A 144,179-nucleotide genomic window follows, 5' to 3' on the forward strand; every position below is an offset into this window, starting at 1 on the left:
GGATTTCATCCTGTGGGTCTTTGAGAAACAACACACAGAAATAGAATTCAATACCCACGAGCCTCCTTCACGGAACTCTGTAAGGGAGCTGGGTGCACTGGATGCTGGAAAGCCACTCCTTTCGTGATTTGTGAGTCGGTAAAAAGGGATTGAATGCGATATCCCTTCCGACAACACCATAGAAGAGCGGTCCAATAGTTCCTTGACAAAATATCGCTTTAATGTTTTCAGTAACATTATTGAGGATACTTTTCTTGTAAAAAAGAAAAAAAGTATTGTTTTCTTTCATCTAGGGAAACAATCATACCTTGGATGTTTAGAAGAAGATCCGTTTAAGTAAAAAAGATTAGCCTCATCGCACAACATCATCATGGGTTCTCAATCTTATCCCAACAGCCCTGTGATCATTGTTTTTTTCAAAAGTCAGGCCAAAGTATTCCTTTTAAAACATTTTCTGTTCTTCCTGGGTGGGGGATTGCGTACCGAGAATGTATTTTCCACAAACCCCACGAATTAGAACAGAAATATATTACAATCATCACGCCATCGTGGTTTTCGAAAGACAAAACAATTCCTCATGAAACAACATCTTTTCTTCCTGGTTGTGAGATGAGGTAGAGATGTTGCATCGTCAACAACCCACACTGATCTGAACAGAAATGTGAAATGTTTTTATAGATATAAGAAATTAACTGAAAGTGAAAGTAAAAATGAAATCATATTGGCTGGAAATATTTCTTGGCTGTCGAATGGGACTCTTCCTTTTTTTCTATTAATTTGATGTCTTCACTTTGTTTACTTTGGAATGGAGAAACCCAAAGACCATGACTCATCCTTTCTAAAACATATAATTCCTAGAATGAGTCATGGTCTATTTCCAGACAAAAGGGGGTAGGGTTAATTTTTATCATGTCTAGAAGACATGATAAAAATTAACAAAAAGTTTTTTTTTTTTTTTACATCTCAGAATTTTTTTCTGAGCTCTGAAAATTTTTTCCCAGTCGGCAACCAAATGAAAATTCTCCAACCAAGACGATTGGCCTTTTACTTTCACTTTCAACTCTTTTCTATAAAAGTATTCTACGTTTTCTGTTCAGAACTGCGCGGGCTGTCCAAGGTGCAGCATGCTTTTTCTCACTCTACCTCATCTGGACCCAGGACCACTCTTCTAGAAAGAGCTTCTGTGAACACAAGCTTTTTTCCAATATTTGACGTCTCACAGAATAGAAATCATTCCTCCGTTTAGGGGAAAATGTTTCCCATTTGAAAAGCTAGGGCCCGTCGTTTGGATTTCATCAGCAACCGTTTATCTGGGTCTAGCGAAATTGGATGATCCATCCATGGATCATCGAATTTCCCATCCGTGGTTTTTATGCATCAAGATTTCAACATAGTTTAAGAAAAATCCTTCAATCCTATTTGAAAGGAGATGACATTTTCCCATAACGGACACTGAAAGACATTGAAAGACATTTTCCCATGACGAAATCTCTCTATCCCACACCTTCTTCTAAAGTGAAGTTAAAGAGATTTTTCATACCGGGTTTTCAATTTTCACCTCAAATCATACCGTTGACGACGTGTGACACACAAACCGTGACATAAATTTCAGTTTTCATGACAGCTAACAGTCTTGAGGTTTAAACAAATGTATGAAAGAATTTATTTTTGATCCGTTTCAGCGATTGAGTGGGCTGGGAAAAAAGGCTCTTTCCATGACAGCTAACACGCTTGAGCTTTAAACATGTATGAAAGAATTTATTTTTAATCCATTTCAGCGATTGAGTGGGCTAGGGAAAAATAGGCCCTTTCCATAACAGCTAACACGCTTGAGCTTTAAAAATGTATGAAAGAATTTGTTTTTAATCGATTTCAGCGATTGAGTGGGCAGTGAAAAGAAAAAGCTCTTTCCATGACACCTAACACACTTGAGCTTTAAAATTGTATGAAAGAATTTGTTTTTAATCGATTTCAGCGATTGAGTGGGCAGTGAAAAGAAAAAGCTCTTTCCATGACACCTAACACACTTGAGCTTTAAAAATCTATGAAAGAATTTGTTTTTAATCGATTTCAGTGATTGAGTGGGCTGTGAAAAGAAAAAGCTCTTGCCATGATACCTAACACTCTTGAGCTTTAAAAATGTATGAAAGAGTTTATTTTTAATCCATTTAAGCGATTGAGTCGGCTGGGAAACATTTTCTTAGAGCTCAGGGGGAAAAAGGGCTCTTTCCATGACACCTAACACGCTTGAGCTTTAAAAATGTATGAAAGAATTTATTTTTAATCCATTTCAGCGATTGAGGGGGCTGGGAAATATTTTCTTAGAGCTCAGGGGAAAAAAAGGCTCTTTCGATGACACCTAACACGCTTGAGCTTTAAAAATGTATGAAAGAATTTATTTTTAATCCATTTCAGCGATTGAGGGGGCTTTGAAACATTTTCTTAGAGCTCAGGGGAAAAAAGGCTCTTTACATGACACCTAACACGCTTGAGCTTTAAAAATGTATGAAACAATTTATTTTTAATCCATTTCAGCGATTGAGTGGGCTCGGAAAATTTTCTTAGAGCTCAGGGAATGTGTCTCCAGGTTGAATGCACAGCACACACAGATGGGAAGTCGAAACTCGAGTGGCTTAAATAAATATACGAAATTTGGGTCATCGAGTGACTAGGAAAAATTCTCAGATCTCTGGAAATAATTCTGAGTTCAAGCATGGGACATGAGAACAGAAATGTATTACAATCATCATGTCATCATTGTTTTCGAAAGCCAAAAGAACATCTCATGAAAGAACATCTTTTTTTCCTGGTTGTGGGATGGAGTAGAGTTGCTGCATCTTGAACAACCCACACTGATCTGAACAGAAACATGAAATGTTCTTATAGATATAAGAAATGAATTGAAAGTGAAAGTAAAAATGAAATTGTATTGGCTGGAAATATTTCTTGGCTGTTGAATGGGAAAAATATTTCCAGAGCTGAAAAAAAAAAAAAAACCCCTCTTCCTTTTTTTCTATTAATTTGATGTCTTCACTTTGTTCACTTTGGAATGGAGAAACCCAAAGACCATGACTCATCCTTTCTAAAACATATAATTCCTAGAATGAGTCATGGTCTATTTTTAGAAACAGTGAGACAACATTCCCACACAAAAGGGGGGGGGGTAGGGTTAATTTTTATCATGTCTAGAAGACATGATAAAAATTAACAAAAAGTTTTTTTTTTTTTTTTACATCTCAGAATTTTTTTCTGAGCTCTGAAAATTTTTTCCCAGTCGGCAACTAAGTGAAAAATTTCCAATCGGCTTTTACTTTCACTTTCAACTATTTTCTATAAAAGCATTCCACGTTTTCTGTTCAGAACCGTGCGGGCTCTCCATGGTGCAACATGCTTTTTCTCTCTCTCTACCTCATCTGCAGCTAGGATGTTTTTCCTTCTTCAAGAAGTGGAATTCTTTGGGAATACCTTATAATTTCACGAGCTAGCTGTTTCTTATATTTCGAGGAGATTTCAATAAAATTGTTTATAGATGTCACCTATTGCAGATGGGGAAAAAGTCTATACTGGATCGCTGGAGACATCTCATCCAGATAGGTCACGTTATATTTTTTCCCACACCTAAATAAATTGGACATGAGCCATCCTTTTGTTTTCTCATCCAACAAAGATAGACACTGCAGACCGTTTAGGGTTTTCACTCTTCGCGTACCGAGACGAGCCGCAGCCACACTTTGCGTTTTCTATGAGCGCAATAATGGATCACGCGAGCAGCCATTTTGTTTCCCATCTCACCCAGATAGGTCCTGTTGTAATTTGTTTCATGCACCTAGCCAATTTTGGACATGAGCCATCCTTTTGTTTTTTTTTCCATCGAACCAAGATGGACTCTGGAGACAATTTTGTTTCTCAACGGAAAAGTAAATTTTCTGAATGGGTGCCGGTGTTCGAATACTTTTGTGACCGACTGTACTTAGGCAGTCTCAACCACGGGGACACATAATTTGACTTCACAGGACTAGAGCCCTAGTTCAGTCTAGAGCAGGTTCAGGCTTGGCAGAGACCCTACTAGTACTGTCTTGTCTGTTCCTTCGGTTGTAGTGGAGCTAGATTGGAAATCGTCAACCAAATCCCCGGGGATTTGACCATTCACTTTTCGTGACGGGGACTGACAGAATGGTCAGAACACACTTTACGACGTACGCTGCAGAAAGAGGGCTGCCCGAAAGCAAAATGACTAAGTAAATTCATATCTACGATTTGTTCTGCCCAATGCTTTGTATAAAGCCGGGCGTGGACTGCGGGGGTTGCATTTGCGAGCATAAGGTTCCCTGGACCATAGATTTACAAGTCTGCATGGGTCCGCAAGTCGGACCTTAGTCGAAGGTTTATGTTTGTGAGCTGCGTTTGTACATGCTGGTCGGTGGCGGATGGTTGTTACTCCCTTGAAGTTGAAAAGGATAGGACCTCCGGAACCGACCATTTTATGGGAGGAGACCCAGAGCTCCATCAGGACCTTTTGCAAGTTGGTGCAGCTGCCGGGGCAGTGACGCGCTACCTTCAGTGCCAGATTTCTGCCTAGGCCTACAAGGCCTCGTGGAAGAATCTTTACAGAAGCTCAAAAGCTGGCTTGCATTATCGAAAATAATATAATAATAAATATTTTTACTACATTTTGCCAAAAGATGGTGCTTATAATATAACTTACAGCCCTGCGCGCAAGAAAGCTAGAATTATGCACCTTAGTTTCCCCTCTCTCCTGTAAGCCGTGCTCTGCGCCAACTGTGAAGCTTCAAATATTGCGCAGAATGCTAATTTCGTTCAACTGCGCAGTGTACACGTACGCGAGATCTGCCTACTTAGGACTATAAATTTTTAGCCTATCGCCTCCACACGAGTTTACTCTCCTGTCTCTAGTCTTCTTGTGTCGATACAACACGGCAACGGACGAGCAGTTCCTATTGTTTAATGACCCTCTCCTTTTATATTCGTTATAGAAATTACCGATGTTGCGATGTCTGACTTCAATAAAAAGCTAAGCGGGTTCGAGAAAAGAAAACGGAATACAGAAAAATTCGAAAAAGAAAAAGAGCTTTTTCGTAATGTTCCTGAGTTAAACACATTTTTGGTCTCCTCTACGTCTAGACCTATTTCTGGCTCTAGCAATTTTGCTTTTAAGCAAGAAAGGAGATGAGGACTTTGGCGAACGCCGTTTCATCTAGTCCGTGAGGTTCTGGCTATAGTCCTAGTAGTACTAATTGCATTAGCCAGTGACAGTTGCAGTGATGCTGCTGATGACCGTCAATAGGCAACTCCAACAAACGTGTCTGATTGCAGCGAGCTACCTGAAAACATTATTTCTGAAAACTCCGTAACAGCTACAAAAAAAGATTCTTTAGAAAATCCAGAATCTAATTCTTCTCTAAGTGACGATCCTGCTGAGTGGATGCTAGACGAAGTTACATTGGAGTACCTTTTTCAAAATGGCGTGAAACAAAATATTGCTGCCGACTTTTCTTCTTCAAGGCATCAGTACGCAGATAAAACCAGCTATCTATCGCTGTCACATTTTAGGCGAACATTAAGCAATGGTGAAACACGACCTCGACCTTGCCTCATATTTTCGAAGAGCAAGGGCGCAATGTTTTGCGCCCCTTGTTAGATGTTTGGGAAATTGGGGTCGCTAGCTAATGAAAGGTATAACGACTGGAAAAACGCAGTTCAAAGAATGAAGGAACATGAGAATTCGGACGAGCACAGGTCAGCACTTGTGACACTATTAGCTAGGAAGAATGCTGGCGGTAGAGTTGTCAAGAGTCTTGTTCTTCAAACAGAAGAAGAAATAAAATACTGGCATGAGGTTTTGATGCGCATTCTGGCTATTGTGAGGTCAGTTTCTGCATGCGCATTGCCGTTTAGAGGTTCCCGTGAGAGATTTGGATAAAAAACAGTGAGAACTATGTTATGACCCCAGAACTTTTGGCTGAGTTCGATCTTTTTATGGACTTACAGATAAAACGCCACGGTAACAAAGGAAGTTGCACAACATCATATCTTTCGTCCAAAATATGCGATGAAAGGATCACTATCATGGTAGGAAAGGTAATAAATACAATCGTGACTGAGAGAAAACATGCCAAATATTTCTCAATCTGTGTGGATTCTACTCCAGACATTTCTCAGGTACATCAACTTTCTTTCATAGTGGAATATATCTCTGAAGACGGATCTTCTGTAGAACGATTTTGAAATTCATTCCAAATTGTAGCCATAAAGAGGAAGACCTGGCTAAAGTCGTCCTAAAAACATTGAAGAAAATCACGACTTGGGTATCGCCAATTGCCGGGGGTAGTCTTACAATGCTATGAATGTGTCTGATATATATTCTGGTCTTCAAGCGAGAATAAAACAAATGAACCCTCTGATAGATTTCGTTCCCTATTCGGCTCACTCACTGAGTCTTGTTGGATCCTGTGCGGCCCAGTCTTGTCAAGCTGCTGTATCTTTCTTCGGTATTTTGCAGTCATTGTATAATTTTTTTTCGGCATCAACACACAGTTGGAAATTTTGCTGTCGAAACTGAAATCAAATTCAACAGTCGTGAAATCTTTCACATTCCGAGGTGGGACAGCGTTCGAGATAGACGTCTTATCGCTTCGCTCTCCGTTTCCTTGCGTTGCTACCACCCCCGCTACTGTACCGAGTTCATCGACCTCGCCTCAAGGGCTCTGGGTTGTTTCTTCTTTGGCTTTCACCTCGCAAAAGCGTCGCCTTAACTCCACTGCTGCACCCTTCGCTGGATAAAACAGGTCGTATTTTATTCTTTCTTCTGATTTTCTTTATTCACTGTGCTGATAAGGGTACCTTCGGGTACGGCCTCTAGTTAGGCCTTTTTCCAACTTATTTGCCTCATATTATTAATCAATATGACACAACAAACATAACTGTAACTAATAATAACATAAACATGGAAAATTCACCTCTAAACTCAGAAAATCCTCACATGAGACATCTCAATGATGAACCCAATGTTCTCCAAATATTAAGTCACAAAATTACTTTATCCAATGATGTCGAAACTACCAGATCCTTGGTGGAAGATATCCAAGATATCCGTAACGACACAAATGTGATTTTGTCCGCTAGTGATAAAAAAGAACTAAACTTTCTCCTTGTTAAAGCCATTAATCAACCGCGTATGCAGGAAAACGAGATGGCCAATGCAAAAATAAACGAATTACAAACCTTTAACGAAAAGCTCGCTAAGCAGTTTGAAGAGATTAAAAACTTCTGCGACATACTTCAATCCACTAGTGGTTTCAAAGAACAAAGAAAAAGAAAATTGCGCCATAGACAAACGGATTCTGACTCCGATGAGGAGCCTTCCCTCAAAACCAGCAATCGATATAAACAATTAGAGAACCAAATAGACGACATGCATTTGGACAACGAAGATGAATCAGCCACTCAGCTCACTACCACCCCAAAAGACCAACCAAACAAAAGTGACACCATTTCCGCAAATAGAAAACCAAACTCCAGCCCCAAAACAAGCAGAATTGATAAAGTGCCAATTATTGTCGTAGATAACGTACCAAAAGCAGATGAATTCTTAAAAAACTTAAACGCAAACCGGAAAAGAGATAACTGGCACCTTAAAAGGACGCCGCCTAGAAATACAGCCTGCAGACTCTGACTCACATCGATTCATTCGCAAAATAGTCGAAGAAACTAAGCTTAAAGCCCACACCTACTTACTGCCCGAAGATAAAGCTTTAAAAGTCATAATAAGAGGCTTACCCATCACCACAGATCCCCAAACCATCACTCAAGAACTTCTTGACAAAGGATTTAAGGTTAACTTTATTACACTATTAAGAAACAGAAAAGAAAACAAACCAATGCCGCTTTTCTTAGTACATATACCAAAATCAGAAGAAAATAAGGAAGTATTCAAAATCAAACGCATAGGTTATATGAACGTAACAATAGAATCATTACGCAAGAAACCTGGCCCTCCACAATGCTATAGATGCCAGGGATTTTTTCACAGTTCCCTGCTCTGCACCAGAGACTGGGTTTGCGTCCGTTGCGGAGGCAATCACAAACCTATAGAATGCACCCGTAGTCGCGACCAGCCAGCCATATGTTATCACTGCAAAGGTCCTCACCCAGTCAACTTTTCAAATTGCCCAGCCAGACCAAAAAACAAACAAGTTCAGTTCCAACCCAGTCCTCCACCAGCAACCAATCCCTGGACTAACAGAAAACAAGACTTTCCTCCGCTGACATCAAACAGTAACGAAAATATCGCTCAAACCTCCATTCAAAACGGAATTCTAACAGAAGAAACTACCAGCACCGCAGAATCCTCCCTGTCAGACCTCTTTGACTTCTCTACGCTAAAAACAATCTGTACAATAGTGATACAAGGACTCAAAAACATTAAAACCAAGAAATCACCTCTTGATAAAATAATCGCAGTAGTCGAAATCATTGAAAAAATAGGAAATCATCTTTAATGCTAATAAATTCAAGAACAGATGCAACATAAAAATCCTCTCTTGGAACGCTAACGGTCTTTACCATAAAAAAGATGAATTATCGAACCTCATTATTGAAATTGAACCTGACGTAATACTCATACAAGAGACTCACCTTAAACCAGCACTCAAAGTACTTTATGCTAATTATAACACCTACCGTACTGATCGTGAAACAGGAAGAGGCGGTGGTATCATCACATTTGTTAAAAGGAGCATAAAACACGGTCAAATTCCTAATTCCAGTACCACTTTCGAAAGTAACACAATAGAAATTGTAATAGAACATAAAAAATTCAAAATTTCGAATATATACATCCCACTAAATAATAATCCCAGCGCACAAGAATTGATTCACCTCCTTAATTCTAATACTTCTACCATTGTCGGAGGGGACTTCAACGCCAAACACCCCTGTTGGAATCGAGGACTTGCTAACAAAAAAGGAAATGACATATTTAAGCTCATTCAATCAAATAATTATAACATTCATGCTCCAGACGAGCCCACGCACTACGGGTACAACAGCGCCACCACAATTGACTTCTTCATCTCAAATAACATTACTAACAGTGCAATATCTCTGTAATTTCAGCCCTGTTCTCCGACCACAACCCCATTGTATTTGAAATAACATTACTAACAGAGCAATATCTCTGTAATTTCAGCCCTGTCTTCCGACCACAACCCCATTGTATTTGAAATCCCTATTAATAAATACCTCCCCTCACTTGACAGGAGTACAGGAGTTACAAATTGGATCAAATACTCTGAAATTCTGAATAACTCCATACAAGGTAACCCATGCATCAACAATACAGAAGATTTAGAACACGAAGTCTCAAAATTTACCAACCGCATCAATTCTGCTTTAAAGGAAGCCACCAATACTTTTTATGTGAACAAGCCTTTCCTTCCCCTGCCTGCCGATATAAGAAATAGGAAATAGGATTAAAGAGAAAAACCGGATGCGTAAAAGATGGCAAACCACCAGGGATCCACAACTCAAACACGAACTAAACTCTATGTAAAAAGAAATCAAGTGAAGAATCAAGAATTTCAAAAACCAAAAATGGACCAATTTCCTAAATAACCTAGCTATAGAGGACAATTCCCTATTTGACATTTCCCGCAAATTCAAGAAACCTTATAAACCTATTCCACCTATCCATGGACCTAGTGGAACTTCATATACAGAAGAAGATAAAGCTAAATCTTTTGCGGACTATATGAAAGATACATTCACTCTTAATCCCACTCCGTACGACAATAACCATATTGAACGGGTCAACCAGGTGGTCAATAACTTCCTTAACACCCCTGCTCCGTACAACTTCACTTTCCTGACTATCCCAACCATCGTTGCCAACACCATCAGCGCCTTACAAACGAAGAAAGCCCCAGGGCACGATGGCATCTCGACCAAAGGACTGAAGCATCTTCCGATCAACGCTCTTACCTGCCTAACTAAAATAATCAACAACATTATCAAATTCGCTCATTTTCCTAACTCATGGAAGCAAGCTATAATAATTGTTTTTGCTAAACCGCAACAAAATCGAACTCTCCCACAGAACTATCGCCCTATCAGTTTACTTAGCCACCTGTCTAAAGTTACTGAGAAAATTCTACTTTTCCACATTCAAAAAATTCACCCTTCCATGAATTTTCTCCCAGAAGAACAATTCGGTTTTCGTAATCATCATAGCACTTGCCACCAACTTCTTAGAGTTATCAACATTATCACTGAAAGCTATAATTGCAAGCTTCCAAACGGTGCTATATTTCTCGATATCGCGAAAGCTTTTGACAGGGTATGGCATTGAGGACTTATTTACAAACTAATCACTCTCAATTTTCCAGATCATTTTATTCGCTTAATAGCCTTTTTTCTCAGCAACAGAACATTCAGAATCAAAATCGGTACTGCTTAATCTACCACCAGAGTAATCAATGCTGGTGTCCCACAGGGGTCGGCACTTTCGCCGTACCTTTTTAATATTTATACACAAGATATCCCTAAAGACCCTTCTGTTCATCTTGCACTCTTTGCCGGTGACACCGCCATACTTACTAAAGCCTGCACTGTTATCGCCGTAAGAAACCAACCCCAAAGCTATCTCATAAAACTGGAAAAATGCCTTACCCTTTGGAGGATTAAAATTAACACTGATAAAACTAAGGCAATAATTTTCCGTAAAGGAAACATGAAATACTATCCTCCACCCCCTGAAATATTTAACGAAGAAATAGACTGGATTAATGAAACCAAATACCTTGGAGTCACCCTTGACCAAAAACTTACCTTCAGAACCCATTTCCGGTCCGTAGTACAAAAATTTAAAATCACCACAGCTACTATGCGACCTCTTCTTGGTAGAAAAAGCAACTTATCTACTACAAATAAATTAATTCTATATCGCTCCATACTGCGCCCAGCTCTTCTTTATGCAGCACCGATCTGGGGACATGCAGCTAAAACCAATATTAAACAATTACAAATTCTACAAAATAAAATTTTACGAGAAATTATAAATGTTCCTTGGTATATTCCCAACATCTATATCCACAGAGACCTTCGAATGGAACTTATTCAAGAGTATATTAAACGATTAGCGGTCAACTTCTTTTATTCAGTACAAAACCACAGTAATAGCCTTATTAGCACTCTCAGACACTCCCCGCGTCCCAGAGAAAAACATCGCTACCCTTGTGATTACCAAATTACCTAACTTTATAACATTAAATATCTTTGGTGGTCGTGTGTGCTTAATGCATGATATAATTAAAGAAAATAAGAGTAGACAATCTCCTATAACAAAAAAATATATTAAATACTAAATTACATTGCAGAGATCAACACAGAGCTCGGAACACAGTTCGTGCTAGCGTCGCCTACACTTGTCCGACGAGAAGTCTGAGTGAGTAAAGATGTCGCTTTGCTGCTCCGATTAAGAACTGGATTTTACACGTGGCGCCATCTCATGAATAGAAGTTGAAGTATCTGTCGGAACGCCACAGTACTCCCCTCCAAGTACCATCGGTACGTTATAAGTACTTTGGGTTAAATTTAACCTTTCTTCCAGATCTGGTAGTTTTAGGTTGCTCTTTAACGGGATGTAAGCTTTCTTCCGGGAGTGATGTTGATGAGGAAGTTGTTGGATCTTGCATTTGAAATGCTGGTTTGAGACGATCGATTCCAATCACTGATTGTTTGCCATTGCAGATGATGGTGAAATGTTTCGGTGTTCGTTTGACAACTTTGAATGGACCATCATATGAAGGTGTTAAAGTTGGCTTAATTGCATCGTTGCGCACGAATACGTGCGAAGATGTCTCAAGCGCAGGATGTACAAAATAGCTTGGCTGGTTATGCGAAGATGCTGGGGTTGGCGAGATATTGCTCATGGTCTCACGTAAACGTTGAAGGAATGTTGGAGGGTCGATAACTGGAGTAGATTCTGGGTGAAAGAATTCACCTGGCAGACGGAGGGTTGCACCATATAAAATTTCAGCACAAGTGCTACCAATGTCTTCTTTGAATGCTGTGCGAAGACCAAGCAAGACTAGGGGTAAGGCTTCTGTCCAGTGTGTGCTACTGTGGCACTTCAGACCTTGTTTGAGAGATCGGTGAAAGCGTTCCACCATCCCATTTCCAGATGGATGGTATGGTGTTGTGCGAATATGGTGAATGCCAAGAAGGGAGGTGAGGGATGCGAACAAGTGACATTGAAATTGTCGGCCTTGGTCAGTAGTGATGGTGGTAGGCATGCTAAATCTTGAAAGCCACTGGGAGATGAATGCTCGAGCTACAGTTTCAGCGGATATATTTTCAATAGGAATGGCTTCAGGCCATCTTGTGTACCGATCAATACAAGTGAGGAGGTAAGTGTAACCATTTGAAGGAGGCAATGGGCCAACCAAGTCTAAGTGCACATGATCAAAGCGTCTTGCTGGAAGGTTAAATTGTTGAATGGGGCTGTGAGTGTGACGGGATACTTTACAACGTTGACATCTAATACATGAACGAGTCCATTCTGTGATGTCTTGATTCATTGCTGGCCAGACAAATCTGTCTGCGATCAGCTTTTTGGTGGCACGGATTCCAGGATGTGCCAAATTGTGCAAGGCATTAAACACTTCACGTCTAAAATTGACTGGAATATAGGGACGTATTCTATTGTTCTTTATGTCACAGTAAATTTTAAGCGTTGGATCAATGTGCAGCGGTTGTAACTGAAGGGAGGTTTGTGGATTTGAGATTAGTTTCTTGAGTTCCTCATCATGCAATTGAGCTTTTGCAATTTCAGAGAAATCTGGGGTAGTGAGGTTGATATGAGTGAGGCCGAGACAAGGCATCAGCGACACAATTATCAGTATACCAGAGACATATCTGATATCTGTACTAAACTGGGCGATGAAATCCAGATGTCGAAGCTGACGAGGAGAACATGAGTCAGAGTTTTTTCTAAAAGCGAAGGTTAATGGTCGATGATCGGTGAAAATGATGAAGTCGTGTCCTTCCAAGTTGTGCCGGAAGTATTTAACAGCACAGTACACAGCAAGTAGCTCTCTGTCATATGTGCTGTATTTCCTTTCTGCAGTAGTGAGTTTTCTGGAAAAGAATGCCATTGGGGAAAGTCCTTTAGTGGTATGGGCTTGAAGCACTGCTCCTATGGCCGTGTCAGATGCATCTACCATTATAGAGAGCTGATCACTAGGTGAGTGATAAGAAAGTGTGGCTGCATTTGCCAGATCGTGTTTGCATTGCACGAATGCTGCAGATGCAGATTCAGTCCAAGGGACAGCTCGTTGATCGTTTTTTTACTATTCTTCAGAAACTCATGTAGGCAGGCTTGTGTTTTTGCGGCATTTGGCAGAAAGCGTCGGTAGAAATTTAACATTGCTAGAAAACGCTTCAGTTCAGAGATGGTTTTGGGCTGAGGTAGGTCGTTAATTGCTTTGACTCTTTCCGGTAAAGGTTTGACTCCATTCTGGGTAATAAGTCATCCAAGAAAGGAAACTGAGGGTTGACCAAGTACACATTTGGATGGATTTAGTTTTAATCCATGATCTTTAAGGCGAGTGAAAATCTGACGCAGATGTTGAAAATGTTCTTCCGCATCTGTAGATGCAACCAGGATATCATCAAAATATGGAATGCAGAAATCGAGGCCAGACAGTACTTGGTGTATGAAACGCTGAAATGTTTGTTCCATGAAAAAGATGGGTACAATCTTGGATATGTGGGACTGGATATCTGTCAGGGACTGTGATGGCATTAAGTCGACGATAATCTCCACAAGGCCGCCAGTCACCATTAGACTTTTTAACCATGTGAAGTGGACTGGCCCATGGACTTTTAGATGGGCGAATGTGCTAGCATGAATTCAAATTCTTTGCGAGCAGCTTTTAGCATCTCTGGAGAAAGACGACGAGGCTTGGAAAATACAGGTGGGCCATGTGTTTCAATGTGATGATACACTTCTGGCTGATGAGTATGCTGCCCTGATTTGGATGGGTTTAAAATGTCAGGGAATTCTGCTAATAACCGATGAAACCGTGTGCTGCCCGATAAAACACTTATGTTGGTAGGTACGTTTGATACGTGAGAAGCTTGGCCCTGTGATGTCAGCTGAGTTGTAGCATCAATTAAGCAATTATTCTTGACATCCACTAGAAGGTGGAAATGTGTCAAGAAGTCGACACCAATAATTGCTTGAGTTACATCCGCAATAATAAAAGGCCAGTTGAAAGTCCGGCGCAAGTTTAAATCAAGTGTCAATAGTTTGGTGCCGTAGGTTGCAATTTGGGTATCATTGGCTGCATACAGTACAAGTTTATTAAGTTGGTGAGCATTTGTTTTAGTTCTCGGGAGCACTGATATGTCAGCTCCAGTATCTACTAGAAAACATAACTGAGTTGAACGATCAGCCAGTACTATTCTGTCGATGTGGCGGACATTCTGTTGGCCAGCAGAAGACCGCCCATTTAGTTTCCCGCTTGTTCAAAAGTGCATGGAGGGGCACACTTGCGAGCTTGCGCGCCAAAATTCATATGATAAAAACATATGCCACTTGTGGGATCTTTGTACTGCGTTCGAGTATTATGACGAGATTGACTCCTGCTTCGGGCACGAAATTTATTACGTGGGCCCTGATTTGATCGATTGTATCTCCGTGAAGCATGAAGACTTGTAGAGAGTTCAGATACTTTTTTGGTCAATTTAGCCACTTGTTGTTCGAGGGATGAACTGGAAGGTGCAGCATTAGCAGCACTGACATAAGCTGGAGTAACAAGTTCATTAATTTTGTCAGCCATTGCTGCTAAACGGGTTAGATCTTCATTGGAAGCAGCAAGAATTATTTGTATGTTATTAGGGAGACGCGAAAGCCATAGTGACTTCAACAAGTCGTCACTAAAATGGCTTCCTGCCAGATCACGCATTCGTGACAGCAAGTATGAAGGTCGCTGATCTCCAAGTTCAAGTCCTTGTAGTAAAGTACGTATTTTTGAAGATTCACTTTCTGAATAGATTTCAATGAGCCGCTGTTTCAGTTTGGAGTATTTATCACAATCAGGTGGTTTGAGAATTAAGTCATGCGCTGAATTCAGAATATCAGACTCAATTGCTGCAACTACATGGTTGAATTTTGTAGAATCCTCACTAATGCGAGCGATAGAAAATTGTGCTTCGATCTGAGCGAACCACAATGAAGGATTATTTTTCCAGAAAGGCGGTGGCTTCACCGCAACGCGTGTGACTTGTGGCTCTGGTGGAATATCGTCGGGCATACTGATAGATAATTTTCACTTTAAATAATAAAGACTTAACAGCACAAATATTGTAGCATGAGGATACACTATTGATATTTTACCATGATAACAATAAATATTTTAACCATGCAGAAAAAATTTACGTAACGATACACACACAAATAATACAGGGTCAGCAATTACACACACAAATAATATTTTACCGAAATGCATTTGAAAAGAAACCCCTATTTGAGGAAAAATGATGCGTTAATTTTGTATTGCGCACGCACAAAATCACCACTTCACACTGCTAAGGCACTTTCGAAGGAAAAAGGAAATCACTCCTGTAGCACATGGGAAAACAATTCACTACTTTCGAACACTGAGAAAAGAATTTTGCCGTAGCACGTTGCACACAAGTTACTGATGTGGCACATTTAGCGAAAATCACTGTTGTAGCACATTTGTCGTTGAATGATCGAAGAATTATTGCACGACTGGCGAAGTCAGCGGAACGGAACAGATCACATTGATGATTTGCTGAAGCTCCCTGCGATGATATGCACGACTTTGAAAAAAAAAAAAAAAAAAAACACAAGCAATATATATCAATACTTCTAGAAATAATTGAAGGGGTACGTTGTAGCATAAGTTTAATGTCCATATTCGTTGTTATTTCTAGTCAGTTCCTCAGAATGCCCTGGATGCACGTGGCCTAGGGTCGTTGAAAATCCATTGTCAGTAGCGTGCTCAGTCAAAAGGTCACCACTTTTGGTGGTCGTGTGTGCTTAATGCATGATATAATTAAAGAAAATAAGAGTAGACAATCTCCTGTAACAAAAAAATATATTAAATACTAAATTACAATTTAAATTACATTGCAAAGATCAACACAGAGCTCGGAACACAGTTCGTGCTAGCGTCGCGTACACTTGTCCGACGAGAAGTCTGAGTGAGTAAAGATGTCGCTTTGCTGCTCCGATTAAGAACTGGATTTTACACGTGGCGCCATCTCATGAATAGAAGTTGAAGTATCTGTCGGAACGCCACATATCTTCGTAATGCTCTGTTTTATAAAAGCTTAACTACTTCTAAAAGCTAACTACTAACTAAAAGCTTAGCTACTTACTATTCATTTGTTATACATTAAAATATTTTCTGATTTATTTACTAAATGCATAATCAATCATCAGGATTATTAAATGTATTAAGAATTTCATACCTGTTTGTGCAGTGTGAATGCATGTTTGTGTAATGAACTTTGATTTTCATGAACGAAAAAGAAATACAGGCTAATCTTTGGAATATGGTAACAGGTAGATTGGCGACATTTTGGTAAGGCGATAAAGGTTACTAGCTAGGACTTTAGCAGTGTACATGGATAAAGTCAAGAGTGTGCGCAATGCCATTTTTGTGCAATTCTGGGATGTTTTTTTAAGTGAAAATAGGTCGACGTGTACATGGATACCGCGTACGCGCAATTCTTAAAAATGCGTGAAGCAGTGGGCGATTCTGCACTTTTTCCCAATTTCACACCTAATCTTCGTCACTTTTTTTCCAAAAAAAGTTTTAGCACAAGTGTAATTCGGCTAGCAGATTGTTGGAAAAAAAAATGTTGAGTTAAAAAAAAAATGCCTTTACTTCGTGAAAACAAAATGACGTCCAAACAAAAACTAGCAGGTTGCTGTAGCAGGGTTGGTCGCCAAAAAATCGCCAAGTTACCATAATCCAAAGATTAACCGAAATACAATCTCCGAATAAATACTTTTTTGTTTTCCAGTTCCTGTGTTTAGCTGTAAAAGTAAATTCACTTCAAGTATGTGTCTGTGTAATTTTGACGATGTAAATGCTGAAATGTATGTATAGTAAAAACTCAACAAAAAATTATCCAGAAATCTCTTGAAATTTTGGATAGCTGAGCATATAAAAAATGAAATATTGTACTAAGTGAATGGAAGAATAAACTAGTCTAAAATCATAAAAACAGTTCATCTTATTTGTATCAACTTGATTATCAAAAGCCAATATTTAATATTATGCACGATTTTGAAAAAAATGTTTGCTGCTGATCTTTGGAATATGATAACGGGTGATTTTTACAATGGTTGTTATGTGGATTAAGATTGCAAGTTGAGACTTTAAATATGAACAATAGTAATCTGAAAATTTGAAATAGTAATTTTGATTGATCTTTACAATATGGTAACTGGTAGTTTGGCGACATTTTGGAGGCGATAAAGGTTACTACCTGGGACTTTACTAATAATGTGAGCAGTACTCAGTTCCGATTACGCATTATTTTGCGTGCGGGAAATGAGAGATCATGGGATATGTCATGTGATATTAATGGACGAATTATGGTTCTTTACTCGGAAGAGGGGGGAAATCGGGAAAAAAATCTGGAAATTTTGTATTTAGCTTTATTCTGTGTTGTGTGAAACAATGTTGGTTAATTTTTGGATCCCATGGCCCTAACTAAAGTGAATTCGAAATGGGTATTTAGGTATTGTGATAAAGAGAAGTTTGCTTTTTATTTAGCAGAGGAAGTATGGAGGAAAAATTCGCAGAAAAAAATCTTTCAATAATTTTATTGAATGAATTAGAAAAGTGTATCCGCCACGTAATGAAGATTCTGAAGAAGATTAGGTAAGTTAGTATTTTTAATTATTTGAGGATATTATTTTTATGCATTGTTCTAAATGTAAGGTGGAAAGGAATTTGGTATTATTGGGAAAATTGTTATTAGCAATGATTTAGTTTAAAGTAATTAGGATTGTAAGGTAATTTTTATTAATTTAATGTATGTGCTCATTTATATTTTAAGTAGTGTTTTTGAATTTAATTATATTTTAATGAAATGATAGTTATTTTGTGAATTTTATGTTTGTAGGAATTTGGTATACGTTTTAGTTGAAGTAAACGTGCATGGAAATAATTTAAATATCTGACACTAAGTATTTGTAATGGTTGGCGGTATGAATTCGTTAGTGACGTTTATAATATAATAGATGATTTAAGAGGTAAAAGTTTTTGGATATTTTATTTATTTTATATCTGGAAATGTTCACATTTGGAAAGGGTAAATACTTTTTCGCGATCAGGTAATTTCATATATGTTCTTTTTACAAGGTTTAAAGATTGAGAAAATTGTCATGTATTTTCGTGAAATTTTTCTAATTTATGAGAAAAAAGCAGTGTACATGGATATAGTGAAGAGTGTGGCGCAATGCCATTTTTGTGCAATTCTGGGATGTTTTTTTAAGTAAAAATAAGTCGGCGTGTACATGGTTTATGTGTATGTGTTATTTGGAAAAACGCGTAAGGAGTATGGTATTGTGCACTTTTTCCCAATTTTGCAGTGAATATTTGTCATGATTAAGCAGTTTTGTTTGATAAAATTTCTAGCATAAGTGTAATTCGGCTAGTAGATTGTTGGAAGAAGTGTTCAGTAGATAAAAAGAAAAGAAACGTCTTTACTTCGTGAAGACAAAATGGCGGCGGGGAAAAAAAAATAGAGGGTTGCTGTAGGAGAGTTGGTTGCCAAATTTTCGCCAAGTTACCGTAATGTAAAGATCAACCGTAATTTTATATCCAACAATCTCTGCCAAATAACTTCCATGTTTTAAGTAATTAAAAAATATATTTTTAACCACTTATTATTAATTTTTTAAAGTACATTCTATAATTTAAATTTTATTTACTTTCATCTATTTTTTAATGTTTGCCATTATAAATTTCATACTATGTACTTTTTTAAGATTTCATAGTTATTTTATGTAAGAAAGGGATTTATGTGCAACAGATATACAATGAAAATCATTTAACACAAAACTGAGGGGACTGAAATATTTTTTCGTGTTAAAAATATTGAAAAGAAAAGAATATATATATATATATATATATATTTAACAAAATTAAGCTTATTAGAGTACATTTTATATACATAGATATGTATATATGCATGTATTTAATAAAAACCAATGAAACAAAAACTTCCACAAGAGCTTAATGGAATTCAATACAAAATTTTCAAGTTTTTGAAAAACAAAACATTTTTTGAGTTTTGGGAAAATAATCTGATATTTTTCTTTGCATTGTCTTTTTTAGCATTTTCGCCTAGCACGGGTTTCTATATCGGGCTCAAGAGGGAAATTTTGTAGCCTCTTTTCACGTCATTTCCCTCTTGGTGTCAAAAAAATCCTTCCGAGGATTTGGCGATTTTGGCCGGTTCAAGATGGCGGAAAAAATTGCGCCAAGTGCCGGTTATCTGAGTCATTCCAACTACTGCAACAAATTCTTCCGATAGTACAGTAGGACAGTTCATTAATACCGAAACTTTTTCAAACATTTCATTAAGTGTCAGCTCAGTTTCAATATCCTACTTCTCCATTTCTTTCGGCGCCGAAGAATCTCATACTTTTGAGAATAGTGTGTAATGAAAATAATTTTCATTCATCCTTGAAGTCGCTGAATTCTATGCAGTGCAACATATGAGCCAAACTCACTAATTTTTACTGACACTGCCATGTACTCATCACTGAATTCCAAAGCTAACTGATGAGAGATGAAATGTTTGTGTGGCGTTTGTAGACGTGGAAGGCGAAAGTACCGTAGATAAACAAAACTGGCTCGTGTCACAGGCTATTCCGAGGGTATTTCAAAGCCAAATTAACCTCTTTTCTACGAAACATGTGAAACCACCTCTCTTTCATTTCACACCCCGTTTAAATCTCGCCAGCGATACCAGTGTTTTCTGTATTTTGTTCATTTCCAGGAAGGATATCTTTTCGTGTTAAGCGATTTTTGTTTCGTGTTAAGAGAAACAAAATGCATGAAAATACATAGTAGTTTGTCGGGACCGTTGCATTATTTCGTGTTCACCGATATTTCGCGTTAAACGTATTCCACTGGATACAGATGTGTTTGGACTATGTATATACAAATAATGTTTTAAAAGGAAAATTTATAATCCTTCCAAAAATTTTTGTGCATTATGCTGCTAAAAATTTATCAGTAAATATATAAAGAAAGAAATTTAGAACCAATTTTTCAGAAAGAATAAAAATTGAAATTAAAATTAACTTGATAAAATCCTGTTTAGACTAGTAAAATCTTTTTAAATGGAAGATATTTTTAACTTTTGATTTTACTTCCCTCCCTCCCCCCCCATTTTCCTTTGCTACTGCTGTTTGATAAGAGGTTCTAGTAAAGTTTTGTGTTAAAATTATTTTGAACTTTCAAAGATTTTCCACTGCAGGATTTTAATTTTTTCTACATTTTAATTTTTTCTACTATGTTTTTTTTTTTTTTTTTTTTTTTTTTTTTTGTGAACTATTAAGATAAAAAAAATATATTGAAATGGTTCATCAGCTGATTCTGGATACAGAGAAGCAAGGATTTTGTTTTAGAAGGGAAAATGTAATTAAATTCGACATACCTCCTCTTGATGATATATTATGTTAAAGTTGGTTGGATTCCTCACCTTTCTTGTTCTTTTTATACTACTTTTTTGGTTTTTCTTGTGATGGTTTATTTTAACATGTTGACTGCCGTGGGGGTCACCGGTGACCTGCACTCGACTTGGCTACAGCGCCGTGGGTGCCACTGGCAACGCGACCAATAGTAAAACACATAACTAGAATAAATATTGATACTGATAAATTTTTAAATAGTACCATTGTTACTATAATGGTTTGAAGAATAATAAATCGTAAAAATTTAAATTATAAATCACAAGAATGGTGTACAGATGTTTGGAGGTCGCTGGTGACCCCTAGCATGAAGCACAATTATATAACATTATTTTCTGTAGATAATATTTCGACATAATATATATCGCATAATAAAAATTTCAAGTTACCGTCATAGGCAAATCACGTAAAATGCGCGCGGCAGTCAACGTGTTAATTTTTACATTTTAAAGTATTCTTGTTCTACATTTATGATTTTATGAAGATCATTTGAGCTTCAATTTTTAAGTCTGTGAAAAGTTGGTTCCAAATTTCTTTATATACTATATATAAGAACTCCTACACTCCTAGAAAAAACTAATTTATAAATTTATTTATCCCACATTTTCATTTTGAAACATTTTAGTACATGCTTTTCCTCAATATTTTAAAAGTTGATTTTTTTGTTGAACTGAAATATGTAATATGGAAAAATTCTATTAAAAAACATAACTCAGAATCAAAATAGGAGATAAATAGAGATAATAATAATGTGGGGTATTTGATGCTCTTCCCCTAATAGTCATTTGAAACATTTTAGCGTGTTTTTCCATTTAGCTGAAACAGTAAAAATATAGAAAAATTCCCATAGAAACATAATTCGGTTGAGAAACAAAACAGGCAAAAATTTGGGTTGGCGTCAGGAAACTGATTGGTCTAAAACAGAGCTTCTTAAACGTTTTTTCAGTCGTGAGCCTTTTTTATGATAGATTTTTTTCACGACCCCAAAATATTTATGAAAATTTTGTGGGACCCTATAAGCATTGCGAAAATCTGACACACATGTGAGTGAAACTGTCAATTTTTTCACTTGTATTGTAAGATAGTATTGCAGTTTTAGGTCATATTTTTAATTTCTCATTTTAAGACATAGAACAATGTGAAAATTTTAATTAATTAACAGACGAAATGACAGCGTCACCTGCAAAGCAAGTAAAGTGAACAATTATATTACAAACAGAATGCGTTGAAACATTTTTGTTTTTCTCTTTGTCTGTATGGTCTTATCTTTATCTATTTTCAGATACATTGTGTAAAAATATTGGGTAATTGTAAAATTATTATATTAAGTTTAAGAAATAACGAAAATACTGAAATTTTTTGCGACCCCCTGCTGTAGATGGAGGTTGCGATCTACAGTTTAAGAAAGTCTGGCCTAAAATAACGTTACAATATTTGATTTTGTTGGAACATTGGATAACTGAGGCCACACCTAGTGCAGTTATGGCAAGTGTGCAAATTTTGGAATTTACAGAAATATTAAGTAGCAAAATTTTTGGAATTTAGGAGTGGAAAAGTTTTTAGAATTTAGGACCCACAGAGATTGCATAGCACAACAAAATGTATCTGCTGAAGCTAGGACTCCAGTGCATGGTAATATTCTTATAAAAAGTGTATGCCTGAATGCAAAGATGCATTTTGAGTCATTATCACTAGGTCAGCAGCCTACACAGCATTGTGTGATACATCCTTCATGTAAATAAGAAATAAAATTGACAGCACTTTAGTTAAATAACCTAACTCATTTCTTGTAAGTATTATGCAAGAGTATTGTAATTGTTGAGTAAGAATACAACACTTGCTTTCTGTTCATCTGAAATGGGATAGATATTCTAGCAGTTATTCCAGCAGAAATTTGCAAGAACGGATCATTTTTTATTTAGTTAGATAATCAAAATACACAAGCTATGAACATAACATATTAAACCGTAATTCACTTTTCACATTAGACAGCCAATGTTTATCAATTTTCACATAAGTCAAACTTTCCCGTAAATTTGAAAATACTCTACTGTATGCTGTTCTGTTCAAGACAAGCCTGAAATCATTTTTTTTTTTTTTTCAAAATGCAATTGATAACTTTTTTTTTTTTTACAAAATTTTAACCTGGGAGTTATGAACAAATTTGTGGGGGGTCACCAAATTCAAAGAAATTTATTTGACAATAAAAGATATACGGAATTTGAAGAGAATTTTGGATTTTTTTAACATTTGCCAGGAATTTTAAATTAAACATTTCCATATTTTAATTCTGATTTTATTGCTTTTCACTTGATTTATGTGTTATGTTTGATGATTTCCAAACAGCTCGAATCAAATTTCAAAGCAACTGCATACGCGCAGCTAAGATTTAGTTTTTTCGGCTATCTTAGTAATGTCTTGCATGCAATTTGTAATTGTAATACACATCATTTATAAACTATGTTTCTTATTTCTAATCAAATTTGCTGTCAAGTAAGTGCAAAACATTTCCTAAGCATTGGAAAATTCAGTAGTGTCTCAAGGATAATAAAAACAATTTTGTTTTCGTTGCAATTTTGTTCATGCTGGTTAAATGGCCCAAAATCTCTTGTAAGAGAAATGGGATGGATGCACCAACATCAAATAAACTTAGAGAAAAACTATTACGAAAATGCAAACAAAAATGTAACCATTGGCTCTCTTTCTACTTCTAAAAAAAAAAAAAAAAGAATTGAGTAAATATCAAGAAGAGTTTATTTTATACTGTTTTACATGTTGCATTATCAATGGAAAAAGAATATCCATTGCGTGTTAAATGCAGTGAAAACTTGGCACATGGAAAGCATGAAACCTGCGAAATTAAAAATACATTTAGAAACGGTACTTTTCCCGTTTTGCCGCCGCAAACAGTAAAGTCGCCAACAACGGTACTACTGATGCCAAACGAAATATCTTCGCTGCCAACGTTTTACGCCTCATTTTCGAAAAGTCGCAGCCATTTCTTATGAGATTGTTTCTTTCAATACTGGCATACAACTACATAGAATTTTTACAAGATAATTAAAATTTATGCCCCAAGACCATTCGTGGTAATTAAGACAATTACACTGGTGTGCAAAAATTAAGGACGAAGTCGAAAAATTAGCATATCAGCTGAACGAAGAGGCAGAACGGACAGAAAGACCAATCAGAAGATTAAGTAAGGTGATGTAAGGTAGCACATGCGCAGATATGCAGGTAGACATAATGGGGGAGTGTCCGAGTAGTATAAAGCATGTTGTCGGTGTAAGATCAGTATTTCTGGCAAAGAGATTGCACGCCGTATAGCAGTTAAAATCACACCGAGTTGCTGCCTCAGCAAGAAATGGCGAATAATCAATCTGTTAGACAACATGTGGATGCTTTTACCCAAGGTCGAATCATTGGGAAGTTGGAGGAAGGCCACAGTGTGACAAGTGTGGCTGCAGAGTTCAGAATTGCTCACAGCATCGTTTCACGACTTTGGAGACAATTTCAAACTACAGGAACAGCTATCCGGGGGGTTTAGTAGTGGTCGTCCATGAGGAACCACACCCGCAGATGACTGGCATATTGCCTTACAGGCCAGAAAAAACAGGCGGCAGACAGCGGGAGAAATCGCTAGACACACGGCACAGGTGATTAGACGACCGATATCGCATTTTACCATGGCCAGAAGACTGCACGGTGGTGGTCTGTTTGCACGACGCCCTGTACGGTGTGTACCTCTAACGCCTGCCCATCGGAGAAGGCGTTCTCTGTGGTGCCAGGAACACCGGAATTGGAGAGACAATGAATGGGGACGAGTACTCTTTACAGATGAGAGCAGATTCAGTCTGAGTAGCGATTCTCATCGCATACTCATCTGGAGAGAGCGGGTAAGCCGCAATCATCCCTCGAACATCATTGAAAGGGACAGGTATGGAGGTGGCGGTGTTCTCGTTTGGGGAGGCATCATGCTTGGTAGTTGTACAGACCTTCACATCTTCGACACAGGTTCAGTCAATGGGACCCGTTATTGTAACGAGATTCTTCTTCCATATGTGCGTCTTTTTAGAGGCGCTATGGGTTCGCAGTTCCTTTTCATGGACGACAATGCACCATGTCATCGCACAGTAGCTGCCGAACAGCTCGTAGAGAGTGAGGATATTGAACGTATGGATTGGCCGGCACGATCTCAATCCCATCGAGCATGTATGGGATTTTCTAGGCATATGCTTGGCAGCTCGTACCTTACCACCAGTAACGATTCCGGAGCTTCGATTGGCGCTGCAAGACGAATGGGCAGCAATGCGTCAACAACTCGTTGACACCCTCATTCTCAGCATGGGCAGACGCTGTGAAACTTGCCTAGCAGTCAGGGAAGATCATATCCCCTATTAAAGCCCGGATGTTTCTTGTTGGACACTCATCACAGGGATGTTTGGCCTTCAGTCGCATTGCGCTCCATGCTACTTTTTCAATAAAGCTTCTTTTTATCTGTCTGATTTCTCTTTTAGTAAGTGTTGCTTACATTACTCATGTCCTTACGTATTGGGGATCTTACGGTATTAAATGTGTTGATTTGGAAAGCTTTTGTACAAAGTCTCATCCTTAATTTTTGCACACCAGTGTAGACTGCAATCACACCACTCACCCGAAGGCAAAAATATAGAAAAGGCAAAATCAAGGGTTAAATTCTTCAATTCTAATGAAAATGCAGTAGCGAAGTAAAGCACTGCGGTTTTTACATAATTTCTGAGTAAGCTGTTTGTACAAATTGAAATAATTCTTGCATTTAAACTTGTATTCCAAATTAAGATTTAACTTGAAATTAATGTAGATAATTACTGAGAGAATTAGATTTTTGTAGCGTAGTTTACGTGCGATGAGATCACGTGGTGTTACATGGTACGAACCGGCAAATCAAGATTTTGAACCATGAAAACATAGTAAATTCTTAATGTATTTTTACAAATTTATTATCTTTATTTATTGGCTTTTTACAAAATTTTAAAAGATATTAAAATGTTTGTGCCTTCAAAATAAAAAATTCTTAGAACTAACAGTTGTTAACATTTTTTATGTGTATATTGTATGTTGTCATCAACAAAGTCTGCTTGGCAAGATTTGCGCCAGTGAAACTGAAAAGTACCTCAGATACTAAACATAAAGATTAAATAAATAAATGTGAAGAATTTTTTTAAGGAATGAGCTGAGAGCATGAAAAATTAAAATGTGTTTAAGAAATATACAACAGTTCCTGAGAAGAATTTACAGGCATCCTTAAAAGTTTCGTATATAATTGCAAAAAATTAAAAACCTCATACAATTGGAGAATCACTCATTCTTCCTTCAGCTATTAAAATGACATCATTTATGCATGCAGAAAAATATAGTAACGATTTAAAAACAATAGCATTAAAAAAGATACTGTTTCTCACCAAATTTTTGTCATATCAGACACTATAGAATACAAAATTCAGTCTTTACTATAAAACTTGAAACTACCGACATTACTAAAATGTTTCAATTTATCGTTTATGTGAGATATGTTTTTGAAAACAACGCAGTAGAATATTTTTTATGTTGTAATATTTGGGAAGGAAAAGCAACTGGAGAGAAAATATTTGAAATTATTAACAGACATTTTGAAACAATGTTACCTAGACACACTGTGTCGCAGTTTGTACTAATGTAAGCTTTTAAAACTAAGACAATACTTTGGCAAGGAGAATTGAACAAAAAAAAAAACAAAACAAAAAAAAACAGAAACATGCTTTTCACAATTTACTAAAGAAAATAATACAGATTTCTTGTTTAAAACAACATGTGATAAAATTGACAGAAAGTTTTTTGAAAAATTTCCAAATAAGGAATTAGGTTGGATCTGTGACCCATTTTGCCTTTGGTGTTTTCAATTCCAATGTATCTCTAAATGAAAAAGAACAATTAATTGATATTTTAAGTGACGGAATACTGTGTGTTAAGTCTCTAACTTGCCAAAAATTTTAGTTGATTGGAAACTAATATGTCGATTCAAAAGGAATGAAAGTAAATTATTACGTTACTTAAGTAAAATTGTACAATAAACCTTTAGCTTCTATTTAAAACTTCTAAAATGCTTATGTTACATTTTTTCTGTTATATAAGCATTCAAAGTGGATTTCTCACTGAAATAGAAATAATTTTGCTATTGAATTAACATGGAGAACTTTTTTATTGAAATATTTTTTCTCTGTGACATTAGTTGCATCTACTACAAAATAAAGATTAAAGAAAAACATTCTGTTTTTAAAACATTTTGAATTCGTTGTCATATTGATCTATGAAGCACTAGATTAGTGAGTTTTTATTACGTTATTGACAAATATAGTTTTTAAACAATCAAAAAATTTAAAGCGGAGATAATTATTTGTCAAATATGAATGTGTTTTCAAAGAGGAAATAAATAATAAGTGATAAAAAGAAAATTCAGTCAGAACATTCACATCTCTAACAAAGTAATTTGCTTTGATTTAATCTTTATAATACAATTTATTTTAAAATGATAAGGCAAAATCCAATGTGAAAGGTTATGCGAAGATTACGATAGTACCTAGAGTTTTCAGCATTTCGTATAATCCTATAACCAGATAATAATAATATTAAAATAAATTTTATCTGAATGAAGTTTTCTTATTACAGAAACAGTAAAATTATGCAATTACATAAACGAATACACTTTCGGACAATATACTTAATATTGTTTACAAGCGCAAGCCAAAGTTCTGTTTATGTTACATCTCGCCCTTCAGCACATGCTCAAGAATTACCATCCAGGCGAAACTAGTCGATTTGACCATGACGTCAAAAATTCGAAAAGTGGGGTAGGGTTTGGAAATACGCGTCCGGGCCTGGCTACCTTATAGCCTCTCCTGTCCCAGTCTGACATCGGCCCTCGCCGGTAACCAGGTTTGCCTAGGCTGATGATGTCGGACACCATTCCCGGAGTTTGATTGGTTTGGAATTTCTGGAACCAACCATTTATGGGAGGGGTTCTATCCAGCCAGCAGGCTAAATAGCCTCGACCTCTGGGGCAAATAATCAGTCTTCACAGGAATAGAGCCGTTGTATATTCGAAGGTTGGTTCAGGCTTGCACGGACCGTACTGGCACTGTCTTGCCCCTTGGTTATGGGAACATTACATGGTTGATATGAAGGTTGTCCGAGGTGGGATGGACTCACCTCGGTCAGTACAAAAGGACGATGTCAATCTTGTGACTTCGTTTTTTCGGTGGATGCTTGCCGTCCACCACAGTACTTCCGAGTTTTATATAAGCGTGCATACTGAATCTGGTTGATCGCCTCTGGAAGTTGGGGGCACTAATAAACCGTGTAAGGCGGTCCCGAACTAGCCAGGTCAGGGAGCCCCTTCCTCTGGTGTTCTGTTCATTCTGGTTAACCACGGTCTATTCAGTTACGTCCCTATCATGTTTTCACGAATAATGCCTTAAAGCATGACTCATTTTCCGATTGATATGCCTCACGCTAAACGCATGATTAAAGAATTAGGTAAAGCTGACAAAGATTCTATTTCAGTCTCCTGAATAAAGGGATAAGGAAGGCATAGCAAGTAAAGTTATTGAAGTACTTTTTTTAATTTCTTTGAATATTCTAGCCCGTGTAAATTCAGTCCTCAGTTCAGTTTCATATTACAATTCGGCATCTCGAGGTTCTTCACCTCACCAGTGATGGAATGTATAAGGTGGCTGAATATTGATAGTTCGATCTGAAGTCCAATCTCAAACAGGCTAATTAATTGACTTAACAAGATTTATGCTATGGGTTGAGTATGGTATACAACGTTGTTTTCACGCATATAATGGCGTGAATTTAAACCAGTGTCCCTTTCATAACATGAATATGAATCACTTTCCTTTTTTAAGCTCTTCGCAGAGAATCTTAGTTCTCCACGAAAGCATTTCCGCGCCTTAGACAGATATAGGTAGTGAACTTTGCTACGATCCAATAAGTGTTTTTGCTCGAAAGATCCACAATGATAACACTAACAAGTACGTTTCACATGAAAAATGCCGCCTCCAAGTATGTCCCTTCTAGCTACACCACTGCAGAAACCACGTTTTCATTACGAAAATTTGAATGCAGATTAAATTGGTTTATAATTCACTGGAACGATCAATTAACTGAAATTTCATTTAAAAAAAATTATTCAGCTGGTTAAAATAACGGGAGTTCAATGTTTGCAATAGTTAAAAAAAAGCAGAAGTAAAGACCTCGGAGTTCACGAAATTAAACTGAAAATTAATAAAATGGAAGATCAAGTAATTTTATTGCACAGACAAGTTTTAATAGAAAAACATATATAAAAGGTGGATTAGATGTACTGAAGTTAGAAAGGTTAACTATTACTCGTATAGGAACTGTATGAAAGTTAAATTATTACATCAGAATAGAACAGAAATTTATTTACATAAATATTCTTAACAAATATGTTCAAGAGAAACTATATCAACTCCCAAAATGATTAATCTACATTTTACACATCAGTCAGATTACAATAAACTTTATTTAGTCATACATTAATAAAATATGTTTTATCATACTATCTTTTACAAAGTTTGTAGATTAAAATCTTTACTACTAATGCATATGCTATAATCAAACATTTTTGCAGGTATTTTTTATGACCTGTTATCTGCAATTATTACACCACTTTAATAGCAGAAACTTAACAGTATGAAATTAAATCAAGTCAATCCAGTAAATACCACGACACTCTCATACTAAATATTCATAAGCGCTTTGACCTTACTGTTCCTTACTTCTTACTGTTTGACACGACACCCTTTACTGTTCCTAGGATTTTTCTTTCGACAGCTTTGCGACCTACGGTCGCCCCTTTTCTCTAACATCAATTCTCTAATTACTAGCAATCCAGACTACGGATACGTCGTCGGTTCAAGTAAATATTTAATAAAGGAAATGGCCAATCAAGTAAATAGTTTCAAACTAAATAAAGTTAATCAAGTAAAGTTATGTTCTTAGTATGAAACTAACAAACTGTTTTCTAAATATAAAGATGAAAATGCTCATCTACTGCTTTGATCTTATAATGATACTGCCTTTTTAGATTTAAAATTAATTTCTTCATCTTACCTTCAAATTATATATATTAATTTCAGCTTGATGAATAAACTGATTTTTTTCATTTCTCTCATGCATAAACTTCGTCATAAGCCTTGTTTCAATACAGTGCAAAATGGAGTTTTACTTCTAACAAAGTAGCTTATGCATCAATGGCCTAAACATATTTTGTGACGTTTCAGGGCAGATGAGCTTCGGAACTGAAAATTGCAAGTCACACAAAAATATGGTTTCATATCAGCATGCAATAATAAATGGGTTTGAAGCACATGCTTCTGTGTAAAAGTTCGCTTGCATACAAAACAAGAAAATGGACGTTCTCCAGTATGTGTGCGCATGTGTCTTTTATAATTTGTAACAACCCAAGTAATGTATGAGCAAAGGTGACAAGCATAAGCCTTGGTTTTTATGGAAGAAAAATCAAAATCTGCATTCTTTCTCTCAGTAGTGCTACCACCTGAAAAAATATTTCATTATCAGCATTTAAAAGAGGAAAATTACATTTTGATACAAAAAAGTAAATGAGTTTTAATAACAGTTTAACAATCTATTAAAATTCCATTCATACTAAATTAAATTAAATCAAATACATTAAAATCCAATCTGACTGTGTATTAACCATTTCGAAAATTTATTGTTTTCTGGTAATTTTTTCTTCTTCTGAAAAAAAATTACTTTCTATAATAATAAGTAATTATCGGCATTAACATGTAATACAGGGTAAGTCAAAAAGGATCCTGTTAAAAATGATTATAAAAATTAAATTGGAACATATTTACTTGTGACACATTAAATAATATTTCAGTTATCTTAACATTTCTTGTAATGCATTTTAGATGCTCGATCTGAAATCCTTTTATCATACGATACACATCCAGTCTACAAATGAGGGGGGGGGGAGTTGCAATCTAAATCATAAGTATGGCTATAACGGCTATTTCAAAATTATTTCACGTATACGATCTAATTGAAAACGGCCATCAGCCAAGCAGTACATGCTTTTCCAGGACATATTGGGATGTGTCATGGAAATCTCCCTGCATTGCCTTAAAGAGCACATTCATCTAGAAAGACATTATTTACAAGGTTCACTAATGTCTGCATTATATACTGTATTAAATGGCTACTGTTATTTCATAACCAAATAAAATTACTACGAGTACTCACCATTTTTTGTTGATTAAAATTTGCGGTGTCACAGCACAAAAATACTCTTATTAACAAATTTAATAAACACACATTGCACACTTTTGTCAAGTGTTTCAGCTCATTGTAATGTTATGTCAAAAGCAGAAATGAAAGGGAAATCAGTTATGTCTTTTAAGACAATCATGATATTAAATTATTTTAGTAGGTCATTTTTCCAGGAATTCACAAACTTCAAAAGTAACAGTGAACTTTGAAATAAATAAATATGAACCAAAAATTGCTGTATTTGGCCTATACATATCAACTTTGATTATTAACTTTTATATGCGACTGAATTGGATTATGCTAAAGCTCATAAGGTTATTCTGTCTAAAAGAAGGAATGCTTTTATAGAGCACTTTCTAAGAGAAACTGGTTAGTATCTTTCTGTACATGTGAAATATTGTTTTTTTACATAAGAATATAAGTAAGAATCTTATCTGCTATAAATAGAAAGAATTTTTATGGTATATGTTAACAATGCTGAATAAAAAGTATCAATAAATACAATGAATTTTACACTAGTGCAAATATAGTAGACTTTGGATATTTTAATTACACCTATTTGGCATAAAAATGATTCTATGACATGTACCAATAAATGTCCCTTAAAGAGAATGCTTCCATTTGAAATTATGAGTATAAGAAAGAAATTATTCTTCTGTATACACTAGAATGTCTCTCTTACAATTCCATAGACCAGCGGTTCCCAAACTGATCCCCACGGAAGCTTAAGGGCTCTGCATGTACATCTGCTCCTCCATTGCTCCACAAAAATAAAATAAATAAAAATTGCAGAGGTTAAGAATAAGAAACAAAAATTAGAATCAAAATGGAAATTTAGAAATTATATTTTAAAGGCAGAAATCTGCCAAGTTGAACTTCAGGTTCGTGCTAAGCTGAATCTGATATTTTGCATGTGCAAATTAAAGACTGTTTAATTTATTTTAAACATTATCTTTTCATTCTAAATAAAAGCAATTAAAATAAATGCCAGCAGTTCCCAATTTGTGCACGTGAAGCTCTAAAGGCTCTGCATCTACTTCTTAAGGGCTCTTTGGCCACAACAGAAAAGTTGGAAAAAAAAAAAAAAAAAAAAAAAAAAAAAAAAGAAATTAAAGAATAAGAAACAGCAAGTAGGATCAAAATAAGATAGTAAATTCTGGACACTGAAATATGCCATGAATTTTGTGTTCTCATCTAGCAAATGATGGTTGGCCATTACTTAGAATTGCATATTTGAGAAATTTCTCAATCTTTCGATGTTGCTCAAAGTTTTTCGAAACTTACATAAGTTTCGAAAAAAAGGGCTATAATAAACTTAAATACATAAAATAAAGGGCTTGCTAAAGTGATTTAAGAATGAAAGTTCATAACGATCATATGATTTAGTGATGCTTCCACAAATTTTGTGCGCCTTTGATTTTTTTTAGCATAGTTGTGTAACTAGTTAAGTGTTCATTAATAAAGATTATAGTAAAAATAATAAACTGCAACCTCTTGAAAGCAGACTCTGTATATCAATGTGGGAAGAGCAAGGAAAATCATCATGAGTCCCTCCTGCTAAACACTGAAATACGATGGTTGTCTTGAGATGCTGACATATGCATTAAAAAAAGAGGAATGTCAAATGATACCTTTACTGCCAATATACTAGAAACCTGTTATGTCATGCTGATCTAAATGACAGAAATATTACAAAACATGAAATAAACATTACAATAAAAGACAATAACAGACATTAATTTTCCCAGCCCATAATAAATAATACAGAATATAGATTTCAAGAAAAATGTCCTAAAATTGGTCATAATGTTCTTATATTACAAATCTGTTAGAATTGATTCAAAATTATGTTTATAACATAACAGTGCGAAAATGTAATTTTATTAATGATCTAGAAAATGTAAAAGAAACTTAAAAGTGTACCAGATTTCAAAATAACTTTTGTAAATAGTGTTATTCTGCAAAATTCCAATCTAGCAAAACCATGAACCAATAAATACACTTAAAGCAAAAACAGAATTTGACATAATATCTTGAAAACTTCCAATTAAAAATTGTGCATTATTCATTGTTATTGCCAAATCAGATATAAAATTCAGAAAACTGCTTTCCTCAAATTAACTGATTGATTAAAAAGCAGAAATTAAAGCAAAGTGCTCCAACCTAAACAATCTTAAGAGATCTTTATCTCTATTGTGACATAGTTCGGCCTTACATTTCCATGAATGTCATACACAAACTTCTTGAGTATGGCTCAGATGTTTTGGGGTTATTCCTGATATTCAGTAGACCCTACCCTCTTGAATTTTAATTTCTTCACTTCACTTCAAAATTATCTGAATGGCTTGGAATTCATTTCCTTGTAAACTGTAAAATGGCACGTCAACAGCTATTTCTACAAATAACCATGATTTTTTTTTTTTTTAAAGGGAATTTTCCAACTGCTTGAAAGATGGCAAATAATCATGGAATAAAATGGTGCTCATATGATAACAATTTTCATACTTATTTTCAAAGGAAAAAGTGTGTCATGTACGGCGACAAATACGGTATATGAAATGAATAAAATATAAAGTGCTATTTGTATTTATTTAAGTTTTGCAGAAGGAAAAAAAAAATTTTTTTTTTCTTTGGAAGAAAGGAGAATTAGGAATTCAAATACAAGTCCATCCATCCATAGCCATTAATAATTTTAAAGAGTTTATTAAGTCAACCCTCTTCAGTATTTCAAAAAGTTTGGAGTTAAAAGTGAAATTATTCTTCCATTTTATAAAACATTGCATGGACAGCAAGGCAGACAGACTGAGACACACAGAGCAACTTCACCTCAGCATATTCTGATAATAGCAAATAAATAGTTCTGATAATACCAAACAAATAATGATAACAGCTATTCCTCAGATAATAGCAAAAATTAAATTTATAAATTATGTACGTGCATATTAACCAGTATACATAGTCTACAGATTAGAAATTAAGAAATATTAATTAAAGTATGCTGAAAAATTAATTAAATAATCAAGAGACAATATAATTGAATCATTGTAAAGTGATAAACTTGCATACAAGAAAAAATTTAAAATAAAAATCAACACTAAATCAAACCAAACAACAAAATGAATTCAAAATAAAACAAATAATCGTTGAAAATGTTTTGCTCTTTTCAGTGAACTACCAAAAAATTTTAAAACAGAGCCATGTTTCTGAATAATATCTGAATGAGTATCAAACAAACAAATTCATAAAAATAAATCAGAAATTTTTCAAAATCAAAATAAATAATTTAGAGTAAACGAAACAATATTAATGTGCCAATAAGAAATTAAAATTTAGAAAAGAAAAAATATAATTGAAATTAATCATCAAGATATCACCCATTCTGATATGACTCAAAATTAATTATACAATAAAAAATTTACAATATAAAATCAGGACCTAAAATCAAAACTGTTTAATAATTAGAACCCAAAAAGTGACAAGGCAAGATTTAGAAACTATTAAGAATTGCAGAGGGGGGGGGAAATCAGAAAAGGCAAAATTATCTAACTTGTGTGACTGATGTATTTTTAAATTCTTAAGTATTCAAGTTTGTAATTATTAAAGAATTTTGACTTTGGATCCTGATTCAATACTGTAAAAAATTTTCATATTATTTAATTAATTACGTAGCAGGTTATATCTTAATCATTAATTTCAAATAATTTTTTAAAATTTCTTATAGCATATTAATATTGTTTATTTACTCTAAATCAGGTGTTCAACCGGAGAGAAATTTCATGGTAAGAGGGAACTGTGGTCAGCCTTTAATTTACCTCCAAAGGATATAATTTTAGTTTATGAATATAAAAATCTATTTTTATTCAAGTTTTCACATTTATCAATATTTTCAGCACCTTTTTTGTTTAATTTATATAACACATTTAAAAATAATATAAATTTAAATAAATGTTTATGCATTTTTCAAGTTTTGGAAGAGAGTGGAAGGGGGAATGATGGTCTAGCAATGGTGAAAGTCATGCATGGAGCAAAAAAAGGTTACGAACCACTGCTTTAAATGAATTTCTTCAAATTACCTACCTTAATTTAAAAGTTTTCCTAATTTATTTGTCTTCTGAATTGTATTTTACTCATCCAAATATAATTCATAAACACAGTTCCGTTGAAAAATTTTTGGCTGCTCTTTGGAGGGGGGAATTCAACAATTATTTGTTTTATTTTGTTACACTGTTTCCCCCCAATATAGTTTTGATTTTGATTTTAAGTATTTTTCCTGTTAGAAAGTTTACCACTGTTTAATGATTTAATTATATTAACTACCTCTTAATTACATATAAATTCATATTTATACAAATCCCGTCACACATTAGAATATCTACACAGCAGAAATTTCAAACAACTTTTGATAAATGGTTGATTCTTCATTGAAGAAACAACAAAGTATATTTACAGTTTGGGAGGATGATTGTTTTAAATTATTAAACTTTTGCCTTTTTTCCTTTGCCCCACAGCTTATATGATTAACTGCATTCTTTTGACTATCAAACAACAAAGTTCATTATCAAATTAACACTTTATTAATATTCAATCAAGTAGTAAGTTTCTGTTTTTAACTAGTCCTTTTAGCCGCCCAGTTGGTATAGTGGTCAGGGAAGCTGACTGCGATGCTGAAGGGCCTGGGTTTGAATCCCAGAGAAGGCATGGTTGTTACTGTCTGTCCCCTCACAGGAAAGGCAATGGTGGCCCACCTTTTTAGGTGCCTCCATAATAAAGAGACCACCATATCCGGCCTTGTATTGCATTTGTAATTGCTCAGAATCTGCCATTAGAAGGGGAAAAAAAAAACTATGTCTTTTTACTTTAAAATGCTTTATCTTTGCAGAAAACAAACAAAACAAAACAAAATTACTACATTCACCATATATTTCTTGCAGATTTTCGGCTTCACAATACATGGTTCATGGAATTTATTTATTTTTAACAATTAACTTTGGCATTGTGTGCAAAATTACCAAAAGATATGCTTGTCTATGAGAATTTTCCTCTCTTAGCACATTACACATTACATTTTCAATATTTCGCTATTTTCTACCCTCAGTAAAGTTGTCGAACAAATTCAGAGTTATTGCATAAAAACAAAATATTTATCATACAACTCAATTACTAGGAACATCTTCCCTTCCTTTTCCTTTTTTGAAGACATTTGTTTCACCGCATTAATTGCATTTTGGAATACCATTTGTTGCCGACTTCCTTGTTCACGTCTCAAGAAAACTTTCACTATCCAAGAAATTTTTCATTTGGAAAATCTTTTCGTGATCCAAGGTTCCACTGTAATGCAAAGTTAACTCAATGTAGATGCTACTGAATAATTAGAAAGTGCTTTTTAATTATTATTATTTTCTTATTCACTTCTACTGTGCTTTTATGTAAACCAAGTATCTGATAGCACTTTTTAAATATTCAATGCTGAGGAAATTTGAAACCTTTATTCCCATAAACACCAAATTTAACAGTTCTCATGAGGTAATCGAAAATCCGCTGACCTAAAATCCACCAACTCTTGAAATTCGCATTGCCTCTCAAAATATAAACATTCAGTTTATAGATTCCGGAAACCGCAACACTGAGTACGAAATATCGAAGAAAAAATAAATAAAAATAATGACGTCATAATTACCGAATAATAATGAGTCATAATGGAAATACCAAATTATTGATATCATGATAAAAGTTTTTTCCCCTCTATTCTGTTTCGAGGTAGGAAAGCAGACGATTCACTCTTCTTTCAAGTTCACGATGCACGTTGTTGTATTTTCTGAGCTTTGTGATTTCACGAGATTATTTAGTGCTGCCTTTATATAATCCGGATATTTTGTGGATAAATTAAGAATATTTTAAATTTCAGCCCTTTTTAACACAATGACAGATAAGAAATGCACTCATGATTTTACTGCTTGCAACGTTGAAAAACGTAAACATGTTGCATTGACGGTAATGCAAAAAGTGCAAATTCTGCAAAAGATGGAGACGAGTGCATTTATAGCAGAATCCTAAGGAATTGTGTATGATATACGGAAAAATAAAGAAAAGCTGTTGAAATTTTACAGCAACAGTGATTCTAACACTGGAACCCAAAACCGGAAATCTTTGCACGAGGTGAAATCAGCAAACCTCGATGCTGTGTATATATAATACAATGACTAATATAATCAGTTTATATATGTAATAATAATTTAACGCATATAATAAATTATTGCAATACTGTATATACTAATTTAATTTAATGTATATAATACGCCTTATTTATTTTGCACTTTTAGTCTGAATATTATGATTTATCTTTTCTGTCCTGAAATCTGGAAAATCCTAATATCTGCACAACCTCTGGTCCCAAGCTTTGCGGATTTCTGGACTTCTACTGTAATATAAAACACACTTAAACTCAAAATGCAATTAAAAAAAGAGTTTACCTACACAAACTATTATTTTATAGAAATTGCGAATATGGGTGAGATTTTTAAAAGTACCAGAAATTTAGCTTCAAAACAAAGCAACTCACAGTATTTAAACGGGGTGAGGGAGAAATCTGCATTTTGAATAATTTTTTTCAAAGCAGTTTTGCATTTCAGATCCAGAACACACTGAAACTAAACAATTTAGTACGAATTACACCCATTTACAAGTGATATAACAGAATATAAAATTAAATGATTTTTCTTTTTTTAAAAATTTGATTAAAAACTGAATGTAAATAAATCATATGTGAGAATTAAAACATATAAATATATTAAAATTGTTTTCTTTCATATAATTACATCCAAATACAAAGCTCAAATTATGAGAGATGATGTTTTAGTAAGAAACAGACGATTGTTGGTAAATATCCAGTATAACATAAAAATATATTTTTTCAAAAAGCCCACCAGTAGCCAAGCAGTAACATTACTAACTCTGGTAGTTTGATATGGGGTTTGAATCCTGATAAGTGGGCTGGCTGCATGGCATTTTTGTCATTTTTCCCATGAGTAATATGTATACGAGCCAGTTTTCCTTAAAAAGTCCTTCAGGAAGGCATCCTTTCCCTTATGCAGATAGCCCTTCAGTGTTTCGCCATAATCAAATAAATCAAAACTTATAGTTTTGAAAAGAATGCAAAGTACTGAATGAAATAATAAAGTAAACAAAGATTATTTTACAAGAAACTCACCTAATGCCATAAAAAATCATTACTACCCATACCTTTCAAAGGAAAAAAACAAACATCAATGAACTCGCTCAACTATCTAATGAGGGATGTGGCTATGTTAAACATGCAACATGACTTTGAAGCATTCATTAATAAGGTGATTAATAAATATTTGTGGAAATTGTTCCCAGTCTTTAATACAGACATTTTGCAGCTAAAAGTGTGTCACTGTGGTTTATTGTCTAGCAGCAATGGAAAGGACTAATGTGTACCAAGCACGTTCTATCAGATTCAAATCTGGGAAGCATGCTACCTACTTCATACACTCGAGTGTTTCTTCTTCAAGCATTTGATTCACAAGATGTGCTTGGTAAGGTCGGGCACTGTCATGTGTAAAAAGGACTTAAACATCAATGGCAATAAAATACAGCAAGAGTAAGTTCTAAGAAATTCATCTTTGTACTTTTGAGCAGTTAGACCCATTTTAAATAACGTACAAGTCAATATGCCTACCTTCTACCCTAACAGGTCCATCACCTCCAGCAAAATGCACTTTTTCTCTGGTATGTCATGAACTGTAGCAGGTACCATTTTCTCTCAAGGTCAATTATTTTCATTCCCAAGTATTAATCTAGATTCATCAAATCAGACCTTTACCAATGTCCAAGAACACTGTTCATCTCACTTTCGAGCTCTACAATGCCAGAAGATTACAGGAACACAAACAAAAGATCTATGTACATACAATTCTCCTGCATAAAGATATCTGCAGGTTTGCTTGTATTGATATTCATCTTCCTGTTGTGGCAGAGTGACATTTAATACCTATTCGAAGAACTGTTACTGACAAATAAAGGTCATCATATGAGATGGCAGCTTATAAATAACTTTTGACCAGGATGCCTTTGAACATATCCCAACTTTTGGAAATTACTCCACAAGCATGAAATCACATTCCAGTTTAATGGTGGGCACAACAATCCACTGGCTTTCAACTTTCCTTTGGATTGGCATGTAGTAATTTTTGGCAAATTTTGTTGATGTGACACACTTACATCAGATAAATGTAACATAGAGCTTCTCCTGTGACAAGTGGTGCAAGAACGTCGTTCGGAAAGAAACGATTTTGGTATGATTTTTGAAATGATTTTGATATCATTAATGCTAATCTGCATTTCAAGCTTCTTTCTACAGCTACCTTTTTATTATTCAAAAGTAATTTTTTAACAGTTCAATAACACTTTATTCAAATGCATGAAGACATTTAAGAAGTGTGCTTCTCTAATTTTTTTGGCCAATGTAATTTCCCAATTAATGTCCAAATTCTATTTTATGATTTTTCAATTCTGATACGTTTAAGAAAGTAAATTTGCATTTACTACATACATAAGGTTTTCTTGTAGAATGTACCAGTATCAAATGAGTTTGAAGATTGTCTTTCCTGTTGAAACTCTTTTGACATACTGTGCACTTATATGGACGTTCTCCAGTATGTTTAAGAACATGTCGCTTATAATTACTTGCATGCCATGTAGTATAAGAGCAATATGGACATGTATATGTATGTGCTGACATAATGGAAACATTTTCTCTCTCTTCATAGTACAAATCTGTAAATAAAATCTAAAAATTAATGAATTTTGAATTACAATCAAAATATATAAACAAGTAATATGAAACATTAATAATTAAAAGGATTAGTCAAAGGAATTCTAAAATCAAATATAAAAAACAGACTAATATGCAAATTTTAAAATGTAATTTGTAACATACAAAATAATATATACTAGACAGGGAATTCATATTTGCCCCAGATAATTTCAACTTTATTAGTTCAATTTTAATTTTTTTTTTTTTTTCATTTTAATAACACACAAAAAGTTTTACATCCATGTTTCTCCTTCATAGTAAATGCCACCATAAGACAAAAGATTAAATAGTAATAATTTAAAAAAGATAAAAAACTACATTTATTTTTTATAATTCAGAAACAAGCACGCAATAAAGAAATAAGAAAGCATGTAATACAGTACAAACTCTGAAATCTGGGTGTCCAATATCCAGAATGATGTAAAATTCAGACCTTCATATTAACAGTAACTTTTTTTTTTTGTCAGGATGTATGCTTTATGGATGCACATTTGATATTATTCATAATAAAATATGTGCAGAAACTCAGTTCAGCATTAAATAAAATACCTCCATACTGGAGAAATAATGATTTATTAGCATAAATCTGATAAATAATTTGGTAATGTAAGCACCTTTTTGATTGCCATACATTTCAAAACAAAAGATTCTGAATCAAAACACCATTAATTTTAACATATTAAATGATATACATCCCTAATGCCAATTTGGTGAATCATTACTATTTTTTGTTTCCAGCACCACATGACTATCAACACATGGCAGCTTGAGTAATAACTCGCAAAGCTAAGTCTATACAACTTTTTTTGAAAACTATTAATAACTGAATGGTAAATTTTCAAACTAAGCTAAAGAGAATGGTAAACTTTTATGCAGCCATTATGCTTGGCGATGATAACAGAATTCAGCAAACTACACTGCAAAGTGTTGATGAGGAGAAATTTAACAGAAATTTCTTTTGGTATGTAAAAGATAAATTAAACAAATGATTCTCATAAGCCAAAAGATTATACATTTAGTGCTGTTTGTATTGAGAATAATTGATCTATTATTCAGACAAGCTCAAGTTCGGTACCAGATGGTGCAGGAGAATTTAGGGAAGCAAAATCTGTAGAGCTTAGAGAAGCACTGAGCAACAAAATTAAGGGATGGTGAAAGCTTTAGAATTTAGGGAAAACACTGGAATGCAAAATTTAGACCTGCCAGAAGTCTTAGAGTTTAGGAAGGCATTTGGCAGAAGAAATTAGAATCTGTACAGATTGCACTGGGCTGCAAAATATCTAGTGCCCGCCCTGGGTAAGCTTTAAGGATATGAAAGAATTTATTTATTTGGGACTCAGATAAGACTTAAATATGCATAAGAAATAAGTGTAAATATAATAAATTTCAAGCCTAATCTTCTCACTGAATAATAGAAGCAAGACAAAATTTAGCGAAACAGCACATTTTTAGTTGTCAATCCGATGATATAACACCAATAGTGTATAGTGGATGCTAAGCTTCATGATGATAGAGATAAATTTGACAGTTTTCGGATATTGCAAAAAAGTCAAATTTTTTATTTAATGGACTTTAAAAAAAAAAAAAAAATGTGAGGTAATAAAGAAAATTATACATCAGAAATTTTCTATTATGATGACAATGCTTAATCATCAATTGACCAATGGATGGCAAAATCTGCAGTGAGGTTCTAAATCCTGAAAAATTCAAGAATAAATAGCATAGTGAAGAAAGTGACACAGAGGTTGTTGAGAACAAAAACATTTGATTGTCAATTTAGCGGGAGTTCTTAAGACAGCATATACAGGATATGAATACAGGATTTGCAACTGAACAAGAAATTATGTCTGTCTATAGAGTTAAAAGGAGAGTATTATCACAAAAAAAAACAATGCACTTTAAACACAACTTGCCCTGAAAGAAATGTTTACTAAAGCAAGCAAATAAATATGTATTGAGTTTTTTTTACATTATTTCATAAATCACTATTTCATATTTTTAATTGTATAATTTCTACATGTCATCTTACTAGATTTAAACTGAAGATTTTAATATCTGAAAAATTCCAAATCTGGAATCCTCAAAGTCCCAAAGAGTCTGGATCTTGGACTTTGTACTGTATATCATGTCAAAAATATGTTTTATTAATTACCATAATGATGCAAATGCTTATAAATGCTATTATTAGCCATATTACCAATCAAATACCATTAAAATATAAATTAAGAAATGTATATGGTGTTTTTTAATTTGCTAATTTAAGCATTTTAATTTGAATGTTAATTTATGTCATACTTTAAATATCAAAATTTTTGAAAATCATACCATATACTCTTTTCAAGAACAGCCAAGTTTTTAGGCAAATCTTTAAACACTATTACCCGAAATTCTGCTTTTTAATGCACATAAGCTCCAACTGTACACATAAAAAGTTGTTCAACACAAATTATTTTTTCCGTGTGATTTTTCCCAGATTTCAACAAATTGCAATATTAAAGAAAATAAAAACACATCATGTACAAAAACTGTGATACACAATGAATAAAAATTATATTTAATTTAACTTGCATGTATAATTTATAAATGCTTTATAATTCTTAATAGTTTATAGAGCTTGTCTTCTTTTTTAATATCACACATATATGTAACAGCAAAATTAAACTTGCACTACTCAAAGGGCCTTGAAAACTGTTCTACAAGTCTGAAGAGGAAAAATATTTAGACAATGGACATCCAGGCACTAAGGAGGACGTGCTTGAGATTTCTGAAATCAAAAAATTTAGCTTAAAAATTCACACCAGATGGTGCTGCAGGGCAACACATTGCAGCAACATATGCAAATGTGACACATGATAAAAGGAAGAAGTTGTTCGTGCCACAATAATCCGAGCGCATCATCTGCATCCGATCGACTACATGGGTCACACATTCTACTCGGAATCCGACATAGCAGAAGTTCTAGCAAGCAACTTAAGTAAAGTTTTCAATAAACACGAAGAAGAAAGTTCCGAACACGAGGAAGAAGTTAATCAAGAAATAGTTAATATAAAATCCCGGCATAATTCTAACTTCATTAAATTCAGTTCTCCAAATGAAGTTCAAAGCATTATTAAAAAACTCAAAAAACGGAAGGCAAGAGGGTATGATAACATAAACAATGAGGCTCTGCAAGCACTTCCAAGAAACTGTATTGTGTTACTTTGTAACATATTTAACGCATGCATTCGACTCACACATTTCCCTCAGCAATGGAAGCATTCAATTATAATTACGATACTAAAACCAGGAAAAAAACCCCATGAAGTCACAAGCTACAGACCGATTAGTTTACTCCTGGCAATAGGAAAAGTTTTCGAGAGAATTTTAAATGACCCTTTGACTACTCACCTTGAAAGATTGAAAATTATTGACAAAAACCAATTTGGATTTAGGAGAGGCCATTGTAGCACACACCAAATCCTAAACTTAATAGAATATATTGCTCTAAATTTCCAGAAAAAGACAACAGTCGCTGCATGCTACCTCGATTTCGAAAAAGCTTTCGATCGAGTGTGGCATGCAGGACTTGTGTACAAGCTTTCAAACTGCATACTTCCTAACAGTTTCTAAAACTGATTATTTCATTTCTCAAAAGAAGAACTTTTCAGGTTAGATGCGGTGATTCTCTCTCCAGCAAGAAAGTAATGTACAAAGGCGTCCCACAGGGAAGCGTACTTTCGCCAAAATTATTTTGCATTTTTGTCAATGACATGCCTCAGCCTTTCTCTTCAACTGTTTTAAAGTATGCTGATGACACCGTGGTTTTAACTAACTCCCTGAATCCTCAAAATGCTGTAGACAAGCTAAAGTACCAAATTAATGAAATAGATGCATGGTGCATGCTATGGAAGATTAAAGTGAACCCTTCTAAATGTAACATAGTGATTTACAAACGGTATAAAAAATTGTTCCCGCTTAATATTGACAATATCCCAATTCCTGTTGTAAATTCTTACAAATATCTTGGAGTGCATATTGATAGAACTCTCTCTTTTCATGATCATGTGACTTACGCGACCAATAAAGCTAACGTAGCATTCATGGCCATCTACCCGTTATTAGGACGAAATTCTAAATTGGATTTAAAGATTAAAAGAACACTTTATGTCACCTTAATTCACCCAGTTTTATTGTATGCCGTACCGGCCTGGGCTACAACAACGAAAACAGACAGACAGAAGATGAATGTGTTACAAAACAAGATACTTCAATCTATTACAAACGCTCCCTGGTTCATAAGAAACTCACAGCTCTATGAAGAGTTAAAAATTCTACCAATTCAGGAACAGATTCTGACCACAGCACACAATTTTTTCACAAGTATGCAAAATTCTCCATACTCTGCCATAAGAAATCTTACTACCTACGATCCCACTCAGGAGAGTGTTGTAAAACGCCCACGTTCAATCCACCACAACCCACTGTGGTAGTGATGTACATAATGTAAATATTTCATACCTTATTTACTCACTTTTTTGTCTAGTTTGTGTTTAGTGTTTTGCACCAAGGACTTTGTGATTTTTATAAATCATCTTGACAAAGCGAACTGTGCACCATTTTTGTGTATAGCCAAGTTTGGTGTTATTTTAAAATATGCTTTTCGTGTTTCTTCAATGGACTTTGATTTTGCAAAGCCATTGAACTGTGTAATTTAAATATTTACGAACGTGGAAATTACTCTCTGAAGTTCAGTTAGAATAATTCCAGCTAATTTTTTTTTTTTTTTAAATTACATGAATTTTAGATATCAGCTTTTTACGTCTCATCATCATAACCGCTCTGCTTAAAGCAAGGATCAATCTGAATTTGACTTTATGTCATGTGACTTTACGATGTACTTGTTTCTCCTGCTCTATGCATGCTCATGTAGCTGCTAACTGTGTGTAAGACTTCAGCCGCACATACTCATGTAGTTACGAAGGCATTATTGCTTAAATGGACTAATTTCAGCATCTTTGTTTAAATGTTTGAACTATCACAAAGGAATGATTTTCCCGACTTGCCAACAGTGTTTCTTAGTTTTTTCGTCCCCAGGATGTAGCACACAAGACAGTGTGCCTTTGATTAAAAAAAAAAAAAAAAAGTAAGAGCACAAGGGCCAAGATATCTACTGGTGATTACTCTTTGTAGTAGAGGCCAAACTTCAGTGTCCGATATATTATGTGTAGAATTTTGAACTTATAACCATATAAGATACAAGCAGTTCAGCAATTGGTACAGCTTAACCCAGACATTCCCAAAACATTTGCGCTGCAATTTTTTGTGAGAATGGTGGTCATGGAAAATTCTACGGACAGACAAAGTCCACTTTAATGAACAGGCATACATGAAAAAAATATATGAAATATGAAAATGATCGAATACCTATAATTATCACACATAGGTGGGAGAAAACCTTCACGCTGTGCATGCCAAACCCTTGCAAGATATGAAAATGATCGTATGGTGCGGGTTCACAGCTGCATTCATTATGGGATCATATTTTTTTGAAGAAGATACCCCTCAAGGACTTAGCACCTGTTCTGTTAAAGTGCAACGGTGTCATGATATGTTACAAACCTGTGTAATTCCTATTCTCCAGCAATTAGGCTCAAGAAACCATATTCATGCAAGATATGAGCCCCACCACACAGTGCAATCCCAGTCCAACAATTGTCGAGGTGGACATTTACAGATGCGTGATCAGCCAATGTTTCCCAACAGCTTAGCCTCCGTGATCACCCAATCTCACACCTTGCGACTTCTGATTATGGGGATTTTTGAAAGACAATGTTTACCGGGAACATTTGACAACTGTGTCCGATTTGAAGAACAGGATCCGGCACCACATTCAGAATATTCGTCTTGATGCTCTCCATTCAGTGGTGGAAAGCATGATTTTCATAATGGACTATGTTGTCAAGCATGATGGTTTGCATATTGAACATGCTGTAAAGTAGTTATTTTCATGCTATTCATTTAGAGAGTTTTTTTTTTTTTTTTTTAAATTTTAATAATGTAACTTTGCATTGTTTTTATAGCATTCCTTTTGTGTAAGCTCATAGTGCCATCAACTAGCGATTTTTTAAGCTAAAATGTTTTATTTAAAAAATCTCAAGCACATCCTCTGGAGTGTCTGTTGTTCAAATATTTTTCTCTTTGGATTAGTAGAATGAATTCCAGGGCCCTTTGAGTAGCAGAAATTAAATTTCGCAAATATATATTTCGGAATTAAACTTCCTACATATGGGTTCCCTCTTTTTTGATACTTCTACTAAATTTATATTAGGAGATAATATAATCAATATTTCTTTAGTAAATAAATTATATACATACATACAGGGTTAGCGAAATATGTATGCGTATGTGTGTGTGTGTGTATATATACGAGGGCCATCCAGGAAGTAGATTACGTTTCCGTCTGTGTCCGCTAGGGGCGGGGCTAGCGCGGCCATCTTGGGGTCAGAGCGTTGCGCAGCTCAGTCTGCATCTAGCCGTGCTAGTGAGAGGTTCGTGCTGTGCTCCGTTCAGATACTGTGACGGTTTGAAATGTCTGCGTTAATTGAAAATCCCGCGAGCTGCGAGGTGCGCTCAGTAATAAGGTTTCTGACTGCAAAAAACTGTAAACCGATAGAAATCTATCGGCAGCTTCGTGAAGTGTATGGGGACAACATTATCACTGAAGGTGGAGTGCGTCAGTGGGTCATAAGATTTCAAAATGGCCGAACCAATGTTCACGACGAAGATCGAAGTGGGAGACCCAGCATAGTGACCGCCGAACTTCTCGAAAAAGTCGATGCTAAAGTCCGTGAAAATCGAAATTTCACAATAACGGAACTTTCTTTGAGTTTTCCACAAATTTCGCGAAGTTTGTTGCACGAAATCATCAGCGAAAAGCTTGGTTACCACAAGTTTTGTGCAAGATGGATTCCAAAAATCTTGACAGAGGACCACAAAAATCAGCGAATGGCTGCAGCGTTGAACTTTTTGGACGCTTACCATAAGGATGGTGACTCTTTACTCGATCGCATCGTTACTGGTGACGAAACATGGGTGAAACATGTGAACTGTGAAACGAAATTGCAATCAATGCAGTGGGGGCACACAAGTTCTCCCCAAAAACCCAAGAAATGCATGCAAACAATGTCGGCAAGGAAGATGATGGCGACTGTTTTTTGGGACAGAAAAGGTGTAATTTTGGTGGACTTCCTGGAAAGAGGCACTACAATAAACTCTCAAAGGTATTGCCAAACTCTCCAAAAACTCAGAAGAGCAATTCAAAACAAGCGCAGAGGAATGTTGAGCTCTAAGATCTTGTTGATTCACGACAACGCCCGGCCCCACACGGCAAATGTCACTCGTAAAGTTCTTGAATCTTTTAAGTGGGAGTTGTTTCCTCATCCGCCGTACAGTCCCGACCTGGCACCGAGCGACTTCCACCTATTCCCAGCAATGAAGAAGTGGCTGGCTATGCAGCGTTTTAATGACGACGCACAGCTGCAAGAAGAGGTAACGAAGTGGTTGAAGGCGCAGGCGGCCGAATTTTTCGACGAAGGAATTTCCAAGCTCGTACATCGCTACGATAAATGCCTTAATTTGTATGGTGACTATGTAGAAAAGTAGTATTTGAGTGTGGCTTTCATCTGTATATAATAAAATTTGTTTCCTATACTTTGTTTATTTTTTTATTCCAAAACGTAATCTACTTTCTGGATAGCCCTCGTATACACACATATTTATATTTGTAAGTGTACTAAATTTCTTTTTGGTTAAATTATTAATATACTTTAAAGATTATTATAAAATTTGCTGGAAATAATTTGAAAAAAAAAAAAAAAATGACAGAAAACCTTACTAAAAGATCACAATTTACTCAGAACAGAAAATGAGATCTAAAATGTAATGAAAATTATCATCTTCTTCTATCAACATTTAATTAAATTACATAAAAAAACTTAAAAAAAAACATCAATAAATTAAATCCAAAATTTGCTAAAATACTATCAAAACAAAACTTTTTAAAAATAGCTTAGTCATTAACAAAACATTCATTGAAACATCATTGGTAGATATAAAAGCAAATGAAGTCATAAGCTTCAAAAATTATGAACCTGTTACCTGACATAAACTAAACAAAGGTCTACAGTAGGTTCAGTTTCAGTGATGGAAATCTTAAACTTTTTAGAATCTACTTTTAGCAACATAAAAATTTATGTCTTTCTGCACATGATACTGATCATTATGCTATTAAAACTATGAATTTTAGCATGCTGTATTCAAACAGTCAGCTGAATTCAAATGCCTTCATGATTTAAAGTCTCCCCACCTCATGAATAATTTTACTAAATCTAAGAGTTTAATTTAATAAAATAGCTTTTTATTTATTCATTTAAAAAGTCAGTATCCTTAGTTTTAAGACAATAACTCATACTCAGAAATTACATTTTTGCTTTATTGTCAATAATACAGCATATGACAATAACCTTTTAGCTGAATTTTTTATGAAAGGAACTGAGTTTTCTAAAATATATATGCATATTTAACTTTTTTTATAAACTTTGCGAGTCAATTTTTGATATGCATATTAGATAAAACAACCACTTGTTTAACAAATTATAATTCTATATGTATACAAGTATAACAAATTTTCATAATAAAAAGCAGCAACACATTGAGAATACATTGACAGAAAAATAAATTTATGAAATAAAATACATATTCCGTTATAACTGTTAACACTTTACAGCAAGCAAATATATTATACAAGCTATATACTCAAAATTTTGGTAATTTAACCTACAACAGATCAATGGATATAGCGCAATTACAAGTTAAAAAAATTCAACATTTGATCAATCAAACAATAAAAAATATAATGAATATATAAGTTTTGTATGAAGCACACTTATTTAATAATGACTTTCATAATATGCTTGTAATTACATATTGTTTCTCTCAAGTATTTCACTTTAAAAATTTCCCTTCCCCTCCCTTAATTAGTCATAATAATAAAAAGAAAAGGGAAATTTTACAAATATTTATATAATACAGAAATTTCCTTGGTCCCACTGTATTTAATATAATCAGTATACATTATAATAGCTCTAGTACTATCTTACATCACACTGTGAATTCAGCTTTATCACTGTGTAATATAATGTCAAGATTAATTTTCAGTTAGTTAAAACAATACGTTTTAACAAAAATTAATTTAAAAAATGAGTTACAACCTGAAACTCTGCTCAGAGCGAAGTATTATACATTTCATAAAATGAATATTTGTAATATATGAAAACACAACCAAACATTTAACTGCGATTGAATTTTTTTCTGTCTATAAGAGGAAACTAAAATGACGGCAGAGAATATTTCATAATTTTCTAAAAGATAAAAATTTTCACAAAATTAGAAGCATGACATTTTAAAGATGAAAAACAATAAGCTAAGCATTATAATTTGTTGTCAAGCAGGAAAAAATATGTGCAGCAAAAGAAAAAGATGTACTATCAACAAATCAGCTTAATTATAAATAAATAAGGTTTTCAAACGTGCATTTAATTTTATGGCAATAACTTAAAATAATTAATTAACTATTTTTTCCTCTCCTTGTGAGAAAGCCTAATTATTTGATATTTTTCAACATATCGTACATGCATATATAATGGCCTCATTCATGTGATGTCCTCACCTTAAGCTTCTGCATGAAATATAAAGAAAAAGAGTGACCCAAGTAATCTCTGTAGAGCATTTTCATCAAGAAAATCTATGTATATGTAAGATAAAATTATACGAATCAGAATTATAATATAACTATAAACATTAATTCTTCCTCTCTATTCTAAAATCGTAATAACTTCTCTGCATTGCATCATTTCTAGATCACTCTATGGCTCGCGCAGCTCTGATGACGTAATAATTGAGAAAATTATTTGCACTTCCGCTTTTTCAACAGCTAAAAAATTATTACATTCGTGTTAATCTAGGTCAGAAACTAAATTATTTAATGTGCTGCGGATTCTATAGTTTTCATTTCAACTTTGGTTAAAATTTCTGCAATTTGTTTTGAGAAAATCTGAAATTCTTGGTAATTAATTTTTCTAATTTTTCATAATTATGTGTGAGCAAATTAAGTAACAAATTTTAAGCTATTTAAATTATTCATAGGGAAGGATATTAAGATAAGTTTTTATGTTTTTGTAATTTTGTTGAGAATTTTGAATACGAAATTTATAATTATTCTAAAAATGAAGTAGGTGTAAAAAATAAGTGAAATTATTAGAGATACGTAATATGAAATTATGGTAAATGCATGTTAAATTTATGGGATGATTGTATGTTAAGTATAGTGTATGTTGAGGGAGTACTGGGTTCCTAAGCAGAGGCTTGTAATTACCTCTGTACAGTTGTTCCCTTCACTCTCTTCAAGTAAGATAATGTTGGATGCTCTCATTTTATGAGTGTGTGTAATTTTTTTATATTATTATTATTATTATATTTTTTTATTATGGAATGTAGTAGTGCAGTTCTCAAAGGCCAGTTACCTTAATGAAAGGAACGGAGGCCTTTTCAAGTAACTGCCTAGGCACTCTGGGCCACCAGTGCAGAGAACACACTGGTTAGCTCAAGAGGACAGCCCTATTGATGAATATGTTTGTTTAGAAGTATATTCTAAAATCGCAATAACTTCTCTGCATTGCGTTATTTCTAGATCACTCTATGGCCCGCACAGCTCTGATGACATAATAATTGGGAACTAAAACTGCCTCTGTAAAACAAAACTTTTCTCTTCGCCATGCTTCCATCCTTCATAACTACGCACTTCAGCTTTTGCTCTCTACTGTGCTAAGATGTAATTTCGCTGGCTTGCTTTCTATCTCAACAATATCAAAAATGTAAATCTTCTGTGGAAAGGCACGACTAGAGTGCCAAGTGATTGTGGCCATAAATATCAGTTGCAAATAAAAATGGAATTAAAACTGCCTCGACTGACAAGTTCTTTAGATATTACCAAGTTAGCATTACTAGCATACTACACAATCAAAATCTTCTTCAATATGGGTCTAATCACGCATCTACAGTGTTTCGTCTTTTCCTTTGCTTTTATTATGACATATATTTATGGACAGGAAAAAGGATGAATGGATTACCATCTTGCTATGAGCAAAATAAAATCTCTGGATATTATCAGCATGGGGAACTATATTTTAGTTAACATTCAAAAAGGGTTTTAAATAATAATAATAAATCAAATACAATGGATGGAAATGAAGATGATCTACATGGGGGAAAAATTGCTGATCAATGTAGCAAAAAATTCAATTTATTAGAATCAGGAGAGAAAGGGGAAAACAAAAAGCTGTTATGCATGTAAGAAAAATAAAGAATATGTAAAAGATTAAATTAGCAGCAAAAATTAATTTTAGAGAAAACTCTAACCCATTTTGCATTGCATTGAGAATCTGGATGCATACATGCACTTTTACAACACTATTAAACTGCAGAATCTGTTTTAATTAATGTGTTTGAGCCCTTTCATGCATGTGGTTTAAAACAAAGCTACAAGAATTTTGAATATGTTGTATAAAGTATTAAACTGACAAAACATTTATTTACTTTTTTTTCATATGTTTTGTTCTTCAAGGATTACCTGAGGTTTTTCTATGGGAAAATAAATGCAAATAATGGAAATTTTGTAAACCTAAACCAAATGTCAAGAGAATTAGAGAAGAAAATGGGAAACCTTTCTGAAAATAAATAATATTAGTGCAGTTAAAAAATAATGAAATATATAAAACATATACATTCAATTTATGGTACAAGTCACTTTTTTTACAGAGATTATATCAAATGTTTTTTTCTTTCAGAAAAATAATTTTATTCTTTATAAATATAAAAAATAGGTAATATTAATAAAAATAAAGCAAACCAAATTTATAAAGAAAAAATAAAGTCTCAGATTAATAATAAGAAATAACATGCAAATACAATCTATTACAAGGGGCTCTTAAATATATTATAAAAAATAGATGCATTCATGGAAGAGAATTTAGCATATTCACATAAGCTTGAAGTTACATTTATCAGAACATTTTGGTCACAAATGAACAAATTTCTATTTTATTAGCATAATTTATCATTAAATCTTTGTTAACTTCTTCAATAAATTAATATTTTCTAAAATATGCCAAAATGCATGTAATTTGAAATTTTCCATATACTTTAAATTCAGTTTCCTTAATTTAAAAAAATTTAAGAATATCAGATCTATGTAACAGACTCTTATGGAAAGCTTTCATTTTGATAATATGTGCTGCAACATATATCACCAAAATGCAAATAGTTGAATGTGCTATGTGCAGGATTCTAATTCAAGTGTTTGCATTTTGGTGGTCCTAATCAAAACTGCCTTACTTTGGATATTCCTTAATGACAAGATTGGTGATAGGATAAAGAAAAAATCAATATCTTCCTCATTCAGATTAAAAAGAAAATAATTGATAATACATTTTGAAGTTTCTAAAGAATTCTGGTACTCAAATCTCAGTAGAATAAAAAAATTTTTTTTGCAAATGTAGTGCAAAAGACATATTAATACTCAGATGGAAATTTATATCTTGAAAATTTAAATGAAATATTTCTAATGTTAATTTACTTTGAGAAATACTTCGAACAAAATGTATCATAAGGTAAAACAAAATAGACATACATTTAAAAAGACACTATTTTCACTTTTTTAAAAAAGATATATAGTAGAATTCCAATTATCAGGAATAACCGAGACCTCTGTTAATTCAGAAACTACTAAACAGTAAAATTTACTTCTCTTTCCCCTCTACAGTAAAGTATTTTTTGCACTCATTTAGAACCTAGTTAGCGAACTTTAATATCAAAGTACAGGACAAAGTCTGAAATCCAGACATCCATTATCTGGAATGATCTAAAATATGGACCTCAAAGCTGAAAACATTTTTTTATTAATGCTTTATGCATGCACATTTGATTTTTCTTTCCATATAATAAAACGTGGAGATTTTCACAAAAAATTCTGATTCTTAATTTCACTTAGGCACTAAATAAAATACCTCACTATGGAAAAACAATTACATAAGCATAAATTTGTGAGATTAATAATTTGGCTCCGTAGCTGAGTATTTACTTGGCATATGTCTCAAACCGAAACATTCACCTATTTTATATCCCTGACGCCGACCTGTAGAGTCATTATTTATTATATTTTGCTTTCATTACCGCATGTTTATCAATACATGACAGCTTTAGTAATAACTCATGCCGTGATGTCTAAACTTTTTTATATTAGTAATTGAATAACAAGAGTATGGCAACCTTTTATGCTAATATTACACTTGGCGATGATTATAGATTATTAAATGTGCTAAGAAATGTTGATGAGAAAAAATTCAACAAAAACTTCTTTTCATATGCTAAAAATACATCTTGTTAATGAAACACATAGGCCAAAAGATTACATTTAGTGCTATTTTAATTAAGAATAACTGATATGTTATTCACCATAAACCCAGAAGCGGCGGCAGAATATGTCGACACCGGACGGCAGAATTTAGAGAAGACGAAATTTTTGGAATTTGGGGAAGCACCAAGCGGCAAAATTAAGGGATGAGAAGTTTTTATGATTTAGGGAAAGCACTGGGATCCAAAGTTTAGACAGGGTGAAAATTTAGAACTTAGGAAAGCACTTTGTAGCAGAATTTAGGACCCGTAGAGACTGCACCAGGCGGTATCGAGCGCAAGCCCTAGATAAAGCCTTAAGTATATGTGGAAGTTTATTTATTCAGGACTCTGATTAGTTTGAAGCATGTGCAAGAAATAAACGTAGGTATAGTAAATAACTAAACTAATTAACTAACTAAACTCGTCGCCAATTTTGTGATACACAGCCAAGAATGTATAACGGACGCTATTAAGCTAGGCTAAAATTATCTTTACTGATTCTAAGGCATTTGAATTAATGTAGCAGATTGCGCTGCTCCCTGATGTTCTAATTTGATCCAGCTTATTATTTTTTGCAGATTGTTATTATTACGGCAATTTTATAAAAACTAAGCTTGAACTTTCGGTTATGTTAAAAAGAGTTTCCAATTCTGAAGTTGCCATAGGATCTACAAAGCGAAACCATGTTTCGATGTCCATTAAACAAAAAGTAATATTGCTGCAAAAAATGGATACAGGCATATCCACCTCAAAATTATGAGAGTTATGGCATTGGAAAGTTCACTGTATATGACACAAGAAAAAAGAACTTTTTGTGCGAGCATCTTAAACAACTTACATTGAAAGAAATGTTTAATAAAGTAAACAAATAAATACTAAGCTTTTTTTTTTTTTTTTTTTTTTTTTTTGTAAATTTTGATACTCTTTAGATCATAATTGTTGTTTATTTCATAAATTATGATTTCATATTTTTAATTGTATAATTTCTGCATGCCATCTTACCAGATTTAAATTGATGATCTATTATCCGGAAAAATCCCAAATACGGAATAGCCCAAGTCCCAACCAGTCCAGATTTCAGACTTTGTACTGTATTATTATTGAATTATCAATGCAACATTTCTGCACATTGCTTTCAGTGATGATGTTCTTAAAATGCAGTTCTAGTTGTAATTTATAGAAAGATACACATTTTATTATACAGTCATTTTATGTTACTCAAAGCAATGGAAAAATTGCGAACATATATACAAATTAATGATAAACATAATTTTACTACACCAAGAAACCAGAAGAAGCAATCCATACAGCTGAAGCTTGAGTTAACTAGGGTGCTACTGTATAAATAAATTTCCACTTTCTTAAAAATGAATGTATAAAATATTTCTATCACTTTGCCACATATCCCTGAAATTGACAGAACCATGACAATTTAATAATTATTAATCAGCCACAATTCATTTTGTGAGCTTTTAATGAAGGTACACTTCGAAAAGAACGATTACATATTTCACATACATAAGACCTTCCTAATGAATGCACCAGTATTAAATGAGTTCGAAGATTATCCTTTCGATTGAAACTTCTGCTGCACAAGTTGCATGTAAATGGACGTTCTCCAGTATGAATAATAACATGCCTTTTAAAATGACTTGAATCAAGTGTAGTGTAAGTGCAATCTGAACAATGATATCCACGCAATCTTTTTACACCATACACCAATCCTATAAATGAGAACTAAAATGATTATGTGCATACAGTATTGTTGTAAAAATAAGGAAAACACAAGTGGAGACTATAAATATGGAAGGGAACATTATAAGATTAATACTGACCAGCTGATGCATCTATAGAATTATCACTGATATGGAATGAATCTGGTGTTCCACTTCTGCTGTTAAAATATGCATCATCTGAAAAATAAGAATTTATCTATTAATAACACAAATACAATTTTTTTCAGCTATAAATTTAAAAGAAATGTATAGTAAACATCAACATGTATTTTCTTTATTTTATAGCATAAACAATATAACATACTAAATTATTTAGCAGTATTTAGAAAAACAAAAACACATATTCTAAAATCAAATAAAATCAAGACTAAAATTAAACAAGAACCAAGAGGAAAAGGGCATATAATGGCAATATGGAAATTTTATGTTATTTTAAAACTAAAAATTAAGTAAAACAATCATTGTAATGTTTTATTAAATTCTTGAATAAGTACATATTTTTAGATAAATAGAAAATGAGATATTTTAAATCTATGAAAGAATTTAATGTCTGTAATTTCTTTCCAATTTGAAAATGACAATTTTATTCTTAGAATGATAGTCAAGGATTCAAGTAAGTAAAATAAACTATTTCTATAGCTAATTGTTAAATTACACTTAGTATCATATTACCATTTAGCTTTTAAATTTGCATTGAAGAATTCTTTGCACATTAAATAAAACTATATTTTATCACAATTTTGTATTAACATTTATCAAAATTTTAATATTAACCATCTGAGTGGCTCGCATTTTTGGATCTGTCATGAAGACCTGTATTTAAAAAGCCTTTATTAGCTAAATTTGTATATTTACTTACTTTAGACTCTATTTTCATAAGCTTATATTTATATTATTAAAGAAAGTAAGAAAGTAAAATAGCATTAATTATAAGCTAATATATACCACGTGACAAAAAATCTCATGACCAGATAAAGCTGGCGATGGCTCTCAGTGTAAAAAAAAAAAAAAAAAAATAAATAAAAAATAAAAAAAATTTTAATTTGATGTGCTCCATTTAATTCTTCTAAACAGTAATAATTTTCTCAATTTAATGCTTAATGCAAACCTGTTATACTTTTTTAAAATAGGCTTTAGATCTTTCAAAATGCATGCACACTTTATAAGCAAACCAGCCATTAAATAATCATAAAAATATATTTTTCTTAAAAATATTAATAATCAATCTGAATGAAACTTTCCCACTGCAATAAATTTGATTATACTTAATATATAGAGATATTTTTTGCAAGTATGCTTATATTTAAGAAACCTAATAAAGAAAAACCAGTTAAAGAAAATTATTAGTAATAAATAAAACAAAGATTTATATGCAATTTCATAGAAGCAGTAAAAAGATTAAATTCTCCAAATCTTTACGTTTGAATCTGCAGATACTAGGATGAGCAGTACTTCACACATTAAATACTACTAAACGTAATCCTTTTTCACATCAGCTCTTAATTGGTAAATAAAAGTGTTGAAACTGTCTTTCAAATAAATCAGCAGAAAACTACTTTTATTGTTTGATAACAGTACATTTCTAATGACATATTAAAATAAAAACATTTTAGAAGTATAACTGAAAAGTTTATAGCTAAAACACAAATTATTCATAAACAGAGAGCCAAATTAATTTTGTTCACAGAACATCACAGATATTACATTGACATAAAGCAATTAAATAAATAAGCAACAATGAAAATACTGATATAACAGGTGTTACCACTTTGATATGTTTTGCTTAATATGTATATTAATACTTTTAGATATATTATAATCCTTACAGTTTTCAACAGTATACTAATAAAGAAAATTGTTTCTGGTAAAAATTAGTCAGATAATAATGATATTCTTCTGGTCACTTTATTTATTTTTTTGCAGCTGATAAATTATTTATACTTCATAAATGCAATTTTAGAATTTACAGCTAGATATATTTCTCATCTGAATAAAATCTCATAAAAGTTAACTATGCATAAATAATGTACAGTTTACATATTTCATAATGTCAGAATTTATTAAATAAGAGTTTAGAACATGAAAAAATGCCAAAATGCATAACACAGTCAACATTACTTTAATGGCTGGTTTTTTAGTATCTAGCAATAATATTCATTTTATTAAGTATGTAACTATAAATTTGTCATAATAAAAAGAAAACATTTCATGTTGTAATACAAAATATTAATGACTATGCTGTTGTGACTAATCTCATTTGTCTGACCTAATCAGCACAAGCCCACGATTTTTATTGTGGCGAGGAGTACAAGATAGCATCTGTCATTGGCAAAAGCCTCTGGTACCATATAGGTGAAAGTACGATTTTGCTCAGTTCCACACCAATTTTGAGGGGGTGTGGTATGAGGATCATCCAATCTCTTCCCCTACCTCCAGACCACATGAAAGGACTTTTGGCTTACCATGTATTTACAGTATCCTCATACTGCAAATACACTACACACTTACAACATCCATACCTTCTCTGGGATTCGAATGCAGGCCCTTTGGTACAGTAATCAGAGCTGCTAACAACTATTCCAATGGCTGGCATATATTAGTCACTAAAACAATTTATACCATTGGTAAAATCAAGTATTTGAGATCTAGTTTAATTTTCCACTTTAAAACATTTGCAAAGGTATCAATTTTTCTTTTCTCCAAAAGATTTTTCAAAATATATTTAGTTACATGCATTTCTGCTTAGTAAACTATACTATTAATTTTTTTCACAACAGAACTCTCAGAAATAATTTTAATTAGATTGACTGTATATAAAATTTTTTAAATCTTTGATCACATTACTGAATGTAATCACCCCACCAATGGCGAAGTGGTTAATAGATTGGGAGTTTGAACCAGGTCTGATCCCAGGCAAATGAGCTGGCTGTATGATTGGTTCTCATGGTTTTCTCCATGTACAACATGAATATGAATTTAGAAAGTCCTACTATGATTTATAAAGTAATACCTCTCTTTAGGTAGACAGCCATCATATGCTTTGCCATACTTCAATAATTTACCAACTGAACATTAGATTTTTAACATTAGTTCTAACTTTGAAAATAGCTTACACTGTATCCTTTTTTGTTTACAGAATAATCCCTATAAGATTCAAATTTTGACTTTTATTATTTTCCAAAAACAAAGTTTATGATTTTTTCAACACTTAACCAAAATTTAATTTATTATTATTCAGTTATAATTTTATTCAGTATTTTCATGAATGAAAAATCAGTGTTAATAGAGTCGCCATCAATAACTTTCATATAGTACATGGATATATTATATGTCCAGGAATTACAAAAGGAAAGAGTGGTCAAATTATATATATACACATGTACCACAACTTAAAATTTAAATATTACATTCAAAATTATAACAAACAAGTAAAAAAAAAAAAAAAAAAAACGAAAAATGTTTTAAGATATCTTCTAATAATTCACAATGAGTTATAAATGACAAATATATCACATATGATACAGTAAGATATAAACAGCTTATTACATGAGACATCTGGCCTTTTGAATCACATCTAAGAAAAAAGTTTATTTAACAGATTTAGTTAAAAAAAAAAAAATTAAAAACAGCTAAACAATAAAATAAAAGTTATCAAGTAACTACAAAGGCACAAATACACTGTAACCTCTAATGACCATCTCTGCAAAAAGATCAATTTGGATGGTCACCTAAGAGAAATTTGACTGATACATATGTCTAAACATATATCAACATTCATTCTTTAACATTTTCAAACAGAATAAAAACAAGGCACAATGCTAAATAATAATAATAAAAAAAGATATTAGGAAAGGTAAAATATTATGAATAAGTGTTTGAACTAGGTAAAATTGGCTAGAAATACAATACTTCCAAAACAGTAGACAATAACAAAATGTATATTGCTTGAAGTAAAACAAAAAGAAATACCGAATTACATTCCAGATTATCATTAGGAATTTAGAAATTTTTTCCATTGCAAAACCTAAATTTTAAATTAACATAATTTAACTATGAAATTAAGAGAACAAAAAGCTAAATATAGACAGACAAAAATATACATAAATTAATTAAAAATATCTTATACAAATAACACATTCCTAAGGAATATTAAACTTTAACATAGAAATCTTCTCTGTCCATTCAACACTAATGTCAAACATGCTGATGTATAGTATTTAGCTAATTGAAGAAATTAAAAGGAATTAAAATTGCTATATTTCAGCTACATATGGTCATTACAAATACATAAAAAAAAGCAATAAGAATTACAATAATACAATAAAATATAAAGGCTGCAATAATGATTAATAATTTTAAGATTTCTATATTTTTCATTTAGCAGGTCAGGTATTATATAAAAAAAGTTTTTGATATTACTCTCACAATTAAAGGGGGCAGGTAGTTCTACTATAAATTTTCAGGATCTGGCTTAAAAGGAAATATTTTATACTTTGCTCTAATATTTCTTTATTAACATTTAAAAATGTCACAGAATTTATTAGTAATTATACTCTCAAAAGAAGAAAAGAGTTTTTAAAAATGTATCTTTTATACTTCCAGACAATTTTTAAAGAATTTATTCCATTAGTAATCATATTTGTTAAAAAAATTTCTTTGAGAAGGTATAGATTTTTTAATGCACTTTTTTATACATGGTTTATTTTTAGTATGCCAAAGTAGTGAGTGCACAAGGACACCAATTAGTCCTGAATCCCTTAATATAGTGACTTTTTTAGTAGGTCATAAAATGTTTCAAAATATTCATATATATATTTATACAGAAGTTAATTGTACAAATATTTATATGCAATTAAAAATTAATTTATAGTTACCAATAGCAATAAGAATTACATATCTAATTCTGTTTTCCCCCAAACCTATTTACACAAATTCAAAATAAACATTTTATTGTCCGATTGTCAAACTGATTTAATATGATAGATGTCATACTGATTTAACACGGGGCAAGCCAAATTATTAGAATTTTCTAAGAATCCACAATACGTAAAAAGCAAAAATTCCATCATCCCTAATACGACTGAATTTCCAAGTATCATTACAATGGCACAGACAACTGACAGAGAAGGATTTGGTGATCCGCCTTTTGAAGATCTTGATGAATTGTTATCCAACAAAACCTCAACCAAAGACTAAATATTAGAGGTTTTCTTTGAGACTCCCAATCCCACAGAACATAGTGATAATGAAAAAAAAAAAAAAAAAACTTTTAAAACCAGTTTTAAATTATGATTTAGTAAAAGGTATGCGATGGCCAAAAAATTGGGTAATCATTTGCCAAACATGGCCCTTGTTGCCAACAAGGAACACACTGGGAAGTTTCAACATGAACTGAAATTGTTCACAACCTTTTATGCAACGGCCTAATCAAAACATGAACACAATAATTAACCTTCTAAAACCGGGCCGAAATTCTCATAATATAGCCTTCAGACCGGCGCGATCCGAAACAATTTTGCCCCCTCTTTGACATTTTCCTAATGAGAAAAGTCGTTAGTTCTCCTCCATGGATGAAGTAAAATTTACATGTTTGTCGGACGCTTACGTCCCATAGTAGAGGGGTTGCTAGATTTGTAATTTTTTCGATGATTATTTTGCTTTCATTTAAATGAAGTTCTAAATAAATAGTGCATAAATAAATATGCAGTACTGGATGCATATCCAGTGCACACTTTATTTAGAACAAAATGTATGCAATGTTTATATTTCACTCACTATTTCTAATCAATCTCGTAAATAATTTGTGAATTTTTTAACTTTGTTTTCACTCTTCATTTATATTCACGTATTTTCGTATTAGAAATTAGAAAGTGAGAACAAAATTTAACAAAATATAGTAAATACGGACTAGATTTGTAAGTATGCAGGCTGGAATGCGATTTTTTAATAACATATTTTCATTAATAAAATAATGGTAATGACTAATTTAATGAAATAATAATAATAATATTTATTACCATTAGATGATTAGAATGAGATTCAATACAATTAGATTTTGAGATGAACATACAGCAATAATAAAGCTTTACATAACAATAACAGAGATTTAAATCTGCTTTTTTCAATAATTTTGTTATTATAATATAAAAATCAAAATCCGAGATAACATTGGTTGCGTTTAATCATTTAACTTTAACAAATATTACATTGGACTATCAGGCAAAGAAGGTATATCTTTAACGAGAATTTTTCTTTGTAAAATTGGCTTTTGTTTATGTTAGCAGGGAAAAAAATCCGTGACTTATACATGCAATCATCAAAAGAATTTTGAGAACAGTTTTAAATGTTCATGAAGAATTAATTATACGTCAATTTCTTTTCATAGGTAGAAATTACGTCTAAAACCATCGTTATATTCAAAAGTTGAAGTCTATTTCATTTTGAACGAATATTCTATTTGCACATAATATATTTTCTAATTTATTTTAGAAAGAGTAATCTTTCACGTTTTCAAAAGAATAAGGAAATATTGGGTGTTGACACAATGTAGTAAATCTGTTTTTCATATTTCTTCCAGTAATGAAAACGATTACCCTGGAATATTTTCAAAGCAAAATTAAGAAAACCGTTTACGCCAAATTTTGCATAAAGTATCTTCTCGTGTATTTTTTTATTTAAAGTGTGGAATTTTCTCTTTGAAAATATCAAAAATCATTAAGAGCAAAATTAATTCAGGAGAAATAACTTTGAAATGCAATAATTCCATTGTAATATGAAATAGTGGAGAAAAGTGCAATACAGTTTATTTATTCACAAATAATCCCCCTCATATGCGTAATTTATGTACTGTCGATTGAGAAATATAGGTTAGTAAATTAAACCGGTTATTTCAATACTTTTCCTTTATCAATATTTTTACGGGCTCTTCAGTAGAGCGGTAAAGGTGGCTGAACACTTGTAGCTCGCTTGGGTTTGAATCCCGGATAAATAGTTGGATTCACGGTTTTTGTGTAATGTAAATGCAAGCCAGCTTCTCTTAGAAAGTCCTCCGCGAAGGCATAACTCCCCTTATACAGGTAATTGTTGTGTGCTTTGATGTAATTCAATAAGCGAACAAAATTAATCCAATCAATACCGAAGAACGGGTTGATTACATGTGGAGTTTTCCACCAGGAATGTAAATACGAGCAATTTTCTCTTAAAAAGGTTTACATGAAAGCATCCATCCCCTTAAGCAGATATCGTTCGCATGCTTTTCCGTAATCCAATCCTAATTTTCATACATTTAATAGTAAGTTGACATACACCTTATTACAGACAAAATAACAACCTTTTTTAAAGATATTTTTTTATCAACTTGTCTGAATTCCCTTTATCTTTTGAGGAGTATAAGAATTTCAGCAAATAAAACTGGCCGAAATTTTATAAAATGTAACTGATGTTTTGATTCAATTTAGAAGTAACGTGAGCTTTACTGATATTTAAATACTTTTTGGCAGATCTCATCCTAAAAGAGGGTCTAAAGATAAATTGATTTTATTTAATTTACAATCAATGAAAATTATTGAAAGCAATCACTGAATGAATGAAAATCAAAAAAACTATTATGCATACAATTGTCTCTTATTTATCTCCTGATAAATCAGACAAAATTGCTTGCATAATAGAAGCACTTTGAAAGAGTTAACAGTTCTTAAGGGTTTTATGCACTCCACAAAAAAATGTCAAAATAAAATCTTATTATTCATAAGTATGAAAAGGAAGTAAACGATAAAAGCGGTTTTACCTATTTTCTAGAAGGGCATTAAATCTAAAATATTAATCTATTCTTATTTGTTACGATTAAGAAACATTAAATATGGTAAGCTTAAAGAGCGTGCAAAATCGCTGACGTTTTAATGATAACAAAAGTCAGTACTAAAAAAATTAGCATTAAAATTATGAGACTGATTGAGAAAGAGATGGCCTCTATTTAATTTTCAAGTATATTGGCGCGAGACGAAACCTGCGGTTTTTGCCAAAATGTAGCCAAACTGATAAGAAGAGGGAAATAATGCGTAGCCAGCGGCTACTCTGAGCAGCGACAATGGACCACCCAAAGATCTGCAAAATGGGGAGGGCACGGATGGTACGACAGTTGTACCAATGCCGGCGTCTGAGAAAGTCATTCTCCTGGTACAACTGCTGTACCAGCCAGCTTCGAGAGGTTAATAGCAGAATTTATTCATAAATCCAGAATTATGAATAAATATGAATAAATTAATAATTCATTTTTATTCACAAAATAAAATTTATCATAATCAACATCCAGAGAAGATTCATGGTGATTTTATTCAACAGACAACAGAATTTTATTAATAGAGGAAGAAGATGGAGTCTGAAACATTTCTAGTGATGGAAGTGATATGAGAGTCACAACAAACATAACACCATTTATTGTTATAAAATGGGTAATACAATTTTTTGTTTGTTTGTTCATGAAGATTTTTTCATTTTTCATCTGAAACAGAAATTTACTTTAATACATTTTTATTACATATTAATTGCATGTCTACTTTGTTGAAATAAAATAAGCTTAAAAAGAATATTTTCAAATGACCTTTTTTTTTTCTAAAATGTTTGCTGATTTTTTAGATTTTCTTTTTTTCCATAGACACACTTTTTTCCCACATGAATTTTTTTTTCATGCATCCTTCAGTAAGGTATTTCTTGTCTAAAAACATAATTATGTGTACATGCTTATTTATTTTTATTTTATCTGCATGCTATTCTTCTCTTCTACAAATTTCATTTTTCTCCACTTTTTATAAAGCAAATACAGATGCATGCAAATATGGGAAACATAGGCCTATGAGAGATTATTACCATAATCCTAATTATCATAATCTATCCCTTCTCGCTGATTTTTTTTACTATTATTGAAAATTATTTTGCAACTTCTCTTTCTTTCTATGATTTAAAAAAACTATTTGATGTTTAATGAAACACATTTTATAAATAAATATTCATTTACCCCTAATATTAAAAATTCATACTAAAAAATTACAGTGATCTTTTCATAAAGAATGCAGACTGTAAAATACATTTCTTATAAAATCACAGGAATGCAATTAAAATGCTATTTATTACAATATGAGTATTTTAAGGAATATACATAAAAGATACGTATACTTTAAGGAATGCTTTGGAAGAAAAAACTGTAAGAAAATAGGCATCTAACATAAAATTATATATTAAGCATATGAAATGATGTTTCACTTTTTAAAATCAGTAATATTCCAGCTTAAAAATCTTCTAAATATAATTCATGTACTCAAAATCTAATTAATATCTATTTTGAAATAAAAGTAAAAACAATGTATAAATAAAACTGTCAGCATGTACTTTGAGCCTAACCTCTGAATTGCATACAGAGAGAAAGGTAGTACCTTTAATTATTACATTATCGTGTATTTTTATTGAAGATAGAAATATCCTTAAAATTTGAAGTCTTTATGATTGTTAGAAGTACTAAAACTTGTTGAAAGTTTTGATACCATAAAAATAAGTTCAATAAAAATGTTTAAAGATTTTTTTTAAAAATCACTTCACATTTTAGATACATGTGTTTATAAATATTCTACCAACAAAACATTGCATTTCATGCTTCATTATGAGTAAATCATTCTCAGCAATCACAAACAGAATCAATGCATGCAATGACTAATATGTGATACAGATAAGATTTTATTTACTTGTGATCTATTGAAAAGTTGGTTAGCAGTGAAAATATAATATAAGAATAAAAATTTCAATAATGTGTCTTGTTTTTAGAATATGGAAATAATTTTATTATGTATTTTTATACATGTTTTTCAAGTTATTATGTAAAACATACAGAATACAGAGTGAATTGGAGATCATTAGCTAGTTAATAACAAAATTATTAAACCTGAGTGCATTTTTTAAATGAGTATGTTTTCTGTATTTAATGACAGGAAATCAAAAATTCAATGAAAGAAATATCATTTAATTTTTCACAGTTTTTCAACTAAATATTGAAACCAGTCAAAATTACACTAAAAGGGAAAAAATAATAGTATTATTGAAATGTCACACATATATATTATTGACATTAAAATTTTTAAAGTATAAAAGCTTAACTAAATTTCAAAAATAGTTTGCTAAAAGTAAAAAAATATTTACTGATATTAATAAAAAAGAACTTAATTATTAAAAATAATAAATTAAAAAAGAACACTGTTAATTCTTTTTGGTTATTTTTGACACAAATTGACTTCTTAAAGTTTTAAAGAGCCCAAGAATTTTGATTCAAATTTTTACTAGAAAAAATATAATGCATATTTGAATTTTTTTGAAAAAAAGTGAAAGAATTTCCCTTTTGAGAAAGTTTTGAATACTCTCAGACTGTAAACCAAATTTAATTCTCTAATTAATTTGAAACATAGTTCAGCCTGCTTTAAATAATATGTTAACCAGTGTGTTTAATATGTCAAGAAGTTTTCTCATAAAAATTATGAAGCTTTGATCATCTATCAATTTTTCCAGATATCCAAGAACATCTATCAATTTTTATTATCCAGATAAAAAAGAAAGAATTTGCATTATATTCAAGGATGCAGACAGAAGGTTGTAAAATAGCTCACACTAGCAAATGTATTTCCAACAGCATCCAACCATTCTTATAATATTGCTTTACGGAATGCAGGATCAGGGAGACAACATATGTGGTCTGAAGAGAAAAAGAACTGATTCTACCAATCAAAAAGTAGGTATAACACAAGAACAGGCTATACAAATTAACAAGATAATTAAAAAAAAAACCTCTTTTAGTAAAAATACAAAAGTCTAAAGAAGAATCAATAAGACGGCTGATATACTAAAAAATCTCTATGTAACTTTTCAAAAATATTTATTTTTTCAACACAACTTGATGAGTTAACTTTCCCGAGGAATTAAACCTTGCTTTTTCTTTTATGCGCATTTGAAATAGAATCAACAATTTCCCAACAGTTATTATTTGCTTGCATTTTACAAACTAATACTAAAGAAAAATATTTCGGAAGAGAAATAAATTTTCTTCAATAAAATATACTCCAGCAATATTTGGATGCTAGAATAGCACATATAGAAGCAGAAATACAAAATACACTTTGGATAACAGGTTACTTGGGCAGCTCTATATTGAAAACGATGAAAGTTTCTTCATCTGCTTCTTCTTCAAATTTGCAGGACCAAGGTAATGATCAGAATCCAATATAAAAAAATAATAATGTAATTTCTACATTCATTGTAAAGCTTCAAATGCATAAATGAAACTTGTGACGAGGAGACTTTATCCACTTTCGGCTATGTGAAAAAATGAAGATGTATCCCAACATGTAGAAGTTCTGGAATTAGATTTCAAGAAATGATTTCAAAATATTTAAAAACGAATGTACTTGTTTGGCTTTTGGATCCATTTTCCTGTACAATTTTACAAGCATCTTCAAACTTAGAAGAAGAATTTATAACATTAAAAGCAAATGAACAGCTGAAATTTGGATCTGAATTGAGCTGTAAAACCAAATTCATAAAATTTATCCTTGCCTAAAGAAATATTGTACAGAAATTTCTCACAGCAATCCCTTCACCTTATTTAGGGAAACATGAATTCAGTGCAGTAATAACTAATAAGTAAACAAAGAAATCAGTTGTAGCTAACTAATCGCCAAGATCTGAAAATGTTGCAAACAAAAATTGAGCAATACACTAATAAACTGGCAGAAGCTTATCAAGCTCATCCTTCTCTATAAACTTATTATTTTAGTGCACACTTCTGTATTTAAACAGTAAAATTCTGACTACTTGACATTCAACCAACTGAAAAGCTCAAGTAACCAAAACATCTTAGAATTTTAGAAGTCCCCCCCCCCAAAAAAAAAAAATTAAGCAAATGACACGACTCGTAAAGTCATTACAAAGCTCGTATAGGGCATGATTTAGCACCAGTAATGGATAAGCACGAGAACACAATTAAAAGATTACCTTGGGTTTATGCAAATCCAATTTATTCTCAATGAGCTAGTTTAGTTTTGGAATGAAAGGATATAAGTTAACTGCTATTTATCTATTTTCTCCTTTCCATTTTGAGGGGGAAAGAAAAGGCTCATGTCTGAGACTGCCTTTTATGGAATAGCATGCAGTAAAGCATTTTCAATATTATGGAATCCTGGCATCAAGATAAGTGTGTGTCAAAGAGCATGATATGTAACTTTATTTGATTAGGTTTATGTTGGGTTACACATATGTTGTTGGGGTAGTTTGACAACCACTGTCACAACCATGAGCACAAACACACATGTACTATGTAGTGAAGATTTCCCCTCCCCCTGTTTATTTTCACAGCATTCAAAATGTGCAAACTTAAGTGGGCAAAAAATTACTTTTAAGTAATATAAGTTGATATGCTGATCATTATTTGTAATTAACTGATTACAATGTACTTAAATTTTGAGCATTTATTTATTTATTCATATACTGGTAAGGATATGAATGTTTTAAATTTTGCTATATATACATAATTTTATGATATAGAGTAATAAATTACTATTACTGTATAATAGTTATTATAATTCGTTCATTATTATTTTTTATTGTAATGACTTTTATTATCATATTATCATTACAATGAATAATAATTATAATAATTTTAAGATAAATAATAATTATATATCTTTATATTTAAGATAAAATTCTCCCTCCCTCTTTTTTTTTTAAAATCCACTGGAAGGCACTTCCTTAATCAGCACTGGCCACTCCCCTAAAGCCAAATGTGGTGGCCATTTCATTGCAAAGGCACCTAATAGGTGGCCACCACTGTCTCATATGAAGGAAAAGATAGTTACAACCATGCCTTCTTCTGGATTAGAACTCTAGCCCTTCGATATCATAGTAGGCTCCCCTAACCACTATACAGTCTAGGTGGCAGTAAAATCCATGCACATTAGTACACACTGAAAAAGAAGAAATGTCTTTATAATTAGTTATACTAAATGCAAATTAATAAACCATTATTATAATTATTTAATTAATTATAATTATTATACTATAATAAATAATCATTACATTTTTTTTATTTTTGTGCTAAAATCTGCATGAATACATATTGGGGGGGATTAAAAAATTCTTTTATAAAAGACAATAATATTGACAAAGGACATGTTAAATCAATGATAATCTGGGCAGAACCTGTTCAAATAGGATGAAAACCAGTTGAACCTTTTTTCAGGAGCTGGGAAGGCTATTCCAGGCACTGCATCCACAGGGCGTTTTCTTGCTCTTCCCCTTTGCATTTGGCAAACAGGAGAGTGTGAAATCTTCACTTGTAAAAATCTTGGGTAGAAAAATCTACGTTTTTACCTTATTTTTTTAAACTACAAAAATAATATTTCTGCTAAACTCACATAAAAATATAGTTCTATGATTTTCATGATCTTATTTTTTAAAAGTAAAGGATGAAATATGCATTGTTCACATAAAAAATTTCAGCATTCTTGATATCCAAGTTACAAATCAATGTGAATCAGAATTTATATCTGTGAATATGAACCAAAGGCTCAAAAGATGACTGATGACAAGAATCACTCAATGACATGGGGACTTTTTTTTCTTCGAGAGTAAATTCCTTCTTTCTGGCCAACAGTGAATATTCATGTGACCCCTCTACTTGCAGCATGTAATTAATACCCCTTCTGGAAGATTTTGTGAGAATGCTAGCCAAGATTGCATTTGTGATGGTCAAACTATTATTTGAATATGGCATGGCACCAAGGGCCATCTATTTAAGGGGTGGGATACCTTCATGGAGGACTTTCAGGAAACTAGCTTGTACTCAAGTTACGCATGGAAAAAATCATGAAACCAACCATACAACCAGCACATTCTCCTAGGATTGAACCCAGGCAAATTTCTGAGTAATGGTGGTCTTCCCACTGATGGAGTGATGACGGCTTTTTTTTTTTTTTTTTTTTTTTTTTTAAGGAAAAACAATGGTAATATAATGTGAAAAATTATGATAAGCAATTCCTTTTTTTTTCATATGCTATACAGTCAAAAGTCGTTAATTCGAACACCCATAATCCGGAACGATCAATAATCTGGACCTCAAAGCTACAAACTTTCTGCGCATGCGTCGCGCGTAAGACCTTTATGGCTGCGAATATGCGTGTGCGCATGCGGGTTTAATGTATAACGGACAGTATAAGCTAAAATTATCTCATTCAGTTAATGTTGCAGATTGCGTTGTTCCTTAATCTTCGAATTGGATCCAGCTTATTATTTTTTGCAGATTGTTAGAGCAATTTTATAAAAGTAAGCTTGAACTTTCGATTATGTCAAATAGAATTTCCGATATATATTTACTAATATGTAAAGGATCTACAAAGCGAAAGTATGTTTCGAAGTCCATTAAACAAAAAGTGGAATTGCTGCAAAAAATGGATAAAGGCATATCCTTTGTTTCTCTAACCATTCCGAAATCCATTTATCAATTTCACGCTGCTCTGCAGGGGGGGGGGGACGCCGTGGCGCGCAATGAAATGGAAATTGATCTGTCAGAACTATTCTTATCTTCAGGGCAGATATTTTTATTTTATTTCGCTAATAATTCCTTACTAAATGTAGTATTTCATCTAGATGTACTCCGTCTTTGATATGATTTAAATCAAATTCCTCGTCATTATAATTCGCTTCCGATAGTGAAGAAAGTGAAACAGAGGTTATTGAAAACAAAAAAATTTCGATTGACAAATTAGTCGGTATTCTCGACACAGCAATTATAGGACTTAAACAGCGAAACTTTGTAACTGAACAAGAAATTATGTCTGTTTAGAGAAAGTATTATCACATAAAACGAAGCAACTTAAACAACTTACATTGAAAAAAATTTTTAATAAAGTAAACAAAAAAATATTAAGCTTTTTTTTTGTAAATTTTGATACCCTTTAGATCATAATTGTTCTTTATTTTATATATTACGGTTTCATATTTTTAATTTTATAATTTCTGCATGTCATCTTACTAGATTTAAACTGACGATCTATAATCCGGAAAAATCGATAATCCGGAATCGAAGTCCCGACGAGTCCGGATTAACGACTTTTGACTGTATTCATAATTTCCATCTATTGATTATTTAACTATGAAGAATAATCCATTCCTTTAAAATTCTGACTGATGCAAATTTGGCGACATCCCTGCCAACTCTTAACATAGATGAAATTTCAAAATCAGATAAGATAAAATTTTATTTTCATATATTTAGCGTCTACAGTATACATTGGCTTTTATGATTGATATGTGATTTTTTCTATAATCTTATATAATTTTAAATGTAGGCTTTTGATAATAACAAATAAGTTAGTTAATGACACACAAGATTACGGACTTCATAATCTTAAGGTAGAAATTTCTTTCATTTTATGGTTTCTCAACCATGAATTTAATTTTTTTATGTTCAACTTTCCTCAACTTCAAGGTTTTATTGAAATTCAGTTAAGAATTTAATAAAGTTAGGGGGGGGAAACATGAAATTGGTACCTTTGGTGCAGGTAATAATCATAACAAAAATGTATGATTTTTTGCCAACATTTTGGTAGTTTTTCAGAGCCTTCTGATTCTGTATTAAGACAGAAACTTGGTGGTCGCAAGTCCAAAAACAGAAAACCTCATTTTGGATGTCCAGTGCAGAATGAAAGATTGCATCAGCAAGATGTGGCTGCAGGTAAGAAAAAAGGTACAAGTCCGAAAGAGCAATGCCGGGGCTACATTGGTGGATGTAGCAAAAGAATCCATTTGAGTCCGTACATAGTCCAAATGGTGAATGCAGGCAGACACATGCAGTCTTGCATTATCTTGATGCAACATTACTTTTTGCACTCTCAGTTTGACATTTTTACTTGATAGCAGTGTCAACATGGATTAGCATCTCAGTGCACACCTTACTGTCGCAGATTTTACCTTTTTCCAGATACTCTTTGCGGATAATACCATGGCAATCCCACCAGATACAAAACATGATCTTTTTGTTAGTCAAACTGTGCTTTACGACGCTGTCAATGGGCTCACCAGGTGCAGACCAATCCCCTTTTTGGTCTGTGTTGTTGGATGTAAATCCAATTTTTATCACAAGTAACAATTCGGTCCAGAATTTTGTCCTCACTTTGATATTCGAGCAGATTAGTTCAGGCCTGAACACATTTGTTCTCATCTGCTTGAATTCAAGTGGTTGCACACTGATCTTCTACAAGTTCTTGCAGGTGGGCCTCATCAACATCAGAGAAGCAGCCAGAGCACTCTGCTTCATGAATGCCATAATGCTTGTTTTTGAACAGTACCAAGTTCATTGTATCATATATACAACATTAGTACGTAAAGATTAACAGTACATTAGTAACACATGATTTGGTGACATTCTGTAGCTGACATTTTGCAACAGAACTGGAAGTAAATAATAGTTCTAATCTGGTAGCATTATAGTTCCATTTCAGACACCTTGTACGTAATAATAATATTTTTTTACAAATTTCACAACACGGTTTTCTAAAGCAAGTCTTTTCTTTCAAATGCCAAAAATAGATTGATAAAATATGGTTAAATACCCCAATGTTAATTGTTTGCATAGACGATATTTACGGTGGCGGAAAACTTTCATTAAAACCCGATATTTACAATTAATTTCATTAATACAAATTCATTGTTATTGTTTTCTTACATATTTTTATAAAAGATATAGATGTATTCTTCATGGGTATCATTCAGCATTCAGTTTTTTAATGCCGTTTAGAAAGCAGTAAACCTAAAAAGTTTGAGAAACACTGATTTATAGCATATTATTAATAGAAGTTATTGAAATGATACAATATGTTTCAAGTAAACAGTTTCATAACATCCCAAGAATACTTAATTTAAATAAATAAATTATTACTAAATGAAAAAGAACTGAACATACATAGATACATGTGATACTATATAATATTTTAAACACTGCTACATATAATGCAGCATTTTTCTCATTTATAATCTTCACTGATTACAAGACCTTATTTTAAAATCTATGGAAATAACAAATGATGGTAACAGTGAAATTAACATACGCAAAAAAGATGGAGGTCAAAATTTTCTTTTAGCGCTGAAAACCATTAAATTAATTGGATTTTAATAAATTGTATTTTATAAAAATGTATGTGTGCTGGTGATTAAATGGCTATTTCCCCTCTAAAAGACAAAAACTATAAAATATGACACAGACTGAACAGTTGGAACAGACCCCCAAAATGATATTTTCTTCATTTAATATTAAAGTGAAATTATACACTTAATGATCAAGCTTTAGAATTTCTGTTTTTGCACCAATGGACATAACAGAAAATAATCTTCCAAGTAAAGTTTACTTTGAATATTCGATGTAATAAACAGATTCTGTACTAAGACAGACCTTTTTTTGGAAACGAAAACTTTTTTTATTGTTGTACATTCTGTATTTTTAAATTCTGACATCAAAAAATGTATGTTTTATTATATCTTAAAACTGTCACAAATTATAAAAGTAACAACATTTTGAAATTTCATAGATTACTAAATTGACATTTCACCTTTTTAAAACAATAATAACACTAAAAAATTCTAAAAAATTTTTAATTATAATGAATACCTAATACCATATTTCCCTTTTTTTTTTTTCAGCATATCATTTAGAAATTTCTGATTTATGGTAAAAACATAAAATGTAGACATAAATAAGAGTATTTTGTATAAGTAAAAAATAACATAATTGAAACTGAAAAGTCCTTTGAAATACATGATATAATAATATTAGTGTTTCTGTGATTTTTAATATGTTTTGATAATCATTTAAACTGTCTCTTTAAAAACAGTACACATCATGCATTTTCCCCCTTCAGGCTTTCAAGTGGTAAAATTAGAAGATAAAGGGAGATATGCAAGTAAACATTGTACAATAAAATATCTGAGTAAATATTTTTTGATCGTCATTACATTAATTAGAATCTTTCCAACAAATGTTTTCAATATATCATAATAAAGTGCTCACTAAGATTTTATTCACTTAACTTTTAGGTTTCTGATAATTTCAAGAAATAACTTTTTCTTTTAATTTTATCATCCATTGTTACCTTAGAAATTACTCAAGGATTTATAGGTCCAAGATCTCACATATTGAAAAAACATGCATTAGCCAGTTTCATGGTTTGGATTTCAAGAGTATTTCCTCATTGTTCAGTCTATAGTATCAATGCCAAACCTTGTGGAATTATAAGAATAATATTCTTTTCAAAATTTTTCTCAAAGATTCTAGAGTATAATTTATTTTTTGTTTATTGTTTCTGATGTAACTCAATCCATTTCCTCTGAAATTCTACATGATTTAGAGATGTGAACAAGCTGTCAGTTGTTATATTTTAATGTTGAAATAAACTCCTTTAATGATGAACAGAATTTTAACTTATGCTTATATCAATTGATCTGGGTCATCCTTTCAGAAAATGTAAATGCATCAATTACATATTATGAACTGTCATTCTATAGCCAATAAATTTTTTTTTGCCAAATTTATCTAATTTGCTTGTAAAAATTTAAACTAATTTAAAAGCAAAATTTACTAATAATTACTGCTAAAAATTTACTCATAATTTTAACAGTAACAATAAACAGTTGCTTATTCATAGTCATGTTTTTTCTGGTTTTTAACAAACAAAAAGAACACCATTTTCACTTTATGCTCATATCAATTGACCTAGAATCATCTTTCTCAGAATATGTAAATACAGAGATTTGACATCTATAGCTGACAAAAATTTTCTGCCATATTTATCTAATTTGCTTGGGATAGAATGCAAAAATTTACTCATGATTTTAAAGGAAATGGCTGCTTATTATGTAATTATGTAAAGAAAACATTTTTATATCCAGCATGCAAGACTGTGTATCAGAAATTCTAAAGACATGCTCTTTTAAATGTATTGTGATATTGCTGCTGAATTGAATTTTATGGTTTAAATGCAAAGAACATGATATTTAATAAATAAAGATAACACACAAAATGTTTAAAAAAAAACCCCTTTGGACATAGTGTAAAATCTGAAAGCATTCGGATATTTTTTAACTCTTTATTATCTCCAGCATAAATATGTAGGAGGGAGTGGAGTAAATTTGACATTCTACACTTTGAGAGTATCAGCAAGTTTGAAATTTGAATCATGGATAGGCCTCGATAAGACATACTAATCATGTGCACTATTTGTGCCATTTGCAAGTGCTATAAAAGGAGAGAACACTTAACCATTTCCCAAACTGGAATTAGTGTTTTCTTATTGTTATTTTGCATGAAAGGCTTTTATATTCCTTGTTGGGAAAAACAGCAATCATTCAAGCAAGCTTATGTGTTTGACAGAACTGTTGCTTATAGAAATTTTAGATTATCCTTCATAGAAAGCAGTGTTAATGTTGGAAAAAATTAAGCCATGTTGAAACAAATGTGAAATTGATGGGTGCAAAAGGGGTGGACAAACCAGTGAGAGATTGTATCAGCTTTATCACACCACCACGTGAGAGGACAGGCATGTTGTGCATATGGCAGTTATAGATTACGCAGGCAAATCAGTAAGTGTAATGCAAGAATTATGGTCTGCTGTACGATGACCTGTCAGCACATGCAATTTGATGTTATCTGAAGAAGGGAGTATCTTCTCAAGGTGTCAGTTTTTGTCATTACCATTGAACCTATGGCCCTTATTTCAGGTGTAATTTCAGGTGCCCTTATTTCAGATGTACCATTGAACCTATGGCCCTTATTTCAGGTGTCAGTAAATTGGATGTATAGAAAACTTTTTATGTGTTAAAAACTGGAGAAACCATTAGGTTTCTTTTTATGTGTTAAAAACTGGAGTAACCATTAGGTTTCTTTTTATGTGTTAAAAACTGGAGTAACCATTAGGTTTCTCCAGTTGTTAACACATAAAAAGTTTTCTATACATCCAATTTACACCTGAAATAAGGGCAAATTTGTTGAATGAATATATTGCATGATTTCCAGAAATCTGGTTCTACACACGATTTTAGGAGAAAACAAAATTATGATCTCAAACATTTGATCAAAGACTAAAGAAGTATCCTTTTGCTGCATTGATTATTTTAATATACAGTACTGACATGAAAACATCCAATTCATCATGAGAAATACACTGTGTTTTATGATCTTGCTTTATCTTCTATGCATTTCTTCACTGAATTCAAAATTTTATTATGAAGAGTCTCCCAGAAATTACAAGGCTATTGCAAGAAAAAAATTTCTAATCAAATAAAATGTTGGGCCTGAAATTTCTTTTAGGATATTTTGAATAGATTGCCTGCCAGAAAATACTAGAGGCACCAGTTTCTTTATTGTACCATATTTCACCTCATGCTTGACATTTTCAAGAGATGAACATTTATTGGTCCATTTAGAGATACTCCATAATTTCTTACTCTTACTTTACCACTGTACCTCTGAATGTATTTGGATTATTTTCATCAAGAAGAAATTGTTCATAAGTGACTTTTGATAAAATATCTTAAACATTTTCACTTCAGATGAACTCATATTAGATGTGAAATTGTATGTACATTTTCATTATAACAGTATTATTATAATTAAAATTGTCAATATAATTCAAATTATCATGTACCATTTTACGAATTTTCACCATAAGTTTCATTTTCTGAAAATTTATTTAGTAGTTCCAAAATCTCCTCATTAAGAGACCTTTGTTACACACCATTTCCTTATATGTTAGAAAATCAAATGATACTTATCAAGAACCCTTACAAAGCTTTTGGCTGCCTTACTGGAGACAAAATGCGCTTTTTGTATTTAAGCAATAGCTTTTAGAACTTTGTTTTCAGAGTACTGAACATTGATTTCAGATCAATAAGTAATGGCATTCAAAAATATGAATTCACTAAATAATTGCATGATAAAGGAAATTTGAAGCAGGTGTCTTTAGCAGATGATTTCCAAATCCATTTCTTTATCCCCTGCCTCTCCTATCTTCACCTTTTATTTTAACACCCAAGATAAACAGAGATAATATATTTCCTAACTTTGAAGTACAAATGCACTGGAATAAGAAGTTATAATCTACAGAAGTGAAAGATAAAATGTCTTATATGAAATAAAGAATTCAATAAATAAAATAAAGAATTCAATTTCAGCAAAATTTTGTTTAATGAATGTTTTGAATATTTAGGAAAAGGTCAAATGATGAAAATTATAAAAAGCAAAGATGATATAAACAATAAAACATATTTTAGAGCATGGTTAACTTTGATAAGTCTGGTGTTAAATAGTTCTGTGTTGGACTTACAGAACATGAAGAACATTTTGTAGCCATCATGCTTTGGCATTGAAAGAAAGGTTTTGGATGAATGTGTTTGGGATATGTTATTCCATGCTGCCAGTTCTTCTGGAATAGAAGCAGGTACTGTATTTAGGGTCAACTGTGGAGAATCGCAGGCCAGGACCTGAAGAATTGTTGAATGCTACACATGATTGTACACTGTTGTACTTAAACTTGGCTGCAATCACACCTTGAAAGTATCGGAGAACAAGTGTCTCCAGATCTTCAAAGATTTAACAGAGGCTGTTGAGTGAAACAGCAATGTGTTTTAGGCAGATGAAGGACTTAAATCTAATGGCAATCCAAACCATAATTTCAGGTGAAAGACTGCTGTGGTAAGGCACAATGCAAGGGGTACAGAAACATGATATTCATTTGAAAAGCCAATGCTGTGACAGTCATTTGTATATATCCAGCATTTCATTGCACCATTGCTGGTCCATATGCCTAGTATAGGTTCAATGGTAATGATAAAAACTGACACCTTGAGAAGATATTCCCTTCTGCAGATAACATCAAATTGCATGTGCTGACAGGTCATCATACAGCAGACCCTAATTCTTGCATTACACTTACTGATTTGCCTGCACAATTTATAACTGCCATATGCACAACATGCCTGTCCTCTCACGTGGTGGTGTGATAAAGCTGATACAATTTCTCACTGGTTTGTCCACCCCTTTTGCACCCATCAATTTCACATTTGTTTCAACATGGCTTAATTTTTTCCAACATTAACACTGCTTTCTATGAAGGATAATCTAAAATTTCTATAAGCAACAGTTCTGTCAAACACATAAGCTTGCTTGAATGATTGCTGTTTCTCCCAACAAGGAATATAAAAGCTTTTCATGCAAAATAACAATAAGAAAACACTAATTCCAGTTTGGGAAATGGTTAAGTGTTCTCTCCTTTGATAGCACTTGCAAATGGCACAAATAGTGCACATGATTAGTATGTCTTATCGAGGCCTATCCATGATTCAAATTTCAAACTTGCTGATACTCTCAAAGTGTAGAATGTCAAATTTACTCCACTCCCTCCTACATATTTATGCTGGAGATAATAAAGAGTTAAAAAATATCCGAATGCTTTCAGATTTTACACTATGTCCAAAGGGGTTTTTTTAAAACATTTTGTGTGTTATCTTTATTTATTAAATATCATGTTCTTTGCATTTAAACCATAAAATTCAATTCAGCAGCAATATCACAATACATTTAAAAGAGCATGTCTTTAGAATTTCTGATACACAGTCTTGCACGCTGGAGATAAAAATGTTTTTTTTTTACATATAGTATTGCCATGGCTAACTTTGAAATCATTCAGTTTCATAGTAAAAAACTCACACATGCTTTACAAAATACGAAATAGATAATAAAACCAATTCCAAATTTGGGCTTCCAGATGCCCATATTCGGGTGGAGACGCATGTTATTCAAAATTTGATGGCTTTGTTTTGTTTTATCACAATGCGAGAAAACATTCAAACATTTATGCAGATTCATCATTATTTAATTTCTTTAAATATAATGCAGGGCTCTAATATTTGGTGGCAACAATTTACAAAGTGATTTGCTATTTATACTGAATCAATGCAAAATGAAATTAATAGCCCTTCTGGGCAAATCGCTTATTTGGGCTTAAAAAAAAAAAGTTACCTTTGAAACACCGGTGAATACATTTTTCAAAATAAAATCAGGAACATTACACCATTATAATTTTTTTCCTGAGGAAACAAGTTTTTTGGTAAGAAATTCTCCAAAATTTCATCTTTATTACTCAATAAATGGTGTATGCTAAATAATACCTTGAGCATTAATCCTCTGGCTGGCATGACTGCTTCTCATGAGATTTTTTATCACTTGGTATAAGCTAATAAGCTTATAATTTAAAATAATTTACTTTCTTTAATGACGTAAATATCATCTTAATGAATGGAAGTTTGTGAAAACAGAGACTAAAATAAGTTAGTATAAAAATTTAGCTAGTACATGCCATTTAAATAGTCTTTATGAGCAGATTCAAAAAGCCATGATACTGAGATTGTTAAATATCCACATACTTTGAAGAGAACACAGAAAATATACTCAGTAATAGGAAATGTATATCATTTCTTAGATGTTAGTTTGCAAAATGAGGAACATCTGAGGAATTCAATATAAATGAGGGATGGTACATTTAAATAGAAGTTAACTTTTACTAATTGAGAATGTATGGTTATTTACGAGTACATTCAATCAATTGTATCACTCAACTTAATTGAAGGCTATTCAGATAAAATCCCTTCAGATTCATGTTCCATATTAGAAAAATTTATAGCTTACCTTGAAATTTTTACAAATTATAAAAACAAATCTTCACCCTCCTTTAAAACATTTATGATTGAAAAATATCAATTGACCAAGTTTCTATGAATTTTAATACACTGGTGTTCAAAACTGCAGGATAATTATTAAAACTAAACTTTTTGTTACAAGATAAAAAATTATATAGAAATCATAGCTAAACCTTTATAAAGATATATTATCTCATTTACAAGTTGATTAATGCTAAAATATTGCCGTTAATGTCAAACTGTACAGAAATTTTTAAACAGAATATTAGATAATTTTTTAATCTTAAAGATATGATTATTTAATGGGATGAATAATCTCTTCTAATGGAAATCTGCATATCATAATACTTCTAAATGGTATGCATCTCATCTACAAATTGAATAATGCTAACATATTGCTGTTAATACCGAACTATACAGAAAATTTTAAACAAAAGAAAACTGCATCATTTTTTTTGTTCAAAGATATGATTATTTAACAGTAAATGAAGTCTTCTAGTGGAAATGTACACTCCACAATGTCTTATCATACTGTTATTTAAAACATCAATTAAATCCTGTAGGATAAAATGCCATTCTTCTAAAAGGCAGATGAACTCTAGGAGGTTTTGAAAAGAGAGTTGGCTTGCCACAATTTGCTAAATATGATTTCCAGATATGCTCAATAAGTCTAAGGCCATGGAGTATGTTTGTCTATACAACTGAACAATATGCTCAATATGATTACAAAGGTCTGAAGGTATTGTAATGTATTTTGCACTAATTTACAAAACAGACAATCTTCTTAGCAGAACATAAATTTTATTTCTAGTTCACTGTGATAGACAAATTTTATACAATTCTTAAGTGGCAAAATTTTTATACTCCTCCTAGCTGGTAAAATCTTCAGAATCTAATCTTTTAAAACAATATCTCACGTTGCTGAGTAACGGTTTAATAAAAAATACAAATATGGCGTTGCCACTTCAACAATAATTATATTTATTAAATAAAAAGATATTATAACCTCTCCCCCCTCCAGATAAACTTTAATTTATACTTTTATAAATTAAAGTTTACGGTTTTTTTTAAACAACAATATCAGCACAATACAGAATTGAAATACAAGATATAACATAATAACATACACTGAGGAAGAGAGGAAGGAACAAAATATTTTTTTATCTATACAGAGAAACAAATTATTTAATCAGGCCAAGGAGTACGACTTAGTGCGTCTACATTTTTATGGTTTTTACCACTTTGATGAACGATCGTGTAATTGTAGTGTTGTAGTACTAGTGCCCCTCTCATAAGTCGTGGATTTAGACTCACATTATTTTTGAGCCAAACTAAGAGATTATGATCAGTCATGATGAGGAATTTAGTATGCCCGTCTAAATAACATTGAAGTTTCTTTACAGCAAATATTATGGCAGCGCATTCCTTTTCTGTGGTAGAGTACTTTTTTTCAGTTTCTGTAAACTCCTTACTGAGGTATAATACTGGATGTTCATTGTCTCGTTCATCTTTTTGAGCTAAAATGACACCCATATCAGAGTTTGAAGCATCAGTTTGCAAATTAAATGCCTTATTGAAATCAGGTGAGTGTAATAGACGATTTTGCGGCAGTTTTACTTCTTCAACAACTCTCTCTGGTCTGTTTAGTTTCTTTAAAAACTTCTCCTTGACTTGCATCTCAACTCCAGAACTCGGTAATTCATCTACTAGAGCCTTTAACTGAGAATCGTTTAATTTTGTCAGTTCTCTCTTGTCAAACAGTTTTTGCTCTTTGCGAGACAAACCTTTGTTCTTATCTGCTGCTTGCACTCTCATTGAATGTGACAACTTTGAGTATCCTTTATCATGTTTGTGTCTCTTTACCAAGTTTTCTGACACGTGTTTAGATTCTGAACGTATTTTTAATTTCTTAGCTGTAGTAACACCTTCATGAGTTCTTTTATCAGAAGTTCTTTGATCTGCTGTTAAACTGTCAAAAACATCTTTACTTTTTGGGGAAGAAGGAACTGGGGAACTTGTAGAGGAATAATCACACACAGTGTCTACAGAAGATGAATCAGCAGGTAAATAAGGTGAGTCAACTTCTATATAAATAACTTTAGTTTTCTCATGAAGAGATGAACGCTTAGATTGTTTGTCAGATTTCTGTGAAGCATTGACAGAAGCTTGACTTTTAGGAGGGTGAGTACTGATCAAATTACCCTGAGTTTTAGCACTATTATTTGTTTGGTTCTGCATCAAAGTTGTGTAGTTCTGCATTTGATCCCTATATTTTTCAGGAATAACAATTACTTCATTTTCATTTCCATTTTTATCTAATTTCCTTTTCATCAACAGCCCGTTTTCTTTTACTTTGAAATCATTTGTCTTGCTGGAATTTTCATTTTTAGCTTCTCTAAGCAATAAGGCTAGTTCTCTACTTTGATTTTGAGATTCAATTAATTCCTTAGAATTAACATTAATTACTTTCTTCATTTCTTTGTCTTCCTCATCAACTTGCATTAAAATATCTTCATCAGTCTCAATAACAGACAGTGCTTCTGGTTTCCCCATTTCAGTGACTCTACTTCGATCTTCTTCACGAAATCGTTTTACTTGAGATTGTGTCAAAACCGCATTTATCTTTTCTAAATTTAAGAATTGTTTATCTCTGAACAACTGGGCAGTTTTGTTACCAAATACGTATCTGCCAGGATCATTTGTAACAACAGCTGCCTTTGTATTTATATGACCAAGTTCGCAATTAATTTCAACTTCCGCTAACGGTAGACACACTAAATGGTCATTTAAAAGATATTGTACCCAGACATGTTCTCCAGTCATTTTTGCGTTATCAATGTATTTTCGAGAAATAACATCAACAGTGGCTCCTGTGTCTCGAAGAATAGGCATTTCATACCCATTCACTAAACCGTTAATCGTATATACAGTGGATGGACAAAAATATGGAAACAACTTGTGAAATGCATGTTTGAAAAGAAAGATTGATTTTTATGAAATACGTAGGTGGCGCTGGCATTTTTGACTACTGACGCCACCTATACAACTTTGTAAATGTGCTAAACAGTTCAGTTGTTGTCAGAGTACTGTTATGTGAGGTTGTCATTGCATTATGTCCGAGTTAACAGACTTCGAACGTGGGCAAATTGTTGGAGCACGTATGGTAGGTGCTTCCGTAAGCAAGGTAGCCGAGGTGTTTAGTGTTTCAAGAGGTACTGTATCGAAGATTTATTCCGCATATTTGAAAAGCGGAAAAACATCATCTGCTAAATCACAGCGCGGACGAAAGTGTGTCCTGAATGATCGTGACAGACGATCATTAAGGGCAATTGTGACGAAAAATAAGAAGACCACAGCTGCAAAAGTTCCTGCTGAAGCTTCATAAACAGGGAATTGCTGGCCGTGCTGCAATTGAGAAGCCACTCATCAGTAATGCTAATGCCCGTAACAGGAAAAGGTGGTGTTTAAGTCATAAAGCCTGGACTATAGAGCAGTGGAATCGAGTAATATGGTCTGTCGAGTCTTCTTTCACATTGTTTCCCACTTCTGGCCGAGTTTACATCTGGAGAACGCCATCTCAAGCCTATAATACAGACTGCTTGTTGCCAAGAGTGAAACATGGAGGGGGTTCTGTTATGGTTTGGGCAGCCATGTCGTGGTTCTCTGCTAGCCCCATGATAACTGTGTCAGGGCACATGACTGCCAAGACTTATGTGAACATTTTGGCCGATCAAGTTCATCCCATGGTACAAACTTTGTTCCCCGATGGTGATGGTGTCTTCCAAGACGACAAAGCCCCTGTTTACACAGCTCACATTGTCCAGGACTGGTTTTCTGAGCACGAGGATGAGTTGTCTCATCTCCCCTGGCCACCACAGTCACCAGACCTGAATATTATCGAACCTTTGTGGTCTACATTGGAACGGAAAGTGCGTTCTCGTTATCCACCGCCAACATCGTTATCTGAACTTGCCACCGTTTTGCAGGAAGAATGGTATAATATTCCCTTGGCAAAAATACAGGAACTGTATTTATCCATTTCGAGAAGACTGCAAGCTGTTTTGGATGCCAACGGGTTTCCTACACCATATTAAGCAAAGAAACATGTTTTTTTAAAGGTGTTTCCATATTTTTGTCCAACCCCTGTATCTCTAACAAATCATCATTCGAAGATATGCAATTTACCTTTTCATTTGGTTTTAAGCGAGGACATTGAGGCTTAAAATGTTCGTATGATCCACACTCGAAACAATGTGGTCGATATCTTTTGTCACATAAATTTTCTTGGTTTTTGTTTTGAAACTGATTCCTTTGCTGATGATCTTTCTTGTATTTTGAATCATCCCATCTATCAGAATGCTTAAAATGAGGCGGATGCTCTATTTTTTTCACAAAACTATCATAACGCAGTTTAAATGATCCTTTGTTAATTTAATCAGTCTGATTGGCAGAAAATTTCGGTTTTATTGTTTTTCTCACATCTTCAAAATTTTCAATTTTCTTAACCATTTCAGTAGGTGAAATGATGGTTGTCCATTGATACATAAAATGTTCTTTGAAATCAGGAAAAGTATGTTTTTTTATTTGATCAACCAGCATGAGATCTTTTAGCTGTTCAAAAGTTTTAATGTTTAGCCATCCTTCTAAATAATTCTTTAATTCATAGTAGAAATCATACCAAGTACTTTCAGTAGATTTTTGGTATTTATTAAATAGTTGTCAAAATTTTTCCGCACTCAATTTAAATCATTGTAACAGTAAAGTTTTTACATATTCATACTTTTTCGCGTCCTCTTCTGGTTCTCTAGCAATAAGCTGAACAATGTCAGGAGGCAGCAATGAAATAAGTTGAGTCACTTGATTTTCAGCAGGTATATTCATTATTTTAGCTTGACGCTCAAATAACACCAAAAATAAACTTATTTCATCTTCTTTAGGGTTGAAACGTGGCATGACATCGTGAATCCTGATTTTTAAAGGCTGCTCAGGTAACTGCGTAGTTTCTACCGGCTGTGCTGTTGCAGCCATTGCTTCCAATTGAAGTTTCTGTAGCTCAAAGGCTCCAATTCGCTCTTCTCTTTCACGCTCTTCTTTTCTTTCGCATTCCTTTTCTCTTTCCTCCCTTTCGCGTTCTTCTCTTCTTTCTCTTTCTTCTCTTTCGCGTACCTTTTCTCTTTCTTCCCTTTCGCATTCTTCTCTTTTGCGTTCTTTTTCTCTTTCTTTTTCTTCTCTAATTGCAGCCAGTAGTTCTCGAGTAAACTCATCATAATCGGGACTTTCAGTAATCAGTTTATGCAACTGAGCAATCTTAAATTCAGGTTTCACGATTAAACCTAACTCTTCTGCTAGTACTTTTAAATTCTGTTTTTTACTCCTAGCTAAGAATGACATGTTGACACAAGTTACCTTTATTAGGCTTCCTTTTGAAATTGAATCTAAAAGATCGTACTTGTACTAAAAATGTATAATTTCTGGCAAGACTTAATTTTTCAAATATGAAATTCACACTAACCAATTGGAGAGAATTATTTAAACAACTTTGCCAGGTTGGCACAAAATACTATAATACTACGTCGGGTTGACGTTTTAGTTCACTATTCACAAGCCTCCTTAGCTATAACTATATAAACACCTTTGCCAGTTAGGCAATTACCCACGTCAGTTTGACGATTTTACTATCTATCTCCACACCTCGTTGGCGAGAACAAAAACAATTTTTGCCAGTTTGGCAATTCAACTTTTAGAATATACAATCTGTAATACGTCGGGATGACGTTACTATCTACCACATGCCTGGATGGCGAAAACTAAAAAAAAAAAACTTTTGCCAAGTCTGCAGTATAATTAAATCACACTACGTCAGTTTGACGTTATTACTTATTTTCACGCACCTGCTTGGCAACAAATTCAAAAACTCAGCTAGCAGTTCTTTTTTTTATAAATGCCGAGATGCTTACACATATCATTTATCAACATAAAAGTTCAATACAAATAAAAGTAAAGCATAAATAATAATTTCAAAACACTTCTTTACCACAAATATCAATTATAAATTTAAGCTGAATAATTTTGGGGTCAAGTATTTTAAACAAAATCTTGCACGATAAACTATAATTCTGAAATAAAGTATTAAAATTCAATAAAAGCTTTTTTAAGAAAACCAAAAGTTAATCTTATCTTCAGAGATCAGCAGTATCCTGTTTTGACAGATTTTTGCTCGGACACAAGTTATAGAAGCACAGAAGATAACCTTTGAATGATCTGCTTCAAATCTGGCTTTAAAACGGCAGACTTCTTACATCCATTTCTCCTTGAAATAAACAAACTCGTCAATTGTATTAGCAAACTTGTTCTAAAAAATTCAGCAAATTTCTGGGATTAGGAGACCAGCACCATCGAAATTGATAATTGCTCTTCTAATTTCCAGGATCTCGGTGGAACCTCCAATTAATTAAGACTGTAATGTATTTTGCACTAATTTACAAAACAGACAATCTTCTTAGTAGAACATAAATTTTATTTCTAGTTCACTGTGATAGACAAATTTTATACAATTCTTAAGTGGCAAAATTTTTATACTCCTCCTAGCTGGTAAAATCTTCAGAATCTAATCTTTTAAAACAATATCTCACGTTGCTGAGTAATGGTTTAATACAAATATGGCATCGCCACTTCAACAATAATTATATTTATTTATTAAATAACAAGATATTACAGTATTCAGCCACTGCAGAAGTTCAACAAAATCAGAATCAATGAACAAATAACCTCGGTACACAGCACTACTGAACAATCTCATTTGGTAAGGAAGAATCTCATCTATATATCCCAGAAAAATATTTGTGACAGATATGGCACTTGCCACTGCTATGTTTTTATTCATTCTCCAAACATATATTTCCACCATTGCAACTGACTTTTCATAGATATGTAATGAAGGCTGTGTTCCACGTTCTCCAAATATGAATGTACTTCTAGAAACACTATTTAAACAGAAAGTAGATTCATTCAAGAACAAGTTGTCAATCCAGTCATCTTGGCTCCACTGATGATGATGATATCATTTTAAATTCCCTTCTCTGTAAAACCCAAAAACGTATGACCAACTGTACTGCTTTTCGTGCACAAAGACCATGTTCATGAAGCCTTCAGTAAGCAGTACGTTTGCTTATTAGTGAGTATTGAAATCTCCCGAACCAATTGTTCAACAGTACTGTAACTATTTCTTCCTGACAGCAATAAAAATTAGCAGTTGTTGTCAGGCAACTTTGACCAACAAGACAATTACCTCTTCTCATTCTTAAAAATGGTTCCAGACCTTTAAAATCATGTTTGGGAGAAATAATCAGCTATCCAACAAAGAATTAATATAAAAATGTGATGCACTGCAAATCTATCAACCACTCACCCAATCTGACCTTTCTTTCTCTTATTTGACTATCTGACCTTTCAGATTTCTGGCTCACACACCTCTGCTTCCCTCCTAAAAATGTGCTGCTGACAAAACTGCTAAGCAAAAACAAAGGCAGTGGCTAGGTACAATACGTACTATTTATTCATAACAAAAATATAAAACAGACAATAAAATTACACTTGCTCTACAGTTTAAATGATATTTATTGGGGAAATATATTATCTTAGCATGTCACCATCAATCCTAATTCTTGAACATTAGTAGTAACATGTCTGATTTAACAGACTTCATACTGATTACTAAAAATATATTCAAGATGTTTAGCAGAAATTTTCGTTCTCAGCGCATATTATATTGGGGGGGGGGGGGGGAAAAAAAAAAAAAAAAGCTGATAAAAATACATTATTAAAAAAAACACCATCAGCAGGAAGTGTTTGTCGTATATTTTATACCTCCGAATGTCAGGAGATTCAATGATTAATGTGATTCCCTTTTCATTATTAGCTTGTATTCGCCTTTCAGAGCATTAAATGACACCATCTATGCTTTTGGGCAATCTGCCAACTTCAGTTATAGAGCTCTCTGATCTGCCAACTTCAGTTATAGAGCTGTAGTAATGCTGATCGCTGCTGTATTGTGAATGCTTACTTTTTCCATTCTCCTAATAAACGCTGTTATCCCTGCGATGAAGTTATAATTCAATTTATTTTATATGTAACAATGTTCAGATATTTTTCTTCAGGTAAGTAAAACGTACAAAGCCGCCTAACCGGGATAGTGATTAGTGACTCCGACTACCATACCAATGTTCAGTTTCCGGTAGGTATCTAAATGAAATACCAACACAGAACTGACAGGTGAAGCCGTAGCTAACAAACGGCACCAATGTAATATCTGAGTTTTTTGTGTTCACAATATTATCTGGTGAAGCCGTGAATAGTTAGTTAACTTAATCAACCTTAAACTATCTAATTGTGATCGTATCCATTTATAGACATCACATTGTGAGTAATGTCTCACCGAGTTTCCGGGACCGTGCTGTGTAAGGATCGGAAAAGCCAAAAAAATGTACTTCACTGAAACAAACATGACATAAATTTCATATTAATTCTTGGTTTATTAATTACTCTCAGGTCAACAAGATGGAAATCTCAAATAATCATCATAATCATAAGTTTACATAGCTATTGTCTAACCAATAAATAATTTCTATTCACATAATTCTAGTAAATTTAACAAATGTGTTACAATTAACATAGTTCAGACAAACCATAAGGGGGAAGATAAGCTATTACAGTTCTTTCCAGTTACACCTTCAGGTGTTAAACATGTGTTTATAGCAGAACCAACAATTAATTCAGAGAAATTTAACAAAATAATTAATTTGGAAAAGTTCACATTTTAAACTATTAATTATTGAGGATACAGCCTAGAATTGAGGCTCCGTAGGACCAAGGACAAACGAATTCGTCATAAGAATTTAAATTTTAAAATACAATTAAGCAAATACCTTCAATAAATGACCTTAGAGTAGGATTCTTAATTAATATATGTCTCTATCATAACTGGGGAAGAATATAAAGAAGGAAAAGAAATCTTAGCTTTTGATCGAAGGATGCACGGGCCCCATCAGAGAACAAGCCATATTTTCTAGCATCCATAGACTCCAACCTTCAACAAACCTTGTCAGTAGTCGACGCGCGAACGACATTTTTACAACTTTGAAAATGTGCGCGTAGCGTATGTTGTAATTAACCATTCATTAATTTTAAATTAATAATTAATTGTAATCAATTTTATTACATTTAAAATCCATATATATATAAAACTGAATAATTAAAAATATACCTTGTAAATTATATACACATTTACTTAGAAATTTTCTTTTAACTCCTCAAGCATTCACTAATAAAAAGTACTTCAAATCACTACTAATCATAGAAAAAATCAGAAGCTATAAATCATATCTTTATTCTGGATATGATTTCTACAGGGAAATAAAATTTAAATAACCAAGAATGATACATATAAGTATTAAACAAAATACGCATAATTTATGAATGCAAAGATTTATATGTAGCATGCTTAGCAAGCTTAAGTTCTGATTTTGAGAATGTTTTTTTATAACAGAGTTCTTCATTTGCCTGCATATTTATTTTTTCAATCAAAACTGCTTCAAGAGTTTTAAGACCTAAATTTGGTCGAAATTCCGTCTGATTTTTTTTAACAATACAAAAAATTCTTTCGCAAGCTGCATTTGAATGAGGTATTATTAAGACAGCAAGCATTACAGAAGGCAATACTTTGTATTTAATACACCCATTCATATTTTTTAATTTGGCAATTTCTCCCTATGCTATATCAATACGCAAATCTACAATTTCTTTCAAATCATCTACTTGATACATGGAAAATTCAATTTCTACTCGATTAAGACATTTTTCATCAATAATGGATGGAAAAGTATTCATCAAGTAAAGAACAGATGAAAATGAGACTTCAGTTCTCAAGTTGATGTCAGCAACTTCAGCATGTTTTAGAAATGGATCACTCAGTGGAAATTTATCAATTATATATGAACATGCAGTTACAAAAAAAGCTCGCACAGAATTGAAAAATGATTTCACTTCACTTTCATTCAACTTGGCATTTTTTAAATAAGTCTTGTTTCCGTACCAATCACTAAATTTTCATTTTCTTTTTGTTTACTATACTTCTGAAATGGAATAGATGTTAGAGTAACATCTTCATTTTCTTTAGAAATTACTGATGGTTTTACGAATCTAACAAATAAATTCATTAAAAGTTCAAAAAGTTCTCTTCTCAATTTATGTATATAAGGAGCTTGTTGTTGCAAATTAATATTTACTGTTATAAACAAAGGCAAAGTATTTTTCAAAAATAACAAGTACAATTTGGTGGTCGGTGACTGTAAAATTTTTTTAATGTTTTGCAATCTCTTTCCTTCATTCTCACTGTTATCTGGTTTATCTCCAAAAAAATTTATTACAGCATCCCACTGTTCCAAAATCCTTGTTATAGATTCTAAAAGAGACAACCATCTCGTACTGCAATATTTCAAAATTTTATGAGATTTTGCATTCTGTCCCAAAATTTGTTGAGCAACTTTGAAACTATGCTTCCGTTTCGAACTTTTCTCCAAGTAAAAATATATAACTATTATCAACATTTCAATTTCTGAGCCAATTAATTTTTCAGTAGCTTTTTTTGCAGCTATATGCAAGAGGTGGCACGGACAACCTCGGGTGATTATACTTGGTTGATGCATTTTGATAAATGATGCTACACCTTTAAACTTTCCAATCATATTACTAGCATTATCTGAAGAAAATGATAAGCAATTTTTCCATTCTAAACCTTTGTTTTTAAAGTTTTCATTTATACAATTAAAAATACCTTCTCCTGTATTATTCGTGCATTCTAAAATAGAAATCAATGAAGTAATTATCACTCCCTTTTCTTTACTGTAGTATGTTATAACCAATGGGTACAGTTTGTTATCATTGTTATCATTACTTCCATCAGTACTTAGAGAAAATGATGTACTGCACACTGATTTTATAATATCAGCAACAGTATTTTCTGCAAGCGTTTTCACAATAGCAGCAGTTTTTGTTATGACCGCAGCTAAATTTTTTTGCTATGGCAGAATCCGGAAACATTGCTTTGAAAAGCTCTTTGGAATGATCCGAAACAGAAAGCGGTAGATTATGTTCAATTAAAAAACGAACAAAATAGCATTCGGCTTTTATAGGATCTGTTTCATCATCTTTTATTAAGAAATTTGTTATTTCTTTAGATTTTACGGTGCCAAGTTCTATATGCTTTTGAGAAAACACATGCCGTTTACAGTCATTTTTTCCGCCATGAGCAACTGAGAAGTCTTTGTTGCATACACTGCAGTGTGCGTGATTCACAGAAATTTCGGACGCTTTAATGCATGGAAATTCTGAAAATATGAATCTTTAAACTTCTGCTTTGATAATTTTAGCTTCTTCGTTCGAGGCAGCATTATGATTAAAAATCTTTCACCTGATTCACAGTTCACAAGACACACGCTAAGCTCTCGCTGTAAACTACACAATGCAGCCGAATGCAGCCTAAACACGCATCAGCGAGGAACCTGGGAGACAGACAATTGGGTGGAACTATTGATAAGTCGTTAACGGTTGGAGTTACTGATCTACGATTGGCTAATTCTTCAAAACTAAGAACGCACTCAACACGTGATATATGATAACACGAGTATTCAGCCAATCATTGGATGAATTAGTTGATTCCGTTTTGCGTACTGGTTCTCTTGCTCTTGTTTCTGTAAAATCCGTAGTTTTTTCCATACTTTTCGTAGCTCGTAGTTTTTCATGAATTTCCGTAGAAACTACGGAGAATCCGTAGTAGTTGGAGTCTATGAGAATCTATGCTCTCGGCGGGAGACAAAGCATCATGCAATATGTGTCGTTCAACACAAGCACACAATTCCGGCACTCTTCACGTGAAACACTCAACTAGAAGATAGGAACACAGTACACAGAATGACGATGCGACACTGAGCATTGACACAAGCATACAGTTCTGATATTATTCTCATGGAACACTCAATTAGATGGCGAAATCCTTAAGGCAGCAAGCCACTCGAGATAACCATCCTGGTGATTAAAACTTTCTTCAAAGCACAAGGGGATAGCCTCTTTTTCCTAATCCGCAACCACAAGGCTTAATGGCGGCCATGGAAGCCCTCAACAAAAGAGGTAAGAAGCACAAGAAGGTTAAAACAGAACCATCCTTTTTTCTTAGTCTAGACATATTTTACCAGCTGGGAGTACAACTACTATCACTCTAAACATCTTGAACTCTGTTTTAGCTTGAACTTAATGAGGAACAAAGTCAGCAGCATAAATGCAGCTCCTTCCCTTTCCTTAGCCTTTGCAGCTCACTCTAAAACGACCATCACTTACCACAACCTGAGCCAAAAGTCAAAGTCTTTATATATTTCAGAAAAACTCGCTCAATAATTCAGATCAACATCCAAAATCCTATTCTCGAATTTTAGCTAAACACATGGCCGGGGAGTATAATTGCCGCTTCCCGCTGTACACACTACTAGAAGACAAAATATATCTCTTTATTCAGTTCATCACAAGAACTCCAAGTACAAAATCTAAGTGTCAGTCAAAAAGTAATTCAAACTCAAATTTTCTTCACTTTTTTTCATAAACACGGGCTACTATGAAGGCTGCATTTTTTGCCCCCTTTTAGGGACCAAATTTCCATGGCAGTCTTGCACTCCTTGTCACGAAGAATTTTGTAGACTTATTCTGATGTTACTGTCAGACAAATGAGATAAGTCACAACAACAGCATATGTACAAAAGTTGATTTAAATATATTCCAAATTAAGCTTTTTATAAATTTTGGCATTTTCCCTTTAAAGACATACAACTAGCTGCTTTCTTTATTCTAGTATATTTCTTTGGCATCAGGTATTACCAATTTGGTTTGACTTTTCGTGAGGATAATTGTCTATGTAACCATTGCTTGTGCAGTTTCACTCCTTCCCCTAATGCAAAAGATTTTACAGCTTGGGATTTGCCAAGAAATGAACAAGTGATTAACCTATATCTTCAAGGAACAAATATTCAATTATTACATTTGAATGTTATGAAACTGAAATGTGACTAGAAGCCAAAATGTCTATGCAGTCTCATAGGAATGGAAAGGGGTTTCATGAGGTTTGCTGGATCATGCATTCCTTTCATTACTACTGTACTACAATTCTTTTACTTATGGTGTCACGAATCAACATGTATTGGATTTTGTAAAACAAATTCAGTTTCAAATTAATGTACGTACACATCATGCCTAATTATAACCTTATACATTCCATTTACAAGTTTATACATAATTTTGATATTAATTGAGAATGATGTAGCAAACACATAGAAATAAGTACAACTGGAATTTTTAAAATTCTATTCTCAAAATTGTCAGATTCTTTTGACAATAAATGAGCCAAGCTATTCTTTTTAATGGGATTACTGCTATTTCATTTAATTTTGAATGTCATTACTCTTAGATACATCCCTCACTAATTGCTTTTGCACTTAAAGGTATATGTTCAATTAGAGTAAACGACCATAATAACCAAAAGCTACTTGATCAGGTCTCATTTAGAAACTTAATAACATCAGATGAACTCACCTTTCATTAATATTTGACTAAAACAATGTGGCCTATATAATGGCCTTTAAGAGTCCCAGTTGAAAAAGACGGGCCTAATGACGCCTTTCAAACATTATTAACATCAAACTATTCATTCTTTTGTAATTTGCTTGTGCCTTATTTTATAGTCTTTATTCAAATGCTATGTATCAATAAGTTTTTGTATCTAGTTTCATAATTACTATTTATCATGAATCAACGACCAAACAATAAACTTGCTGAAACACTGGTAAACCTGGGTTCAACTCTAGGTGAATGGGCTGCATGCATGGGTGTTTTCGTGGTTTTCCCCATGAGTAATATGATTACAAGCCAATTTCACAGAATGAAAGAATCACTTTTATCCTAAAGATTAAAAACAGAATTATGAAATACCATCGATCTTTTCAAGAAATAAGAAAAAGTAAAAAAATTATATATCATTTTAAAATCAAATAATAAAATTCTTGAAACTATCTAGTATAATTAAACACATTTAATTAATTCCAAAGAAGCAATTTTAATAAGTTTTGGCATTTTCCCATTAAAGACATCATAACTAGCTGCTTTTTCTTGTTCTAGCATATCTCTTTTGCACCAGGTGTCACCAGTTTGGTTTGACTTCTTTCATGAGGATATTTGTCTATGTAACCATTACTTGTGCAGTTCCACACCTTCCTCTAATGCAAAGGATTTCACAATTTGGGATATGTCAAGAGATGAACAAATGGTTAATCTATTTCTTAAAGGAACATATATTCAATTATTAAATTTCAGTGACCACCTAACGAAAATGAAAAGTGACTAGAAGCTAAAATGGCTATGCAACCTCATACATACTAGGAAGGAAAGATGTTTCAAGCACAAACTTCGTTTCATTAGGTTCATTATTTTCCTTATCATTACACAATTCATTTACTTGCAGTATCAGAAATTAACATGTACTGCATATTGTAAAACAAATTCAATTTCAAATGAATCACAATACAATAGTTGATTAGACTAACTGTGTGAGAAAGGTATATGCCAATTCCTTATTATTTTGTTTTTATTATTAAAATAAATGGATTAAAAAAATCTGGATAATTTGGGGTAGTAAATTTTTTATTTAAAATTTAAATGTCACAAATGAAAAGTCACTAATGATACAAATATTTATTTAAACAGACAGAAAACATCTTAATATTTTTTTAATTAAAGGAAAATGCAACCTCTTCCTTTTCTTCGGAAACACTCAAATAAAAAGCTAATTTTTGAAGTCAAATTTTTGAAGGGGAAAAAAATGCTCTCACGCATTCCAAGAATGGGTCTTTGTGATTATGTAAGCAGTGAACAACTTCCTGTCTGGCCCATACCTACCATAGTGCGACTCAGTGGCAATTGCTAACGCACTTTTTGGAACAGGTTTTACCAGAATTGCTTCAAGGATTTCCAAATGCCATTCATAATTGACTGTGGCTTCAGCACAATAAGATGCAAACCCATTTCAACAGTGATGTTTACAATCACATGGACACTATTTTGATGGCAAAATGGCCTGGCCACGGTAAATTAAGCCACAATGATCCTTCAACTTATTCAGCCACGATTACTTTTTATGGGCACATCTGAAGGCTCTCATTTATACAAATCAAGTCCATGAATTATTTCTGCCTTTGACCTTGCTTATAAGAATCTAGTTGATTTTGTTTACAGTCCCTTTTAAAGAAGAAAGTAAATTCCAAGTTATAATTAAAAATTAAAATCAAATTTATATACAAACATGCTTGTTCAAAATATATTATAAATTTAAACTATTGTTTGTTTTGATTAGGTCATTAAAAGTTGATGACTCTTGCCAACATGATTGTTGCAAACATATAAATCACCATCAGTATTTTACAGAATTTTTTTTTCTGGCATTCTTTTAGAACATATAATCAAATGACCTGATTTTACCTTTTGGAAAATACCACCCCATTATATGTCTGTATGGCATTTATGACCACATAAAGTATTTTTCAAAAGTAAACTGAATATTTGGGTATACCAGTTTCACATTGAAGCATGTACAATTTCATGTAGTTCTTGTAGCTTAATTACAATGAATTTACTCTTGTGCATTACAAACAAACATTAAAATACATTCAAAGGATAACATTCATAGATAAAATTACTTTTACACTCTGCTCAAAATTGAAAACACACAAACATAACAATAGTAAACTTAAAAGTGTTACAGCTCTGGTGACTCTTCAAAGCACAAAACATCTGAAGCACTGGTCTTAGGGACATTCACAGCATTTTGAAAAACTCAAATACGTGTAGTTTCCTTTCATACGACTAAAAGGATTTCAAGTACATATCAGTGCCCTTACCCACACACCTTCAAACAAGCATTTTCATATATTCTTTTGGTTGATCTTTACATTACGGTAACTGGTAGTTTGGCGACATTTTGGAGGCGATAAAGGTTACTACCTGGGACTTTGGTAATAATGTGAGCAGTACTGAGTTCCGATTACGCATTATTTTGTGTGGGGAAAATGAGAGATCATGGGATATGTCATGTGATATTAATGGACGAATTACGGTTCTTTAATCGGAAAAGGGGGGAAATCGGGAAAAAATCTGGAAATTTTGTATTTGGCTTTATTCTGTGTTGTGTGAAATAGTGTTTGTGAATTTTTGGATCCCATGGCCGTAAGTAAAGTGAATTCGAAATGGGTATTTAGTGGTATTGAAAAGGATAGTAAGAAATGTTTTTTAAGGTTGTGTGAGAGAGAAATAAACATGTTTTATTATGTTATTTATTTTACCTGGTATCTTGCTTTGAAAGATAAGTATGATTTTAAAGATTCTGAAAGAGAATGAAGAAAAGTGTATCCGCCACGTAGTGAAGATTCTGAAGGAGATTAGGTAAGTTAGTATTTTTAATTATTTTTATGCATTGTTGGAAATGTAAGGTGGAAAGGAATTTGGTATTATTGGGAAAATTGTTATTAGCAATGATTTAGTTTAAAGTAATTAGGATTGTAAGGTAATTTTTATTAATTGAATGTATGTGCTCATGTATATTTTAAGTGGTGTTTTTGAATTTAACTATATTTTAATGAAATGATAGTTATTTTGTGAATTTTATACTTGTAGGAATTTGGTGTATGTTTAAGTTGAAATAAATGTGCATGGAAATAATTTAAATATTTGATAATAAATATTTGTAATGCTTCATGTATGAATTCGTTGGTGACGTGTATAATGTAATAGATGATTTAGAGGTAAAAGTTTTTCGATATTTTATTTATTTTATATGTGGAAATGTTCATATTTGTAAAGGGTAAATACTTTTTCGCGATCATGTAATTTCATATATGTTCTTTTTACCGAGTTTAAAGATTGAGAAAATTGTCATGTATTTTCGTGAAATTTTTTTAATTTATGAGATAAAAGCAGTGTACATGGATATAGTGAAGAGTGTGCGCAATGCCATTTTTGTGCAATTCTGGGATGTTTTTTTAAGTAAAAATAAGTCGACGTGTACATGGTTCAGTGATATTTTAATGAAATGATAGTTATTTTGTGAATTTTATGCTTGTAGGAATTTGGTTTACGTTTAAGTTGAAATAAACGTGCATGGAAATAATTTAAATATTTGATACTAAATATTTGTAATGCTTCATGTATGAATTCGTTGGTGACGTGTATAATGTAATAGATGATTTAGAGGTAAAAGTTTTTGGATATTTTATTTATTTTATATGTGGAAATGTTCATATTTGTAAAGGGTAAATACTTTTTCGCGATCAGGTAATTTCATATATGTTCTTTTTACCGGGTTTAAAGATTGAGAAAATTGTCATGTATTTTCGCGAAATTTTTCTAATTTATGAGAAAAAAGCAGTGTACATGGATATAGTGAAGAGTGTGCGCAATGCCATTTTTGTGCAATTCTGGGATTTTTTTTAAGTAAAAATAAGTCGGCGTGTACATGGTTTATGTGTATGTGTTATTTTGAAAAACGCGTAAGGTGTATGGTATTGTGCACTTTTTCCGAATTTTGCAGTGAATATTTGTCATGATTAAGCAGTTTTGTTTGATAAAGTTTCTAGCATAAGTGTAATTCGGCTAGTAGATTGTTGGAAGAAGTGTTCAGTAGATAAGAAGAAAAGAAACATGTCTTTACTTCGTGAAGACAAAATGGCGGCGAGGAAAAAAAAAATAGAGGGTTGCTGTAGGGGAGTTGGTCGCCAAATTTTCGCCAAAAAATCACCAAGTTACCGTAATGTAAAGATCAACCATTTTTTTTTTTTTTTTTGAATATGATGCAGCAAACGCCCAACTGTCTGGCATTCAACTAACCGGAAAGTTCAAATAATTAGAATGTTTGAAAACTTTAGAAAAAAATTTTTAAACAAATAATTACGAAAATTAAAGATTTTGTAAAAGCTAACACGTAAAGCTTAAATGTGTGTTAATGTATAGGACTACTGCTCAGATCAAACTAAAACTTTGGTTGATCTTTACATTATGGTAACTTGGCGATTTTTTGGCGACCAAGTCTCCTACAGCAACCCTCTATTTTCTTTTTCCCACCGCCATTTTGTCTTCACGAAGTAAAGACATGTTTCTTTTCTTTTTATCTACTGAACACTTCTTCCAACAATCTACTAGCCGAATTACACTTATGCTAGAAATTTTATCTAACAAAACTGCTTAATCATGACAAATATTCACTGCAAAATTGGGAAAAAGTGCACAATACCATACTCCTTATGCGTTTTTCAAAATAACACATACACATAAACCATGTACACGTCGACTTATTTTTACTTAAAAAAACATCCCAGAATTGCACAAAAATGGCATTGCGCACACTGTTCGCTATATCCATGTACACTACTTTTTTCTCATAAATTAGAAAAATTTCACAAAAATACATGACAATTTTTTGAATCTTTAAACCCGGTAAAAAGAACATATATGAAATTACCTGATCGCGAAAAAGTATATACCCTTTCCAAATATGAACATTTCCACGTATAAAATAAATAAAATATCCAAAAACTTTTACCTCTCAATTATCTATTATATTATAAACGTCACCAACGAATTCATACCGCAAACATTGCAAATACTTAGTGTCAAATATTTAAATTATTTCTATGCACGTTTACTTCAACTTAAACGTATACCAAATTCCTACAAACATAAAATTCACAAAATAACTATCATTTAATTAAAATATCACTAAACCATGTACACGTCGACTTACTTTTACTTAAAAAAACATCCCAGAATTGCACAAAAATGGCATTGCGCACACTCTTCACTATATCCATGTACACTGCTTTTTTCTCATAAATTAGAAAAATTTCGCGAAAATACATGACAATTTTTTGAATCTTTAAACCCAGTAAAAAGAACATATATGAAATTACCTGATCGCGAAAAAGTATATACCCTTTCCAAATATGAACATTCCCCATATAAAATAAATAAAATATCCAAAAACGTTTACCTCTACATTATCTATTATATTACAAACGTCACTAACTAATTTATACCACAAACATTACAAATGGTTACAAATACTTAGTGTCAAATATTTAAATTATTTCCATGCACGTTTACTCAAATTACTTTACTTCCTTACATTTAGAACAATGCATAAAAATAATATCCTCAAATAATTAAAAATACTAATTTACTTAATCTTCTTCAGAATCTTGATTACGTGTCCGATAAACTTTTCTTATTTCTGTTTCAGGATCTTTAAAATCATACTTATAGTTCACAGCAAGGTACCAGGTAAAATAAATAACTTAATAAAACATCTTTACTTCTATCTCGCACAACCTTAAAGAAACACTTATTACTACCCCTTTCAATCCCACTAAATACCCATTTCGAATTCACTTTAGTTAGGGCCATGGGATCCAAAAATTAACGAACACTGTTTCACACAACACAGAATAAAGTCAAATACAAAATTTCCAGATTTTTTCATGATTTCCCCCCTTTTCCAATTAAAGAACCGTAATTCGTCCATTAATATCACATGACATATCCCATGACCTCTCATTTCCGTCACACAAAATAATGCGTAATCAGAACTGAGTACTGCTCACATTATTACCAAAGTCCCAGGTAGTAACCTTTATCGCCTCCAAAATGTCGCCAAACTACCAGTTACCATATTCTAAAGATCAGCCAAAACTTTCACTGAACACTGTGATTTAGTGCCAATTATAAACATGCATGATGTCTATCACTGTGGCATAGCTAGAGCTTTTGCTGCCTGGGCCAATCTCTCAATTTACCCCCAGGTTCTTGAATTTGCCACCTCTTTTGATATACAAACAATTAAAAAAATATCAAAAGAATATACAGTCAAAAGTCTTTAATCCAGACTCGTCGGGACTTCGGCGATTCCGGATTATCGATTTTTTCGGATTATAGATCATCAGTTTAAATCTGGCAAGATGGCATGCAGAAATTATAAAATTAAAAATATGAAACCGTAATTTATAAAATAATGAGCAATTATGATCTAAAGGGTATCAAAATTTACAAAAAAAGAAGCTTAATATTTATTTGTTTAATTTATTAAACATTTCTTTCAACGCGCGCATGCGTACCTTACGCATAGCCGAAATTAGAAAATTGCAACCAGAAAATTATTTGATTTGTATTCGTGATATTTATAATGACGAGGAATTTGATTTAAATCATATCAAAGACGGAGTACATCAAGATTAACTACTACATTTAATAAGGAATTATGAGCCGAATAAAATAAAAACATCTGCTCTGAAGATAACGATAGTGGTGACAGATCAACTTCCAGTTCATTGCGCGTCACGACGTCCCCCCCCCACACGCAGAGCAGCGTGAAATTGATAAACAGATTTCGGAACGGTTAGATAAACAAAGGATATACCTTTATCCATTTTTTGTAGCAATTCATTTTTTGTTTGATGGACATCGAATCATACTTTCGTTTTCTAGATCTTTTGGGAGCTCCAGCGTCGGAAATTCTATTTGACATAATCGAAAGTTCAAGCTTACTTTTATAAAATTGCTCTTACAGTCTGCAAAAAATAATAAGCCGGATCCAATTTGAAGATTAAGGAACAACGCAATCATCAACATTAACTGAAATAGATAATTAGATAATTTTAGCTTATGCCATCCGACGCGAAAACGTATTCTGCACTTGCGCAGACGCAGTCATAAATGTCTTGCGCGGACACGTAAAACGCCTATGAGCATGCATCAACGCAGCGCATACGCAGAAAGATTTTAGCTTTGAGGTCCAGATTATAGATCATTCCGGATTATGGGTGTCCGAATTAACGACTTTTGACTGTATAGAGAAATTAATTCAAACTCTACATTCATTTTTGAGAAAAAATCTTTAATTTCATCATTTTAAAATTACACTGGTTATCATAAATTAAGGAAAAATCACAAAAATAGCGATAACTCCTTAAAAAATAAGCCAAACCATGTAAAATTTGAATATATTGCCAAGTAAGAGTAACTGAGTAAAACTGCGATATGCAAATTAGTGACGCTGCTTTCGGAATAAGTCATCTGCAAGGAGCATAAAAGTCTATGTTTGAGAGCAAGCCCACATATTTCACTGTGACAGTGACATCAGAAATCTGACATAGCCAATTCGTAACAATGACCTCCAGGTATCATTTGCCTGCAGAACTGTGATGGAGAGCCATTGGGAGACTAAAGGCAGGACAAAGTAAAACAGAAGAGGCCAGATGGCTAAATTTGAGTCCTTCTGTGGTTCATAGACTTTGGAGGCAATTTCAAATCACAGATTCGGGATCTAGAAGATTCAGCCAAGGACGGGCAACTGCTACGACGAGCGGCCAATGACCGATATTTGACATTATGTGCATGCAGGAATAGAACTGCTACTCCGACTGTTCTTAAAGCCTCCCTTGCTGCAGCCACCAGAAGGTTCGTCTCAACGTCAACTGTGCGTAGAAGGCTTCACGAAGGTGGTCTGTATGTGAGGCGACCAGCCATTTTTGTGCTGCTCACGTTATGCCATAAGAGGGAACGTTTTCAGTAGCACGACACGATGTCCACTGGATGCCTGATCAATGGAAGTCGGTTCTCTTTACGGATGAGTCCAGGTTTAGTCTAGAAAGCGACAGCAGGCACTATTTGATATGGAGAGAACCTAGAACCCGTTATCATCCGTCAAACATGCGTGAAAGAGATGCATACAGAAGGGGCAGTGTGTGTGTTTGGGGTGGCATCTCTTTGGGTGGAAGCACAGACCTCCATGTCTTTCCAAGGGAAACCGTGAATGCTCAGATTTATAGAGATGACATCCTTGATGTTTATGTGTGCCCATATGCTGGGGCGATAGGTGATGCTTTCCTGTTACAGGACGACAATGCAAGACCATACAGGGCTCGCATCGTAGATGATTATCTTCAACAGGAAACAATTATGCGCATGGAGTGGCCAGCTCGTTTCCCGGACTTGAATCCTATCGAGCATGTTTGGGATGCTTTATTGACACATCTAGCTGCTCTCAATCCACCCCCTCAAACTCTTAGCGTGCTTGCAACTGCTTTGAAAGAGCAATGGCTCTCGCTTCCTATAGAACTGATAGACCGCATAATTGAAAGCATCACACATCGCTGTATGTGCTGTATTGCTTCTAGAGGCGATCATATTCCATATTGAGGGTACTTTTCCTATAGCAAAGTGACACCTTTGATTTGTTCATTTTATACATGTGCCAATTTCTATACTAATATATTTGTCTGGTAATTTCTTTTTATGTTATTTGATACCTTACTATGTGTTGTATATTGTGGGTAAATTTCATTAAATTCTACATATAACTTTTTCAGTAATTGTGATTTTTCCTTAAACCTGAGGTTATGATAACCAGTATATATTATTTTGCTTGTTTCTCTGTTTGCCAAAACCACCAATGGCATTGTAGAGGCCTACTTGATTGTTCTAGTTGTTATTACATAGACAGCAAAGGACAATTTCTTAAATGTAAAATGTACATTTATAATTCTTATATACTTCTTAAATGATTTTTATTTAGAAAACAGTTCTCACAACCAGCAACACTTACAGCAATTAAGAGGAAAGTTTGCACTAATATTACAACATCTGGGACTTTGTTCTGGAGGCTGCATTTTAGAATAAAATGCAAAATTTCCAAAGACTACCCTTTCATGCTCCTGTTCTGATTTTCCTAGTAATAACGGAAACAAAAATCTCAAATATTTCTTTCTTAACAAGGAATTCTTCCTTATTGACACCATGATCATAATTTAGTCAATATCGTAATTTGCATTGAAAAGTTGCGATTGAAGTAAAAAAAGATATAACAAGAGTACTTAGCTATTAAAATAACATGGTAATTTCTTTTAATACTTTACTGTGAGAAAAAATATGTTTCATTTAATTCCATATGGCAGTTTAGAATCTAATTATTCTTCATCTGCCTCAACAATCCATCTGACTAACCCCTATAAAATAATGTTTTGTACAAAAACATTGCCCTTAAAAATGTACCACCTGTAGTGGACCACCCAGTGTCACAAAACAATCATAAGAACTCCGGCTTGATTTGTAAACCTGGTTAATTCTTGATAAGCTGGTTTAGTTTTTTAAGAATACAAGTTATTAGCTATTTGTTTGTTTTCCCCAGTTTTTTGAAATAAATAAATAAATGAGTAAGTAAATAAAATAAAACAAATAAAAATGAAAATAAAATTTAAAAAATAAAAATTTGGATTATGCCCTAAATGTACGATATTTTTAAGTTTAATCCTCTGATCGCCATGGCTGGCTTTATCCAGTCACGAGATTTTTTGTCACTTGGTATATATTAGCTTACAATTTACGATATTCTGCTTTCCTACTTTCTTTAATAATATAAATGTAAGTTTATGAAAATAGAGCCTAAAGTAAGTAAATGTACAAATTTAGCCAATAAAGGCTCTTTAAATGCAGGTCTTCATGACATATCCAAAAACCTGAGACAAATGAATTATAATAACAAACTTAATATTAAAATGACATTTTACATTTACGATTTATAATTTTAATATGCAATTTCCAGTTTTTTATTAATAAGACATTTAACTGAACAACCTCACTTATTCACACTTTTACAATTAAGCTCTTCTTTTGGCTTAAGATGGTATTTCATATGGCTTAATATAATTTATCATTTATTCAGTGAATTTCTGGAAATCCTCAGAAGATACTAAGATCAGTTTTATGTACATTAATGGTAACTGTTCCATCGGCAATACTATACCATATTTCTCCTAATAACTCAACAGTATTTTAACTGAAGACATTATATCTACAGTAACTCAGAACAAAAATCCAATGAAAAGAACATCCAGTTTACCTAACTTGATTTTTGATTAATTCAGAAAATGGCCAAAGCTTCTTTCTGAACATAAAATTTAAATACTAGTATTTTCATTCCTACAAAACACTCATTTCAGAGATTTCTGCAACTAAGATACCTAATGCTGTGAGCAACAGCTGCCAACTTTAAATTACATTTGATGAATATCAAAACGTAATTACACATTTCATTTTTACATTATCATGCATTTTAATTATTAAAATACATTTGCTAATCTAATGAAAATGCTAATCAAAATGATCTAAAATATCCATTTCCATATATACACATTCCAATTTAGTTGCAGCTAATTCAAAATTGCTATAGAAATGTACCATTATATTAAATCTTGATATTACTAAAATTTTGAAAGGAACTATAAATTTAAACCTATTTCAACTTCACGATGACTTCTCTGCGAAGAGTCAAAAGATATCTAAATCAATCTCTCTCCATATAAGTATATGTATATAAACATAAGTAAGTATATATATAAACATAAAGAAAGAAATTTAGAACTAATATTTCACAAAGACTAAAAATTGAAATTCATAATTAATAAATTTCAAATAATTTTACAAATGCAACAAAGAATTTAAAAAAATGTTAAAACCAAAACTTTTCAAAGAAAGAAAACCTCATTAAAAAATTAATGAAATTTAAAGAAAAATGAACAAAAACAGAAGAGGAATCCAATTAACTCCAGTGCTACTGCGTCAGGGAGGAAGGAACATTGAAATTAATTGAAATCTGTCTTTTATTTGAAAAGTTTTGGTTTTAACATTTTTTTAATTCTTTGTTGCATTTATCAGATTATTTGAAACTTATTAATTATGAATTTCAGTTTTTAGTCTGTGAACTATTAGTTCTAAATTTCTTACTTTATGTCTTTAATGATAATTTTTCTGCAGTTTAATGCGTGAAAATACAAGACATGTTTACATTTTACTTTCAAAAGTATTGTTTTGTACATATTTATATATATATATATACACACACACAAGGTATACACAAAGTCTTTGATGCATTCAAGTTATTAATAAATCAGAAACTACTGAAGCTACAAATAAACTGATAGCGGCACAGCTTTAGTATTAGTCCTTTTTGCGAGAAATTTGTTTGGCGACATTTTGGAGCGATAAATGTAAAAGTATGATAACCTCGGTAACCCTAAATACTGAGCTGAAAAACATGCGGCCATTTCTGTCGATGTAACTTTAACGAATTTGGTAGGTATCAGAGCTTTGATGGCAGGAGGGATAAATTGCATGTTTTTCTTAAAGTTATGTTTGTGTTAAGAAAGCACAACATTTAAAATATTTTTTAAAAAGCTAAAATTTGATAGTTAAAACTGATGCTTTTAATATTATATCACATTTTTCATTTCATTTCAAAAAAACACATTTTTCAGTAGCATGAGGTAAACTCTTTGTTTCCTTTGCTAAGGAGATCAAAATTACCCTGGTCTAAAAATACTTTTCTTACCTCATATTAGAACTATAGGGATGTGTAATTGCATGAATTCATAGGTTCAAATCAGGACCAAAATTAGAGAGATAAAGTTTCTTTCTAGATCACAAGTAAGTCTATAGATAACATTATCAGGGTAAATTTACACCAACTAAAGAAAATGACAACGCCACAGAAAAAAGCTTAAGCTGTGCTCTGGTTTCTGCAAACAGAATTGGGACACAATTGCAGAGAAACTTCAGAACTTGTTGGCAGAAAGATTCTTCTTCTAAACACAGCATCCTTCATGGGAAACAACTTACATGATTTTTTCTCTAAGGGTACGTGAAAGACACTAGTTTATAAGACAAGAGATGACTGTTGATAACCTAAAAGCCAGCGCCAAGGGTGTGGGCTCTGCTAGGATCCAACCCAAAGTTAGTTAAAAAAATAGCTAGCTTTCGATTAGATTGATTTCGATTCGTTTGGAAAATTTATGGGCTAAAGTGCAGAATCGCCCACTTATTTGTTTGGCAATTTTTACAAGAGTAAGAAGAATTGGATTTTTGTCAATTTTCTTTGACTTTTTAAGTGAAAATAGGTCGATGTGAACGTGTATAAAGTCAAGGCAATGCACAATGCCATTTTTGTGCAATTCTGGGATGTTTTTTTAAGTGAAAATAGATCGATGTGCACATAGATACCGAGTATGTGCAATTCATAAAAACGCGCAGAGCAGTGGGCAATCCTGCACTTTCCCCAATTTATGTCCGGCAATTTATTTAAAAAAGAAAACCTCTTATAATTTAACTCACGGTACTTTAAAAAAAAGCATTTAAATATTGATAGTATGAATTAAGCAATAAATATTAAGTTTTTACTTTTTTATTTTTTGCAATACAAGTTATATAACAAAAAATTATACAGGGAAGATGGGATGAATTACGGTTAATTTTGCATTGCATTTAAGTGAAACAATTTTCAAATCATCAAAGACGAAAAGAAAATAAATACTGTCATAATATTAGTTAGTCTCAGCATAAACAGTGTTGCAATAAGTTACCACAATGTAGTCACACGTTTAAGATTTAGGATACAGTTTTGTAATTTAAATACATTCCTCATCTGACAACAGTTAAGGATATGACAAAACAATTGCGGGAGTTTCTTAAAACATTATCAAATAAAGAACTATAGAGGACTACGCAAAAATAAATTCATATGTCAGGGATATAATTCTTAACTCAATACAGTTACTTCTCTTTCTTCCTTACAAGTGAAACGTATTCATGTAGAAAAATCCAAATTTAAACTATAATGAACATTTTTGTTTTTCTTTTTTTCAAAACAGCTTATACAATCACAAATTTCACCAGATTTTATTTAAACCGCACTTAAATCCCACTCGTTGCTAAATGTAAATTCAATTGTTGCCAACAATCATGTTAGAAAATATGTCTGAAAAACAATCTTTGTTTCGATCTAAAGGCCCGTCTACACGTCTCGTCCGACTTAGGACAATCGATCGAATTGGATGTCGGAAAACCAGACGGAAGTGTGAGTCTGACCCCTTCAAGGCAAGGAGGTTAGAATAGAAGGAGGGAGGGTTCGCAGTTTCCTCCACTATCAGGGAATGAAACTTCACCGAACAAGCAGCGTCCATATTTGTAACTTCAAAATATTGCATTACGGCAGTGAAACGTACGTGTTTTTAAGCTGTTCCGTGCATGTATTTTCCACTAAAAATATGTAAAATTTATAATGAAATGCTTCGCTATTGTTAGTTTTTTGTTTTAAAGTTATAAAGATGATATCCGTAATTTACTACGTACAGAACATCATTAAGAAATACTTCGAAATCTAAATGCATGTGCATAACATTAAAACCTTTAAAAATAATGTTTCTGCATATTTCAAGAATTTGTTTAGGTTTTATTAGCAACCTGTTGGGTGTACTTTCCAATTTTTCCTTTAAGAAGTGATATTTCTGATTTATTCCCAATATTGTAATTTATTAAAGAATCATTTAAAATAATTTTAACCTGAAATTAATAGCAGATAATTTTCTAAAAAAATAGTCACAAGTTGCATTTTTTTAAATGAAAGTTTAAATAGATTCTTTTCACAACCAACAACCTTATAACAACAAGAAAATAAATATTAATAAAATAAAACAGATTTATGTGAATTCAGTGATTTCAGTTTATGCGCGTTTCATATTTATGAATCTCAAAGAAATTGCCTTGAATTAAGCTGAATTACAGAAATATACCTATACCTATATTTTTGGATACATCTTTCCCACATGTTCAGTTGTGTAAATATTTTACTTACTTTTATCGCTATACTTCCCACAAATTTGTAAATTTATGCAAAAAACATTTTTTTTTTAACAACAGAAAAGTTAGTTTATCTTGATCAAATGCACAAATTATATTCCTAACAGTTCACAAAACTTAAAAATTAATAATAATTAATACATAAAGAAAAGCATTACTTTGTTTAATACCTTTACAATTCATAAAAATAGTAACAATTGGTGTCTTACTTTTCATGAAAATTATCAAACGAATTACCTAAAACGTTCAAATTATACAGTTTAAATTCTAGCATACATCATTGTATGTTAAGGAACAAAGATGCCAGCTATAAACAGAAACATTAAAATGTATTTAACATATTTTGATTATTATTAAGTCCTTTTTTTCACATCTGGAAAGAAAACAACATGACATTGTGATATTTTTTACCTAACTTATCAAATTACATAAAAAAAAAGAAAATCAATACTTACGCGGGAAAAGTAATCTCAGGAATCTTTTTCGAAAATCTGTTTGTGCATTCATATACAACAGAAGCTGACATGCTTCAAAAAGAAAAGAAGAAAAAATATTGTAATTACGGACTTCCTTGCACAAGTCACAGCGATAACAGTAACATGGCCGCCAAGCTTCACCTTTTGAGTTGAAGCTTCCCTCCTTATATTCTAACTTCCTTGCTTCAAGGGCCATTTACAAACAAGCGTCTAGCCCTTAGTTTCCTCCTGGTTCCTCCCTGAACATCTGCGCAGATTATTGCGCATGTCGTCATTTCCCTGAAGGCGCCTCGTATTTACTATTATTTACTCTGCTCTTTGCCCTGACAGACAAACAGACAGACAAAGTAGACAGATGTCTTGTTTTGCACCCGCTAAGTCTTTCTGCCCCGATGGGCGAAAAATCAAGCATAGGAACTTCGTACATTTTGTACGAGTTCAAAAGGCCAGAAAGAAAAGATGGGACAAAATAAAATTTAAATGAAATGGCCCAAAAATAATAGAGGGGAAAAAAAGGGCCTATAGAAAGAAAAGGAAAAGAAGTAGAAAATACCCTAAAATACGATTGGGTCCATGAGCGTAGTTAAGGAGTTCATCTGCAAAAATGCGTGTCTTTAAGAAGCAAACTTTAGCTAAGTTAAAAAAAATAATAAATGAATGAATGAATGAATTCCTACATGGTAATGTGTATGCCGTTATCTTGAGACCTAACAAGAAAAGACATATATCATCACAGAGATGTACATAATATTTTAACTAAAGTAACATTAAATATTACCGTTCCCAAAAAATTCATGTATATTTCATAAAAACAGTAATTGACAAAATCATAAATCCATGAGAGCATTTCAGCAAAAATAAATTACACAGTTTATTTTTCTTAAATATTAGTTAAATATAAAATTAATTTATTAATTAACCATTGTAATTTATTATAGTACAACTTTAACAAATTCCGTCACACTGTATTTTTATTGGCTCATAATTCTAAGTTTGAGACCTGAAAAAAAAAAAAAAAAAAAAAAAAAAGTCGGGGATCTTAGTTACAAAAATCACAATCTATACTCATCATTGGTCAAGAGATCCCCATTTTTTCCCTCTCAAGAAATTCCTAAGCACGAAGAGGGGGCCTCCGAAGGGTGTGAATTGCTGATAAGAACAGACTACTGATAAGGAATGTGGCGTCTCTACGGAATAGTTACGAAGAAAAGAACCACATGACTTGCTACTATTACTAACTATTGTATAATGCTAGAATCTTATGAAAAATAATAAATAAAAAAAATTTAATTACACTCTAGTGATAGAGAAACATATATTGTATAGAGAACAGAATGTTACTTATCTGAATATTCCTTGTCAGGGCCTCTTTTGGATTTCTCGTGTTGATAGTAAACAGCTAACAAAACACCTGAAGTTTCGATGAAGCGAAGTTTCCTTTTTCAATTTGATGAATGAGACATTGCATAGGAAAGGTGCATTAAACTTTTTTAGAGAGTTGAAAATATTTACTGAAACAGTTATTTAAAAAATTTCGGAGCTATGTTTAGACACTGCCTCCAGCTTTCGTGATCGCAGCGCCAGCGCTCTTTGCCCTGAAAGATTATGTATTGTAGCGTGTGATTGCAGATACAGTTCTCTTTTTTTATTTTGCTTCGATTATTATATCTTTGCACAAAATCAAGAAAAACTGCCACTTTCAGGGCCAAGTACTTCTGTTTCCTCAGAAGGTATTTTTGATTCTAAATCGAATCAAAATTAGGAAGGAGTAATCGTGAGCGATAATTCAGTGTGATAATTCTGGTTGTGTTGTGAGTGATATGGTTCGTTGTGCAAATGATTTTAGTATAGCTCAGAGTGATTTTGTTTGCCGTGATTGTTTAAAACTTTCAACTATAGATACAATTTGAAACGCGATGCATATAAATTTCATTACAATAATACTACATTAATTGAGTCTCTGAAAACTAAGAGTTCTAGGTACAACTCTGATATACGCCCTAACTTCACCAAATGAGGCAAAATGTGTTCTGCGCTGGTTTTTGGCGCGATTGCGTGTTGTATGGTAACCCTGTTGACGTTGAAAAATCTTTCGCTGGAGCTCGCTGGTTCGCGTCATGCTCTGTGTCTGAGAAGATAGGGGAAAAAGATAAAATGGTGGAAGTTGTTGAATTGAAGTTCGGCAAAAGGAAATACCATCGTGGCCATCCTGTTGAGGGACAGTGGGTATTTGGAGGTGTGAAAAAAGGGTCTGGGAGATTATTTTTAGTGGCTGTGCATGATAGAAGTAGGGATTTGTGATTTTATTTATTTCTGAACCATAGTATGAATTTTCTGGATAGTGTGTCTGGCTGTTATATAAATAGGTACAACTCTGATAAACGCTCTAATTTCACCAAATGTGGCGATATGTGTTTTGCGCTGGTTTTTGGCGCGACTGCGTGTTGTATGGCAACCATGTCGACGTTGAAAAATCTTTTGGTGGCGATGAAAGACAGACGTGGTGGGAAGGTTTCAGCTGCGTATTTTAGATTATGTGCAGAGTAAATTTAGTATGAAAAGGTACGATGTTGCAGTTGTTAACGAGTCTTTTGTTCACGGATGTATTTATGGGGATCATAGTGTATTTTTGGAATTTCTGTGGGAGTCGGGACTTTTAAAACGGAATTTGACGTGTCTGAAATGCTGAGCTGATATGAGAATTCGGACGAAAAATGGTGTTTCTGATAGACTTGTGTGGGTTTGCAGTAAAATTGTTGATAATAAAATATGTGGGTCTCAGCGGCGTTTAAGGTTTGGATCTTGGTTTTCGTGTCGCAAGTTAACGTTGGAGGAAGTTTTTATTGTTACTTTCGAAATTTTGAATCGTAGGAAGGCATGTGATATAGCAAAATCTTGGAAGTTTTCTTCACAGACGTTGTGTGACTGGCGAAATTTTATTAACGAATGTATTTTGGACTTTGTATGCTCTGTATCTGGGAAGATAGGGGGGAAAGATATTTCTGCTTTTAAAAGAATCTTTCATTATGGTAAGTGCATCTTATTTTATTGTTTTTATTTTGTAGAATGTTATATTCATTGTTTTTTGTATGAATTTCTGTTTTTATTGTTGCTTTTTTAATTGTCTGAAATTTATTTTAGTTTATTTTCTTGATTTGTTTTTAGTGTAGATTGTGCAATTCGTAGATGTTTTTTTAAGTTGAAACAGAACGCTGTGTACATGGTATTTTTTGAAATTTATTGTTGCTATGTTAATTTATTGAAGCGAGGTGTGCGTAGTTCGTAGATTCGTTCGTTGCCTACAGTGTGCCATGCGTAGATGTTTTTTTAAGTTAAAACATGTCGCTGTGTACATGGATTCTTGTCAAATATTTTTGGTTAGAAACTTTACGGTTTTGCTACCTAAATTTTTTGTTTTTGTTTCAGATTTTTAGCTTAAATCGTGTGTTCAAAACGTAGTTTTTGCATGTGCGAAAACCGTGTTTTTGGAGACATTTTAGGCTTAAAGCTCGAAATGTAGACAAAAAATTTAGATAGTAATGTGGCAGCGTAAAGTTTCTCGCCAAAAATATTTGGCGACTTGAGGGCGCATATCAGAGTAGTTCCGAGTTCTAATAGTATGGTTGATTGTGCAAATAATTTTAGTGTGGCTGAGAGTAATTTTGTATGCTCTGATTGCTTAAAAACGTACCAAAATAAATGCAGTTTGAAACGGCATACTAACACATTACACTCTAATAATACTACATTAATGATTCTTTAAAAAGTGGTCGATCACCAAGCTACAAATGTGAGGACTGCCATCTGAAATTTAGTGACATAAAAAATTGGAAATATCATCAAAATAAAATTCATACTTCTAACAGGTAATTATGTGTGTCCTGTATGTTATGCTAATTTTGAAAAGCGAGAAATAATATTTCATTTCAATAATGTTCATGATGTTGATTTGAATCATACTGAGCTAGAATTTAATTCATTTAATGATTTTTTGGCATGGAAGGCAGAAATTGAAAATAATATGAAGACAAAATTTCTTATGGAGTAAGCATATTTAATATACATGGTGTAATGCCACTGTTTAGGAAATTTTATATCAGAAAGTAAAGGTTTGCGTCACTTAAAAATCCTTGGTAGCAATAAAATAAATGCATATTGCCCAGCTGCATTAAAAGTAACAGAACATACAGATGGCAAATGAGTAGTGTCATATTAGAAAATACATATTGGCCATTGGAATGATTTAGGTCACTTATTTTTAACAACCGATGAAATAAAAAAATATTGCATCAAAGATAGCAGCAAAAATTTCTTTGGATAATATTTTAGATGAAATTAGAAATTCTCTATGAGATGCTGGGCTTGAGAGGGTTCATTCACTTGCAAAACAAGATTTACATAACAGTAAAAATCTTTCAATTTGTCTTCTAATTCTGTTAAACATGAAAATGATTAGGTTTGTGTAAATACGTGGGTACCTCAAATGCAAAATCCTGAACATTCATGTATTTCATTTTATAAAACCCAGGGATCAAGAAAGCATGAGTGAATATTGTACACAATATTCATTTCTAAAAGGAAATGATTTTGTTTTGATAATGATGACAGAAGCACAAAGAGAGATACTGAAAAAATTTTGTTCTGACTTGTATATGTATTGAGGGTACGCATGGGGTGAATGCATACAGATTTCATAACTTTACTTACAATAGATGATTTACACCAAAGATTCCTGTGTGCATTTTTAATTTCTAATCGATGTGATCAGCCAGTGCTATCATTTTTTCTTCATGTATTAAAGAAAACGTTGGGCAGATACAACCACAAATATTTATGTCTGATATGGCTGAATCTTTTTTTTTTAATGCTTGGGAGTCTGAAATGGCTTTACTACAGAAACGTCTTTTTTGTGCATGGCATATTGATAGAGCCTGGAGAAACAATTTTTAAAAAAATCAATGGTGTTGAAAAACAGGCAAAAACATATAAAATTATTAGATCTCTCTTAGAAGAACAAGACATTCATACTTTTCATATACTGACAGAAGCAGCAATAAAATTACTTAAGATCCTGACACTATTGCATTTGCAAATTACTTTGAAACATATTATTTACAAAATACATCTAGCTGGGCATACTGTTATAGACTTCACAATGGTGTTAACACAAACATGCACATCGAACGAATGTACCGAACATTAAAATATATTTGCAAAAAAATTTAAGAGATTGGATAACACTATATATGGTATTATGAAATTTGTAAGAGATAAAATGATTAATTGCTTAATTACAGCAAATAAAGGTAAATTAACAAGCAAGATTTGGGATTTAAGAATCAGACAGAAAACTAATGAAACACTATGTTTATAAGTAATACAGTATGAGAATGGGTGGTCTGTTTCATAAACACATAATACAGAAATATACACTATACATGAAAGTAACAAAACTTGTACATGTCACATACAGTGCACCGAGTGTAATATATGCATTCATTGATATGTTTGCAGCTGTAATGATTCATCAGTTTGTAGAGATATTAGGTATTTTTGTGGAAGCAAGCAAGATGAAAAATATTCAACGCTTTCGCCGAGAATCAAACCGCTGACCTCTGGATACACATCACACCATGAAGGCATGCCAAGAAGGTGGGAGAAATACTTTATCCCCCCCTTTTAAAGGAAGACTGGAGTTTTTATGGGACCTAATCACCAAATCCTGGGTGTGGAGAACAATCATCTAACACCCTTTTAGTTCGAGCGCCACTGTACAGACATTAGAATTTTACATTGGAAGCAAGAGAGATTGAAAAATTAGCAATGGCTTCGCTAGGAATTGAACCGCAGACTTTTGGAATATGCGCCCAGTGTGCAGACCACCACACCAAGAAGGCGGGAGAAATACCTTATATGTTAGGTGGAGTATGTGCAAGCACACTAGAAATACTGCTACTTATTAAATACGTTACTTACATCAGCACACTAGAAATACTACTACTTATACTACAACTACAATGCATAATAAATTATCCACTTAGTATAGATGATGAAAATGAACTTTGAATTAAGTAGCCAAAAAAAAAAAAAAAAAAAAAAAGAATCGCAGACCCTTTCACTGGAACACAGAAAGAATGAACTAACATGTTTAGAATTAGTAAATTCATTAAAATCTGACAAACAATGTGATGTGTTAAACAAGATTCTAAAATCAGCACCACTACAACTAGAAGCTGCTGATATGTTAATGCGCAAGAAATACATTTCCCAAACTGCTAATAAAGATATTCCACCTAATAAAAATATAATACCCAAAAGATTCTCAAATACAAAACGAAAAAGAAACTGACAAAAACTTCTACAGTAACTTCACAGAATGAAGACAAAAATACAGTTCTAAAAATTATTTTGGATCACAAAAATTTTACACATAATTTCACTGAAGAAACTTAACACATCTAGTGAAAAATATATACAGTGGCTACCAAAAGTTTTCGTATACTTATGATTTTCATTGAAATAGGGTTCTATCCATTAATTTAAAGTAAACTTTCTGAATGAGATTTTAATAATAAGATCTATAATATATTCGTAACAAAATTACATGAAATATTTTTAAAATATAGCGAAACTTTATTTTTAAGAAATTAATAATCAAAAAATTATAAACATTTTATCTCACAAAAGTCTTCGTACACTGAAATATTTTTGGATAAAATCAAAATTAGAATAATCAGTTGCTTTTTTTTAATTTTTACATTCTGGTGGCATTTAAAAAACCGTTTGCTTTAATTGTTTACTGTTTACTTCATAATATTCTATTTATTATTGAAAAATGGGTCGCAGTCGTAAAGGAATTACAGCATTCGAAAATTGATCATTTTTCACCATAGTAGTGGTAAATAAATTTGCAATATCAATAAATTAGTTAATTTACCTCATTCTACAGTGCAGTATGTGATAAAACGCTTTAAAGAAGAAAATTGGATTGAAAACAAGGTAAGAAAAAGTCGACCGAGAAAGTTAACTAAACGTGATGAGGGATTTATTCTTAGAAAATTTGTAAAAAACCCACGTTTGAGTTCTGTAAAAGTTTCTGCAGAATTTAATGCAAAGTTTTCTACTTCGATTTCACCTGAAACTGTTCAACGAGTTCTCAGAGAAACTGGATTACATGGGCGTTCTGCCTGTAAAAATAATTTTGTTAGTGAGAAAAACAGAAAGCATTCGCAAAAATCAATGATAAATACACCCGAAACGTACTGGAATAATGTCCTATTTGCTGACGAAAGCAAATTTAACATTTTTGGTTCCGATGGTCGAATAACTGTATGGAGAAGAAAAAATGAGGAACTTCATTCTAAGAACTTAGTTGGAAAAGTTAAGCATGGCGGTGGAGGTGTTCTTGTGGGGGGGGGCATGACAGCATCAGGACTAGGTAATTTGGTATTTATTGATGGCATAATGAATCATTCTTTTTATTTAAATATTTAAGAGACAATTTTAAATTATCAGCCCAAAATTTGGGTATTGGAAACAACTTTATTTTTAATCATGATAACGATCCTAAGCATACGGCTCTCAACGTTTGCCAGTAGTGTCTCTATAATTATCCACAGGTTTTGAAAACACCACCTCAGTTGCCAGATTTAAACCTCATAGAACACATTTGGAAAGAGCTGGAGGTTAGAATACGAAATCACAACATCAAAACGAAAAGCGAACTCAAAACAGCCATGATGGAAAGAATGGGTGAACATTGATACAGAAATTACCCCTCCAAACAAAAACTAGTAAAATCTATTCCTAGATGTTTAAAAGCTGTTGTGGATGCTAAAGGATATCCTACTAATATTAATTTAACGAAAAATGAAAATATTTACTAATATGTCAAGATTTTTTTGAAGTGTACGAAGACTTTCGTGAGATAAAATGTTTGTCATTTTTTTATTATTAATTTCTTAAAAATGAATTTTTGCTATATTAAAAAAATATTTCATGCAATTTTGTTACAAATAGATTATAAATCTTATTATTACAGCTTCATTCAGAAAGTTTACTTTTGATTAATGGATAGAGCCCTATTTCAATGAAAATCATAAGTGTACTAACACTTTTGGGAGCCACTGTATTTTAACAATAGTCATTAGTACCTATTCACAATTCCTTTTGTCCATTTTTATGATCTAAAATATCTTCTTTCAACTGCCTGTAAGTGAATCAAAATCGTAAAAACAACCTTGTATTTAGCGTAAGTATAGTGAAACACTCAATTGATTTCGAGGGCAGCTAAAGGTCCCTCATCATCAGGAGAAAGAAATACCTAGAAAGAAGAAAATAAAGGAGAAGGAGTCTCAGAAACACGTGGTCCTTATCAGCACTGCACGTGGTTATAACTGGATTTTTAATCAATGTTGCACTGGCCGCGTACTTTTACTGAGCCAGGCTATCTGATCAAGCATAAAGGACAAGAAAAATTAGAGAAGTTAAAATAGGGAGCGAGGGGCAAATGCACCTTCACGCTCAAAATCTGAACATCAAATAATGAATGCCTGTATGTGTTTTATATGTGTCAGATGATATTTTTTTCTTATTTATATAATATTCTCTCTCTCTCATTCTTCAGAACTTCTCTTTAATAATAAGATAATTCCAACTCTGATCCTTAAAATGATCAGGAACAGATGTAGAAGGTCAGAACAGGGTTTTGAACCTTTATCTCAGGTCCTCGTGATAGGCTGATGTATTCTGTGATTAATGAGTAAGTCTATTTTTGTTCATACTCCTTGCATTACTGTCTTCCTCCCCCCCAAGTTCAACAATACCAACTATTGTCCATATAATCAATTATTCATTGACTTTTATACTATTCAGTCAATAGATTACTACCAAACGTTTTAATGCAGATAAATATTGTTGCGTGCGTACGGGTTCGTTATGAAATGAATGCACAAGTACGATGAAAAATGAACAAAAATTTATTATTATTACAACAAAAATGCTTAAATTTTCTCAAATTATCATGCAGTATTACAATATCTCACAGTAGTTTTCTTTTAACTACTCAAATGTCCAATAGAACGTAATTCAAAACAGCTAAAGAACGCTAATCCGCGAATTCGCTACAATCAACAACATAGTAGTTTTCTAAATAACAACAAACTAAGCAACTACTACAAACTGAGATGTTTTCTTCCTTTTATAAGATTTTAAAATCACGCGCTAGAATTTTCCAGTACTTTCTCGAAATCAAAAAGAGATATTTATTTATTTAATGCACGCGCTCTTGTATTTTCAATTTTCCGGCTTAGCTTTCTTTTAATATTCGTCACGCGCTGCACTGCGCGAGAAATAAAACCATTTAATTTATAATTGAACTAACATTAGCTTTTTAAATACCAAATTCGTAACACTGCCCCCTTCCGAAGGACTGCACGTCCCGGGCAGTACAATCCCTGGACAGGAAGCTAAACTTACAACTGTGGCATAAATGCATTAATAAGCATTACATTACAATAATAAACAACATGAACAATAAATGCAATACATAAAACAAATCAAATGCTATCAAATACAAATCAAATACACATTTAAAAACAAAATGGACCATGGTCTTATACTATGTACAATTATTTACATTATGTACTATGGCCATAGTAATGAGCTAACCTGTCGTAATGAACGACTTTAGGTTTAGAGTTCGAAGACTTACGAATCCGAACCACGACGTCATTCAGCCTGTTTAGGACTGTGTACGGCCCATCCCAAGGTGACTGTAATTTCGTACAAAGTCCTTTCCGTCGAGTCGGATTCCACAACCACACCTTGTCTCCTTCGTGGAATTGATGTTCAGTAGCTCTTGTGTCGTATCGGGTCTTCATCTTCTCCGTCGCCAAGTTGACTCGCTCTCGTGCAAAATTGTGCATCACTTCAAACCGGGCCTGGAGATCTTGAATATATTCCTCAGACGATGAAGGAGCATCCGGAGGGCGGCCAAATAATAGATCACAAGGCAGACGAAGGTCACGACCGAAGAGCATCTGTGATGGAGAATAGCCGGTATTCTCGTGGACAGCACTGCGGTAAGCCAGTAAAAAGAGTGGTAATTTCTTGTCCCAGTCCTGTTGGTTTCTGGAAACCACTAATGAGAGGTTATTAAGGATGGTTCGATTGAACCTCTCTACCATGCCGTCCGACTGGGGATGCAATGGCGTCGTTTGAGTTTTGTCAATGCCAAGTAGTTTGCATAGTTCTTTGATTACTGCCGAGGCAAAATTCCTTCCCTGATCGGAATGTAACTGAAGAGGCACTCCGAACCTAGAAATCCAGTGCTGTATCATTACCTCAGATACTATGGCTGCCTCTTGATCAGGAATAGGATAAGCTTCAGGCCACTTGGTGAAGTAATCAATGACAACGAGTATGTATTTGTTGCCATCAGCAGTTCGTGGCAGAGGTCCCAAGATGTCAAAGGCGATACGTTCAAAAGGCGCACCTACGTTGTAACGTTGCAGTCTGCCTCGGCTGCGTTTCCTCGGTCCTTTCCGACCTGCACAGGCATCGCAAGATCGGCATCACTTTTGCACGTCATTCTTTGCATTATTCCAGTAAAAGCGCTCACGAACTCTCTGTAAGGTCTTCATAATTCCAAAGTGACCTCCTGTAGGGCTTTTATGTAGTTCTTTGAGGACATCAGGAATCCGGGATCTTGGAAGTATCAGTTGCCATCGGAACGTCTTCCCATCATCCGACTCGAATTTCCGGTATAAGACGCCGTTTCGAATGTGAAGTGAATCCCAGAGTGCCCAGTATTGTTTTGTTGTAAGACTACAGATAGAAATGTCCTGCCATGTAGGTTTTCTGTTTGATGACTCTATTAAATCAAGTATGGGTTTAATGTCGCGGTCTTCCAGCTGGTCTTTCCTGACTTCATTATCACTCCACGGGTCTCGATCAGCCGATGTTGATGTTGTAATTTGTCTTGCGACCGGAGTCAGCAGCTCGTATTTCGCTTCCCCACTGGAACAATATCGGCAGCTTTCTTGGCAAGGTCGTCTAGACAGGGCGTCGGCGTTTCCGTGTGATGATCCCTTACGATGACGGATAGTGATGTCATATTCTTGGAGTCTCTGTATCCACCTGGCTATTTGACCCTCAGGAAATAGCCAGTTTTTGAAATTTAAAAGCCAGGCCAATGAGGCATGGTCCGTGCGGAGGAGGAATTTTCTCCCGTATAGATAATGATGGAAATGTTCTACAGCTTTGACTATGGCGAGCAACTCTTTCCTTGTGACACAGTAATTCCTCTCCGGTTTAGACAGGCACTTGCTCCAGTAAGCTACTACACGTTCTTGGCCGTCTATTTCTTGGGACAAAACAGCACCGACACTTTCATTGCTCGCGTCGGTGTCGAGAATAAATGGTCTGTCGAGCTGAGGATACGTCAGGATTGGAGCAGATGTTAAAGCTTTCTTTAAGTTGTTAAATGCATCCTCGCATTCCTTTGTCCACAAGAATCTTTGCTTGCTCTCTGTCAGCTTGTGAAGTGGTCTTGCGATGGAAGAAAAGTTCTTCACGAATCTCCTATAGTAGGTGCAAAGCCCTAGGAAGCTTCTCAGCTGATGGACATTTTCGGGACGCGTCCAGGATTTAACCGCTGATACCTTTACAGGATCCGTGCGCACACCTTCTGCAGAGATGTCATGTCCCAGGTAAGTCACTTCCTTTCGGAACAATTTGCATTTAGCGGGAGTCAGCTTCAGATTGGCCTCTTTCAGTTTCTGAAGCACCTTTCTAAGATTTTCTAGATGCTCTTCAAAACTCTTTCCGACGATGATGATATCGTCCAGGTATATCAGACAGGCTTCGTAAGAAAGGCCTTTCAAAACAGTCTCCATAAGACGTTCGAATGTTGCCGGCGCATTACACAGTCCAAACGGCATCACTTTGAACTGCCAAAGTCCTTGTCCCGTAGTAAATGCCGTCTTTTCTCGGTCATCAGGATGGATTTCTACCTGCCAATACCCACTCTTTAAATCAAGTGTTGAGAACCACTTGCTTCCAGAAAGAGTGTCTAGAATGTCATCAATTCTAGGAAGAGGGTAACTGTCTTTCTTCGTAACCTCATTCAACCGGCGATAGTCAACGCAAAATCTTGTTGAGCCGTCTTTCTTTCTGACGAGAACGATGGGAGATGCCCATGGACTCGCTGAAGGCTCGATGACATTGCCTTCTTCCATATCTTTTAACAGTGTTCGCACCTCTTCCTGTTTAGCAAACGGTAGACGTCTTGGATGTTGCTTGATCGGGGGATGATCGCCAGTATCTATTCTATGTTGTGTCAAACTAGTTCGACCCACGTCAGAAGACGAGCGGGAGAAAACAACTTGAAGATCTTTAATGACGCGATCGGCAGCATTTTTCTCTTTATCGTTTAATTGTGCATTCTGCAATAACTCCGATGTAATGCTCTCTGAGGACACGGATTCTGGGATGTTACTCTTTTTTTCAACGCTGGTTACTGGAGTACATGTTGCAACCACTTCACCTTTCTTAATAACTCTCGACTTTTCAGTTACATTGGCGACTCTCACCAGGATAACCGTTCTGGATAGGTCGACGAGTGTTGAGGCTACTAATACTCCTTTTGGGATATTACAGTTATTGGGATATTCTATGATGCCGTAGCGGAAATTTCTATTTTCGGCTATGGATCCAGGAAGTAAAATTTCTGTTCTTGCCGGTATTGTAATATAGTCTTGTGCTATGATTTTATGGACAGATTTAACTTCTTCATCATTAACGAGAAATAACGCTATGTCCTCAGATGTAGAATGCAATTCGTTATTTTTAAAATCCAAGGAAAAATTGTGTTTCCTTAGAAAGGAAAAATTGTATTTCCTTAGAAAGTCCAATCCGAGTATGCAAGAATCAGTGATCTCTGCTACATATGCCGTGTGATGGTAAGCGGCATTTCCAAACGTGATGTTAACATTTACTTTTCCGTCGATGTCGATCTTCTCACCGGACACAGTCTGGAGGGTAACGCAGGGCGGCGTCCAGATAAGTTTGTTTCCTAGTTGTTGAACCAAATCTTTTCGGATGATGGTGACGTTGGCTCCTGTATCTATAGTCATATTGCACGGAACACCCTTAATATGTCCTATTATGAAAAGTCCATTACTGCCGCCTCTCACTGCAGAAATCTGAAGCGCTTTAAACGGGGGCTTTTCATTATCTGGCAACCTCCGCCCCGCGAGATGGCCACTAATTAGTTTCCCTGCTGCTTGTTAGAAGCGGTCTTAACATCAGTACCCTGGGGTGTTTTGCAGTTTCGTCGTATGTGTCCTTCAGCACCGCAGTTCCAGCACTTAACGGTCGGTTTCTTCTCACCAATATTCCGTCTCAAGGCGTTCAGTTGTTGTCGCGAACGACGCACGCTCCGCTCTTGAGGAATGGATTGAGCCTCCAGACCGACGAGAATTGAAAAAGAAAGTTTGTTTTTTGAGAACTGGCAACGATAAGTGTATGCTTTTAGAACAGTGACGCAGTAGACTAATGACGCTGTTAGATATGTAGAACAATGATGCTAAGTAGTTAGAAGTGTTTTTTTGATAGTGTAATGATTTAGATTTTGTTCCTCTTTTGTGTGAAATGTCAAATAAAGTGATTCATACAAAATAGTGCCAATTTTAGATGAGTTAGAAACCAAATCGGAGTCTACAAAAGCGGCGGACCAGAATCGAAGAACGCGGATCATAAAGGTAAGCAACCTTTCTTCATTTGCTTATCTAGAATTTTGAATGATCTGTTTTTTGCTGAATTGAAACGACATAAATTTTTTGGCGCCCGAACAGGGACCGCCGATGTAGACTATCTTGAAGTGAAAGATTTAGGAATGTTTAAAAAATATCTCCTTTTGATTTGAGAAGTTTATTTATGATTTGAGAGTACTGATTTTTAATTTGAAATATTTTCTGTCTGAAATATTTAAACATGTCTACTAAAATAGAAGAATTAAAGAAAAGACGAACTGTAGTTAGGAGTATGACAACAAAGTTGATAAATAATTGTAAAGAATACCTCCAAGAAACAGAACACGATTTGTATATTCTTAATGAAAATATTGATTTATTAGATTCAAAATATAACAGCCTAAAAGAATTAGATAAACAAATACAAGAATTAATTGAGGCTACTGAATATGAATCGGAATTTGAAACTTGTGAAGTTTATTCCGAGAAAATAATTACCATGAAATCAAAACTAACATTTATGTTAAAAGAGAATAGGAAACCTGAAATTCCTGTTTCGAATACAATTGGTAATATTGTGAATAATGATATTTCAAATATTTCTGTATCTCATTCAAAAATTAAATTGCCTAAATTATCGATCAATAAATTTAATGGCGATCCTGTTAATTGGTTATCATTTTGGAACCAGTTTGACAATGCGATACATCAGAATAGTGATTTAACAGATACAGACAAATTTAATTATTTGATATCATTTTTATCAGGTGCTGCTTGTAATGCTGTTAGTGGTTTTGCATTATCAAGTGAAAATTATTTTGCCGCAATTGAGTTACTTAAAACACGCTTTGGTCGAACAGATTTAATTATAAATGCACATATGGGAAAACTGTTAAATTTAGAACCTGTTAGGAATGCTAACAACATATTTGCATTACGTAAGTTGTATGATGATATCGAAATACAGATAAGAAGTTTAAAATCACTTAATGTAACTTCTGGCACATATGGCACGTTATTGACACCAGTTTTATTAAAATTAATTCCGAATGAACTGAATCTTGATTTCCAAAGAAAAAGGAAATCGAAAGATAATTTCGATGTAAACGAATTATTAGAGTTCTTGAAAACGGAAATTGAGTGCCGCGAATCCATGCTACAAATTCAAGATAAAATAAACAACCATAATTCGAGCCACTTTCCTAAAGAAAAATGAATAAATAAAATTTCTATTCCAACGGCTGCTGTGTTAAAGGTTTCAATTAACAGCTGCATATTTTGCGAGGATTCAGAAAAAGAAAAACATACTTCCGATGCTTGTCCGAAGTCTGTAACAGACAGAAAGGCGTCACTTCGGAAACTCGGAATGTGTTATTTATGCCTTAAAAGGGGTAACCATTTGGCAAAAAATTGCTTTTCGAAGATAAAGTGTGATTCATGTGGGTGGAAACACAACAGTTTAATCTGTGACAGAAATAGTTTAGATGAGCAAAAATCAAATAAGAAGGATCTCAATTTGACGAACAAATCATGTTTAGAGAAAGTTTTATTATAAACTTTAGTTGTAAGAGTGCGTGGCAATGGTCCAGAAAAATACTGCCGCTGTTTAATTGATTCTGGGAGTCAACAAAGCTATGTATCTAAATTCTTAGCTAATGTTATGCAGTACGAATGTATTAACGAAAGCAGTGTGATTCATAGTCTGTTCGGAGGAACTGAAGTGGTTGAAACTCATAAACAGTTCGTTGTACGTTTAAGTAGTATCAAAACCGATTATCAGTGTAACTTCAAAGCTTTTGATCAAGCGAATATGTGTTCTGATATTCCACAATTGAACATCAAGCCTTATTTAAATGAGTTAAAAACCCATAACATATTTTTGAATGATGTTGAAGGTAGGCATAAAAAATTGTTGTTCGAGCATTCTCCTTCTGAAATTCATATCCTCATAGGCGCAGACATAGCGGGAAAATTGCTTACAGGGAAAATAAAGAAGTTAGAATGTGGATTAGTTTGCATTGAAACTTATTTAGGCTGGAGTATCATGGGGAAAATTCCCGTAGAAATGGAAAATAAATATGATTGTTCTTATGCATTTTCTATGTTAGTATCAGATAGTAAAATTTCTGATTTATGGAAACTTGATACTCTTGGGATATTAGACCCTTCAGAAAGTCAAACTAAAAGGGAATTAGAAAAACAAACAATGACACATTTTCTTTCCAATGTGAAAAGAGATGAAGAAGGAAGGTTTCAAGTTTGTTTACCTTGGATTGAAAATCGTTCCCTACTTCCAAACTATCGAGAAATAGCAGAAAAGAGATTAAAGAGCACAGTGAAGAATTTAAGGGATGGGGGATTTTTAGAAGATTATAACGCAATTTTTAAATCTTGGGAAGATGATAAAATAATAGAGATTGTTCCTGAGGAAGAAGTTAATAACCCCTCTCATTATTTACCCCATCGTGCTGTTATTCGAATGAATTCCACCACGACAAAAATAAGACCGGTTTTCGATGGATCCGTAAGAACTAAAGGATCACCCTCCGTAAATGACTGTTTGGAAAAGGGTCCAAATTTGATTGATACTGTTCCAGCTATAATAAATAGATTTCGACTGGGAAAAATTGGCGTTAGCGCTGATATTAAGAAGGCTTTTCTGCAGATAGCACTTAATCCTAAAGACAGAGATTATTTAAGATTTTTTTGGTGGGAACAGGGAAATTCTGAGCGTTTGAAAATATACAGGCATAGAAGAGTGGTCTTTGGAATAACCAGCAGTCCATTTCTCTTAAATGCAACACTAACGAAATTAATGAATGAAGTACCAGAAAATTATCGTGCGAGTGCTAATAAATTAGTAGAATCCTGGTACGTTGATAATTTAGTTACAAGTGTGAATGATGAATCAGAGTTAAAGAAGTTAAAAAATGATGCCACTGAAATTTTGGCAAGTGCTAAATTTGAATTACAAGAGTGGGCATATAACTATCCTCGAAATAAAACGGATGCATTTGTTGTTGAACCCATTTTAGAACAGTCGAAGCTTGATAAATTAAATGAGAATGAGTTTTTCGATGATCCTTGTGAAGCTAAAACGGTCAACATTTTGGGACTTCTTTGGAATTTGCATGATGACACATTAAGTTGTGATATTAAGGGATTAAATGAATCAAAAAACAAACCTGTTACTAAAAGAACAATTTTGTCTGAAATTCATAAAATTTATGACCCTATTGGATTCACCTGCCCTATAATTTTAATTCCTAAAATTCTGTTACAAAACTGCTGGGAATTAAAAGTAACTTGGGATGAAGCTCTTCCTGAAGAAATTCAAAGGAAATACATGAAATGGAAAAATGATGCAAATCGTTTAACAGAAATAAAAATTCCTCGACAGATGATGCTTAATATTGATTCTGAATTGAAATTATCCTTTCATATATTTTGTGATGCATCCCGAATGGCATATGCAACCTGCGTTTATTTAAGAAATGAAAATGAAAATAAAGTTTCGTGTCATTTAGTTCAAGCACGATCTAGAGTTGCTCCTCTAAAACCCACATCAATTTGTAGACTAGAATTATTAGCTTGTGTTGTTGGTGCAAGATTAATGAAATCTATAAAACAAGATTTGAAGGAAGATATTATACCTACGTTTTATTGGACAGATTCAAGGAACACATTGTACTGGATTAAGAATGAAGAAAATTGGGGTGTATTTGTTATGAATAGAGTGAAAGAAATACGAGCTCTTACTAATCCTGATGCATGGAATTATGTTCCTGGCAACTTGAATCCTGCGGATATTCCGTCAAGAGGATGTTCTGTTGAAACTATTAAAGCCAAAAGATGGCATGAAGGTCCAGCATGGTTGAAGTTGAATCCAGACTGTTGGCCTACTTGTGATATTTTTCCTGACAAAGATATGATTGATCGAGAAAGAAGAAAAACAGTTGTATCCTCGTTAACAAATGTAGATGAAGAATTTTCGCATTTCTCACGAATTTCTTCTTTTGAGAAAATAATTAGAGTTACAGCTTGGATAAAAAGGTATATTGATAACTGCAGAGATAAAAACAGAACAACGTCAAAGAACTTAGAAATCGAAGAATTGAATGCAGCTGAAGTTCTTGTTTGGAAAATTGTGCAAAGGGTCTCCTTTAAAACAGAAAAGGATAAACGCTTACGAAATTTAAAACCATTTGTTGATTCATCTGGTCTTTTAAGAGTAAAGTCAAGAATATTAATGAGACAAGACTTCGAAAATTTTAGAACACCTGTAATCCTACCTCCTGAACATCCAGTTGTCTCTAAACTGATTATGGAAAAACATGAACAACAAATGCATTGCGGAACTCAGACTTTAATGGCAATGCTATGAGAAAATTTCTGGATTTTGAAAAGTCGTAAAACTATTCGTAAAGTGTTGAAAAACTGCACTAAATGTAGAAGATTTGATTCGAGGCCCTCCACGGTACAATCCGCACCTTTGCCAAAGGACCGTGTTAAAGATTCTTCCATTTTTGAAGTGACAGGTATCGACTTAGCTGGCCCTTTGTTTTTAAAAAATGGATCGAAAACGTGGATCGTTTTATTTACATGTGCTGTATACAGGGTAATTCATCTTGAACTTTTAACGTCTTTGTCAACAGATAACTTTTTATTGGCTTTCCGACGTTTTATAGCACGCAGAGGAAGACCTGAAATTGTCTACACTGATAACGGTAGTAATTTTATTGGTACAAATTCGCTCTTAAAAATGATTGACTGGGATAAACTTATTAAAAATCATGTTGTCAACCGCATTAAGTGGAAATTTATCCCACCAGCTTCTCCCTGGTGGGGTGGATTTTGGGAAAGAATGATTGGCCTGATGAAAAACATTCTCAGAAAAGTTTTAGGTAATGCCTCACTGAAATATGAAGAACTCTATACGATCCTCTGTGATTGCGAAAATATCTTAAATTGCAGACCATTAACTTATATTTCCGAGGACGTGGAACTGGAACCCTTGACACCTGCAATGTTTTTTCGTGATCTAAAAGAAAGTGGCGTTCCAGATCTAGACATTATTGATGCCAAATACTTACAAAAAAGGTATGCATATCAGATGAAGGTTAGAGAAGATCTAAGAAAACGGTTCAGAACTGAATACTTAGGACAACTGAAAAACCATATTTTAAAAACAGAGAAATATGTTCAACTGTCGGTTGGAGACATTGTGTTAATAGAAACACCTGAGAAAAGAATTAAGTGGCCTCTAGGAAAAATTATAACACTCATCCCAGGAAATGATGGTGTAGTTCGTTTAGTAAAATTACGCACCAAAAGTGGCGAAATCCTTCGACCCATACAACGAATTTATCCGTTGGAAGTCCATTTACAAACGGATAATATAGGAGACTGTTTGAGAAAGAAGCATTCTGATCAAAAAATGTGTGATAAGCCTACAACTTCTATTGGATCTACAGAGTTTCGTGCCACTGACAAAGATCAGTCAAATGAACTCAATCAGAATCCCCTCAAAACAACTAGATGTGGACGAGTGATTCGAACTCCTGAACGATTAAACCTCATGAACTTTCAACCAGACTGCGGCTGAGTTTCAACTTGGTGAAACTCATCGGGGGGAGTGTGTCGCGAACGACGCACGCTCCGCTCTTGAGGAACGGATTGAGCCTCCAGACCGACGAGAATTGAAAAAGAAAGTTTGTTTTTTGAGAACTGGCAACGATAAGTGTATGCTTTTAGAACAGTGACGCAGTAGACTAATGACGCTGTTAGATATGTAGAACAATGATGCTAAGTAGTTAGAAGTGTTTTTTTGATAGTGTAATGATTTAGATTTTGTTCCTCTTTTGTGTGAAATGTCAAATAAAGTGATTCATACAAAATAGTGCCAATTTTCGATGAGTTAGAAACCAAATCGGAGTCTACAAAAGCGGCGGACCAGAATCGAAGAACGCGGATCATAAAGGTAAGCAACCTTTCTTCATTTGCTTATCTAGAATTTTGAATGATCTGTTTTTTACTGAATTGAAACGACAGTTGTCTAGTTAAATCGTCAAGTCGAGCGGTGACTTGATCCCCTGGCTCCTGGATTGAGCAGCTCTGACTGGGTGGCGGTCTCGACGAGTGGCTAGCTGGGCTGCCTCAAATTTCATGGCGTACACTAGAGCACTTTTTAAATCTTTTACATCCGCCATTCGTAGAGCTTTCTGTATTTCAGTATCTCGGATGCCGTCGATAAAGTATTGCAAGGACAGGATTTCCCTTGTTTCTGTCGATCATTCCGAAAAGGCGAGATGGGACAGCCTTTCAACATCCGCAGCGAGCTCCTGAAGTGTTTCGGTAGGCTTCTGTTGACGAGATTTTAATTGGAGCCTGCTGTAGTCTTTTAAACACTTCTCCCCAAAGCGCAACTCCAAGGCGCCGGACAGAGCTTCGAAATCTAACCTTTTGTTTTCGGGAAGAGTCTGAAGGATATCCGCTGCGTCGGCTCTTAGAGAAGCGGCGAGATGACAGGCCTTAGCTTGAGAATCCCATCCATTCGCATCCGCCACGATAGAAAATTGTGTCTTATACACCTGCCAGGAGGTCTTCCCATCATATGTGGGTAGCTTCAGAGGTGGACGAGCAGGCATTGGTAAGAATTTAAAATCATCACTCCTGCTCCCTGCCGACGCTACGAATTTCTTTAAAGTATCCATTTCTTTGGCAACTGCAGAAACTCTCTCATCAATTTGTTGTTCGATTTGGTGTTGGACGGCACAAACTCTTTCTTCAATTCGTTCCTCCACAGCAGAAACTCTCCCTTCTATATGTTCTTTTACAGAAGAAACTCTTTCTTCTATTTCTTCTTTCACCGAAGAAACTCTTTCTTCAATATGTCCAACTTTATTTTCAACTGCGTCAATTCTGCCTTCCATAGCTTCAAATTTATTTTCTATTATGCAAGTAATTTCTTTCATTTCTTCTTGACCAGCTTGAACGGCTTTCATTTTGTCCTTAACGGATTCCTGGCCCAATTTCATTTCTGCTTTAACGGATCTAATCTCTGCTTTAACAGAGTCTTTCATCTCTTCTTTAAATGATGCTTGGCCAGCTTCCATCTTTTCTTGGAATGCAGCAAAAGATCTAATGAGCTGTCTCAATTGTTCTTCCATCGCACTTGTTATTGGCATTCAAATCCCACTTCTGACACCAAAAATTGTTGGGTGCGTACGGGTTCGTTATGAAATGAATGCACAAGTCCGATGAAAAATGAACAAAAATTTATTATTATCACAACAAAAATGCTTAAATTTTCTCAAATTATCATGCAGTATTACAATATCTCACAGTAGTTTTCTTTTAACTACTCAAATGTCCAATAGAACGTAATTCAAAACAGCTAAAGAACGCTAATCCGCGAATTCGCTACAATCAACAACAGTAGTTTTCTAAACAACAACAAACTAAGCAACTACTACAAACTGAGATGTTTTCCTCCTTTTATAAGATTTTAAAATCACGCGCTAGAATTTTCCAGTACTTTCTCGAAATCAAAAAGAGATATTTATTTATTTAATGCACGCGCTCTTGTATTTTCAATTTTCCGGCTTAGCTTTCTTTTAATATTCGTCACGCGCTGCACTGCGCGAGAAATAAAACCATTTAATTTATAATTGAACTAACATTAGCTTTTTAAATACCAAATGCGTAACAATATATTTTGGAGAAACTGAGTCAATCCCAAATTTGAACAGTAAGCAATATTTTCTACTATTTAATATTTGTTAAGTTTTTTATTTTCTAATTATTCAACCCCATGTTCATTCACATGTTGTGCACTGGCCATTTTATTATGTGTAGAATTGTTTAAAATTAACTGAACATTGTAACAATCTCATCACAGTTTTTTGAATTGCCACATGCTGCAACATTTTTATTTTGGGGTTTTAATTATGAATAACATTAAATAATAGAAACCTTAAGTTTTTTTTATACTAACTAGCTTTATATACCTGGTGTGTACCTTTAATAAGGCTTACTTGTACATTATATAAACTTGTATTTTATGCCAATCAGTCCCCCTCCCCACACATGTTGATGTCAGCATTTATTCGTATTCCTTACATTTTACAGCAATAATTCATAAGTTTGTCTTATGGATATCTGATGTGTGAAGGAATATGTGAAGAACACATTTTACCCCCCCCCTTCGGGGCCGAATTTTGAAAACGTTTGAAATTGGTTTTTAGGTATTCATATTCCATACATTTTAAAGCAATAACCTTATGTACATCTGTTTCTTCCTTATATGAAAAAGCATAAAAACACGTTTTGCCCACCGAATCTTAAAAAATCGCTTCTTAAATGACATCTTCGGTACAAAAGGAATAAGCTCCTAAGTTTTGATATCTGTATCTCTAATAGCTTTGGGCGATGATCTGTAGATGAATAAATCATGAATTCTTCCTTTATGTAAAGATTTATAATAAAACATCTGAACAAATAAAGGCTAAATCGCAGGATAGGCTGCTGACTGACTGACTGATAACTTATAGCCAGAATACCACTGAGATCAGTAGTTTATCTGGCTCAATCAAATTTATGTCGGATGGGCACAATAACATAGAACTATCTTCACATAATGTCCGCAGTAAGAAGGAGAAAGACGGATAAAGAATAGGAAGACCAGCAACGCAAGAGCTCACAACCAAGTAACCGGCCCGGTAAAGGCGTGATTAAGTGGGAGTCATAAAATGAGTGTAGAATGTGAATAAAACTAGAGAATTTAAAAAATACACAGTACAATAAATGAGTAAGATACAAAATTAAGAATGCTAATAAACACATTGGGTACATTATTTACAGGTGGGCACTAGGTGGGAAAGTTCGAGTCCCTGATAAGGTGGGCCGCAAGTGGGCGCAGTTTGGCGTCCTCATTCAATATTTCGTAGGTAAAGATATCAAAATTTCTCATATGGTCACAGTTCAGAGCTTTCGTGAAGAATTTCCTGTTGATCTTATTCAGGTGCTCTTCTAGAGTGTCCAGTTTTAAGTCACAGTGCAGTGTAGCATTGCTCACAAAAAAGTGAGCATGGGTGATAAGCCTTAAGACTTTGTTTTGCATGATTTGAAGTCTTTTTATATCCTCCTTGGTAGCCGTGCACCAGGCCGGCGACGCATAAGTCATCAATGGCCTAATTGCCGTGATATAAACTAGCCTCTTTTTCCTGAGGTCTAAGCTAGAATAATTACCCAATATAGGGATGAGACTATTTACAACAGTGAAAATTTTTCTTCTGACCTCTGTTATATGATCTCCCCATTTTAATCTTTCATTTAGCATTACTCCTAAATATTTCGCCTTACTAACTCTAGGAATCTCTTCAGAGAATAAGAAGAGCTTGCTGTTAATAGTCAACTGTGTATTTTTCCTCCTTATCAATAATAATTGCGACTTGCTGGCATTAATAGCAATTCTCCAAGTAGTACACCACTTTTCTACCACTGGTAGAAGCTCCTGTAATTTCTTGATTGCATGGTGTGCCTTTGCGGACTTTATGGCTAATGCCGTATCGTCCGCATAGCACCCAAGAAAGTAATTTCTGCCAATGTGAGCCCTAGGGAAGTCATGAACATAAAATAAATACAGGACGGGCCCTAAAATGGACCCCTGTGGGACGCCTGCATTCATGGTGCGTAAACTGGAGATGTCCTTTCCAATAGCCACAGTGAATTTCCTATTAGTGATGAAAGACATAATTAGCTGAATCAGCTCTCTATCCATAGGGAGATTTATAAGTTTATAAATAAGCCCTTCATGCCAGACGCGGTCGAATGCCTTCGCCACGTTTAGCATGAGTAAGGCGACATTTTGTTTCTTGTGAAGCGCATCCCCACAAAACTCGACGAGCCGAACCAGCTGCTTCGTTGTTGAAAGCTTTCTCCGGAAACCAAATTGTTCCGGAGGCAGTAATTCAATATAGTTTTTCAATCTGCTGTAGATTAATCTCTCAAAGACCTTTCCTAGTCCCGGAAGAAAGCTAATGGGCCTGTACCCATCTGGCTTAGTGTTATCCTTGCCGGGCTTAGGCAATAAAATAACTTTTGCGATTTTTCATTTTGTGGGAAAATAGCATTGACTAAGACACGCATTGATAATACTCGTGAATTTTGTCACAACATTGCAGGGCAGATTTCTAAGTGCGTGATTATTAATACCGTTTATGCCAGGGGCCTTTGTGACTTTAAGCTTCTTTGTGATTTCTTTGATCTCACTGGGGGTAGCAGTTTCCATGTATCTCTTAGCAGTGTGGGCATTAAGCCAATCCCTAACAAAGTAGCATGCCTCATTGACAAAATTAATGTCCAAGGGCGTCATGTTAGGTCTGAACTGCTCTTCTAAATGGTCCGCAAGGACCGTCGATTTGTCTTTATTGTTGAGAGCAACAGAGTTTTCAGTATAAATCGGCTTATTGCATGTACGCTGCCTTTTCAAGTTACGTATGAACGTCCAGAGACTGCCATCATTCGGACTAAGATTCTGAATTTTTTCCTCCCATACAATCTCTTATGCTCATCTATTTTCTTTTTAATTAATTTATTTAATTTGTTCATATCTCTTTTAACGTGAGGGCTCCATGTAAGGTGCCACGCTTTCCTCATCCTATTCCGGTCCTTAATCATCTCTCTAATTTTCTGTGGCAGAATGCCAGCGTTATTATTTCTTCTCACGTATCTAGAGGCATTTTCAATAGCATTATTGATTGAATCAGTGAGGGTATCAACTGCATCATCTATATCTTTCCGCGAGTTCAGAGTATCAAAGATGGGCGGATTCTGACTGAGAAACTTCTGGAACTTATTCCAGTCAGTCGTGCGGATCATTTCATTTTCTGCCTCTTTAGTAGTGCCTAGGTAAGCAATGACCGGTATATGGTCAGAGCTCAATTCGTGCTTTACTTCAGTATAAATAGGGATTGAAGTATTTGTCAGAAGAATATCAAGAAGGTCTGCATTTCTTGGGTTCTGTGGTCTATACGTATACTCCTCAGTAACATGCAAGGCAACTGGGTGATTATTTATAAATTCATAGAGGACCTTACCATTTTGGTTAGTTTTACGGCACCCCCACTCGGAGTGCTTTGAGTTGAGATCACCCGTTAGGATATACTTATTAGTGTCAGAGAGAAGTTTGGAAAGAACACTTTCCGTCAGTAGTTTCCTGGGCGGATTATAAAATGAAATGAAATTCAAATTACCATATTGCGGTAAGTACACTGAGACTGCGACCATCTCATGTCCGTCGTTTCTATCTTGGCTAATCAAACAGGACTGTAGCGAGTTTCGCACATAAATTGCGGCCCCCCACCACGGTGACTCAAACGATCGCACCTATATGTGCGGTAATTTGGCAAATTTATACGCACGCATGGCGTGGCAAAAGTCTCTGTTACAAGGGCAATATCAATATTGTGATTGTTAAGGAAGTTTAAAAATTCCGTCAACTTGTTCTGAATGGCATGAGCATTCCAGAATGCCAATTTTTATGGGATCTCCTTGTGTGGTGTACCTATCCATTAAGATCTTGATTTCTGGTATTTTTGTCCTTATGAGTAGGTGCATTTTGTCCTATTTGCAGTGTTGCATCAGTCGATACTGTGTTTACTTCTCTTATGCTTGGACACGCCTTTTTATGACGTAATATTGGTTACGCCTCTTCTTAAAAACAAGTTATAAGTATGCTATAGCTTCGTATTTAAAGAAAGCTTCAGTTATATTTTAACTGAGTTGAAATGGTAGGTTTATAATGTTCTGCGCGAGAATTTTTTAATTATAAATCTACTTTTATGTGTTGTGTGGTAGTGTTAGCATTTAACGCAACGAATTATCTCTCACAAATGTATTATTAAGATACCAAACGATTGAAAACGATCATTAGCAAACGACTGAAAATATTGAATGCATGAATTAAAAATTATAACCGTAACTTCTGAAAATACAGAAAAGAATTCTTTTGCTTAAAGAGGATTTCTTTCTGGAGCGGCTGTGATCACGTACGATGGAGGCAGGATCTTAGAAGAGCTCCTGAATTTTCAAAGGTGTTTTCCGGAAAATCTTCTTTATTTAAGAAAATTTTCCCGAATATCCTCTGCATTGTCTCGTTCTCAAGGCCGGGAGTTCTTCTGTACCTGGGGGTCTTGTCTTCCTTGCAATCTTTTGCAGCACTAAGACGGAGCGTTCAGATAAGTAGAACGTCTTTTCTCTAAGCTAAATCAAATATCTGTCACTAAAGTACCTTTAAATTAATTTATTTATTATGATCATTATTATTATTATGCTCATTTTATTATGTTCTGGCATTAAATACTTAGTAATTGCTTTAAATCATGTGGTTCTTTTTTGGTTACCATCTCGTAGGGACGCTATCCTTATCAGTAGCCCTTATCAGTAGTGTTAGCACTACCCATTGGGGCCCCTTTGAGGAATTTCTCGAGAGGGGAAAACACGATCTCGGGCCTCAATGTAGTTTTTGCTCCTTTAATCTATATTTCCTATCTATTTAAATTAAAAGCATATATTAATACAGTGTGCCTCAAATTGATAAAATAGTACACATATAATAAAGTATGACCATTAGGTTAATAAATAAAAATGCATATTTAAAAAAAAAATTAATTAATATTAAAATAAAAAAAACTCCGTTATTTATTTACTTAATTATTTTTGCTGATATGTTCTCGCCTTGTTTTGGATTTATGATTTTATCTGATGGCGTTTTCTGAGTATATAAATATGTTGGAAACCGCAATAGATGATGTTACTTAGTTTAATGTATAACTTTGTATGATATGTATCTTGATCTTATGTGTCTTCTGTTACTGTGTCTCAAGGTAGAGGCTAATATTGGTTTCCATGTTAAAAAATAAAAGTTTAAATTTTAGTTTCCCTGTTATAGCAAAAGTTAGCTTCTAAACTTGACTTATACTGTTATATGACTGGACCCCCAATATTTATTATTTTATTATTAATTTTCCCCCATCTTTACATCTATTCAGCTTTACAAAACACACTCATTACACACACCTGGAAGACTCTATTTAATGTAAATGATAACAACTTTGACTACACTCATGAACACAATAGTGTTTTTTTTTTTTTTTTTTTTTACAAAATTCTCTTACTTTCTTTCCTTTTCTTTCTATAGGCCCTTTTTTGTTTTAATTATAAATAAATTTTTTTCTTTTTTTTCCCCTCTCCATTACTTTTGGGCCATTTATTTTTTCTTTATTTTGTCCCATCTTTTCTTCCTGGCCTTTCGAACTCGTATAAAATATACGAAGTTCCTTTTTACTCTCCTCTGAAATACGAAATTGCCCCCTTTCTATATACCTTTCCTTCGCACCTATGCTTGATTTTTCGCCCATCGGTGCAGAAAGACTTAGCGGGTGCAACAAAAGACATCTATCTACTTTGTCTGTCTGTCTGTCTGTCTTTTGCTTAAAGAATGTTTTGATTATTGATGAGTGTGTTAAAATCGGTGCTTACTGCAGAATGGATGAGTATCTGAATCTTGACTTTTTTAATCAGTTGGAGCGAAGAGGCAAAAAGAGCGTTATTGAGCGGTGTATGGAGAAAAGTTTGATTGCAATATCGTCTAAGTGCCCAATTTGTGGAACAAATATGAAACTAGTAGACAGACGGTTTTGAGACGTATAGACGATTTTGAGTGGTGCGCAGTGCCGAGTTTGTGAAACTCTGAGATGTTTTTAAGTGAAAATTGATCGATGTGCACATGAGCAAAGCCAATGCTGTGCGCGATGCCGATTTTGTGCAATTCTGGGATTTTTTTTTAAAGTGAAAATAGATCGATGTGCACATGGGCAAAGACAGTGTGGTGCGCAATGCCGAGGTTGTGCGCGATTCCGAGTTTGTGCAATTCTGGAATGTTTTTTGAAGTGAAAATAGATCGATGTGCACATGGGCAAGCCAATATGGTGCGCAATGCCGAGGTTATGTGCGATGCCGAGTTTGTGCAATTCTGGGATGTTTTTTAAGTGAAAATTGATCGATGTACATATGGGCAAAGCCAATGCTGTGCGCGATGCCGAGTTTGTGCAATTCTGGGATGTTTTTTTTAAGTGAAAATAGATCGATGTACTCATGGGCAAAGAGAGTGTGGTGCGCAATGCCGAGTTTGTGCAATTCTGGGATTTTTAAGTGAAAATAGATCGATGTGTACATGGGCAAAGCCAATGTGGTGCGCAATGCCGAGTTTGTGCAATTCTGGAATGTTTTTTGAAGTGAAAATAGATCGATGTGCACATGGGCAAAGACAGTGTGGTGCGCAATGCCGAGGTTGTGCGCGATTCCGAGTTTGTGCAATTCTGGAATGTTTTTTGAAGTGAAAATAGATCGATGTGCACATGGGCAAGCCAATATGGTGCGCAATGCCGAGGTTATGTGCGATGCCGAGTTTGTGCAATTCTGGGATGTTTTTTAAGTGAAAATTGATCGATGTACATATGGGCAAAGCCAATGCTGTGCGCGATGCCGAGTTTGTGCAATTCTGGGATGTTTTTTTTAAGTGAAAATAGATCGATGTACTCATGGGCAAAGAGAGTGTGGTGCGCAATGCCGAGTTTGTGCAATTCTGGGATTTTTAAGTGAAAATAGATCGATGTGTACATGGGCAAAGCCAATGTGGTGCGCAATGCCGAGTTTGTGCAATTCTGGAATGTTTTTTGAAGTGAAAATAGATCGATGTGCACATGGGCAAGCCAATATGGTGCGCAATGCCGAGGTTATGTGCGATGCCGAGTTTGTGAAATTCTGGGATGTTTTTTAAGTGAAAATTGATCGATGTACATATGGGCAAAGCCAATGCTGTGCGCAATGCCAAGTTTGTGCAATTCTGGGATTTTTATTAAGTGAAAATAGATCGATGTGCACATGGGCAAAGCCAAGCTGTGCGCGATGCCGAGTTTGTACAATTCTGGGATGTTTTTTTAAGTGAAAAAAGATCGATGTGTACATGGGCAAAGCCAGTGTGGTGCGCAATGCCGAGGTTGTGCGCGATGCCGAGTTTGTGCACTTCTGGGATTTTTTTTAAGTGAAAAAGATCAATGTGCACATGGGCAAGCCAATGTGGTGCGCAATGCCGAGGTTGTGCGCGATGCCGAGTTTGTGCAATTCTGGGATGTTTTTTAAGTGAAAAAAGATCGATGTGCACATGAGCAAAGCCAATGTGGTGCGCAATGCCGAGTTTGTGCAATTCTGGGATTTTTATTAAGTGAAAATAGATCGATGTGCACATGGGCAAAGCCAAGCTGTGCGCGATGCCGAGTTTGTACAATTCTGGGATGTTTTTTTAAGTGAAAATAGATCGATGTGTACATGGGCAAAGCCAATGTGGTGCGCAATGCCGAGGTTGTGCGCGATGCCGAGGTTGTGCAATTCTGGGATTTTTTAAGTGAAAATAGATCGATATGTACATGGGCAGAGCACTACAGACCAGGCTTCCGGCCTCAGGTATAACCAATCGGAATAGTGCCTGACGTGTAGAAATTATCTACTATCTACTTCCGCTACTGCCAGGGCGAGCCCCGCAAACCAGCGGCATTTATTGAGTCTAAGTCAGAAGTTACCGATTCACAGTAATGGTTGTTACAATGGCACCTTTGCAGACGTTGTCTGCTACATGAAAAGATGTAAGTGCTGTACTGAGCTGAGTATTATTCATACGTGCGTGTAATTACAATTGCTCTGATTGTGTAATGTTCCATCGGCAGTAATGGGTTAAGAGCACTGCATGAAATTTAGTACATTGAGTTAGTAAGGTGTCCGGACTTCACTACAAATCATTATTGGTGAACTTGGCTTAATCTATGCTGCGTATCTGTCCGTGTCACATACTAAAAACATACTGTACATACATACATAGCATGATGATATACATAGCATGAAAATTACATACATAGCACGAAGATTATACATAGCACTAAAAATTACACATAGCATTAAAAAATATACATAGCATCAAACATTATTACTGTTTTGCTCAATGAACAAATTATATAACTTACTATCCGCACAAATATTGTACTCATTAGTAGCTGTGCACACAGAATATTATAAACATTAAATAGGTCCTAGCAGCCACACGTTATTTACATATTACATAATATATGCGTTTCATAATATGCGCTTACATAATATATAGGATTATAAGATAAATAATTAAATACTCGAATGCAGAACATTGCAAATTTGAATAGGTAAGTAAATGAATGATACTGAGATACATTAATAACGCTTAATAGTGAGTAACTAAAGAATAGTATTTAATACTAAAGCTCATAAGTGCATAACAAAGTTCGCAAATAGTACTATAAGTTTCAAAATTTCTTAATTTAATGCAAAACATACAGCTGTGTTTCAAGAATTTTGTGCGGAAATCGAAATGATGCAACTATCTTATAACTATTAATACTAAGTAAGCGCATGATAAATTCTAGATTAAATATGCTTGCTTAGTAGGTTACACGATTTGCAATAAGGCATAATTACATAGCAGTAAAATAATAAAGAATATAGGGAAGTGCTATGGCTGACATGACTTAGTGCGCATTTTGATTACATGACACTTCTTGGTAATATGCAATAAAAACATAAGAGATAAAAATGACAACATACTGGGATGAATGAGTACTAAGAATGAAGTTTCTGAGTACAGTAAGCAAAGCACAGAATACCATGGTACAATGATTAAACAAGCATGAAATTTTGTACAACTGGCAACACATAATATTGATACGCATAGAGGATCTTGCTTACATTACTTATGGCAATGCTTAAATATACATAATATAATACATTCTTAAGATAATTTGCTTATGAAACATACTTATAAGAGTGTCAGTTCATTACTTAATGCTGATGGGAGTCCACTTACATATATATACGTTGGATTATGTATTTACTACATTCAATTTAAGTGGAAGGCATAAGATTACGATTATAATGATTAAATTAATATATTAGACACGTTAAGGTGTTGACAACATATACTGTAGTTACAACATTCAGATTAAAATGAAAGCATATGATATCAATTATAATAATTAAGTTAATACTATAAACACATCGAGGATGATTATTACAGTCAAGTAAAAGTCACATAAAGTGTAGTATTTAAGGTAATACGTTAAATGCATCTAACGAATAGGATAAGAGTATGATGAAAATAATATGGACATAACAGTAGTAAACAGATATTACTTATCTGGTAGCAGGGTTATGCGCTGGGAGGTATTAGGTGACAAATGAAAAGTGTACCTTGCAGAAATTGATGATCTTGTGAAGCTTAAAGCACGCACCCCTCCTTTCTAGTAGCACTTTTGTCCATTCCCTATAATATTTGTCTGAAGGAGGACGCATGTGGCGCGCCTCTGTCAATCTGCATGTAAATGCATAATGGTCTGGCGTTCCGACTAGTCCACATTCACAGAGATCATAGTCTCTAAGTCCAAATCTGTGTAGGTAACCAGGAAACGGGCCGTGCCCAGAGAGGAAAGTAGTCAATGAAGATGAGTTGGAGAAGACAAGGTCTAACTTTTGGGATAAATTTATACGTCCTTCGACCTGTCCGGGAAGTATCCCATCTCTGCTGCCATTCTGCGTAAAGGTCGCCGCGTGTAATCTTTTTGAGATAAGAGGAAGGCAGAGGTAGAGCATGTTCTGGCAGGAAGGTACCCGAAGCCGCTTGTTTTGCCTGTTCATCCGCCAGCTCGTTGCCGACTACACCTGTGTGCGCTGGTACCCAGCTAATGATGGGACGATAATTGAGTGAGAGGTTGACTAATGCCCTTTGTATGTTGAGTACGAAGGGGTCTCGGCTGGCTGGTCCTTCTATGGCGGCTATGCTCGACAGTGAGTCACTATAGATATAGACAGTTTTTTGGTGACTATATGAGAGATCGATTGCTTTTTTAATAGCTGACAATTCAGCTTGGTAGACTGTGTTGTTCGGATGGAGTCTACGTTTCCAGCGGTATTTGATTTCTCCATCGATCATTGTGCATAAGCCGCATCCAGTGCCATCCTTTGTTTTGGAACCATCCGTGTAGATGGCTATTGAGTTCTGCCGACAGAGAAGTGTCTGCGTGTATATATTTTCCGCGAGGTTATGCTGGGCTGGGTGGCAGGGATAGTCAAAGATCTTGTGCATATACTCCGAGGTATGCAAGTTCCTATTCCAGAGTTTATAGTCTTTCCCAAGTCGCAGAGTATTGCAGATGGCCGCCTCTCGCTCTGCCACCAAGTCTAGTGGTGGTATCCCTGTTAGGACTTGCAGTGCCGCTGTTGAAGTTGTCCTGTATCCTCTGCTTATTTGCAAAAGGTGTGGGCGTTGGAGTGAGTTAAGTAGGCGCCTCTCTTGTACCGTTAGATGTTTTGCCCAAATGCCGGATCCGTATAAAACTATGGCCTGAGTAACGGTGAGATACCAGTGTTTTAGCAGTGTCGACGAAATGCCCCAGGTTGGAGCCGCTGTTCTCTGCAAGTAATTTTTAAGACTGTCTGTTTTTATTTTTAGATACTGAAGATACGGAAGCCAGGATAACCTTGAGTCAATGATTAAGTCCAAGTATTTGAGTTGTTTAACTATCTTGATGGGGTTGCCATAAAGTTTGATGGATGGATTCCTTTTGAGAGGTCTTTTGGCGCCTATGAGCAAAGCTTGGGATTTTGAGGCAGAGATCGTGATCTTGTGGTCCCTTGCCCAGAAGCTAAACTTGTCGAGGTAGAATTGCACTGTCATTTCTAATTTGGATCTTCCATGGACTATAATCAAGAAGTCTTCCGCGTAGGCCAGTATGTCACAGTCCTGGCAATTGTTATCAAATTCCTTGAAGATTGAGTTGGCAACTATCGACCAAAGTATTGGTCCAAGGCATGAGCCCTGGGGGCATCCTTTCTGTAGGTGATGTCTGACTATACCATCGTTCGCTGTATACTGGAGTGTGCGATCGCTGAGGTAACTATGAATTAGCTCTTGTAGTTCTGCCGAGCAGTTCATCTGAGATAAAGCCTGTATAACGTCTGGCCACCTCAGGGAGTCAAATGCTCCCTGGATGTCCAGACTAATGATCAAGGAGTGGTGCCCCTTGCTTCCGTTGCACTCTATCAAGTTCATTAACTTGGAGATGGCGTGTTCTGTAGAAAGTCCTCCTCGGAAGCCAAATTGCCTAGGGTCTATGGAATTGTTTCTTTGTAGGAAAAAATTTAGTCTTCCAAGTACTACCCTTTCTAGCCGCTTGCCAAACGAGGGGATGAGACATATTGGCTTGTAGGATGTGGGTTGTTGTGGATCTTTGCTCGTTTTATGGAAGAGTGCTACCTCTGCATTTTTGGTTGATTTCGGGAAGTGTCTATTCTTCCAACAGGCACCTATGTACTCTTCGACTAGGTCAGGCGCAAAAGCATAAATCATGCGTATTACGGCATTGTCTAGCCCGTCCGGGCCTGGTGCCTTCTTTGTGTTTAGGTGTTTGACGATAGCCTCTATCTCATGCCTGTAGGAGGGGGTTCCAAAGAAGTCTGATATCTGGTGAAGTTATTGAATGAAGTTCTTATCTCTGATTGCGCAAGGTTGTCATCTGTCGGTGGGTCTTCTTTGAAGAGTGACTTAAGTATGTAGCTGATTGCTTCGGTTGCACTAGTGGCTGTTGGAGCTACTGACAGGGGGATTTGTGTTGGTCTAAAGACCTTGCTGGTTGCAATCTTGAAAACCTTGTCGTATTTCTGAATGGTGCGAGAGCAGTATTTGCGCCAGGAGTCTTGCTTGGCTATAGCGCAATATATCTGTCGCTTATATTGCGCTTGTTGTATTTTGTAACGGGCGAAGAGTGTCTTGCGGACCATTGGCTCCTGTGTGGATTGAGCTTGCCGTCTCAGTTTTCTGAGTTTGCTCCGTTCCTGTGACAATTGGGGTGTCCACCATGAGGCTGATGTCCGAATTTTAATTTTCTTTGTCTTGAAAGTCTTGCGGCAGGCATCAGTGCATTGGTCAATTAATTGGTCATAGGCTTTGTCTAGAGCTGCTCTGGTCGTGCTATTCCGAAGTGCTGTTTTAATAGAGGGGATGAAGGGAGAAAGGTGTTGTTCCAGCTTTTGTGTCCCACCATATGCTGTCTTAAATCTTTGTTTAATTACAATGGTGAGTGGGGATTGGAAGTTAAAAATGATAGCTTGATGGTCACTAAGAGAAGGGAAGTCTGCTACTGTCCAGGCTGCAATATGTGAGGATAGCTGTGGTGTTGCCAAAGAGAGATCAGGCCAGCCTCTGGCACGTATTGTGTCAAAGGTGGGAGGGGAGTCGCTTTTATTGAGGATTACCAATCCATGAGAACTTATGAAATCTATGACAGGAAAGGAGCGAGGACTGTCTGTTGGTGAGCCCCAAAGGCGGTTAGCAGCGTTAAAATCCCCGCAGATCAGGATGTGGGTTAGATGAGTATGGTGTAAGAAGTCAAGTTCAGTTAGGAGGTCGTTGATACTGAGACTAGGGGGAAAGTAGCATGAAATGACCATGATGCTTCCCTCTATTGATTCCAGAATGATGGCAATTGTGTGGTTTGTCATTCTCCAGACCATGGGATTCATTGCACCGTTATAGACGATCATAGCTAGCTTGTTATGGGAAAGAAAAATTTTGTTGTGTGAAGTTGAGCCAACTGGAAGACCTTCTTTAGTAATATAAACCTCTTGAAAGATACCTAAGTCCGCCTGCTGTTGGAATTGGACATGCAGCATGTGACTTGTGGCTACTGAGGATCTTTGTAAGTTACATTGGATGACTTTGAGAACTGGAATTCTTGATCTTTGGGTGTTATCTATTGTTGTCCTGCTGTCCGCAGGAGTTTCTGGACCGCAGTCCTGTATACAGGACATTGTCTTGAACTAGCCGCGTAGTGGCAGTCGTGATCTGTACCTTGTTGCTGATTTGCCAATGTGCAGTTTTTGCATATAGGATGCTCCTTGCAGGATCCTATGGGCATGGAATGTGGGCCTGCGCACTGCACACAAGAGGGTTGTTCTTGGCAATTCCTGCTGATGTGGCCTAGACCTTGACAGTTGAAGCAAAGAGGGACACGGAGGTATCTTCTAAAAGGGCAGGAGAAGAAGCCTAAGTAGATGCGGCCGCTAGATCCAAGCCTGTTGAAGTAGTCCCTATGCAATTGGATAATCCAGTTATTCTTGGAGTTGGATTGGTGTAGGGGAGTTCTTGGGTGGATAGCCCCTACTTTGTTGGACGGGAGATGTAACTCAAATGCCGTAACGATGTCTTTTGTAGTGAATTCTTCCGGTGCACCAAAGAGGATTATCGACTCTCTTCTTGGCTTTGGCTCTCGAAGGGTGAGTGGATCTTTTAGAGATGGTACTTGTTCTATTGAACTTTTCAGCTTGAGTAATTGCTCGCGGGTGTTACACCTGACTAAAAGCTCTTTGGATCTTGTGGTGCGAATCTGCTCTATAGGGATGCTCAATCTAGAGGGTTTTAGCTGAGAAGTAAGCTGCTTTTGGATGGCGATCGGGGAAGTGGTGGAATCTATGGGGGCTAGAAGTAGGACGTTGTCCGACAGCTTTTTCTGTGGCCGTTTCTTTTTCTGTTGAATCAAGGTGAATGGACAGTCTGCCACATTTGTTTTTGAACAAAATTTAATTTAGTGCTGCCAGCAGATAAAAAATTACACATATCCGCTAGGAAATCTGTAACTTTTTTCAGATGGCAACGAGCCAAATTTGAGAGGCAGTTACAGATAAAAAATTACAGATTTGGTGACGGAGGTTCGCGTTGCCAACAGATTAAAAATTACAGATTTCCTAAAGGAAATTGCTAACTTTTTGTCGGCTGGCAACTTACATAAAAATTTCCAAATTTGAGGGGAGTTAATATTTTCTTGGAGGAATTTCGCGTTGCCAACACTTCTTTAGGAAAACCTAAAAATCCAATAGTGAGTCTAAAGAAATTTACCTAGATTTGGGGAAATTACACATGAGTCTTTTGGATATCTGTAACTTTTTTCCAGATGGCAATGAACGATATTTGAGAGGCAGTTACAGATAAAAGAAATTACAGATTTGCTGATTTCGCTTTGCCAACAGATTCAAAAGAATATAGACCTCTTAAAGGAAATCGATAAGGAATGTCCCGTTGCCAACACTTCTTTAGGAAAACCTAAATTTCAATCCAATAGCTAGTCTAAAGAAATTTTCCCACATTTGGGGAAATTACTCATGAGTCTTCCAGGATATCTGTAACATTTTTCCAGATGGCAATGAATGATATTTGAGAGGCAATTACATATAAAAAATTACAGATTTGCTGACAGAAGTCTATAGAGTTCGCGTTGCCAACAGATTAAAAAGAATACAGACCTCTTAAAAGAAATCGATAAGCAATGTCGCGTTGCCAACACCTCTTTAGGAAAACCTAAATTTCAATCCTATAGCAAGTCCAATGCAACAGCAATTTTCCCAGATTTGGGAAAATTACATATGAGACTGCCAGGATATTTGTAACTTTCTTCCAGATGGCATTGAACGATATTTGAGAGGCAGTTACAGATAAAATAATTACAGATTTGCTGATGGAAGTCTATAGAATTCGCGTTGCCAACAGATTAAAAAGAATACAGACCTCTTAAAGGAAATCAATAAGGAATGTCGCGTTGCCAACACTTCTTTAGGAAAACCTAAAAATCCAATAGTGAGTCTAAAGAAATTTACCTAGATTTGGGGAAATTACACATGAGTCTTTTGGATATCTGTAACTTTCTTCCGGATGGCAATGAACGATATTTGAGAGACAGTTACAGATAAAAAATTTACAGATTTGCTGATGGAAGTCTATAGAATTCGCGTTGCCAACAGATTAAAAAGAATAAAGACCTCTGAAAGGAAATCGATAAGGAATGTCGCGTTGCCAACACTTCTTTAGGAAAACCTAAATTTCAATCCAATAGCAAAGCTAAAGAAATTTGCCCATATTTGGGGAAATTACACATGAGTCTGCCAGGATATCTTTAACTTTTTTCTAGATGGCAATGAACGAAATTTGAGAGGCAATTACAGATAAAAGAAATTACAGATTTGCTGATGGAAGTCTATAAAATTTTCCAGAGGGAAAGT

General features: G+C 33.9%; 2 long non-coding RNA genes across 9 annotated transcripts; one reads left to right on the forward strand and one right to left on the reverse strand.

Annotated features, from left to right (window-relative positions):
* Nucleotides 1–17,587: 17,587 nt before the first annotated feature.
* On the forward strand, nt 17,588–50,942 carry LOC146997315 (uncharacterized). The gene is made up of 2 exons (XR_015041326.1): nt 17,588–17,945; nt 50,671–50,942. It is a non-coding gene; the product is annotated as an uncharacterized LOC146997315 (long non-coding RNA).
* LOC118200538 (uncharacterized) lies at nt 30,232–105,850 on the reverse strand. 8 transcript variants are annotated; one of them, XR_004760100.2, is made up of 5 exons: nt 105,698–105,850; nt 55,268–55,345; nt 51,576–55,156; nt 38,808–39,904; nt 30,232–30,371 (listed from the first exon to the last, which is right to left on the reverse strand). It is a non-coding gene; the product is annotated as an uncharacterized LOC118200538 (long non-coding RNA). The 8 variants fall into 8 exon arrangements; XR_015041323.1 differs by having other exon boundaries at nt 105,681–105,850; XR_015041322.1 differs by having other exon boundaries at nt 105,675–105,850.
* Nucleotides 105,851–144,179: the final 38,329 nt, after the last annotated feature.

Source organism: Stegodyphus dumicola, chromosome 5 (assembly GCF_044657685.1).
Source record: "Stegodyphus dumicola isolate Sdum_Otavi_A_Nest chromosome 5, ASM4465768v1".
Classification (NCBI taxonomy): Eukaryota; Metazoa; Arthropoda; class Arachnida; order Araneae; family Eresidae; genus Stegodyphus; species Stegodyphus dumicola.